This window comes from Sceloporus occidentalis, unplaced genomic scaffold, assembly GCF_023333645.1.
Source record: "Sceloporus occidentalis isolate IW3139 unplaced genomic scaffold, rSceOcc1.0.p SCAF_4, whole genome shotgun sequence".
Taxonomy (NCBI): Eukaryota; Metazoa; Chordata; class Lepidosauria; order Squamata; family Phrynosomatidae; genus Sceloporus; species Sceloporus occidentalis.
Window position 1 is genome coordinate 147,280,876 of NW_028316984.1, and position 144,179 is coordinate 147,425,054.

Genomic DNA, 144,179 nt, shown 5'->3' on the forward strand with positions numbered 1-144,179 from the left:
TTCCACCTTTCTGGCAGTAAAAATACTATCAACATAAATTAAATAATATATTTCTATTCTTCCACAACACACCAAAAATCTGCTGTCTGAGACAGCCATCTCATCCTGCCTAACAGTATGGCCTGTCTGCCTTAGATGTCAAATCCTGTAGAGTATTCCAAATAATTGGACTTGCAGAATAGCATAATAGCATAGGAAACTCTCTCAAACATTTCTCTCATACTACTTCATATTTTCATCTGATAATTAGGTGGAGGGAGCAGAGAGACTAAGATTATAATGCAATGAATTCCTATAGATAGACAAGTTAGCAATATTTAACCTATCACCAAAAAATCATCCAATGTCATTTTATGCCAAATGCGTGTACAAACATGCACCTGCCCTATGCTGAGTTAGACTATTGATCCATCTACCCTGCAATTATTGAGAACAGTGATGGGGGGAATGCAGTCTGAAGACTGCATGTAATTCTTCAATGCACTTTTTGTATTCCCCAAAGCCCTCCACCACATCCCTATTTATTTTTTAAATTCCATGGTTTTTAGGTGGAAATTATCTTATAATTCCACCCACAGCCTCCCAACTGTGCCCCCAAAATGTGCCAGAAGATTCTCCCTCTCTGGACACCCCCCAAACCTCCCCCCCACACACACACAAATCACAAATTCTGGTCACTACTTTGGCAAGGATCCAGATTAAAAAGAAGGAATTTTGATGTGCCTCGGGGGTTGCAGCCTGTGGGGAACTTGGGGAGAATTGGCCTCACTGTTCCCACACCATTGCCTGTCTGTGACCTAGAAGCCCTGGAGAGCCTTAGATAGTTATCTGCAGTGTGTAATTTTTTATAATGGAGGGAACCACAGAATGGACTTGGAATTTCTTGTATACAAATTGTATGATCTGCTGCGGAGCTATTGCCTCCTCCCTAACACCTGGCCATAACAAGGCTGGTCAGAGAAAGCTTCACTCAGGTCTACATGTTTCTCATTTGCTAGTCTCGGTATGTTTTATCAGATTGTTAATAGTTATCCTGTAGTTGATGGTTAAGGTATCAAGTTTAATGATGTCACCTGGGTAGATCTCTGAGGCATCATGAAGACACATCCCCAGAACTGGCTTTGGCCCTTATTTTCAGGTCCTAGGATAGTCCTGACCGAGCAACCCTATTTTACATATGTATTAATGACAGCTTCTTTATAATAGGCAGTAACACAACACATACAAAAAGCAGACTTCTCCAGATTTGGAGACCCTTGTAAAGTTGTTCCAGATACATCACATCTTGTGGTATACCCTAATGGAGAGCTGAACCAATTTGTTCTTATCATTCTACATTATTCCTAATTATTTAGGACACTGATAAATAAAGAAAATCACCTTAGGGTCACCATAAATTGGAAATGACTTGAAGGCAAACAATAACAACAACAACAACAACAACAGACACATCACATGCATTGAGATCCTATGACACTGCTCTCCTGGTCCAGCCAAGGCTCTCCTCCTCCCCTGCTCAAATCCACCCCTACTGTGTTACTCCGCATGCCTGGAATCTCCTCCTCACACAACTAAGAACTATTACTTCCTTAGCTAATTTTAAAGCCGAATTGAAGACACTCTTGTTTAAGGAGGCATTCCAAATTACATCTGCTGCTTACTTTGTCTTTATTGTATACTAGTTAGCATTATTTTAGAGATAACCCAAGTCTGGCTTTGTAATGTTGTTGTTTTAGACTGTACGCCACTTGGCAGGTTTGTCTTTCTTTCTTTCTTTCTTTCTCATTTTATTTGACCCTTACTATGTAAATTGCTGTGCAAACTTTACAGAACTCTGTAAAATTTTTAACAACAACAACAACATTGACCAGCCCTTAGCTTAAGATGTTCTCATAGTGATGGGAAAGCCCCTCAGTATTATGTCAGGATTATTATTTTTTAAACAATCCTGTCTTTATTGTTGTTGTTGAGAACATTCACTCAAGATGCTTCGAGCTGAGTGGCCCATTGCACTATCACACCATTGTTCATTTGTTGAGAGCTACAAATGGCACTGCAACTGATTTTCCTCACTTGAAATAGATAGTGCTCTGTGCACATATCCATATGTGCTCACTCTATGCTAATGGACATAGCATGGTAATGTGGGCCAAAAAGTCCAATTCATACAAGCAGCTACAGATACAGTCATTTTTTTCAGATAGATAAATAGATAAGAAAAGGGATGACACCAGACGTAGGAAAATATGGAGGAGTCTCTCCCCCCCCCCCCCCAATAATTCCATGAACTAAGCAGTGTGATTACACAATAAAAGCCTCACCTGGAAATAACATTTGTGGTTACTTTTAGGCCTTAAACATGTTAGAAAGTCAGAAACATGTTAGAGTAAATCTGCAAGTTTGAATAAAAATTAGTATTATAATGATGCAGCAGAGGTTCTGTGGTTCCCCCCCCCCCCCCTTTACGGTTTACAGGTATATCACAGTTAACAAAGTAGATCCTTTTCTGGGCATTACTTCTTTAACATAAAATTTGGTATCTGAGGTAGAAATTACATGGAAAGACTAGGGATAAGTTCCTGCACCACAAAAAAGAATTTCTTTCAGCAAACTTTTTATTCAAAAAGTAACAATACGCTTATGGGAATGAAACAGGTAGCCTTGCATAATGAAACAAAAACATTAAAACCTTCTAGAAACCAATAGAAAGTTTCTTTAGAAATGAACCCAGAGACTATTTTTTAAAAAATTTATTTCACTAGCCACTACTTTCTTTATGATTTCCACTTTCGTGACCAGAGTTATAGATCTATGCTTCTTTAACATGCTGGGGGTTGCTGGTGTGGCTTATCTGGGGCCCGAATAGACAGGCCAAAATAAAGCTGCTTTGGTTAACCAGGTATGCTGGTTAAAGGATGCATGTGTCCTAAGAGGCCAGACGCCATGCCAAAGCCACACTCCAGTCCTAAGGACTGGAGCACATTTTTGGTGCAGCTTCTGGACTCTTAGGACACATGCATCCTTTAAACAGCATACCTCCAAAGTGACTGAAAGCAGCTTAATTTTGACCTGTCTGTTCAGGCCCCTGCTTTCCTTTATTCTCTCTGTTTCGTTATTCACCCCTCGACTTATACATGAGGTTGACTTATACACGAATATATACGGTATGCTCAGTAAGGGACTCTGGAGGCAGCTGCTGTTTATTTTGGCTGTTGTAAGCAACTACATACCATAGTAGAACCGTCTAACTAAAAAGATTGTATGTACAGCGCTGTGTAAATTTACAGCGCTTCATAAATAAAGGTTAATAATAATAATAATAATAATAATAATAGGCTGTGTTAACCTCGGTATGCATGTATTGTAGTACCTTTCTATTTAAGCACTACTTTGCATATGATTTAATATAGTAAAACTATTTTAATATAGCATTAAAAAGGATAAAGTACTAATCAGTCTGACTGACCACTTGCCTATCTATCTTTTGTCCTATTTAAGTGGGAGTCCAATGACAATAATGTCAGAGGCCCAATATGTCAAGAGAACCAAGTGGATGAAGTAGGCCATTTCCACACTAAACACTGCATCTATATGCACCTTTTCTCCCTTGCTCTTTTGAAGCATTGAGTACCATATTTTTGCAATCACAGTCATGACAAGGTATAATAATCCCTGATTTTCATAGAGAGGAACCATTACAAAATATTGTTTGAGCATATAGAAATAATTTGCATAGCAAATTTTATTTATTCAAAAGAGGCCAAATTGATTTAGTTTGGCCCCCTTTTACAAATCATAGAGCTGGAGGGTATCTCAAAGGTCACTGAGCATAACCCTCTCCTAATGCTGGAAATCCACCATCACAGAATTCCTAACAGGTGGCAATCCAGCTACTGCTTAGAAACCTCAAAGAAAGAAAAAGTAAAGTAATCTGCCACTGCTTAGCCACTTAGACCACAGGCATAACCATTCCCTTGTGACACAGAAAGCATGGCCCTGATATAAGGTTGCCATATTCCACTTCCTCATCCAGGCATTTAATTTGTATATTAATTGTGCACATTTGGCCTATTAATTGTTTCATTTTTCTTCAACTGTATTTCAACTTTCATACCATTTTTAGTTACACAGTTATGAATTCACCAGCATCCCTTTAAAATGCTGTAGAGATGGTGTGAATAGAGCAATAAGGAAAGCTTCAGTGGGAGAGGCTTCAGGTTTTTTTTTTTTAATTTAATTAATTTTTAAAAATTCATTTTAAATGTTCTTAAAAACATCATATCTTACCAAAATTTCACTTTAACTACATGACACTATGTAAATGTAAATGTATTTAGGCTGTTCATATGAAATTGTAATTTAAAGGTATAATTTTAATATTGGTGCTTTACAGAGCGCCCAAAAAGACAAACTGCGTGGCTCCCCCGCACAGCAAAAAGACCCCGCAAAAAGTGGGTTCTTCTTGTGGCGCAGTTGTAACACCACAAGGTGCCAATGGCACACTTGCAGCGTCACAACCGCGCTGTGATGTGCGGATGCGAAGCGTCCGTCAAGTCAAAATGGCAGCACCCATGTGTATAGGGCGCCACCATTTTTACATTCCCAGTACGTACTAGGGGTGAGGCCTGATTGGACGCTGCGTCCTCGGCCAACCCCTATTACGTACTGGGGGCGGTGCAAAGGCCCATCTGTAACGGGCCATTGTTAGTTTATGTCACAGCTACAATCAGCCCTCCAAATACGTGGATTTTTTAAAATATACATTCCAGCATCCACAGCTTGAAAATATTTTTAAAATATATAAATTCCCAAAAGCAAATCTTAATTTTGCCATTTTATATAAGGGACACCATTTCCCAATGCATTGATTTTGGTATCAATACAGGGTCCTGGAACCAAACCCCAGTGGATACCAACGACCCACTATATTACTATTACATTAATTGATATATGGGAATTATGATTTATGAGTAATATTAGTACAAGAAACATTACTAAGTATTCTGTATGGTATGGTATGAGGTTATGTATATATGCGTGTATTTTAACCTGTTGTACGCTGCTTTGATTGCCTGGCAAAAAGCGGGATAGAAATAAAATTTTATTATTATTATTTATTATTAATGGCGGGAGTGACAACATAATACTCCTTTTTGAGACTACAAAAAGCCGGCTTTTCTGCTGCCGCAGCTACAACTTTATGGCATATAAATGCTGTGCCCCCAGAGATCCACAAAGCTGCTCACCTTGTGGTTGGGTGGGTGGCATGAAGCTGGTGCTGTGCTCTGACACTGCCCCTGAGCTGGTGCAAAGGGGAAGTCTATTTCGCCCCTTATTTTAAAAAATGAATAGAAGTTGGGCCAGATGATAGCCGAAACAGGAACCTGGTGACATACCTAAAATGCAGCCTGAAGATGTGGCAACTACCCTGATATTTGAAGCTCTACCATGATGCCTCAGAAGGCAATCCACCTTCGCAGTTTTGGAAGCCTAGAGAAATGGCAACTACTCTGATATTGAAGCTATACCATGAGGCCTGAGAAGGCTGTCCACTTTGCATGGCAGATTTGGAAGTACAGCACCATTCAAGGCATCATAGCTATTGTTTAGTTTTACATTAGTTTTACATTATAGCTTTTATCACTGTGAATGGCACCAATAGGTTTTCCTGCCACTGCCCTTAAACATCTTGGGATATCCTTGTGTCTTTTCTCAGACAGCAGCAGGAGATATCTTTGTATTTTGCTTATAAGATATTTTAGCTAGAATGGCAGGGTGAAGCATGCTTGTGCAGCTGCAGCTAAGGACTTTAGCACATGGGAGAAAATAGTGGGGAAAGCAGGGGTTTAAATGGACATTATCCCATGAAAATTGCATGATCCTGTTGAAGATTTTCACACACATAATGATTAAAGAGGATTTATCCAGGCAATAACCAGGTAATAACCAGAAACAGATCATTCGCAGGTGCAGGTGCAGCTAAGGCTATTGCTTTCTAATAGCAAGAATGTGAAGAATGGACACCCAGTCCTAGCTTTTGGACACCCAGTGGAGACAATTTGACATATACAATTTAATCAATTAACAAAGAACACAGGCTCACATTAGAAGCTATACTCCTTCAAGCTAGCATTTTACATGTAAATGTATTTGCATCTCTGTATTTATTCCTTGTGTTTTTTAAAATTACTTTCTCCTTAATCTGAATGTCAGGATTGTATGTCACAGAGAAGATTCCACTGAACATGTTCTAGAAGAGTATCTTCCTGATGTTTCACCATCAGAGAAAGATGCCAGCCACAGATGCTGGAAAAACATCAGGAAGAAACTCTTCTAGAACATGGCCCCATAGCCTGAAAAAACCACAAAAAAACTATGGATGCCGGCCATGAAAGCCTTCGACTTCACATTCCACTGAACCATTTGAATGAAGAGTTGGCCTTTGAGTAGGCATTTCTTTAATAATGTCTCATTTGGTGATAAATCCCAGTTTTTCAGAGACAAATAATTTCACTTTGATAGAGACAAAATACTGCATTTGGAAAACTATAATATCTCAAAGAAGTATCTTCTTGAGAAAAAGATGTTTAGATGTTTAGATTCCCTTGGTGCAATGAGTAATGTATACATTTGTTCTTCAAAGCAATAAAATAATCTCTGGCCGCATCAAGTTTTCTTCATATACTTCCAAAAACCCAACGGAATCATGTTTAAATAAATGTACAGTCTGGTTCATGTAGGACTTTCATTTAACTCATGGACTGTTTAGTTACTGTTCCTAGTGTCACTTGTGAAAAATGAATTGTTTTATCTCGAATATTTTTCAGCACTATATATATTTTTCAGCACTATATAGCACTTTTCCCATTAGCAGACATGTCCTTGGTGGGGGTATTAGTTTCTCTCTGCCTATCTGAGCGATGTCTATATAATACCTCTCACTTAAATTGTGAGACAGGAAATGATACAAAAACGGCAACTTCTGAAAACAGAATTTTGTAACTCCTTTTGCCATTTTGAAACACTTTATGAATCAGCTGCTTGGAGAAGCAGAAGCATATATGAGGAAGTTCATAACAGGAAGCCTTCATTTGTGGGTTCCTGCAGTGTTAAGGAGAAGGCTATCACTCAGCTCTTCGTCCTCTCACCCCACAATCGCTCTGGACTACAGAGACAGAGCTCACCTGTTTGTTTTGGAAAGCTGATCATTTGCCATGCAGATCAAGGGCCATGCCTCTATCTTTTAGAACCATCCCAGCCTTTCCCCTGTTCTATAAAGCACCTTTTCTTCCTGAAGTTGCAGGGAACAATATGTAAGAGGAAGAGTCTAAACGGCAACAAGGAGGCAGTCAATAGCAAGAGATCCCTGCAAGAGGAGAGGCTTGAATGCTAAAATGTCAGTGCTTTCCCCTATCCTGACTGCTCCAGAAGTGAAGGAGTACATGACTAAGGGTGAACGGTTCATCAAATGGGATGACGTGAGTACCACAGCTTTCTTTTTGCCTTGGCATCTGCTCTTGACTGGGAAGCAGCAGCAGCAGTAATAATCTGATTTGGGGGCTGTTCTTGGGAACTGGTAATGCAAAACATTGGTCATTCCTTGGAAATGTGTACATGAAAATGTCTATTGGTGTCTGAGGGCAACATCTGAAAGTTTGTGTACAGAACACAAGGGGGGAAACCAAGGGTGGTACATAAGAAAGAGGAAGCACTATTCACTGGTTATATAGTTGTGATTTCCAAAAGGGATAGTGGTGTTAATGTGTTGCAACTAAAGCAATTGAAAATCCTATAGTATCTTTATAACTGACATATTTATCTATCTGTGTTGGATAAAATGCTGAAGAACTTTTCATGCAATTTGGTGAATGTGCACTGTTTTCAGCCTTTGGAAGGCACATCAAGTAATATCTGTTTCTCTGCCTCTCTTTATCAATAAACGTTAGCTCTGGCTTTCAGGCTAAAAGAATACAAAATTACAGCATAGAAAGTGATCTATCAAAACATTTTTCAGAGCAAGTACTTCTCATATATAACAGCATCAAATAAATAGCAGTAAGTCACATTCATCAGCCATTAGAAGTAAATTAATCAAAGAAAGACTGAATCTCCACTGGAAAGGCATGTACAAGTTAATAATAATAATAATAATAATAATTATTATTATTATTATTATTATTATTATTATTATTATTCTGGGGAACAACATATTAAAATACAAGATCAGTTGGATAAATAGCACCAGTTAATATCACACAACATCCATTAAAATACAATCAGCCCTCCATATCCATAAGTTATTTGTCCACAGATTCAACCATCCACAGCTTTGAAATATGCACCAAAGATGTAAATTGCCAAAAGTAAACCTTGATTTTGTCATTTTATATAAGAGATTCCATTTTACTATACCACTGTATACCATGGGACTTGAGCATCAATTGATTTTGGTATCCATGGGGGGGGGGGGGGGTCCTGGAACAAAATCCCAGCAGATAACAAGGGGCCACTGTACATAATCAGTTGAAATAGCATAACTTCTCTTAAAAGAGCATACATATTTAAAATAAAAACAATCATTTCATAATTTCAACCCATAATTTAAGAATTATCTGAATAGGTCTGTTGGAAGAGTTTGTTATTTAATGCTGTTTTAAACTCAGACCATATATCCTACTGTCAAATCTCTTCTAGCAGGTCATTCCACAGTTGAGGTATAGTTGAAGAAAAGTCCTCTGGGTAAGACTAGCCAGCCTAGTTGACTGAAGTAAATAGCTGAAAACATGGCCTATTGTTATAGTGATACAAAAAGAAAGGTGCAAAAGTAAATCTGTTCTTATTCAGTTTTGCACCATTCTTTTTTTAATCACCCTATATTTATTTGTTGCTGTTATATATGAGAAGTATTTCCAATCAAGCATCTCCATCTCATGGCACTCATAAATTCAACTGAAATGCATGAATCATGTAATCTCATATAACCAGCTGCAACCACAATGATACTACAGTACACCAAACTCTGTGACCAGAGTATTTGCTGTGACTTTTTTGATTTTCTTTTTTTAAAAAAAGAAATTAATTAAAAGGTTTTTTAAAACCCCACTCCTTAGTCAAAAAAGCTCCTGGTGTGGCTTAAGGCTTGTCTACATAATTGAAATACTTCACATTCCAATTAAATAAACTGCAATCTGGCCACACGTGATTTGGAGAAATTCATGCTTTTTGCAACTCCCTTCCCCTATAAAACTCCATAAACTCTGCTGAAAAAGGATTGTTTTTTACCAGAGTATTCACGAGTATCTGTAAATTATTGGACATGTCACCATCTGTCCACAGCACATTTCTGGCAGAAGGAGAGCAAATAGATATGAATTCACACAAGACCATGAAGACAATTAAGTGTTGATGTGAATGTGTGAAAATCTGCAGCAATTTGCACAATACAGTGGGACCTTGGTATCTGCAGGACCCTCACTGCGGATACCAAAAAATGTGGGACCTCAAGTCCCATTTTCCCTAATGGCGGCATGATGTGCGCATGCATGTGCCACCTTTGGGGACAACGGGGCTTGCCATCCGTGGATAGTTAAATTCGTGGATGGCAAGTCCATGAAAAAGGAGGCCCCTCTGTACACATATGTGTAGACAAATTCTTAAATACTGTAAATAAAAGTCAGTCCCTCTCTGCCGGCTTGTTGTGTGCCTTCAAGTTAATTCTTACTTATGATGATCCTAAGGCATAAGTTGGCTGATTTTTAACCACTAGTCACATTTCTCCAAATTTTGCTTCTCCAAACAAAATTTATTTATTAGGGCAAAATGCACAAAATGGGTATATTTGTTAAAATAACACTAAAAAACACAGACAAACACCAGGTCCTGTCTGGATGGGCCAAAATGTTCTTGGGACAGCCTGGAATATCCAAGGGCTGGAGTTGAAGCCCTCCTTTCCAGCACTAGGCAGCTGTTTGCATGCATGCCCTGCTCTACTGCATGGCACAGCCACCATGGTGGCTCATCACTCATTCTGAGGCCAGAGCAAGGCATCCAGCATCAGTCAGATGGCTGAAAACCTCATTCTGACCTTTGATGTGCAACCATGGTGGCTGAACCAGGCAGTAGAACAGGACATATTTTAAACAGCCACCTGTCATAGGAACAGGTTTTTAAAAACTCTGTTATAACCCACATTTGGTGCTGAATGGGCTGCAAATCATCCAGTCTGTTAACACCAAACTTGAAGAATGGCCCCGTGTTTTCTGGACTCCCCATAAAAAGGAGAGGGGATGCCTGCACAGACAGGGCCCAAGTTAACAAAGCCTCTGACAGTAATGCTTCTTTTTACAAAGTCTTTTTAAAGTGGCCCAGCCCCAATTTTCTTCCTTGACCTCTATCTAGCAGAAAGTTTCACATTATTGGCATTGTGTGCATTCTCTAGAAATAAAATAACACTTTAAGATGTTTCTGCACACTTTTTAAAATTCATAATTAACAATATGAATGTGTGTAAGAAACCAACTAGGTCAAGTAAACCTTTTTTCAGAAGTTTTTTCAGAAATTACTTTTTTCTTTCACCGGGATTTACTTTGCTTCTAGAAACAGACTTTTGGTGTCAGTTTGCAGCAGTCCATCTGTGGTAAACAATGCAATAAAACTTGAACTGGGGAAGAATGAGATTCTATTGTAACCAATCTTGCTGTAGCTCTGTGTGCTTACACCAGATAAGGTAAACAATACCTGCCTCCAGAATCCCTTCCTGAACATGCATGAACAGTAAAACAGTAAAACAAAGAAAAAGTTGAGAGCAGATAGGTCTGCCTCACCAGCTATTCCCAGCATCTCAGAAAGAAAAAGCATAAATCTAGATGTCTGGACACCAAAATGAAAATTATAAACAAAGTAAATCCTGGTGAAGGGAAAAAAGTAATCTTGAAATTTTGGAAGAAAATTTTTGGAAGAAGCCTTCAAGTGGCTTCTAGAAGGTTCAAAGTACTTTTGTTTGCTTATGCAGAGTTTACCTGACCTAGTTGTTTTATTATACTTACTGTAAAAAATTATTATTCATATTTATTATTCACATTGTTGATTATAAATTTTAAAAAGTTTGCAGAAACATCCTAAAGTATTCTTTTTGTGATGCAGACCCTATCCCTATTATTTCTGTGTTGCTTCTGCCTCTAGTACTAAATATAAATTATATGAGAATAATTGCTTAAAATATTAATATATTATGTAAGATAGTGTCCAAAGATTGTATAGTGGACCCTTGCCTTACTCAGGGGATCTGTTCCAGCCCCCCCCCCTGCATAAGGTGATTAACACATATGCTCAAGTCCCACTGAATATAAATAAGGCTGTGCAAAATGAGGCTGTGCAAAGCTTAGTAGAATACTGGGTTCTGTTCTTTCTTATACTCCAAATCAAAGGGTGTACTGGTGTCTGGTTTTTTTTTTTAAGTCTGGATATTATATATTCTGAGAATGATATCCTCAGTCCTATCTTCTTTCTCACAAAGTGGCCAGCTAGCTGGTGGTAACATGCCAAACTTATCTTTACATCTCTACATAGAGTTCTGATAATAAAGTTATTTCTTCCTTTTACTCTGAAAGCAGCATTCTTTGTAACTTTAAGATTTCTAGCACCACCCTTCCATGCATAGCTAATCTTTGAACTGTGGGGACTATTCCAGTCATTGTTGATTTGGTGCTATTGTTGTTTTTAGTATAATCTTGAGACCTTCCAGTTGCAGCTGGCTCAGAATTCAGGGATGGGACAAATTCCATACCCTCCAACATTTCACAGATGAAAACCAGTAATTTAGACCACAAGGGCCATCCAGTCCAACCCCCCTGCCATGAAATATACAATCAAAGCACTACTGACAGATGACCATCCAGCCTCTGTTTAAAAACCTCCAAAGAAGAAAACACCACTCTCCATGGTAGTGTGTTCCACTGTGAAACAATTCTTGTGGTCAATAAATTCTTCCTAATCATAGAATCATAGACTTAGAAGAGACCACAAGGACCATTCAGTCCAACCCCCCTGCCATGCAGGAAATCATAATCAAAGCATACCTCCCAGCTTCTGTCTAAAAATCTCCAAAGAAGGAGACTCCACCACTCTCAGAGGAAGTGTGTTCCACAATTGAATGGCTCTTACTGTCAGGAAGTTCCTCTTTACCTGTAGCTTGCATCCATTGTTCCAGGTCCTAAACTCTGGAGCAGCAGAAAACAAGCTTGCTCCATCCTCAGTGTGACACCCCTTCAAATACTTACACAGGGCTATCATATCACCCTTTAATTATCTCTTCTCCAGATTAAATATACCCAGCTCCCTAAGTCTTTCCCCATAAGGCATGGTTTCCAGAACCTTCACCATTTTAGTCACCCTCTGGACATGCTCCAGTTTGTCAACATCCTTTTTGAATTGTGGTGCCCAGAACTAGACACAGTATTCCAGGGGAGGCCTGACCAAAGCAGAATGCAATGGCACTATTACTTTCCCTTGGTCTAAACACTATACTTCTATTGATACCACCTAGAATCGCATTGGCCTTTTTAGCAGTCACATCACACTGTTGAGGCATATTCAACTTGTGGTCTACTAGGATTCCTAGATCCCTTTCACACTCTGATGCTTATCGCACTGCGTTCCTTCCACGCGTTCTGAGAACGGAACGGAAGGAGTAGGGATGAGTGCAGAATGAGTGGGGGACGGATTTTACCGCACGCATCCGTCCCTCATTCGTTCCGTTCCCCCTCTCTTCCGTTCTTAATCCGTTCCAGAGGGGGAAATTTTTGAGAACTGTTCTGAACAGTTCTCAAAAAGCGTCCCCTCTGGAACGGAAGGGGCAGGGAAGAGAGGGGGAACGGAACGAGTGAGGGACGGGTGTGTGTGGTAAAATCCGTCCCCCACTCATTTCCGTTTCCTGCTGGGCCGGGCCGAGAACCCGGTGCGATAAACTTCATAGTCTTGTTAAGCCAGGTGTCCCCCATCCTATATCTAAGCATTTCATTTTTCCATATTAAGTGCAGTACCTTACATTTCTCCATGTTGAAATTAATTTTGTTAGCTTTGGCTCAGTTTTCTAATCTCTATGAGATTAGCTATACCTCCTAATTTGGTGCCATCTGCAAATCTGATAAGCATGCCCTCTATTCTTTCATCCAAGTTATTGATAAAGATGTTGAACAGCACTGGGCCCAGGACAGAACTCCTCACTGGTCACTTCTCTCCAGGTTGAAGAGGAGCCATTGCTGAGCACTCTTTGGGTTCGGCCAGTCAACCAATTACAAATCCATTTAACAGTTGCATTGTTTAGCCCACATTTTACTAGCTTGTTTCAAGAATGTCATGGGGAACCTTGTCACAGGCCTTACTGAAATCAAGATATGCTATATCTACAGCATTCCCTTCATCTACCAAGCTGATAATATATATATATATATGAAAAAGAGATCAGATTAGTCTGACATGACTTGTTTCTCTGAAATCCATGTTGACTTCTTGTGATTATGGCTTCAAATGCTTAGGTGGAATCTCTTTTCCACAGTGAGTATTACACTCAAGCCTTTCACATATGAAAACCAAGACACGTGTGGTCAAAGAATGTCAGAGCATGGTCAAGATAGCAAAAGTTATTAATGAGAAAAACACCCAAGCTAGGAGAGGCGGCAGCCATATGCTTTTCCTGAGCCTACTGGAAATGCTAAGATGGGGCCCTTCTCTCTTCTCCCTCCTTGCTGAATTAATTGAGTGCAAACTACTTTTGTACTTTGAACTCAGTTTGCAACAACTGAAGTAAACTGAGGATAGAGTGGAAAATGTGAGGTGGCAGACATAGAAACTGGAATATTTTTGTATGTGGCTGAAAAAGAGGGACCATAGAGGACTGGTTAATCAGTACTATCCCTGCCAAATTTGGACAGTTAGAGGACATGGTGAGATTTTGAGGGATAAAAAGTTGTTCACCCCTGGTGTAAAGAAAGAAAGGGCTTTCTGATAATGAATGAATAAGGACAAGATAATAGCGAGAATAAAGATAGCACAAGACTCCCTTCACCAAACAATTGCTGGGGGGGGGGGGGGGGGAGAGACTGCCTGATCTTAAAGTACATCATAAAGACATGGGGAATATATCGAGGAAAATTAATGAAGAATGGGTATTGGTGTTTGACTATATGAGGAAGCAATGGAGAGAAGATTTGTTTGAGAAATAAGATAAGTAAAATACTTAACTTGATAAAGTCATTGAGCTGATTGGTTACTTAATGTAAAGGAACTTAAGATAGGATATTGATACGCTGAATAAGCGTTGCACTTGCAATGAAGAAATTGATATAAGTACAATAGAAAATGATGGATATATATAGTTATAAGATAGGTATAAGAGATGCACAAAGGATAATAGTAAGCAAAGAGGAAGGAAGTCATAGGGCTGAATGTAATAAGTGAGGTAATGAAAGTAGCGATTGGGATGTGTGGAAGTTAGTTGATATGCTACTTTATATTTATGTTCTATTTTTTATTATTATTATTACTATTTTTATTATTGTTTTTGTTTTTTGTGTCTGTTTATTGTTGTCTTACTTGTTTATGATGCTTGATTGGTGTATATTTTAGATGAAAATTAATAAAGATTATTAAAAAAATAAAGACATTTATAGACTAATAAATTGGAACAAAACCTTTCATAGAGATCATCCAGTCCATCTTACACACGGATATAATGTTTCCTTTGTTTCTCAGTAAGAGGCACATCAATGAAAGTCTGATCTATTTAACTTTTTGTTGTTCTCAGGATTCCACAAATGCTTCCCCTGTCATTCTACGGGTAGATCCAAAGGGATTTTATCTATACTGGACCTTTCAAAGTAAGGTAAGTCCTTTCCCCTGCTGTTTTACTGATGGTGTTGATAATAAAGATACATGAATTTTAGCAGATGACGCAAGTCACACCAGTTGGCTGAACTTACCCATGAAGCTGCCTTATCCCACATGAGATTCTTGTTCTGTAAAATCTAGTAGCATCATCTCTAGTCAGCACTCAGTGTCAAGGTCTTAGGGGCAAACTTCATATTACTTACAAATGCAAAGAAGGGCAAGCAGGAGCCCTCCAAGAGTTAGACCCTAGTTCTTGAACAGCACACTAAGTTGGCACACAAATCACCTGCAGAGCTGACCCACTTAGAGGCTTGAAATCCAAAAAACATCTAGGGGTAGCCATGTTGGCCATATAGCAAATCCAATAACATCCAAACAATGATATTGAGACAACCAAAATGCAAAATTACATGTTGCAAGCTTTCAAAGTCACGATAAACAAGGGCTTTTATGATCCACCAACACTGAACAACATTCGGGCCAGAGAGCAATCTAGTGTATTTTAAAATTATAAATATTCCATGTAAATTTGGATCTATTCATATAAATCAGCACATGCAAAATTTGTACCTACTCATGTCCCTTTTTTATTTTCTGGTGTGTGTATATATATGAATATATGATGAATGTGTAGTAAAACCAAATTTTTCTACTATATGAAATGTGAGCCTCAGACAGAGGTCATTTTCCTATCCCTGTTATCTGAGATCATTGGAGCTGGAGGTGTCAGCCAGAATTGGAACCTGGGGTCTTCTATGCATGCAGTATGTAAAATGCTTTCCCTGATCTCTGTCCCTGTGTTACTGGCCTAAGCTGCAACAACATCAATGACCTTCTGTGCAGGAGTAGCACCTACTTCTGAGGGTTTCTGGAGGAAACCACAAATCAAGAGTGAATAGGGTCTACTACAGTGTGCTGTATATCTGTGTGAGCAGTTGCATTTCCCACATGGTATCACTCTGAAATATGTCCAGCATAGGGGATCAACAACAAAAAGTCTAGTGCCTGGACCTGACCTGTTTTCTGTACAGCTCAAATCTCTGCAGGTTCCTTTCTTATAAACCTCTGGTGATCAGTTTTTGAAAAATGATTTATTTGGGGACCTAGAAGGATGCAACCTTCTCCCTCAGTATTGTTAAAATTGACATTCACATCACCTGGTGCTTTCTTGGTGATGCAGGTGTCCATTTTTGGCTGCAAAGTATTTTGATGATGGAGGAATTTTAGGGAGGTTGAACTGGGATGTTCAGTACACCACAAATAGGCCACAGATCACATAAAACTTCCTCCCCAGTTTAGCAGCTTTTTTTTTTAAAGGCAGTTTCAGAAGGATGACTGTTGAATGTAAACATAGGTTCTGGTCACTGGTTTCTATGACGAGCCATCCAAAACCGATCCTTTCCTCTGATTTCTTAGCTCTGCTGAGTATCTGGCCCTTCTAGGAATGTAGCAAACAGCCACCCACCAGGCCAGATTCTTTGTCCACCACAGTCAATAGTGTCAACTAAGTGAATTGTTTACTTCACCCAAGGTTCCCATGGCTTGGATTATATTTGGGATTCATAGATACCTGGATGTTACCTCTGAGATGAAGATATGACCTGAAGATATGAAACAGGGAGCCATGTTTGTTCTGAAGATGCGACAAAACAGAGAAAAGATGTTTGGTGCTGTATGTGGAGAAGAATAAGTGTATCAGTGCTGGACAATCAAGAATGTACAGGAAAAGGAAAGAAGAATTTCTTTCCCCCTCAGTATCAAAGGGGGGGGGGGCGGAGCATAGAAAAGAGCTGTTTGCTTATTTGGTTCTGCTTTCTAGTTAAGTCACAGATTGTGGTTCATGGTTGCTTCCTCCTCTTAGTCTAAACAGTAATGGAGGCTTAAGCCATGCCAGGCAGGGAGGAAGGGGCGCCCAGGCCTCTTCCCCCTTGCTCGGTGTGGCTTTACTCATGAGTAAAGCTGCACCGGGCAGGGAGGAAACCTGTGGCAGGGATGTGGGTGAGGGGCTCAGCTGGGGGTTGTCCCTCTTCGGGAATGTCACCCAGTGTGGTCCGCAGCCCCTGTGCCCCCCTAGTGATGACACTGCTGGGTGACCTTGGGCAAGTCACATGCAAATCTCCTCTGAAGAAATGTAGCCAAGAAAACCCCAAGATAGGTTTGCCTTAGGCTTAGGGTCACCATAACTTGGAAATGACTTGAAGACACACAACTCAACAACGGCAATAGGACAGAGTATTTTCCCCATATTAATGCCCAGTGCAGGCTGCAGCAGGTACTCAGGGTGCAAAATTGGACCCCAGCCTGGCTAAGCCTGCTCATCTTTGATGCAGAAAGAAATCACACATTGTTGCACTAGGAAAATGTGTCAGTTTTCCTATCTCATGCTGACCCATCAACATGAAAAGCAGAAACACCAAGTGTGCATACAGTACATCTAAAAGTGGGTGAGGTAGCTCTTGTTAATATAACCTGAGGACAAGGTGGGTTTTCTTAGACAAGTAATATCTATCTTGAACTCAGGCCTCTTATGCTCTCTTGCCTGTAGCTGCCTGACACAAATGGAATGCTTACATTGCCAAAGGGAGTGATTTTTCTGAAGGCACTAAGAAATCAGGTGTCTCATTTGCCTGGAAAATGTAATAGGTTCTCATTGGCATATTAAACAAAATAAACAAATCTGAGACTAGGGTCTTTGTTTTCTTAATGCTATGCTGGGAGAGGCCAAGAGCAGGCTGGCTTTGTGATTACAGAAATAATTTGTGAATAAAGGGGAATTTAAATGCTTTCAGCAAATGTATGAAATATCCAGTAGTAAGGTCAATTTTCCATTGATAGCATAGTTTTTAAGTGATGCCCTGTATGTATCATTGTGTACAAAGGTTTCATTAGAATTGAATACTGTGTCACTCTTCAGGGGAGAATCACCACTGCAGGATTTTAGTCCAATCTATTCAAGCTTTCATTGCTGGAACTGAATCTTTATCCACACACATTATGGCTGGAATCCTGTTTCTTACAGCTATGAATGTAATTATTGGGACATTGCAGAAGTAGGTGTTTAGTATCTCATTTTGTAACACTTCTTCCCCTCACACAAGGCAGCTTTTCAGTGCTGGTAGTCACCCTACATGTGATAGTCCTGGTGTGGAATCTGCCCCTAGGATAAGAGACTATTGTTAGAACAGAACACAGAGAAATCGAATGGTTCCCAATTGCCAAAGAGGTCAGGCAAGGCTGCATCTCATCACTCTACCTGTTATAAGGAAAGTAGGCTTGGACACAGAAGAAGGAGGAGTGAAAATAGGAGGAAGGAATATCAACACCATAATACTAGCAGAAAACCTCAGAACAAGTACTAAGTAAGATCAAGGAAGAAAGTGCAAAGAAAACAAAAATAATGATGACAGAGATTCTAGACAAATACAACCTAGACAATGAAGAAATAGAAGTAGTACAGTGCACCTGTACTGAAAGCCATACACCAGAAGAGGCATTGGTGTGTATGCCGATGGCATGTGCACCACGCCATGTGCACAAGCCCCATTGTTTTCAATGGGGCTCAAGCATATGTGGTATTTCCCTTATGTGTGTGTGTGTGTGTGGGGGGTCCGGAATAGATCTCATGCATAAGGGAAGGGCCCACTGTAAAAGAGTGCTTATACCTGGGATGAAACATTGATAAAAATGGAGACTGCAGTCAGGAAATCAGAAAAAGATTAATAATGGCCCAGCGTCATCAGGGGCTAGCCTGAAGATAGAGCTCCCTCCCTCCATAACTGTCATCTTTCGGCCGGTGAGGGAGAGAACAGGCTGGCCCAGCGTCATCGGGGCTAGCCTGAAGATAGAGCGCCCTCCCTCCATAACTGTCATCTTTCAGCCTGTGAGGGAGAGAACAGGCTGGCCCAGCGTCATCAGGGGCTAGCCTGAAGATAGAGCGCCCTCCCTCCATAACTGTCATCTTTCAGCCTGTGAGGGAGAGAACAGGCTGGCCCAGCGTCATCAGGGGCTAGCCTGAAGATAGAGCGCCCTCCCTCCATAACTGTCATCTTTCAGCCTGTGAGGGAGAGAACAGGCTGGCCCAGCGTCATCAGGGGCTAGCCTGAAGATAGAGCGCCCTCCCTCCATAACTGTCATCTTTCAGCCTGTGAGGGAGAGAACAGGCTGGCCCAGCGTCATCAGGGGCTAGCCTGAAGATAGAGCGCCCTCCCTCCATAACTGTCATCTTTCAGCCTGTGAGGGAGAGAACAGGCTGGCCCAGCGTCATCAGGGGCTAGCCTGAAGATAGAGCGCCCTCCCTCCATAACTGTCATCTTTCGGCCTGTGAGGGAGAGAACAGGCTGGCCCAGCGTCATCAGGGGCTAGCCTGAAGATAGAGCGCCCTCCCTCCATAACTGTCATCTTTCGGCCGGTGAGGGAGAGAACAGGCTGGCCCAGCGTCATCGGGGCTAGCCTGAAGATAGAGCGCCCTCCCTCCATAACTGTCATTATTTGGCCTGTGAGGGAGAGAACAGGCTGGCCCAGCGTCATCAGAGGCTAACTTGAAGATAGAGAGCCCCCCCCCTCCATAACTGTCATCTTTCGGTCTGTGATGGAGAGAATAGGCTGGCCCAGTTCCACCAGGGCTAGCCTGAAGAAGAAGAGCCCTCCCTCCGGTCCATCTGCCTTGGTCCAGGCCTCAGAGGGAGAGAAGAATGCTGGACCTGATCCCCTCCCCCCCACCACCATTCCCTTCTCCTTTTGTGTCGTGTCTTTTAGATTGTAAGCCTGAGGGCAGGGAACTGTCTATTATCCCCTCTGTTGTAACCTGCTTGGATTCCCAGTGATTGGGCGGTATATAAATAAAACCTATTATTATTATTATTATTATTATTATTATTATTATTGAGGAGCGCGGCTATGAAAGAACTAGAAGAGATTCTAACATGTAAAGTTACACAACTGAACACAAAAGTCAGAATCATATAACCCATTGGTATCCCTATTACCATCTAAGTTTGTGAGAACTGGACAGTTAAGAAAGAAGATAGGAAGAAAATTAATTCATTTGAGGTTTAAGTGCTGGAGAAGAGCATTGAGGATTCCATGGACAGCCAAAAAGATAAACAAATGAGTCCTAGAGTAGATGAAGCCAAAATAACAAAACTGAGGCTGATGTACTTTGGACACATCATGACAAGGCACAACTTATTATTATTATTATTATTATTAACTTTTATTTATAAAGCGCTGTAAATTTACACAGCGCTGTACAGAAAATCTTTTAATTAAAATGGTTCCCTGCTCTCAGGCTTACAATCTAAGAAGACATGACACAAAAGGAGAGGGGAGTGGTGGTGGGGAATGGGATCAGGTCCAGCAGTTCTTCTCCACCTCCGAGGCCTGGACAAAGGCCATTTTTTCATTAGAAAAAAACAATAATGCTAGGAAAGGTGAAGGGAAGAAGAACAAGAGGAAGACTGCATTCTAGATGGATAGACTCTATTAGAGAGGTTATGGTATGAGTTTGCAGCAACTAAGGAAATCAGGGGAGGACAGGGACTCTTGGAGATGTCTCATTAACAGGGTTGCCATGGGCTGAGATTGACTCGAGGGCAGTTAACAACAACAAAGTCACCCCATGCCCAGCTGCAGTTCTAGTTTCAGTGCTTCTGGGTTTTATCTGCTCTCTTCTCCTAGTGAAATTTATTTTCTCCCAGTACCCTTGTGTCCGCACTCCCAGTCACTAAATTTCTTAGGGGATTATGTGCTGGCACTAAGAAACTGTTTTGCACTGTGAATGAGAGAGAATAATCTCTGGGCATTATGTAAACTCATGGTCGAAGTTTCCATGTCAAAATCAGATACTGGAGTGTTACATTGCTGAAAAGCAGTTTTGGGAGGAGGATATTTTGAGCGGAGAAGTGATGGTGGTGAGGTGATGATGAATCTACTTCTGTCCCCAGCCATTTTCCTTTCTCAGATTAAAATTATGCCCCTCTTGCTGTTTCCTTCCCTTCCCCCAAACAATTTCAAGCACATATGTGCAAGTGAAAGTCATGAAATGAGTAGCATTTTGGAGTGAAAAACTTGCCAGCAGGGAGAGGGTTAAGGGTACATACACAGCTTCTCCACTCCAACTGATGTAGCCAGTATTCTATATCACCTACTTTGTTAGCTTAGGTGTGGTACGTACCTTCCATGTTGTCCGGAGCGGTGGCGGCAATTTTTCCTCCACAGGGAAGCCGCAGCCACCAAACCATGCGGCTTCCCTGCAGAGGAAAATGAACCCGCAAAAAGCCATGTGGACATCGCATGGCGCTTACGTAACAATGGCAGCGCCCATGTATACAGGGTGTCGCCATTGTTATGGTGCCACGCCGTACTAGGGTTAGGGGCCATGTGGTTGCTGTGTGGTCCCTTAACCCTAGTACGGCACCAGCATGGTGCTTTAGCATCATGTGTACCGCGCCTTAGATATACCTCATCTTTACTGGTCAACGGCCAAAAATTTTTACTACTACTACCTCATCTTTATGATGAAGTATAGTTAAATATACTTAATAATCTAGTCAGACACCACTTTAACTGCTATGGCTCAATGCTATGGGATTCTGGGAATTATAGTGTGTTGTGGCACTAGAGCTCTCTGACAGAGGAGGCTAAATATGTCACAAAACATCAACTCCCAGAATTTCATACCATTGAGCCATGGTAGATAAAGTGATGTCAAACTGGATTATTTCTGCAGTGCTGATGCAGTCTATTTTTTGTCAGCCACCCCTAGACTGTAAAATGACTTGCCAGAAGAGATTTGACAACTGATTATGCTGTCCAAATTTAAAACAGCATTGAAGACCAGTCTCTTCTGGCAGGCATATCCAGATGATTTCTAAATTATGAATTTAGATGATGACTTTTAAATTTGGATTGTTTTAAAATGTGTGCATCTTATTTTTCCTTTTAAACTGTTGCATGTTTTAATTGATGTATTTTAAATGATGTTGTTCATCTGTTGTTTGTTCCCCGCCTCAATCCATGGGGAGAGGTGGGTAAGAAATAAACAGTAGGAATAGTAACCTTTCCTGACCTCTCCTCTAAACCTTAAGGAAATATTCATCCATGTTCTGATTGCTGACAGAATGGATCTTCTTCTTCCTACACAGCTGATGGCCAGTAAAGTAGGTTGGGCAGGGAGTTACAACTGAGTCAGTAGAGTCATAGTCATGACTTAGTAGGATTGTAAATACAAAACCATTACCGACTAGGTACACTATATTTACGTATACTTAAATATGTAGCTGACGCAGAGTACTGGCCATAGCGTTCAACTTAAAGAAAAATAATCTCTTGGACTTCTTTATACACATTTTCTTGTCATCTATTCTTTCCTTCTGAAATAGCTAGAGTCAGCAAATTGTAGATCTGTGATATATTTATAAGTATACTTGTCAGCATTTCATAATACTGAGGAGATTTAGGCTCTCTTTTGAGGCTGTGATGGTTCATGAAAGTCAAACTCAAGAAAACAAGGATCATATTTTAATAACTACACTGATGCTGCTTAGGCTGACAATGGGACACCTGGCAGGTGCGCTTTCCCCCACCAATTTTCAATTTAGTTTTCCTAACAAGGTCTTTTTTTATTATTTGGATTCTTTTAAACCATTTTCTTATGCTTTTCTTTGCAATATTTTCAGCAATAGAATTAGGTTTTCTGTGCGAAACTTGCTAGGGCAATTTGTACTATCCAATAAAATCCCAAAGAGAGTCATTTGGACTACAGCAGCAATATTGTGGAACTCTTTATGTGTACCCTAATACTTTTGCATAATATTCATGTGGCAACAGCTGTAGTGATATATTCAGAGCTTGAGAGGGGAAAAATAACTGCAATTTCCATAAAGGTGACTGGAGGATACTGGTAGTTTAACACCCCCCCCCCCCCGCAAGCTCTGGTCCATTACATTACAGTATGGTACTCAGGCCTGTTTCTAAAAGATTTTATTAAATTTAGTCACCTGGAGAAGCTGATAACATTTATATAAATCTACTTTCATCAAGCATGTCTTTCTCTAAGTATTAGGAATGTTCAAATGTAATGAGGCTGTTGCAAGTACTATGTTTGTGAGTTCAGTAGCTCTGCTTCCTTTCCTGTTACTCCCATCTAGAATGGTAATTTTTATTATTTTGCAGGAAATGGAATTTTTGGATATAACAAGCATTCGAGACACTAGAGTAGGGAAATTTGCCAAGATTCCTAAGGTGAGTTTGTAGTATAATGTATTGCATATCTTTTTGATGAAATCAAGACAACTTTTTGATGCAGAAGTCCAACACAATACTAATATTAGCAAAGTATTAATACTATACTTTAGTAACAGTTGTGCAAGAAGCCATCACAGTTCATTCTGCTTCCCTCTACTACAATAAACACGCACTTAGAAAAATAGCTTTTTTAGATTCCTATGATTTGTTGCACTGCTGAAGATTCAAATAATGTCAGGAAGCTGGAGCTGCTGACACTTGGAGGACCTTCCAACAATAAAGTTCTTTGATTCTATTCATTGTGCTGTCTGGAGGATACTGGGAGCTGTAGTCCAAAAAGTAATGTTTCCAAGCTATACAATAAATTCCATGTATGATACAAATGGGTCATACACAGGTTGCAAGAACAGAGATGCATGTCGGCAGACTTATGTTTATTGTAGAATCTAATCTAGCAATTGTAGAATCTAATTCAGTACTCTTTCAGAGGTGGCACAGCTGCATGATTTTCACCTCTGTTGTAATTCCTGAATGTTTCTGGAAAACTACAGTAATATGTGTTGGTTTAAAGAAACCCAAGGGAAGGAAGGTGGGAGGGAGGGAAGGAAGGAAGGAAGGAAGGAAGGAAGGAAGGAAGGAAGGAATAGAATATTAGTATAGTAATAATATTTTGCATGTGATGGTAATTATATTTTTAAAAAATGTAATTTAAAGTTTTCTGTTCTTGAAGAAACAAAACACCATGCTGAATTTCAAGCAAAAAGATGCAATAGTGCTTGCTTTTTAGGCAGGTAACTTGCCCTCACTTCTGAATTCATGCTTAGGATGCCAATGTTTGCTTTCCCTTTGCAGAGCCAGAAGCTCAGAGAGGTTTTCAACTTGGATTTTCCAGACAATAACTTTTTCCTCAAGACGTTGACAGTCGTTTCTGGCCCTGATGTGGTAGACCTTACATTTCACAATTTTGTTTCCTATAAAGAAAATGTTGGCAAGGTATTGGATGGGAATGAATGTTGCATTCTGAAGATTCCTGGGTTCGCTCAAGGAAGGGAAGGGAAGATGTGCATTGTGTATTGCTGCTTTGTTTGTCTAAGTATGAGCAGATGTTATTCATCATTTGTTTGTTTTGTTCTTTCCCTCAACAATTTTACATTATACCACAAATAAATAGGTAAATAGATAAATAGGATTTGTGTAGAATTACTGTCACAGAGAGGAGGGGTTAGAATATTAGAATGGGTCCAAGGTGACTTGGCCATAAAGAGGACTCATGAAACCAAACCTACATCACAGATCCCTTGCATAAATAAAATGAACAGGGAAGGAGGACAACCATTTGCACTATCCTGAGCTTCTTGGGGGGGGGGGTGTTTGTATTAAATAAATAAGTTTGGGTTAAAGAACCTGATTTTAAATACATTTACTGAGAAATAAATATTATTCATTTCAGCATGACATAGTAATTTGAATGTTGGACTGTGACTCTGGAGACCAAGGCTCAAATACCCATTTGGTCATGAAAACTACTGGTTGATCTTGGGCATGTCACATACTTTTAGCCCTCAGAAAACCCCATGATAGGTTCACCTCAAGGACTCCATAGGTCAGAAATGACTGAAGGCACACAGCAACAAAAACAACAATAGATAGGATTGTAGTTTTAAGAAAGGAATAAGCATTGATCCCATGTTGAACTAGCACAGTTTTCAATGGGGTTGAAATAATACTGGTTGGAAAAGCAACTTTTTGAACTTCAATTTCCAGAATCCCTCACCAGCATGACTGATGCATAGGGGATTCTAGAAGATGGAGTCCAAAATCACTAAGCCAACCTCTATGAAAAAGTGAATATTGCACAGTACAGTTATATATTCTTTGAACTTGTACACATTTTTCCTTTAGGACTGGGCTGATGATATCATGGCCATTGTTAGAAACCCGTTTACATACAATGCTTCCCGCTATACGTTCCTGGAGAAAATGTAAGTTAGTCATTGGTTAAGTTTATACTTCCTAGGTCTTCCTATCACTTAATCTGGTATCAAGTTCTAATTATGAGAAATGACAGAAATGGAGCAAATACAGGTATACTAGAAAAAAGAAAGATGTATCAACATGAGTAGGGGAATCATATTAGCAAACTTTCCAGCAAGCTTTTCATTAATAAGTAAGCATAGAAGAATGAGGGCTGATGTGGCATAGCAGTTTGAGCGTTGGAATATGACTCTGAAGATCAGGGTTTGAATGCTGGCTCAGAAATGTAAACCCTCTGGGTCACCACAAGTCAGAAATGACTTGAAGGCATGTAGCAACACCAACAAAAACAATCTCCCCACACTTGTGTTTTACCAAATCAGAGTCTGGCAGAGGCAGGGTGACCAGATGTCCTATCTGCAAAGGAGGAGAAGGTACTGTAAAATGTGTGATTGGGTTCTCATAAGCCAGAAATGACTTGAAGGCACACAACAACAACAAAAGGCAAAAGAACAGCTCATTAAAGATAGGGCACATTCTGGAATTATCAGGAACTATGAACTGCTGTCAGATGGAACAAGAAAATTATAGGAGGGGACACAAAATGCCCTCCTTCTTCCCTTATAATTTATAGCTTGTGAGACCCTCCAGATGTTGCTGCACTACAAATACCATCAGTCCTGCCTAACCAGTATAGTCAACAGTGAGGGAGGCTGTGAGTTGCAGCCCAACAATTGGAGGGATGCTCCTGAGCCTGAGAAAATTACTGTTTTGAATGACTGGTCCAGAATCCCCCAGGCAGCATGCTTGCTAGGTATATTCTGGAAGTTGTGGTCCAAAAAATGAACTTTTCCAAATTATGAAAAACACACTGCCCTTGGCATATGGCAACATATAGTAGTTGTAAGGCCTGAATCCTGAAGAAGAGCACTCCTATTAGAGGTCTTACTACACTGCATCATTTTGTTGCAAAAGGTATTTATTTTTCTTTGCCTCCATTTTATATTAACAACTCAAGAATGATAATAAAAGGCCAAATCTTTGGAAATCAAAGACTTCTGCAGAGCAACCAAAAATGTCAAAATGTCAATTCCAAATGTCCAGTCCTTTCAGGACAAGGGAGGCAAAGTACATATGCAAATGTTCTCATCCTTAATTCTTTTTAAATAATAGGGTTTCAACAGATCAGGACATTCTGTTGAGAAAATGATTAACTGATGTAAGATTTGGAGTTTTTTTTGGGGGGGGGGGTTGTGCAGAGAATTCATGTATGCAAAAAAACCATGGGAAAAGCAACATAATTTTGCAGAAATGATTTTTTTTCTCACAAAAGTCTTGAAATGTGAAGCTATACAAAATGTGCAAACACTTGTCATAATCCCGCTCAACAGTGAGAAAACCTTTGAAAATATTCATTCTTGCTTGAAATAATGAAATAAGAATGAACGTTAGGTTTAAATCCCTAACTTTGGAGTAAAAGTGAGCAGAGATGAGCAGCTGTCGGTAAACAATTGAATTCCCAAACCCATGTATGATAAGCGTATGTGCTTGTTTTTAGAGCACTAACAAACAAATCTCTTCTCCTTGCCTCATGCCCTGCTGGCTTTTTGTACTTACCACAAAGAGGAGTACTCAGCAGAATTCAAAGACAAGCATGTTAGTCTGGAATATCAGTATACAAAGGGACCTTGTAGCACCTTTACAACTTCTTTCATAAAGCAGTTTCATTTTCCATTCATACACCAATAGTTCAATTTCCATTCATGATTTCTAGTGATTGCAAATGCTATGACTCTATGGAATGTAATGAATTTCTGAAACAGTTTTGGAATTTAAACTCAGCCCTGTGCCTAACAACAGTAATAATCCATCTCTAGCCTTTCAAAAGTATCTGCGAACAGTGATGCAGATATTTCAATGGCAATTTCATCGTTCCCACTTTGTGATGGCTGCCATGCTCCCCTTGTTCCCTTTTCCCTCTTATCTTTGTGAGGAGCAAGACCAATTGTCTCTGATCTTTTCTATAGACTAGTGAAGCTGAAGATGCAGCTGAATACTGAGGGGAAAATTCCTGTCAGAAAGTAAGTCTCACATTTATCCATATTGATGATCTATTAGAAAGTTTTCATCAACAGTTTTGCCTCCAACCTGCCTTCTTCTTCCTTTCCCAGTATTTTTCAAATGTTTCCTGCAGACCGAAAAAGAGTAGAGGAAGCATTAACTGCCTGCCATCTTCCAAAGGGGAAGGTGAGTAATTTCTTAGTTATATAGTCCAGACCTCATATTCCTTGAACAAAATTGTTGTTACCACTTTATAACATTTTCCAAAGCAGAATTCTTTGGAAAATGTCATGAACTGCAGGTTGATAAAGCTGATCAGCATTACAGAGTATGGTGAAGTTTCTTTTTTTTCAACTACACCTCACAGAACTTGCCAGCCAGTATGGCCACTGAGGAAGCTGCAGTCCAAAAAAGTTACTTTTCTGAATGTTTTCTTTTAGTGATCTTTATTCTAACTCATGTCACAGAGGTACACAGTTGTCTGTTTACATGGCAAGCAACACCTGCTGAAATTCCCTCTTCCACACAACTACTAAAGGTACAGAGGCCATCTCATGATGTTTGCATCCTGACAAATATCCAGTTCTCTGTTTGAAATGCTTCTCTATTGAAAGAGGACCTCTGTTTGAAGGACTTCACCAGGCCACCAGTTTTTTAAAAGCATAAGAAGAGATATTTTTGTCATCATCATTATTATCACTTAATTATATATTATCATCTGTGTACATGATGTTTTATATGACCAGGAGGTAAAGCATTTTTAATTTGAGTTCCCTTTTCTTGGACTTACAGTCTAAAGATATGAAGTGCAAAGGGGGGGGGGGGGGGAAGGAAAAGGCAATAGCAATTGGCGAGAGGATTAAGTTCAGAAGATGCTTTTATGATTGGGGGGAGGGTTGGGGTTTGGGGGCTTTTCAATTGTATTTTTTAATTGTTTGGTGTTTTATTTATACTGTTGGAATCTGCTTTGATTCCTTTGTAAAAAAGCGGAATACAAATAAATATTATTATTATTATTATTATTATTATTATTATTATGCTGGCTGCTCTTCTCTCCCTCAAAAGCCTAAGCAGTGGCAGCTGGAAAGAAGGAAGGCCTGTCATCAGCTGCTGTGACCAAGGCACGATGGAACTGTGCTTGATTGCTGCACTCTCTCTAAGAGTTCATAACAGATAGGAGGACTCTTTAATTCTCCATCAGCAACATAGGACATGGAAATCAGATTGATAGGCACACAGCTCACCTAGTCACATTCTTCATTTGATAAGATAGGTTATAATTCAACTTAAATTGCAGTAATTATTTGTGTGTGTAAAAGAGAGAGAGAGAGAGAGCATAGTGTAGTGGTTTGAGTGTTGGACTAAAACTGTGAAGACCAAGGTTCGATTCCCACTCAGCCATGTAACCCACTGGGTGACCTTGGGCAAGTCGCATTCTCTCAGCCTCAGAGGATGGCAATGACAAACTTCTGCTAAACAAATCTTGCAAAGAAAACCCCATGATAGGTTTGCCTTAGGTTCACCATAAGTTGGAAATGACTTGAAGGCACATTACACACACACTCACACATAAATTAGTTCACATATTTTTATGCACATCTGTACATCTTCATGCTTAATGAGATATATGTGGCCTCCCTAATTCCAATGTCCAATTCAGCAGATCCATCCAAGTCTCAGGACTTTATCACATGAGTGCTGAAAAGTGGAATTAGAGCAGGATAACAATGTCTGTGGCTGTGATTATCACAGGTCGCTTTTTCTGTCCAGTAGCTAGTCTGTAGTCCATCCATTGCTGGAGTAATCTTTCTCATGCCTTCTAATCACACCACTTTTGCACTGTTAATTCAAGTATCATATGTTTCTCTTGAAGCAATTCTGATATGCAAACAGTAATGTAATATGAGTGTGTGTGATTATATTCCTCTTCCCTTCTCCCCCCTCCCTCCCACTATTCCTGAACGGGCTGTTTTTCTTTTCATTCTTTATTATTTTAGTTAATGAATTGCTATGATCACACAATTGCACTAAGAATAAAAATAAATACAAACTGAAAGGTATGCTGGGAAGAGGTTAGGGGAGGGAGACAGGGCTATGGAGGCAGATGCACAGAAAGCAGAGCCCAGGGTAGAAGCAGCAACGTGGTGATTTGAAAGCACTATGAATAATAAGTATCCCCACCTGGTGTATTTGCATTTCCTATGCAAATGTTCTTGGGGTGTTTTATAATCCTGTTGTGATAAAGTTTGGCCTCAGAAGGATTGTTTGTTTAGTGTGAGGTCACAGTCTCAGATTACATGGAAATAACAAATGCAAAAATGTACCACAATGTATGGTGAAGCTTTCTTCTATAAGTTATGAGTACAGAGTGTTTTTTCTTTACTGATGAACAAGTTGCAACCACCATATGCACCATATAAATCTAGGGGGAACACATCCAGATCAGTGGTTGCAATTTTGGGAGTAGACCTAAGAGTATTTTGTAAGCCGCCCTGATCATACTCATGGAAGGGCGGGGTATAAATAAATTTATTATTATTATTATTATTATTATTATTATTATTTATTTATTTATTTATTTATTTATTTCAGTTACTAGATGGAGTCTGCCCCCATCATGAGTTGCTCTTTTTGTTTCTAGAATGATGGCATCAATCCAGAAGACTTCCCTGAGGCAGTATACAAAACATTCTTGATGAATCTGTGTCCTCGGCCAGAAATCAATGAGATATTTACCTCACAGTAAGTCTCCTTAATGCTTGGTAAGATAGAAGGCAGTAGGAAAAGAGGAAGACTACATTCCAGATGGATAGTCTCAGTCAAGGAAGCTATGGCCCTGAATCTGCAGGATCTGAGTTGAGGATAGGGTGACTTGGAGGTCTCTCATTCATAGGGTTGCCATACGTTGAAGTTGATCTGCTGGCAATTACCAACAAAGCTTCCTTTCTTCTTCAGGAGTGCCTGTATATAGGCAAATAGAGACTGTGAAATAAATTAATAGTCTTGCAAAACTCTTACACCTTATTTTAACCTGTTTCATAGCAGCCTCTTTGCTTTTAAGGTTGTATAGTCTCAGACGGTAGAAATCCAGTGTAAGTCTGGTTACCCAGCAAGAGATATGAAGTGGTGATGGGTAGTGATGCTATCCCCACTCCTAGCCACCATTTCATTAGCTTTGACCACAATCCAACACAGAGCCTCCAAAGACAGGTGGTTTGAATGTTGGATTATGACTCTGGAGATCAGGGTTCAAATCCCCCCTCAGCCATGGTAACCCACAGCCTCAAACAATTCTTGCCAAGAAAACCTTATTATATGTTTGCCTTAGGGCTGCCATAAGTTGGAAACAGCTTGAAGGCACAAAACAACCACACAGTCTAGCAAACACAATCTGTTAAGTGTGCTTAGGTTTAACTAGAATCTTGCTTTTATAATAATGTGACAGCTTGTTTGTTAAAATGACAGCTACACTCCAGAATTCTCCTTTCACTATGGAGCCGTTCAGACTACCTTTTGTAATGAATTGTAACCCGGATTAAAAGTGGAAAGTTCCCACTGGCGCCAGTTTAAACACAAATCCCTTAGAGCGGATTTTCTGAAAGTGGATTATTTCCTGTTTCTTTTTGGAAAACCTGTTTTTCCCCTGCTGCCGGCAAATGTGAACTTGGCCCCGGTCATGATCGGGTCAAGTTCAGGGGAGGGATTTAGGTCAGAGGGAGGGCAATGGGCAGAACATGCCTCCCCTATTGCAAGCAGCTTTCTCTCTCTCTCTGTTTTGGTAATTTTTATTTTTGACAGATTATGCGGATGCTTGTGCTACAGGTTGATACATATTGATAGAATAAGTGTGCTTGTGCTACATTTCCCTTTCGTTTGCTTGCTGCTGGCACACGGCACTCTGCAAGTGGCATTTTTAAAAAATTATTTTGTGTGTGTGTGTGACAGAATATGCAAATGCTTGTGCTACATATGTTTCCCTTTCAATTTGACCAGTTGGTACAATGTGTGAATGCTTGTGCTACATATGTGTGGGAAATGAAGGGAAAGCAAGAGGATGCAAAGGAGGAGAGAAGGAGAGATTGCATTCTGGGATGGCAAATGAAGGGAAAACAGAGGATGCAAAGGAGGAGAGAAGGAGAGATTGCATTCTGGGATGGCAAATGAAGGGAAAACAGAGGATGGCAAGGGGAGGGAATCTGAAATGACCCAAAGGCACACAACACATGCACATACACACACAAGTTGACAGAATAGGTGAATGTTGCCACCAGTTTGTTTTTTTAAAAAGGAGGGGGGAAAGCACCCATTCTGTTGGCCAATGATTGTAGGATACGTCACCTTTGACGAAAATGGAAGTGAATTTGATTGACAACAAAGGAGGCTCCATTTTAAAGCACTACTGCAAACGTGAACTTCAGAGGGGCAGATTGCATTGATCAAGGTAAAGGGTAGTGAGAACTTCTTTCCGGGGAGATTCGGTACCGGCTCGGCGAGTCCGGACCGGATGTACCCAGGGCAAATGAGCTAGTGAGAATGGGGCCTATGTCTAACTATTGATTGTAACATTATATTGTACATTTCCTAAAGGGAGCCTCACATTATATGTTTCTCACTTAACACTGATAGTTGACATGTTGTTGCAGGTGAACATTTATTGAGGCTTCTAGCTTAAACCTAAAGCTCATAGGAATTTCTTGCATTTTTATTCTGTCCTTCTTTCAAGGAACTCGGGAAATGTATAATCTTTTCCCCACTTTCAAACCCCATTAATCCTCACAACAATTTTGTGAGGTAGGTTAGGCTTATAGCTTACAGTGTCACTACAATCAACTGCATTGGTAAGTAGAGATTTAATATCTTAAGTTGCACACGCTGCTTAATATTTTGTTATGGGTGGTGATTTTTTAGATTTTAATGTTTTGAAGTTCAGCTCCTTCTCTTCGGTGCTGATCTAAACATATTACAGAAATAGGAGCATACAGTCCAAGCCCTCCATCATCAAAACTCACTCACTAATTTTTCAGGGATGCCTAAAGACAGTATTTCTTTCTTCCTTCTTCTGTCTCCCCTCAGCCATTCAAAAGCCAAACCTTACATGACCAAAGATCATTTGACACAGTTTATCAACAAAAAGCAGCGTGATTCCCACCTCAATGACATGCTTTTCCCCCCTGCAAAGCCAGAACAAGTGCAATGTCTCATTGAGAAATATGAGCCCAGTGGGATGAATGTTCAGAGAGGTGAGTCCTTTTCCCTTGCAATGAGTCTTTCTCATCATTCCAAATCTACAATTTTCACTTCAGCATTGAAGAGGAGTTTCAGGCAGATCAGTTCTTGTCATGGCCTTAGATAATGGAGAGGATACAGGTGAATGGTAAGGCACATGCCCTGCATGCAGAAACTAACATTTTTTATTTCTGTCTCTCAGGTTTTTAAATTTAGCAAAATTTGATGTGCATGACAGGTACCCATTCTTGTTATTATAGTTTGTTCAAAACTTGGAAAAAATTACTTTTTTGGTACTATAATTCTGGGAGTTTTAGCTCAGAAAGTAATATATACATTTTGCCTGTGATCTATTATTTTTTAAATTTTGTTCATTGACTAAATTTTTCTTTTGAGTCAGTATTGTGTAGTGGTTTCAGACTCTGCATTGGACTAGGACCCTACGAGACATGGGTTCAAATACCTGCCTGCCCATGGAAACCCACTGGGTGACCTTTAGCAAAACAAATTCTCTTGTCCTCAGAGGATAGCTCTGAGGCCCTTTTACTTAAGATTTCTCTCTTAATTTCCATACAGGAAAATAAGTTCTCTCTCTCTCTCTCTGTATATGTGTGTGTGTGTGTGTGTGTGTGTGTGTAGAATCATAGAATCATAGACCGCAAGGGCCATCCAGTCCAACCCCCTGCCATGCAGGAAATCTAAATCAAAGCATCCCTGACAGATGGCCGTCCAGCCCATTTAAAAACCTCTAAGGAAGGAGATTCCCCTACACTCCAAGGGAGTTGTGTGTGTGTGTGTGTGTGTGTGTGTGAGAGAGAGAGAGAGAGAGAGAGAGAGAGAGAGAGAGAGAGAGAGAGAGAATGACAAGCTGTGAGCAAGTGTTTTATAATGTATAATACTTAATGACATCACCATGATCTATGCCTAGTTCTCAGGTTCTGGCATGGAAATTTCAGGGCTTGGGATGATCTTGACCTGGCAGCCCTACTTCTGAGAATTGCACCAACTCCTTCATGCAGGTCCTGATTAACAAGTGCACTTGAATGATTTTTAAACATATACGGACATATACAGAGGAAGGCACAAAAATAAATGGAGGGGATAGAGGAAGAGAATAGTAACTCTTTGACAAAATCTTAAGGTTGTGGTGGCAGAGGCTTCAGTGACAATCATCTGTGACTTTCATATTCAGAACTCAATAACATCCAGGAACATCCAAGGCCAGTTTCTTCAGTTCCTTGTACAATAATAATATTGTTTTATTTTCAGGGCAATTATCTCCAGAGGGAATGGTTTGGTTCCTGTGTGGTCCTGAAAATAGCATAGTATCTCAGGACAAACTATTGCTGTACCAGGATATGAATCAACCACTCTCTCACTACTTCATCAACTCATCCCACAACACCTATCTAACAGGTATTTCAACCTACAAAGACAGGTCCATTTTTAACAGGTATTTCACTATGAGAGGCTAGCCACTGGGCCAACATTCATTGCCCAGCAATACTAAATGAGAAGAAAGATCAATGGGGCTTCTTGTACTATTACTGAACACTGTACAGAGATAAGCAAGGGCTGCTTTTTGTGTTGTTGATCTTATACGTTTAGTTGACATTTATATTTTATGATTTTAGGTATTTAAATTTATGGATTTAGGCATGGATTTTTATGTAGGCCGAGGGTGGGCACATTTTGGTTTTTTGGATTCTGCAGAACATTACTTAGCATTGGCTCTGCCAGCTAGGAAACTGAAGTCCAACAATATTTCAAGGGCTTCACTGTGCTCCTATAAGGACTGAAATGTTGCCTAGGCTCTAATGGGGAAAAGTTAGATATAAATCCAACAAATAGTAATAAATAGCAATAAAACTCTTAATTCTACTGGCTATCCATCCTGTGTTCTTCTAGTTATAACCCTACTGGTATCAAGCTGAGGTAAGAGAATGATCGACAGTAATCATGATAAGACCAAAACATGCCAGTGTGCAATGAAAGAAAGGGGCTATATTAATCACTTCTGTACTTTAGTGGCTTTGCCTCTAGTATTATTTACTCATTACACTTTGATCCCACCATTTACCAAATAAGCTCAGGGTGGCCCTCTTCTCCCCCACCTTATCCAAACAACATTCCTATGAGGTAGGTCAGACTGAGAGAGGGTGACCTGCCCATGGCCAATTAGTGAGTTTTGTAGCTTGGTGGAGACTGGAACCCCGATATGCCAAGTCTCAGTTTAATCACTACACTAATCTGGTTGTCCTCTAAATAGTGGTGGGTTTTACATAACTTGGAGAGAACTGTGTTGATGTCTCTATGACATCAGCCCTTCTCTCCATGAAAGCAATGTCTCCTATTACATAGGGTGGTACATGCCTAAATACCCCCAAAGAGGTGGTTCTCGAACAGTGGGGTGAGACCTGCAGAGAGGGCATGAGAATTGCTCAAGGAGGGCACAAGACTTGGTGGCCCTGATTCCTCTTCCTCCTTTTCTCAAACTTCTTTATATGTAAAATTTACACATGTGGAGTTATATCTTGACTTTAATTAAATAAAACTGTCTGATGTTATTTTCTTATAAAATTTTAAAATATGAATATACATGAACGTGCGAATGAAAATACACACACTAAATAAACAAAATATTTTTATTAATATACTATGTCAGGTGGGGAGGGGGTGCAATGTCCACATGTAGATATAAAAGGGGAGGACCCAAGGGTAAAAAGTTTGAGTACCACTGCCCTAAAGGCAGCGGATCCTGTCTGATCCTGGGTCAACCCTGGTTAGTCCTTGGATGGAAGACAGCCAATGAATACCAGGTGCTGTAGGCTAAATTTCAGAGGAAGGAACAGCCAAAACTACCTCTAAATATTCCTTGCCTAAGAAAACCCTACAAAATTAATGAGCTTGCCATACTTGACAGGTGACTTGAAGGCACATACACACATGAATGAAAATGCAGAGGGCAATAGCTTAGTGGTAGAGTGTGTGCTTTGCACGCAGACAGTCTCCTGTCCTGTCTTCACCATGCCCAGTTTAAAGGATCAAGTAGCAGATCATGGTAAATACACCTGAGAGCATGGAGAGCTATTTTCAAGTAGACACTATAAGATTAGATGTACTAATAGTTTGACCTGCCTTAAGGCAGGTCTATTTAATACATTTGTGTACACAGATGTCAATTTCCATTCTCATATTCAAGATGCCTACAGAAAATATGGATGCAGATACAACTGACTTCCTTTTCCTTCTGTCCTTTTTTTTTTTTTAAGCTGGCCAATTTTCAGGAATTTCATCTCCTGAAATGTATCGCCAAACTCTCTTGGCTGGTTGCCGCTGTGTGGAACTGGACTGCTGGAAGGGTCGTCCTCCAGATGAGGAGCCCATCATCACCCATGGATTCACCATGACAACTGAAATACTCTTCAAGGTACAGGCCTCTCTCAGGAGATTATTTTCCCTAATTGATTTTTTGTTTGTTTGTATCTGTTTTATTTTGTGTTGTGTTGTTTTACTTTCTAATAACATTCCAAGGGTGATGTATCCATATCCAATTTAAAACTATATAAATAGTCATGAACAATAAAATATGACTCCGAAAACTACCTTCACAGTCTGGTAGCACCATGACTGAAGCTGGAGGTCAAAGCACTGGGAAATGTTTGCAGTATGCTCTCAGTCACAGTGTGCCTTGGGACAAACATTTGTGTAGAATCCTGAGGAGTCTCTCCACCTACCTATTGCTAAGTCACTCTGCAACTGGGAGAATGCTGTGGACATAATTTCCTAGTGCCCCAGTCTCTAGTACCTTCAAAATGCTTTGGTCAGGGAACTGTCAAACGGCAAAGGTTGGAGGGGGAGCATTATCAGTTATTAACTATGATGAGAGATTCCATCACTGAAGTTAGAATGATGATACAGGATCTCAGTCATATATTTGCAGACTTGTAGAGTAATAATTCAAAGGTAGCATTTCACTGATGCACGGCAGCTCGGTAAGTCATCTGTATATATACACAGACACACACAATATGAGCGCGCCATACCAGACCATATGTGGCTTTAAGCATGCACTAAAGCTGCACAGCAAACAAACAAATGGTGCGGTGCACTGCAAGCATGTGCCCCATTGTTTGCAAGGGGGTGCGAGCATACGCAGGATTTCCCTTACACCGGGGTGGGGAGGTTGGAACGGATCCTCCGCATAAGGGAAGGGCCTACTGTATGTGTGTGTGTATATATATTAAGGTGGAGAAGGGTACATATGTCTCAGAATTAAAAAGAAACACACTTAAAGGTGGGAGTAGAATGTTGCAGTTGATGCTGAGAATTGCCAGCAAATAGTGTGAAACAACATAAATATTGTTTGGATATTTAAAAAAAGAAAGAAAGAAACCCCTAAGAATTACAGCAACAAATACTGTGAACTCCCAATGCACTTGCCATGTCTATTGAAGCCCTGAACTTTTCTCCTTTATAATGAGATATACTGTAGTTCCATTTAATTTATAGCATTTTCCCCCTAAATACACAGCTATACCAGGGATGGAGATACTGTATCCCCCGACTAATGTTTTTGTGGTCTCATGAAACTACAAACTCCAGGATTCTCTAGGATGGAACCATAGCCATCATAGTGGTTTCAAAATGCTAAAGCCCGAAAAACCCACAAAAAACTAAAAATGCTATAATTTGTATACTGTGAACAAGGCCTAGGATGTAGGGCTTTCCTGCACTGTTTAATACATTTTTTAAAATGTCTAGTTTCCAAAACCAGAAATGGATCTCTGACCCATTCCATTCTTTATTTCCATTAAGAGTTTTTTTTTCTCCAGAGAGGACCAGAAGACTGATCCCTAGACTAACCACAGTTCCCCAGCTTGATCTACACGTTTTAATATCATGTGCAAATTGGTGCCCCCCCCCCCCCCGGCTGCTTTTTGGTTGATGCATTTCTTCATTTTCAGTAAGGCCACCTGCCTTCCGCCATAGTTTCAGCAGTAGGGTATGCATAGGGACAAACTCCTTCCCACCTCCAGTCTTCCACCCTTCAGTTACTTTAATATTTGGTAATAATGCCTGTCACACAGGAATGTTAATCATGTCATCTTCCGGATCATATGACATCACAGTTAACCTTACACTGCACCATACAATTTGCAGAACAAATAAAGGCTAGTGTGCTTTACTGTAGTTGTAATTGCAGGGCAAGATTGCTGTGCACCACAACAGTGAACTTCACAAAGGAATTATTGGCCATTAGCACAATATGTACTTTTCATTGGAGCTTATATAATGTATGGGTCTTCCCCTTTCTCCAAAATACCAGTGGGTGGAGGAGGAGGTGATTCTTTCCACTTTGAACATATAGCCAATTCCTTTGAAATACAGATCAAGTACAGAGGCACAGTAGGAGCCTCCCACCATGTTCATTTAGAAAAAAGATGTAGGAAGGAAGTAATGTGAAGGCCTGAGCCATGTTAATTCCTGGTGAAGTTCCATTGACTTCACTGATACTGCATATCAAGGCTCAGTTGATGATGGAAGAGTTATGTATTGTTATAAATCACCAGGCTAAAGAGTTGCACTATTGCGCAGAATCAATGGAACAAGAGAAAAAGAAGGCAGCTAATTGTAGAGAGGGGCAATGCTGTTACTGTAGCTTGTCAATCACCAGAGCTGGGGGAAAGGAGAATAAAGAAAAGTTAAGCACAGATGAATAGTGGATTTGCAAAAATATTATTTCTAAATAAATAAATAATGCCACAAGCAGATATGCTGGATTTCCTTTTTTAATATTAGAGACCTATATTTCCTGTATGTCCATTGTTGTTCTGTACCTTCAGCTTCAAGTCATTTCCGAGTTATGGCAACAATAAGATAAACCTATCACTGGGATTTCTTGGCAAGATTTGTTCAGAGGGCATTTGCCTTGGCTTTTTCTGAGGCTGAGAGAGTACAATGTATCCAAAGTCACCCAGTGGATTTCCATGGCTGAGTGAGGATTTGAACTCTGGTCTCCAGGGTTGTAGTCCAACATTAAAACCACTACACCACACAGACTCTTGCATACCCCCCAACATTTCACAGTTGAAAACAAGGACACAAACAGCCAAATAACATCAGAGTATGGCCAAGATGGCAAAAGGTATTAATAAGTGAGAATATACAAGCTAGGAGAAGCTGTAGTAGTCTGCTTTTGCCTAAGCCTATTGAGAAAAGCTTACCCCTTCCTCTTCCCCCTGCTGAGTTAATTGAGTGCAAATATTTTTTTGTACTTTGAACTCAGTTTGTGGTAATTGAAATAAGCAGATGACAAAGAGGGGAAGTGGGAGGAGGAAAGACTGGGACATTTGAAAAGCTCCCGAATAGTGGAAGAACAAAGGATTAATTTGAACTGCCCCTGCCAAATCAGGACAATTGGAGACTATTCACCTCTCAAACTGTTGCTCTCAGGTGTATATATGTGGGTTATGGTTCACATCTATAGTGTTTTAAATGTGCATATATAAAACATAAAGTGTGAATTAACAAATGCATTTGTGCATGGCATATGCTTGGGCTGTAACTGGTCACATTTTTGTGCAGAGTGTATATTCAGTGCAGAACTAGGTGTTCTGAGGTGTTAACAAAATGTAAATATGGAAAAGCAAAGGCCACTCATACTACCCATGCTCTGACTTCTCTGGACTGTGGACAAAGAAGGTCTGAAGAGGAAATATTATATGTGAATGTCAGCTGGAAATGTTGCAGTGTGCCATATGATCGGGAACTGTGCATCATCGTGGATTTCCCACAGAAATGGGAAATGTAGATTTTGAAATAGGATTAACAACCAACAATAAGGTGTTCCTTGGCACTTAATTTACAAAAGTACTCTCTCCCATTCCCCATTTGCAGGATGCAATTGAGGCTATTGCAGAAAGTGCTTTCAAAACATCTCCCTATCCAGTGATCCTGTCCTTTGAGAACCATGTGGACTCGTGAGCATTAAGTATTATCTGACTGGGAAAAGGTTGAGTATGGGGGATAGGTGGGGAGCAGACTGAGAAATTCATTCAGTCAAGAAATGGTGATGCTGTATTGGGTTCATTATCAGCCTTCTTGAGGCAAGCATTTAAGATTTACAATGGAGATGGTAAATCCAAATTTGAGTGACTACTGCATGGATTCTAGCCATACACTTAATGCTGGCTAATCTAGGTCATGGAAAGGAAAGATTGGGACAGTAGATCTACTCTAGATTTCAGCCATACTATTTAGAAGCTTCAAAGGTTATGGAATCCCCACCCTCAAAATAGGTTCAGGCCCTTAGATAGCTCATTTAAAGTTCAGACTGAAGTCCAGTGCAGATTCATCTCTTTACTGACATGGAGCCCACCAGCCACTCCTGCGTTTCCCCTTTTTCAGTGCATACCTATAGCTGAAATGAAGACATATTTCCATAAGCTTGGTGAGAATTGTTGCTGTTGTGTGCTTTCAAGTCATTTCCACCTTATGGTGACCCTAATGTGAACCTATCACAGGGTTTTCTGGACAAGATTTGTTCAAGAGAGTGGGGTTGCCTTTGCCTTTCTCTGAGGTTGAAAGTGTGTGACTTGCTCAAGGTCATCCAATGGGTTTTCATAGCTGATATTTGTTGTTGTTAACTGCCCTTGAGTCAGCCCCACGTCATGGCAACCCAGTGAATCAGACATCTCCAAGACCCATGTCCTTCATTGTTCTGCTTAGATCCTGTAGACTGAGGCCCATGGCCTCCCTGATTGAATCTCTCCATTTGGCATGTGGTCTTGCTGTCTTTCTACAACCTTTCATCTTTTTTTAGTGAGTCATGTCTTCCCATTATGTGACCAAAGTGCAACAGCCATCATCTTAGCTTCCAGGGAGAATTCAGGGACAATCTGTTCAAGGACCCATTTGTTTGTCATTTTGGCTGTCCATGGTATCTTCAGCACTCTTCTCTAGCACCACATCTCAGATGAGCTGATTTTCTTTTTGTCAGCTTTCTTCACTGTCCAGCTCTCACATCTGTACATGGTGATAGGGAATATAATGGCTTGGCAATTCTAACTTTAGTGCTCAGTTATATATCTTTACACTTTAGGATCTTGTCTAGTTCTTTCAGGGCTGATATTTAGTTGTAATGTACTGAAAAGAACTGTAGAAAACAGTATCCTAGTGTTTTTGTGGGTTTTTCGGGCTATCCTAGTGTGTTGATGCTAATTTAATGTATATTGTTAGGCTTTTTAGCATATATATGGGGAGGGACACAGGGTCATGACATAATTTTAATTTGGATCTGTCAGACAGAGACAGAAACAGCCATAGATGTTTCCAGTCTTTCTGTTGATAACTGGGCTCTCCTTTTCTATCTCTACTTCATTTATTTTCTTAAAGGCCCAAGCAGCAGGCTAAGATGGCTGAATACTGCAGAACCATATTTGGGGACATGCTACTGACAGAACCATTAGAAAAATTTCCAGTAAGTGAATACGTACATTCAATTACTGCATGGGATAAAGTCACCATACAAACAAACAGAAGGCTGAGGGTGCAGTCTCGGCTCTGTCTGGTGTGAGGAGTAAACTTTCCACCAACCTCAATTTCTTTTCTTTTCTTTTTTTGGGGAACAGCTAAAACCAGGAGTTCCTCTGCCAAGCCCCCAGGATCTCATGGGGAAAATCCTGATTAAGAACAAGAAGAACCAATTTATAACTGGTGAGAATCAGGACACTTTGAAGAAAGGGAAGGATCCAGAGGATGAAGTGACAGACCAGACTGCACCAACAGAGAGCGAGAGCACAGGTACCATATTGTAAGACAGTGGGAAGGGAAGCCCGTGACCTTCTATCCATTGTTCCCATCATGTTTTATCTTTGGCCAGGCTTGCTAGGGGTGATGGGAGTTGTAATTATCTAGCCCTCTGGTAAGAGATGGCCTCTGTCTTTGAGGAAAAATCCAATTAGCATGCAGTCGATTACTGACAACTTTCTCTGGCAAAAGCACAAATGAATTACTGTAGAAACTGGAGGATGCTGTCATACTCAAACAGAATTGCTCTTACAAGGATATTTTACCAGTGATTTCAAAGTTATCTAGAAAGAAATCTATTGCCTATTCATCTGCTTCCCCTGGGATAATATTACTGTAAGCATTCATTTATTTTTCACTTATCCTGGTTTAATGGGATTCTAGTATGTTTACATTGTCTACACTGAGAGTGATGCCTATTTTATGTTGCCTCCTTTATCTGAAAGTAAAAAAGAAAGCAAGAGAGGGCTTTGGGGACTGGGAATCATTGCCACTTCCAGCAGTCCTTACCACTATCTATGCTGGCTAGAGTTACATTACTTCCACCTTTGGTATAGAAAAATATCTGAGAGGCAGCATAGATCAAACTGGTGCTGTGTTTTAAGAACTTTGTCATGGAAGGCTTAAGCGATATACCAAGAACTATATTTTGCCTCTAGTGAAAGCATCATCTGGACCTCCAATGTTGAACTAGCTCTCCCATCCTTCCTTACCATTGGTGGCACTGGTTATAGCTGATGGGACTTGCAGTCCAAAATCATCTAGAGGGAGAATTCAAAGATACAGGTGTGAGAGTCTGTAGAATCAGCATGTAGAGAGATTTTGAAGCGCCTTTGAGACTAACTGAGAGAAAGAAGTTGGCAGCATGAACTTAAGTCTACTGCCTCAGATGCATTTGCTGGACTGAGAATTGCCTGCCCTGTCTTAAACAATGACAGAATAGCAACAGGATGCTGCTAGCAATGAATTCAGTGTCACCTCGGGACTGAACTCTGTAAAGACACTATCAGCACACAACTTAAGGTGACAGAAAGAGTAGCTTCCATTTCTGCGACTGATGTCAAGGGAGCCAACACTGTTTTTATAGCCTGAAAAAAAGAGAGAGACTGAAATAAGTTTATGTATAGGTGTATTCACACATGCAAATAATCACTTGATTTATGTTCTTCAAGTGAGTTTGTTTGTTTATATTCCACCCTTTCCCCAGCCCTAGGACTCAAAGCATCCTACAAACCTTAAAACAGACCCAGCTAAAGGTACACATCATATAAAGGGTAAAATGTAATTAAACTATCAATAGAAGTAGACACAATTAAAAGCATACTCATTAAAAAGAAAAACAAGAAATATAAACAGTGTAGCACATTATAAAATGCCTTTAATCTCTGACCATTCAGTCCTCAGAGGCCTGGCAAAAGAAAAAAGTCTTCACTTGCTTAAGGAAAGATAACAAGGAAAGTGCATGTGGAGCCTCTCTAGGAATGCACCATATATACTTATGTATAAGTAAAAAAAATTAAGTCAAAATTTGAACCCCAAAACCTGTTTTGACTTATACATGGATCAATACAGTAGGAGGAAGGGCAGACTTTCATCCCCTAGGGACTCTTCAGACCAGCACTTTGGGCCAGCTGGGGGACGGAGTTGGGGTGTAGTGTTTCCACGCCGCATGCCCCAGCTCCGCCCCCAGGGCACCATGACGCTGCATGCTGCTCCACATGGTGTGTGGCATCATGGCGCTCGTCCGGTGCTGTGTCCAGATGATGCAGTGCTGAAGGAGCATAGTATAGCTGTGGCACCATAGTGGCTTCTTTTTGCACCCTGGAAAGGTCAGATTGGGACTGCAGCATGCGGTTGCTGTGACCCCAATCTGGCTGAAAAAGGGGAAGCTGAAGGCCGTCTGCATAGCCCCCTAGTCTCTTCTCAGCTGGGCTGCTTCTGCTGGGGGGGACAGCCCAGTTGGGAAGATGGAGGGAAGGTGATTGCTTGTCTCCACAGCCTCTCCCCAACTGGGTTGCCTCTGGAGGGAACAGCCCAGCTGTTAAGATACAGGAAAGGTGATTGATTGCCCCCACAGCCTCTTCTCAGCCAGGATGCCTCCTTAAGTCAGACCCTCGACTTATCCATGGGTCATATAAAAATCTGCAATTTTGGCCCCAAAAGTTGATCTTGACTTATACATGAGGTTGATTTATAGCTGAGTATATATGGTAGTTCCAGAGCATGGAAGCAGCCACTGAGGAGGCCCTCTCCACTGTTCCACTGTAGATGGGGAAAGATGGAACATTCCAATCTAGAGATAATTCTGATCTTAAGAAAGGTTTGCCAGATCTTCATTAAACCTTGCACAGTAATACTGATTTGTGTTTTGACCAGCCAGTTCAGGTGAGGTGGCAGAAGAGATTCCTGAAGTGGAGGGAGACCTGGAAAACCTGGATGAAGAAGAGATTAAAAAGCTGCAGTCTGATGAGGTATGATCACTGGTCTTGTGGAATCACTTACCCACTTGGAAATAATGGGACCAGAAAATGGATGTGGATTTTACTAGGGTCAAATTCATTAAACTATTTATGTGAGATTTGCAAGAGGTACTGCCCAATGAGAGCTCCAGCTGGGGCAGGGGACCCTCCTGACTTCCTCAGATGGCCACAACCTTAGTCATAAAGCATATCAAATAATTAAAAGACATAGCCATGTAAGTGTGAAAACCAGTATGCAAATGGATCTTTTAGCACGTTTGTGTCTCATAGATGCTACAATATCCCTTTGCATACCAGTCAATGTGTAACTGGACAATTGTTAAATAATTAAGAGAAATTGGATCATCTCCCCAGGTTCCTTAACTCAAAAGACTCATGTGCACCAGGCTTCCCATGAAGGTATTCTCCTATCCCTGGACTCTACAACTTGAGAAAAAAAGTCTGAAGACATCCTTTTCACCCAATAGACATATTTAAGGTTGCTCAACATCAATTCCAGTTTTTCTCTGTTCCACACAATCTGTCATGTGGACAACTATTTGAAATGGCATTACCCAAACCAAACCCACAAATCCCTCTGAGTCTGAGTGCAAAGTAGGTAAGATTATCCCATTTCCCTTAAAACAGGGTCGGGCGTACTGAAGCCCAGAGGCTGCATATGGCCCTAGATTCCACTCTTGTGGCTTCAGAAGCCCCCCTCCAGTCTCCTAACCTCACCAATTTTTAAAAAACGAGTGTAATTTTAGGGTGGTTTTTGTTCCCAACCCACCCAGAAAGCATGAAAACATGTGAAAATGCCCTCCTATCACCACAAGCACCTAAACCCCTATACTGAAGCCCCTCTCAAAATGGTGATGGAAAGTGACACAGAGCCACCTCCTGCCACTATTTTGAGAGAGACTGCAGAAGAAAGCAGGTATTTGGTCACCGGGGAGGAAGCAGACCATGGACCTTACCACACAGGGAGTTTTTGAGCGCAGAAGTAGGATCAGTTCGCATTGGCCAATGCGTATTCGCGTTATAATGCATTGGTGTTCCACACCTGTAAGCTCAGAATACGTATTGACCAATGCAATATAATGTGAATACGCTTTGGCCAATGCGTATTCACGGCTGGGTTCCGAACTGAAGGCAGCCGGCTCCTCTGTTTTGCGAGTGCGCAAAATTAGTGGATTGGCGGGATCCGTATTGATGGCCAGTGCGAAACCTCTGCTGCTTTGGCTAGTGTGTACATCCAATCCGCTGGTTCTCCTGAAGACCAACGGTTACAAATTTCCCATGATGCTGCGCTGGAATTTCCCCCATCTCCTTCCGGTGGCCCTTTCCCCTTTCAGGACAACCGCCGGGGCTGGGGGGCGATTTTTCCACTGACCGACGAGACAAAGCAGAAACCTTTTGTGTCCGGGGGGGAATGTATATGTATATGTATGTGTGTGTGTATATATATATACATACACACAGACACACACAAAGATGTGTGTGTAAGCATATACATGCAGCATTACACTTTCGGCTGCTCCACAGTTTGTGTGTGTGTATATGTATATGTGTGTGTGTGTGTGTGTGTGTGTATACACACACACACACACACAAAGAGAGAGAGAGAGAGAGAGCTGTGTGTGTACACATATAAATACAGCTTCACACTTTTGGTAGTACCACAATGTGTATATGTGTGTATATCTATGTGTGTGTGTGTGTGTGTATACACACACACACACACACACACACACATATATAAACACTCAAGCAGACAGATGTGTGTGTACACATAAAAAAGGCATCACACTTTTGGCTGTACCACTATGTGTATATATATAAGTATGTATGTGTATATATATATATATATATATATATATATATATATATATATATGTATGTATTTATGTGTGTGCATACACACACACACACACACACACACATATACAGATGGTGCATACCCCTTTCGTAAGTGGCTAAAGGCAGCAATTCTCGCGATATTACACACTAAACAGTGACCTCATTCTTTACCCCCGGAAGTTAAAAATGTTGCCCCCGTTCAGAGCCCCACAGAGCATGCGCAAAGCTGCCAATGTGCATTGGCCAATACACATTGTATTGTGCTGGTGTGGTTATCCAATCTGCACTTGCCTCACTTTGCCTGAATACGCATTGGCCGATGCGCAAAACCTTGATCCGGAAGGCCACCCAGGTGTGAACGAATGACATGATATGACGCGAATACGAATCGGCAAAGCGTATTCAGAGAGCGCGAGTGTGAATGACCGATGCGATATGATACGAATACGCATTGGCCAATGCGAACTGACCCTACTTCTGTGCCCTGTGTGGTAAGGTCCCATGAAGATGTCTCAGAGAGAGGATTGGCTCTTGGCCTCCATACAATTTCTCAACCTCTCCCTTAAAGCTTGAGAAAAAAATCCACAATTTCAGCCTGGCCCCAGGAGGCAACTAGCTGCACGGATTTTGTGGAAGAGTGAGTCAAAGCTAAAAAAGCAAAAGAAGGGATACAGGCCTCTAATACTTTCAGACCCAATGCTCAGCTGTGTGGTACACCGTGCAAAACATCCAAGAAGAGTCACCTCAGGTTAAGCAAGAACAGCAAAACTCGTTCCTTTCACAGCCTCAGTAAACAAAGTAGCCACAGAATGTGAGTCTAGGAGTCAAAAATAAAATGATTACTAAAACAGCTACATAGTATACTCAACTAAGAAACATCTTATGGCCCAACCTCCCCTAAGTCGGCTGAAGGAAAACAAAGATATCCTCCTATATGCCTCATATATCCAGGAGAATGATTTTCCTGTGGTCAGCTCCTGAAGCATAACCAGACAGACACTGCTTGGCTGGACCCCAGAGTCCCTTGCCACTGAATGGCCAAAGGGGGAGTGGTAAGGGAAGGGAGGAGGATGCATAGTTATGCCTGGTGGAGATAGTGCAATATATGATCTCTGTCACTGGGTGTGTATAGAGTCTGTATACAGTCACCCCTCTGTTTTCAGGGACTTAAAATCCACATCCCTCACCCGTTTGCGGGTGGCAAGTGCAGGGGGACAAAATGGGGGGTGCCCAGGAGTGTGTGCCACCATTCAAGCCAATGGGGCTTGAATACCAGCAATTTTCCATTTTTGCACAAGGGGGCAGAACAGATCCCCTGTGAAAATGGAGGGGATATATATTATTATATATTAACAATTTTCTGTGTGTCTTTCTCTGAGATCCCTTTTCATCTGTCTTGATTTTGCTTAGGGTACTGCAGGTCTGGAAGTGACAGCTTATGAAGAAATGTCCAGCTTGGTTAATTATATCCAGCCCATCAAGTTTGACTCTTTTGAAGTCTCTTCAAGTAAGAAGATTGAATTGTTTTGAAATAGTTAAAGTAAACCCCAGAAATGCTACACTCACATTTTAAAACACTAGATGCTATCTTCTTGCTCTCTCCTAAGAGCTTAATTCAGCTCATATGCTTTTGAAACTGTATATAGTGGGAAATTTAGCTTGTAATCACAAAATGGAGCCAAGAAACATCAATAGAGATATCTATTGCTGTATCTGTGATCTAGGACCAGCCCTATCATGTGGCAGAATGAGGATAAGATTATTTTCTTCAGTACACTTGTGTAATGCCAGTGAGATCTCCCTAGTGGTGGGAGATATCCTGGGATGATCTCTTGCTGAGAGGAAATGAATTGTATTGTGGTCTGTGTTTTCACTGGACATGCCAACATTTGTCAAAAGATTCATGAAACTGTATCAAATAATAAGTGACTTTGGGAGAATTTATGGAATTGATGGAAACCCCTCAAAAATGTAGATCTTGTCCTTACAGGCTTTGGCTTTAAATTAATCCACTGCAGACAGAATGATAAGAGGCTTTAGGAAGGCAATGACAAACCACCTCTGAAGAAATCTTGCCAAGAAAACCCCATGGATAGCCTCATTACTCCACACAAAACTACAGTTCCCAGAATCCTAATGCATGAAGGTGTGAGCCTTCCAACTTCCTCCTGGAAGGGCCACATGCTGCCCTTCCTTGTCACAGCTCAGTTTTCCATGGGAGAACCAGGCTGTGGCAAGGAGCCAGCCCGGCTGCGAGCACCTTCCCACCCCTCCTTTCCGTGGCCTGGTTCTCCTAAGGTAAACCAAGGCATGACAAGAAGCCGGGCCACACGCACCCTTACTTGCTGTGGCTGCTACATACCCTCCCTCAGAGACAGCTTCGCATGCCAGAAAGGGCAGCATGCCACAGGTTTGCTACCTTGTGTCTAGGGGAAGCCATTGAGAAAGCCCTATCTCACATTCCCACCAACTGTGCCTGTGGCAGTGCTGGGATTGAGGAGAGAACTTCTCCTGAGCATGCTCAGGCTCATATGGGGAGTCTGCCAGATAGTCTAGATCTGAGCCATATAAGGCTTTATAGATCATAAGCAGCACTTTGAATTGAACTGAGAGCATTCAGCATACTCTGTCTTGACTTTGCTTGTTTTTCCAGAGAAGAACCGAAGTTATGTCGTTTCCTCCTTCACTGAGATGAAGGCTTATGAACTGTTAAGCAAGTTCCCCATCCAGTTTGTGGAGTATCCTTTTTTTAAAAAACAGCACTTGCTTATTAATAAATACAGTCGGCCCTTCTTATACACGGATTTTTTATACACGGATTTAAGCATACACGGTTTGAAAATGTTCCAAAAAAGTATAAATTTACCTTGATGTTCCATTTTTTATTAGGGACACCATTTTGCTATGTCATTATACTTAATGGGACTTGAGCATACACGGATTTTGTTATACACGGGGGATCTTGAAACCAAACCCCAGCGTATAACAAGGATCCACTGTACCCACTAATATATGCAGAGCTTCACATTCCTGTTTAACCAGGTATAGATAATCAAAATTTGTACTACTCAGGAAAAGAAATAGTGTGATCTTAATTGTGCCTTGTCTGCCTTAAGATCAATATGAAAACTGGACTTTTCATATGAATGTCTCATATGTTGCTACATCATTCATTTGTTTATCACAGAGTGAATTAAATGGTGGCAGCATGGAAAGGTTGAATGTTTCACCTAATGTATATAACTGTTGGTCTCATCAAATGAAATGTCAGCAGGAATTGCTTTCATCTAAAATTGATCAGCTGCTCTGAGGGCATATGCACTATGATTATCTTTGGTCTCCTATTTTAAAAATAATCCAGCTATAACAAAAGGCAGATGAGTAGAATTTATCCCAAGGGTACCCGGATGGACTCTTCTAACTACATGCCTCAGATGTTCTGGAATGTTGGCTGCCAAATGGTGGCCTTGAACTTCCAGACAGCAGGTGAGTTCAGAACTGCCCACAATCTCTTCCCATCTGGGTTTGTTCTCACATACGATCAATAATTTTCTGGTGCCTGCATCTTTTGCATAAACTTCCCAGTGCTGCTTTGCTGTCTGTCTCTGCTTGGTTTTCTCCCGCTGTTTCTTCTTTTGCAGTTCAGTTAAAACCCTTCATTCTTCTATTTTGTAACCATTTTTCTATATTGGATATTCCTCTGTGAAAAGTTGCCCATTGAATGTATTTGGAGATTAGTGCACCAGCGTTTATCCCCTCGCTAGGCACTGGATATAAACACACAGGGATAGATTCTATAGCACAGCTCCATCCCCGGGCAGTACTCATCCCGTACCCGACCTGGGCTTTTTCTTGGACCTTTTAAAGAACAGGAAAATCCCATTCTTTACAAGGCCAGGGAGAAGCCCAGTTCGGGCACGGAATAAGTATTGCCCAGGGACGGAGCTGTGCGATTGAATCTGTCCCTGTTCATTTACATCCCATGCCTAACACAGGAATAAAAGCCAGTGCACTAATCTCCTCTGACACCCCATGTAGCTTACTGTATATACTTATGTATAAGTCTAGAAATTTAGGTCAAAGAATTGATCCAAAAAACCTGAGTCGACTTATCCATGGGTCAATTTAAGTGCTGTATCTGAACTCTTATTTAAAAGAAGGAACCATCCCCTGGTGAAAGGGTTATAATCTGTCCTGGAAGCACTGCCATCCCTGCCACACTCTCATCCATTTAGCCTTAAGAGTGAGCACAAAGAATTATATCTGCTGATATTTTGTAACTTCTTTGACATTGTTTTGCTTTGCTTCATCCTTTAGATGCTTTGTTATATGCCCCTAAATTTTGCCCTCGACCTATCCACGGGTCACATCACAATCCATAATTTTGACCCCAAAACTTGCCCTCGACTTATACATGAGGTCGACTTATAGTCGAGTATATACAGTAGTTTTTAACACTTCTTCCTCTCTACAACAAAATTATTTTCAGTAATGATTATGAAATGAAATGAATAATAACAGTGGCCAAAAAAGACATACAAACAGTGAAAATTCTTTTATTGAAGTTTGTATATACAATCATGCCAAGATAGACAGACAGACAGACAGACAGACAGACAGACAAACTGTAGCCTGCCTGTGCACTTTCTTCCTAATCTTTCTTCAATAGTCATTCCAGGTCTCTGCTTTTTTTTTTTTTTTGCTAATGGTGATGTCATCTCCATATCTTGATGTTCCTTCCCCCAATTTTCACATCTCCTTCTTTGAAGTCTAATCCAGCTTTCTGTATGCTATGTTTAACATATAAATTAGATAGGATGATAAAATGCAGCCTTGCCTGACTTCCTTGCCAATGGCAAAGTGTTCTGTTTCTCTGTATTCTGACTCGACGATGGCCTCAGTATAAGCTATACACAAGACAATTTTAAAAAGGTTCTGGTACACACATTTCTTTGAGATTGATAAATAGTTTTTCATGAGTTACACAATCACTTTTGCTATAATCTATAAATAATAGACTAATTTTCTTCTGAAACTCTTTGATACATTACATTAACCAATCTATATTTGCAATATGATTCCTAGTGCCTATTCCCTTTTTGAACCTAGCTTGAACATCCAGCACAGCTGGAGGCAGCTGCAGCCCACCTCTTAGGGGCAGTCTGCACAGCCTCTTCCTTCACAGTGTCCCTGACTTCAGTCCAAAGTTCTTCTGTTCCCAGTCAGTTAGGGTTAATAATGGAAATTTATTTATTTATTTATTTTAGATTATCTTTAAATTCTGCAGGAATTGTCTTCTGGTTGTATTTTGGCATGATGATTAATTTAGTGTTCTTCTTTAACTTTACTCTAATTTTTTATATTTGCAGTTAATGGTTGGGGGGATAACTGCTCCTGGTCTTGTTTTTGCAGAGAGAGTGGAGTCTCTACATTTTTTCTTTCCAATTATGTAGTCTAATTGATTTTAACAATATGAGCCTTGAATAGTGCTTCTCCAAAGAAAAAATGCTGAATAAAGAGAATGATAACTCCCATTTCAGGATGGTAAAAGGGAGAGGGGAAGGGAGAGGAGGGGAATCTGTAGTTCCTTTAATGCTATGCATGAGCTTTTGTGGATTTTAGTCATTGCATCTGTTGAGATTGTAGAACTAAGGGCAACCTAGAGGCTGGTCTGTAAAATTATAAAAGTTTATTGTAACCCTTCCTGATCCTCTGGGGAGAGGCGGGCTATAAATATTATTATTATTATTATTATTATTATTATTATTATTATTATTATTATTATTAGAGTTAGTTAGGGCAAGTTAGAAATAGATTGACGTCTTGTGGGGGGGTAGAGAAGATCTGAACTGGAGCTGAGAAGGCGTTTAGGGAGTAGTTTTACTTTGTTGGAAGCTGAGGCTTTACTGTGTACTGTGTATGGAACAAGTGAAAGTTGTGTGTTGTACCTGTTGTGTAATACATTTTTACTGGTTTTCTGTGTCAGGTTGTTTTAATTTTAAAATTGATAAGAACTGGTTATACTTTGCCACACTGAACTCACTGAGCAACATAGTCACTTGTTTGGAATGGTACTCAATTTGAGATCTGAGTACTAGATCCAGGGACGGATCTTGAGAGTAAAAGAGCCAGAAGGCCAAGGGCTGGAACTGGAGGACTAACCAGAATAAGGATTCTATGGGATGGGATAATCTTTTGCCTCTACATAGCCCTTTCTCTGCCATTACGAGCAACACGGAAATAGTACTTGACTGTGGTGTAGGAGGATATGGAGGTGTGAGTCCAGGGCTTTGAAATGATAAATTACAAATAATGCAGTCATTTGTAACTGATTGCTTTTTGTAACAAGATGCAATACATTTGCATTTCAAAACAACATAACATAACAAGCAATGTAATATGAATGTTAATTTCAAAAAAGCACTTGGGGGTTCCCTTGGGGAAATGTTTTGACAAGAATTACATGTTCCATACTATTCTTTTAACAGATTGTAATTGTATTGTTTAGGTGATAAAATGAGCAGACACTTTTCTGGAAAGCACACTGATGACTTTGATTCATATATTTTTCACAGCTTTTGTGTACTTGCTGACTGACAGTCCTCCCTTTGTTGGGCTGTTCTCCCCACAGATGTCCCCATGCAGCAGAACATGTCTCTCTTTGAATTCAATGGACAGAGTGGCTATCTCCTTAAACATGACTTCATGCGTCGCCCAGATAAACAATTTGATCCTTTCTCGGTGGATCGCATTGATGTGGTGGTGGCAAGCACTCTCTCGATAACGGTGCGTAACAACCACTAGGATGCTTCAAGACTTCAAGGTCTTTCACCAAGGTTGTAGTACAGACACCACCTCCCATCCATTTACTGGCATTGGTTATATACCCAGGCTCTTCACAGTGAAACAAAACTGCAGTATCCTTCCCAGAGGGAGATGGAATGGTGGGAAATGTTAGTTCTTTCAATTAAATGCTGTGAGTAAATCATGTGAGAAATACAAAAATCAGAAAGTGCCTTGCTGAATCAGTCTGGCAGCAATAGAAAAAGAGAAGATGACATAAGTATAACCCAGGCAAGAATATCACCTGGAAATAGTGACATTGCAACATAGTTGGCTCTGGCTATGTGATGATGTTGTTGAGGATAAGCTAGCCCTATTCAGAGTGTGGTTCTTGCACTGCATAATGCTCAGTTCAGTTATTCTCACAATAAACATGCAAGTCCTTTTAAGTCATTTTTTCCTCTGCAAAATCAGATGTGCATATGTATGATTTTTCAGGGGGGGAAGTATTCATGAAAATCTCCTTTGTCCTGGTTTAGCACTAGCTAAATTTCCTCATACACATCTAACATATTAAAGAAAGCTAAGCTAGAACACTTCTTTCTGACATTACTGCTTTCCCCATAGCAGGGAGTGTTCAGTATATGGGACCATTCATCCATGTGATTCCATCAACTGCATCTTGAAGCAATATAGTCCCAAGGAAGATGTACCATGTGCTTTTTCTGAACATCATTCCATAAAGCAGGTCTGGGAAATGTGTATTGAGTGAAAGCAATTCTCATCATCCCTAGCCAGCATAGTTTGAGATGAAGAATTGTGAAAGTTGCCACCCAGTAACATCTGGACAGGTCCCTGTTCTCCAGACCTGCCATAAAGTGATGAAAAGTGGGAATGAAGCAAGTGCATGAACTGCTGAAAAATGCTTCTTAAGGACTAAAACACATTGTTCTAAAGAGAAGCATTTCAGAGGCTAAATAGATATTATTGAAACAGGGTTTAAGTACTGTGCTCTTCTTGTGTCTGTGTATTCGTAGATCATTTCTGGCCAGTTTCTCTCAGAACGTACTGTGAGGTCATATGTGGAAGTGGAGTTATTTGGACTACCAGGTGATCCCAAACGAAGATACAGGACCAAGCTGACCCCAAATGCCAACTCAATCAATCCTGTATGGAAGGAGGAGGCTTTTGTATTTGAAAAGGTAGCAGTAGCTAAAGTAAAATCTGTCTCTTCCCAGTATCAGCTTTCAGCAGCTGAGACTGGCTTCTTCTTCTAATAATTAACTATACATTCCTGGACAGCACAGAACCAAGACAGTAGTGGTGATGAAGGAGGGAAATATTTGGGAGTTATGATAATTTAAATAAGATCCAACTTTTTACTTCATCAAAAGGATCAGAGACAGTTTTCATATTTTGCTATTTCCATACAGTGGGCCTTTGGTATCCTCTGGGATTTGCTTCCAAGACCCCCGTGGATACCAAAATCCATGGATGCGCAAATCCCATTATATACAGCAACATAATAAAAAGGTGTATCTTGTATAAAATGGCAAAATCAAGGTTTGCTTTCTGGAATTTAGATATTTTTAAAAATATTTTCAAGCCATGGATGTTTGAATCAGTGGATAAAGAACCCTTGGATAAGGTGGGCCGATTGTTTTAACAATTCTGGGATTTGGGAATCCAAAAAGTAACTTTTCAAGCTGTGCATTTTGTGCAGAGAATAATACATAATCCCTGTTTCCTTCTTCCTAGTAACCCTGTAAGGGAGGTCATTAACATTGCAGTTTTAAAGAAAGGGAATTAAAGGTCAGAATGTAATTTTTATCTTAAAAATCACACACTGAGTTTTTCCCTGAACATGTTTTTTTAACTTGAAATCTCTCTAGCTCCAGCCCACTGTTCATATTTTATGAATACCAAGTCTGTATGCTTTTAAACTATTACTTAATAATTGAATTAATTATAGAAATGTAGACTTATTTCATTGTAATATATACATAAATTTTGAAGTATTAACAATGTCTAGTGTCATTAACAATAACAGTCAGTGTAGTGTAGCGGTTTGAGTGTTGACTATGACTCTGGAGATCAAGGTTCAGTTACCCACTTGGCCATGGAAACCTATGGAGTGATCTTGGGTGAGTAACACACTCTCAACTCCAGAAAACCCCATTAATGACAGACACACAACAACAACAACAAAAACAGTGGTTATATAGTAGCATCCATATACTAGCTTATTTCCAAAATAGAGTGCACAGAAAGCAGTCTTACATCAGAGTAGGCATTTGCTTAATCTTTCCAGCTGAAATTATCCAACCGGAAAGAAGAAACCTTTAAAGTGAACAAAATTTGGCTACCAGTCCTGAGGAATAGCAAAATAAGGACTCAGCAAATGCAAATGGGAAACCACTCAAAGTCAGGGGCTTTCCTAGCCGATAATGATCGCCAATTAGCAGACACTAATCCTCTTTTGCATTAGCCTCCAGCCTGAGGCCTGCCACCAGCACAGAACAATACACATGCAAATCACTCCTGCATTCCCAGGCTCACACAGTGTGTATGATTATATGTATGTATGTATGTATGTATGTATGTATATGTATATATGTATATGTATGTGTGTGTATATATATATATATATATATATATATATATATATATATATATATAGCCACAGATGCTGGCGAAACATCAGGAAGAAAATATTCTAGAATATGGCCACATTGCCTGAAAAACCCACAAAAAACCATGGATGTCGGCCATGAAAGCCCTTGACTTCCCTCAGGACTGTATTTCTGAAGTTTTTAAAGATATAAAATCAGATCAAACAGACTAAAGATATATCCTGCTACCATTTTCCATTGCATTTTCCCTAGGCCAGGACAACTTCCAATATGAAAAGCATAACCCATTTCCTGACCCCAATAATTAGTGGCAGGCATTTTCATTTATTTATTTATTTATTGCACTTATATCCTGCCTGTCTCCCAAAATGAGAGCCAGGATAGCTTTCTATTTGTTCTGAGTCTACAGTGTCACTCTCACATTTCTTACTTTGGTTATTTAAAAATGATGACAATCTTAGAAAGCAACATCTGCAATCCTATGTGAGATTCCCTATGGTGAACTTTACAATTAACGTTGGTTGCTGGCCTTTGTGTATACAACATTACAATGCCGAAGGCTTGTGGTCTGCTTGCACACCACACTGGCACCAGTGACTCACTGTAAACATGACACCCATTGGCACAGCCATGCTTTCATAAGTAAAGTTCTGAATGACTGGAATCATCATTTGTCAGCTGTGCTTCTTTCTGCTTGCAAGCCAACTTTCTAGGAAACATCTTTTTCATATTGTAAGGGAAGATTTAATTCTAATGTTGGGATTTTAGAGGCTAAACAGATTGGCGTTATACACCGGCGTAGGGGTAGCGTGGTGGGGACGCTTTTTGCAGCTTTGTTTTGTGCTGCAAAAAAGCCAGATCGGGGTCATGGTGTGCAGTTGCGGTGGCCCTGATCTGGTGCTTCCAGGGGCGGCACAGAGCTGCCTTTTAGGGGCCACCTGTTAAGCCTCTTAAAGAATCAAGAAAGGTATGGGAGACTTCTCAAAGCCAAGGTTGTTTTGTACAGTATGCTTTGATATGTATTTAGAATTAACCAGGCCTCTACTACTCTGCATATAAATCAGCATTTAAGACCTAGTTTAGCCAACTATAATCCATAATTTTAGGAGAAATATATATTTTAATCATAAGAACTATACAGCTGGCAAAAATATCTGAAATGGAAATATAAATTGTACATTAATCTGAAAGTGAGCCAAAGTTCAATGCCTGAAGAATTTGGAGGTTCAAAAAGTTCCAATTTGTAAAACGTGGTGCTTCAGGTTAGCTGCTGAGCATGACAGAAACTTGTGGCATTAAATTTATATATATTTTAGTCAGTTTGAGGCAGGCTCCCTGAACTTTGTATTACTTGATTGTTTCTTGCCAGATTTTGATGCCAGAGTTGGCTTCTCTCAGAATTGTGGTTTTGGAGGAAGGAGGAAAATTCATTGGTCAACGCATCATTCCTGTTACTGCTGTACGCACTGGTGAGAAGTGACTTTTTATGTGGCCACTGAAAATTAATTGGTGAAATCATCTGGCTAACTAGTATTTCTTTCACATGAATCCTTATGCCTTTCATGTGATCATAATAGCTGTATGAAAAGGCCAAATCAATGATATATAGAGTTTAGGATTTTATTTTAAGCTACAATGATTTAGGAAACATACAAATTATGAAAAAATATATACTGGAGCTTCCTCCTCAATTTCCATTTTTGTGGAAGGATCTCTTTATGCTTGATTTTGCCCATTCCTTTGATATCAAAATGATTCTCTTTTAATAAAATCTGTAAGAATGAGATACTGACAAACTTGGACTTGAGCTGTCTTTGTGTACATGCATATGGTATCTCTTATGGTAATATTATGCAGTAATAACTCTCTGTATGTACAGTCAGCCCTTCTTATAGGCGGATTTGCCTTCCGCGGATTTGAGCATCCGCGGAGGGCAAACCCGGAAGTTGTCCCCAATGCACGCGCTCTACCATTGGGGACAAAAGTCCCTGGCCTCCCCTTTCCTTTCTCTCCCTGCCTCCCTCCTTCCCTCCCTCCCTCCCTTTCCCTACTTACCTTCTTTGTCGCCGGTGCCTCAGCCTCCCAGTCACCGCCACATCGGGAAGGCCGAGTGGTGGCGGTGGAGGCCAAGAGGCCTCCAGGCAGCCACCCAGCCCTTCTGCGATGGTGGCGACGGTGAGGAGGCCGGAGCATGGCCTCCAGCACAGCCTTCCGCCTCCTCACAGCTGCAGCCTCCGCAGAAGGGCCGGATGGCCACCAACACCACCCAGCCCTTTTGCGGAGGCAGCGGTAGCAGCCACAAGGAGGCCGAAGCCTGGCCTCCAGCTCGGCCTCCTCACAGCCGCAGCCTCTGCAGAAGGGCTGGGTGGTGTTGGTGGCCATCTGGCCCTTCTGTGGAGGCAGCAGCGAGGAAGTAGAGCCGTTGCCCGGCCTCCTCGGCCTCACTGCTGCCTCCGCGAAAAGGCCGGGTGGCGCTGGAGGCCAAAGGGCTTCCAGGCAGCCACCCGGCCCTTTTGCGGAGACGGTGGCAGCGAGGAGGCCGGAAGGCCATGCTGGAGGCCAGGCTTTGGCCTCCTCACCGCCACCGCCACCGCCGCCATTGCGGAAGGACTGGATGGCTGCCTGGAGGCCTCTTAGCCTCCACCGCCACCACTCAGCCTTCCCGCTGTGGTGGTGACTGGGAGGCCAAGGCAGTGGTGGCAGCGACGAAGAAGGTAAGTAGGGAAAAGGAGGAAGGGAAAGAGGGAGGGAGGCAGGGAAGGAGGGAGGTAGGGACGGAAAGGAGAGGGGAGGCCAGGGAATTTGTCCCCAATGGGACTTGAGCATACGCGGATTTTGGTATACGCGGGGGGGTCCCCTGCGTATACCAAGGGCCCACTGTACTATAGACTGGCAGAGGGGCAGGGGATAATATTTATTTATTTATCTAATTAATTTATATTCCACATTTCCCTCAGTATGGACACAAAGTGTCTTAGAATATAATTTAAAACAAAAGCGAACTAAAAATGTAATAATAATAATAATAGCAAATTTTATTTATATACCAATTTTCCAACAGATCAAAGCAGTTTACAAAGATGCATAAACACTGACAATTACATTAGCAAATATACAACTAAAATTCAACCCCTTACCTTAACTACAGTTAAATTAATCAAAATACAATTAAATTAAGAATATTAAAGTCTATTAATATATACTCTCAACTTAATATCAAATATACAAATACAATAACAGCAGCAAAAACTCATTACAATACAATAAAATAAAATATAAAATAGATAACAATAAGGCAATACTATTAAATATTATCAAATACTATCAGACAATACTATCAGATTCTAACAACCACCTTATACTACTATATCCTCCAGTTGTTATAATATTAGTTCATGTTGACTTGGAGGCTTCACCGGTGAGCCGGCTGTGAAGGGTGCCGCTCCCACCAGTCCCTGCCTCCTCACAGCTGTGCATGATGTTTCTGGCGCTAGAGTGCTGTTGTGTCCTGGCTTTCCCAAAGATATGACTCAGGCAGCTCATATGGGGAGATACTTGCTTTCAGATAATCTCAATTAAGCCATACAATAGCATGGATTAAGAATATTGTAAGTGTATGGTTTTCAGGATTCCATGCTCTGTAAAAACATGCTTTGCACCCAGATTTTTATACATAGACATAAGAAGACATAAGAATAGCTTGACTAACAGCCTTGGACATAATGTTATCAATGACAGCATTCAGGCCTAACTTACAATTTAGGTCATTGCCATTAGTAATGACTTGCTACAGCTTGAATCATACTAATTATACTAGAGCCATTTCTGATTGACTTAACCATTTTCCAAAACAGTTTCTTAACAGCATTGTTTTCTACCTGTTTGTAATATATGTTCCTTTTTGGATATATGTACTTTCTATTTTAGGCTATCACCATGTTTGCCTTCGTAGTGAAAGCAACATGCCACTTACGATGCCCTCTCTCCTTGTCTATGTGAACATGAAAGACTATGTTCCTGATTCATGGGCAGGTACTGTAATCCAAAGTCTTGAAAGAGTAATATTTGTACATATTTGCAGGATATTCTAAAAAAAAAAAAAGGAGGGGGGCATATTTCTGTGTTACTGCTGAATGTGTCTTCTGTTAGAGTTAATGTATACAGGTGGCACAATTTATTTTACACAGATTGTACCATTTTGTAAGCACTGTTTCCTTGCTTTGATTAATTAGTAATAATCCAAAACATTTTAGATGAAGGATGGATGAGCCTAGAAGATAATAGGAGTTTGCGGCCCAAATCCTGTTGGAAATTTCAACTAGAGTAGACCAACTGAATCAGTTGTTGAATGATGAGTTTAAAAACCCACTGATTCAATGAGTTTATTCTAGTTGGAACTGACAATAGGATGCAGAAATGTATCTCCCAGAAGTCTGGGAAACTTTGAGTTAAGATTGAATGAAGCTTCCACAGGAACATATGACAATGTTGGAACAGTTATAATTAGAGATGCTAGCATTGGTTTTGTACTAGTTATTCACAAAGCTGGTGAGTGTATATCAGTGACAGCCTAATCAATGATCCCCAGCCTACATTACACATACATGCTACCAGCAGCCATGCTTTGGCATACATTTTCCTATCTGATAATAAGCAATCATACCAAACAAAAGGTCACCAAAGACTATCTTGAATGCAACTTCTGTCTTCCCTACCATTCGTTACACAGGCAAGGGCTAATGTTTCAAAACCAGCACACAACAGTAACAGCTAGGTCAGGGGACTGACTGTATTCAATGGCATTCCTAGTGTTGGTGTCAACCAATTTTGGTGCTGGGGGGGGGTGGCCTACCCTACCCTCCAACCACCTGCAGAGACAACCACAAGCCAACCAGGGCACCAGGGAAGCTGGGGAACAGGTGCATATGTGCTTGCTGCTGCTTCCCCATTGCCTTGGCTAGCTTAGGTGAGCTAGGCAAGGCACAAAGGAAGCTGGGGTGAGGGCAGGGGCATGCCCCTCCTTCTCCGATACTGTAGCTAGCTCAGGTGAGCTAGCCAAGGCACCAGGGAGGGTGGGAGGGGGCAGGTATGTGCTCACTCGCCCTTCCTTTCCTGGTGTGTTGTCTCCGTCGGCAGAGAGCCAAGGCAGCAGAGAAAGGGTGGGTGTCAGCAGCAGCAGCCCACAGTGGGATGAGGGTTCAACTGGGTGTCACCCCTCCTCTCAGATGTCACCTGGTGTAATCTGCACCCCTTAGTGATGCCACTGTCTTTCCAAAAAAGGCCACTCAAATGAATTCCTGCCTTTCTGCATGAATGTGAACAAGTAAGAAAATTCAAGATCAAGCATATAAGTTCTACTATGTCACTATATATTTACTATATCACTATATAATTGAGGCAGCAAGGAATAAGTAGGGGGAGGTGATAACAGTTTATATGTATATATTTCTTGGATTATTTTTCTAGACCTCACGATGGCACTCTCCAACCCAATAAAATTTTTCAATGCACATGACAAAAAGTCAGCAAAGAGCCAAGAGGTGAGTTCTGCAAATGGATCTATTTGTTAATTAGCCCACCCTTCCTTGTACAGGGGAGAGATGGCAACATAAATAATAGAACACACACATACAGAAGAACAGTTAAATGAATGTTTTTGCATATCTAGGTCACCATGGTTTCAAGGAAGGGAGCTGGCATGGAGTGTGCTTTCTTTGCTTCCTTAGAGAGATTCAAAGGCAGCAGAGAAAGTTCAAGGAGTAGAAAGGAAGATCAGTTGTTTTAAAGAGGCTTTTTCTAGGAAGAGCTGAAAATTATCTGTAGCCCCATAATCATATGGATAGTTCTTTCCAGCTCATAAGACTAAAGTTAAATTAGGATCCCATAACTTCCACCTGTCGTGATTTGACGGGAACAGTCCCAATTAATGTTTTGCAATAAAGTTTACTGGTGGGTAATAATGGACAGAGGAGCAAAAGAACTATTGTCCTCAGGCATCTTTCCCCGCCAAAGATGAGGGAATTGAAAAGGCCACTATACTGGTGGGTAAGGTTGAGTCTACTAGTGAGGAATTCATGAAGGTGTGGAGGGGGGGAGGGACTCCCTACTAAAGTATAAGTTTATAATGTCCTGGACCTGCCTAATAACCACAATTCATGGTCCTTTATTCTTTCTTGTTGCTTCTGTGTGGTAACTTAAGGTGCCAAAATATAGTCTGAATCAAAACTAGAAAAAGAGCCAAATGTTTCCAGAAATGCATTTCTGCTGTGACACTGATGCACTATCATTCTTTGTTTTATAGAAGCCAGATTTGCAAAAAAGCCTTTCAACCACTCAACTCACTACAAATGAATTATCTAATGCCACAGGAACCTATAGTATTCCTCCTTCAAATGGACCTGCAGGTAAGGTTGCTGACATGATTAGGCATATAATCTGGGGCACAGAAGGCAAGGAATGCACACTGCAGATTTTTCTAGATGGCATTACTTTAGGACACAAAAAGGAAGGACAACAGCTCTCATTTCATTGGGATAAACTTAACATTCCATTCTGGTCAATGAGTCCAATGTGCAGAGTAGATATAACAATATATGTTTTTCTTCTCCAGGAATGTTTCCTACAGGGAAAGAAGAAGTCTTGAAAGAAGCCACAAAAGTAACTACAGGTAATTCTCATTTAAATGCCAGATGTGAATGGATTAATTTCCATCCTGAAACTGTCATTTAGTGCTGGAACTGAACCCCACATTACAAAAAGTGGAGTGAGTCAACATTTTCCCCACATGCTCCTTATAACTCACACAGAATTATAGTAACCTCTGATTTGGCTTAATCAGGCTTCTTAGCAGATACTGAAACACAACACGCTCTAGCACAGGGATGGGGAAATTGCAGCTCCATTCCCACATGAAGGTCCGGGACTCTTTTTGTCACCCCCAGAACCCTCCAGCAGCTTAATTTATTGCCCCCAAATACTCCCTAGGGGGTATGTGGGGCAATTTTTCCATATGATTGCTTCCCCAAGCTCAGGAGAGGCCTCTTTTCCAAAAGGAACATTGTCACACATTGCCTTCAAAGTCACTTCCTGTGGGGGGGGGAGGCAAAATGAGCCAAACAGGGCCAAAACATGGAGAAATTACCTTCATGCTCTCTAGTAGGCATGGTGGGGATTGGGGATGTGTTTTCCCCACAAACCTTTGTGTGGCCCTCCAAGGTTCCCTGTGTATCCAGTGCACCTAGTGCTCTAGAGCCCTGGTGAGCAACATCAGAGTATGGAGGCTTCTCTTCTTTCACCCTTTCTCATTCTGATACACCTCCACACAGAGTTTAAAACATTCCCAGAATGGTATGGAGAGAGATCTGTGTTGCTTGTTAAGAACCATGTCCAGGATCCAAAGTGTGAGCAAAGAACTACTTGCTCATGTTCAGAAAGGCCATCATGAACCTTCCCCTAAGCTGTATCTCCCATATTGCATGTGTCTCTGGAAGATCCCCTAGGCCTCAGGAGTGGCTTTTCAGACAACATGACAGGCCCTGATGTGGTGACATATTGCTGCCCATAGCCCTCTGCATGCCAGCCAGTGTCACAAATAAGATTCAACCGTAACCTATCATGTTTACATTATGACATTCTACATAATCCTCTATTGCATTTTCCCAGATATCAAGTACTGTGACTTCAGTGGGGAAAAATGTAGTAATTGTGAAATAGCCAGAATCATGCTAAGCTTGGCAGAAGATGTTTGAATAAGTAAGCCAGTTGTACAGAGGATTTCCCCAAGTGGATAAAGAAAGGTTTGAGGCAATATAATATCATATTTATACAGACAGTTTTCTTTTTCATGCTGTGTTTTAGAGCCACAGACAGCAAGCATTGAGGAGCTACAGCAGATCAAGGCTTTTGGGAAACTACTGAAGAAGCAAGAGAAGGAGCTGAAAGAGCTGGAGCGGAAGATGATCAAGCGCAGAGAAGAGCTGTTGCAGAAGTATGCTGTCCTTTTCACAGAGCTGGTTGCCCAGCCTGGCAAAAAGAAGACTCCAGGCACTCCAAAAGCCCCCCAAAAGAAAAGGTATTAAAAGATAATCCAAAATCTATATTAGGCTAATAACTTTATTTATGCTCAACATGAAAATTAATAAACAAAGCAGATGACAGAGTGGGGATGTTTAAGTCATTTAAGTACTGCTGATAAAATGCAGGTAGCAATAGCAATAGCAAGTACATTTCTATACCGCTTATCAGTGCACTTAAGCACTCCCTAAGTGGTTTACAATTTGTAAGCTAATTGCCCCCAACAATCTGGTACAAGATGATTTCGGGATGGCTTGAAAAATCACCTTTTTAAATCATAGCTGGCCTCATGTTCAGTAATTATGATGTCATAAGCCTGCCTTATGCCATCACAATTCACTTTTATTGTTGTTGCACAAGCAATGACCAAACACATACACACACCCTAAAAAAAAACACTACCTTTTCAGCAGTGCAGCTCTTCCCCTGAACATAGCTATTTCTGTGTTGCTGGAAAACAGGGGGATAACAGAGATGCAACCAGCTCTCTTCCTGCAGCTGGATGCGCTTAGAAAGGCATCTGCAGGGATCCCTGGAAGTAGGTTTTTTTGGGGGAGTAATATCAGGAGATGTAGCTATGTCTCCATAGCTACATCTCTATAGCTATAACTGCTAGTGCAGGTTCTCAACCAACATTTTAATGGTCCAAAATTGGTTATTACTGAAACCTGATTTTTTTTTATTTTTATTTTTTTTGGTTTGGTTTCCTCGTCATTCTTTTCTCAAACATGATTTTATTAGGCCAAGTGAAGGTATTGCACTAATATGGATTTTATAACTTTTAAAAACCCATTTATTTAATCTTAGTGCTTTAAAAAGTAGCAGTATGAGAAGCCATTGTTGACAGGTGAGTGGAAATTCCAGATTTATTCCCAGCAGTATACCAAGTTGCTACTTAGGTATGCAATTAAATGGATGAAGAGCACCACAAGGACAAAGAAGAAAACAACAAAAAGCACTATTCAGCCCACTGAAGCAAATCAACAAATTATTTTGCATAGTGATTCAGTCACAAATACTTTGATGTATCAGTGTGTTTAGAGGATGTTTACTCAACAACAGTACAGCTTAATGCAGGGGTGGACAAGGTGCAGACCCTAGGGCCATTTTTGTGCCCCCTCCCCAAGACCCACCAGCTTTAAAAAAAAGGTCTCTCCTGGAGCTAAAATCGCCCATGAGGGCCAAAAACATGGCAAAAATGCACCCCATAGCTTCTAGAGAGCATTCAGAAGCATTTGGGGACAAAGAAATGAATGTTTTTTCTCCTTTTAACCTCCCCCAGTTACCCACCCGTGGCTTAAACTGAGAGCTGTAACACCTGCATAGGAATAAAGCAATAGATCAAGTAATGATAGAAGATTAATGATGACTCCATTAGTGACTGATCTGCCTACAGATTATATAGCAAAGGCAGGCATGCTGGTGCCCTTCAGATGGTTTGGACTGGAAGTCCTACAATTACAGATCAAGGGTCTTTCTGGCTGAGGTTAAAGGCATTACAGTCCAAAAAATATGTAGGGCACTCGGTTGCCCACTCAGACATATAGAAGATGACATATCATCTAATGGTAATACTATAGTTACTGTACTTCAAGCAGTATGGGTCCTTGCTGTACAATTAGATTTGTTCCTCTGTCTCTGAAGTTGCAGGAGGTTACCTTTGGATGAGAGCAGGAATGCTGGGGAGATAACAGAGAATCCTGACAACAGAGTGTTGGAGCTGAAAGAGAAGCTGGAGGGAGAACTAATTCAGCTAGGAGAAGAGCAATATGATTGCATTCGGAAGAAGAAAGAGCAGCATGTCACCGAGGTATAGCCTATGCATTACTAAAGTAGACCCACTGAATTATTGGAATTTACATAAGTGTTGACTCAGTTGGGACATAGAATTGGAGTTCATTTATATGTGTATTGACATTTATTTATTTTCTTACTTGCTTACATTTATAACAAAGTTCTCAGGACAGCTCATAAAATGAAAGAAAACAATTAGAAGCTGAATAATGACAAGAAAAGTACAATACAGAACAAAACAAAAGCAACAAGAAAAGCATAATACAGCATAAAAACGCTGACATTCTGTGTTGCAGTTAAAAATTCGTAACCTAGAGTTACGAATCCGTAACTGCTCTTTTTTCAGTAAGAATACATATTTTACTATAAAACTACAGAAATATCACTCTAGCCCACCTTAACAGTTAGCAGTCAGAGCAAGTGAAGGAGATCTGTTTAGCTTCCCGCTTGGGCACAAGAAGGATGAAGTTTCCATCTCCCTCCCACCAAGGAGTTAGACTGTAACAGTCTGAAGCTCCCTGTCATAAATCCAGGATATGTTAAATTACACAAACATAACTTAAGTAGCCAATGTAGATTATCAACAACAGTTTAAAGCTGGAGCTGGTTCAAAGGCTTTGGAAAATACCAAGTATTTGCCTCACATTATTATTATTTTTATTCTATTTATTTATATCCCACCTTCTTCCCGGTACAGGGACTCAAGATGGCTATGGCACCGAAGCAGGAGATCCTCTTTTGCATGGGCTTTTCACAGCTACGTAGCCACCACTAAAAATGCTTTGTCTCTTGTAGCCACCCACTACCCCACTCTTGGCAAGAATGCTCAGCTAAGAGCTGCCAGAGATCTTAATTGATAGGTACAGAGAGCTCCCAAAAGCTATTGCATGAACCCAACTCACATTGTCACATTATAACTGAGTACAATGTCAAAGAAGACTAAGTGCCCATATTGTAAGGTAATGCAATTGTTGTGCAATAAAGAATTACTGGCTGACAGATTATGCACATGGTACAAGTAAAAGCTGGCAAAAAGTGGATTTGCAAGTTCCCCCTCTTACATTTCTGGTGTAATGTACCAAGGACAAATGCACATTTCCTCCACGTGGAGATGAAGTTTCTAAAACTGTGTGAGATTCATGTATCTCACTATGGAGGAATGTATGAACTAGTTCCCTCTTCTTTTTGCATATTTTAGCACAAGTACAGGAGGCAGATGCAGGTACAAATGGAACATCTGCTTTTTGGTACTTTGACAGCTACCCTGACATAGAAGTATTGGGGGGGGGGGGGGGGGAGAGAAAATGTTTCTATAGACTTTGAACTGAGGTGTATCCTCCTGTTCTAGGGACGCACAACTTACTATTGTCCATGAACTTCATATCTGTACACAAGCACAATCAGTAGATCAGATATGGGGAACCAGGGGCTGGATCTGACAAGCAGCAGTTTTCCATTTGATATGCAAGCTGCCACAGGCCATGCTCATTCCTTCTTCTTTGCTGTGCAGAAAGCTCCTGCTTTTATCTCTCATCACTGATTGGAGATAAGACCCAAAGATTCCTTTCTTGAAACTAAAAGAGGGCAGCTCTTTTTCAGTTTGATACAGGGAAAATCTGCTTTTATCTCTAATCAGTAATAGGAAATAAAAGAGGGTTTAAAACTGGAGTGGGAATTGTGCAACCATCCAGGTGTTAGTGGATTGCAACTCCTGGCAGCCCTAGTCAGCACAGCCAATAATGAGAAATACTAAGGATTACAATTCTGAACTATTGTCAATTCTCACTCCTGATTTAAAGGCTTTTAAACTACAACACTTTCTAAAATGAAAATGTACCCGAAGAGTAAAATGTTTGAACTGGAGGCATAGTCCACTTCTCGGTAGACATAGAACCATACTGTGATGTTGTGCATCTCGGAAAGTTGTTGAGCAGTTCTACACATATCTATCATATTGACAGTTCTATACATATCTATCATGATAAGATCTTTTTCCTAGTAGAGGCCTGGTATAATTCACTAGGACAGCATTACATATTGTACACATTATATACACTCAGATTGCTTCTACATTGCAGAATTAATGCAGCTTGTCACTTCTTTAACTGTCATGACTCAATGCTGTAGAATTCTGGGATTTGTAATTTTGTGAGATATTTAGCCTTTTCTGCCCAAGTGCTAGTGCCTCACAAAACTACAAATCTCAGTATTCTGTAGGATGGAGCCATGGCAGTTAAAGTGGTGTTAAACTGCATTATTTCTAGAGTGTAGATGTACCCCTAGACTTTACAGATGGTTTCAAACCTCTGAACTTTATGTCAACATTCCTGACTTTCAATTTTGTCAGAAGCCATAGATGGAGCTGAGCTCATATTAGCATTTATTTGTTTTTGGTAATATGTGAATTTGGCTCCCCCTTGTGATAAAGTTTATATTTCAACACATTTTTGGGTATGAAAGTATGAAGGTAGTCAAAATAGAATACAGTGCTGCAAAGTGTAGATAGCTCTGACAACATTGTGACACTTTTGCATGAAAGTCACCCTGTGAGAATGGCAAGCAGAAGATCTCAGATGCTGTCCTTTCACTGATTATATAGATTTGTTTGGAAGAACAGTGTCTACTGCTTCTCACCCATTTTTTGTTTTGTTTTGTTTTGTTTTGTGTTTTTTCTGGCAAGTTTACATATTGTTTTGCCAAAGGCAGGAGGTTCAAAATACAATAATCCACACCTGTGGGAAAGATTTACAGCTTTATTGCCAAATTGCACAGAAAAATATATATAGAAAGGATACAGAAAAAGCAGCTGGACAGACTCACATTCTCCGTTCAGCTTCTGGGAGTCCTGGTACAACAGCAGAGAAATCTCTCATTGGCCCATAGTCTAAGGTCTGTGTTGAAGCTCTCTGAGCATAGCCCAAGAAGTCTTGTTTATATGTGCAAAGTTTCTTGCTCTATATGTAATTTTACACTTCTGTACTAGTTAGTGCACCTGTGTGTCTATACCATAGGACAGGTCATCCAATCACACTTTTTTGAAAGTCATGTTCCCAACTCAGTTATCAACTGACCTTGGACATCTCTCCAGGTGCGGAAGCTTATACTAAATGAAGCCTAAGAAGACAAAGATTTCTCCCTTATTTCTCAGGCTTGTACCATTCCTATAACGAACAATCCTTGCCAAACTTGTGTGAGTTTAACTCTGTAGCTTCTTGGGTATGAATAGAGATGAATCACCCCACCTAACCCCTTGTTACAGTAGTCATCCAGGTCCTTTCACATAAATAGGTCACACATATGCTTGATGTAAAATGTATCCCAAGTCACTAGACTAATTCACTCTAGGTGGTAGCAAAAGCTTACAAGACCCATTTTGTGGCAAGTTCAAGATATGGGGGTTCAAAATATTGGGGGAGGGTGTTCTCTTGTTTCTTCCTTCCCACTGCAGCTCTCTCTTTTCACTAAAAAATTTGCAGAGGGCTTGGAGGTGGGGAAAGACCATAGCATATGTGGAGCTTAACTTGCAAGCAGGCAGCTTCAATTCCCAGAAGTTCTTGGTTAAGGTTGGGAAATACCCTTGTCTGAAACCATGGTAAGTGAAAAAGTGGAAAGGGGACAACCAATATTCCAGCAGAAGCCTCTGGAGGATCTTGGTCTAATAATTCTGAAAATAGAAGGGCCATTCAGGATCCAACACTTAATCTGCAAAAGGATAATAAATGAAGAATGAAAACCTGACATTGTATCCTGTGTTTTAATTTTATTTTAAAACAGCAATTTGCTAAAATAATAGAACTTGCAAGAGAAAAGCAAGCATCTGAGCTGAAGGCACTAAAAGAGTCCTGTGAAAGGTATTTTTATTGTTGTTCTTCTTGTTGTTCTTATTATTTTCTTATACCTCACCTTTCTTCCAATATCAGGACTCAAGGCAGTGAACAGCAGATTTAAAACAATACAATTTAAAAACAATACAGCATTAAAATGTATAAATATAAAATTTAAAAAACAATTAAGCCATTTTAAAAGTTAAAACAGTTATGAGTTAAAATAGAATATGCTAAAAATATAAACCTTAAAATTTCATTGGGACAACATTCCCAGTCCTTATCAGTTTGCAAAGGCCTGCTGGCACAAAAATGTCTTTGTGTGCCACCAGAAGGACAGCAGGGATGGAGCCATCCTGGCCTCCCTAGGGAGGGAGTTCTAAAGTTTGGGAGCAGCCACTGAGAAGGCCCTCTCTCTTGTTTCTACCAAACACACCTGAGACAGGTGGGACAGAGAGAAGGGTCTCTCCAGGTGATCTCAATCCTCTGGGGGACTCATACAGGGAGATATGGTGCCTCAAATAGCCTGGACCCAAGCCATATAGGTCTTTATAGGTAAAAACCAGCACTTTGAATTGTGCCTGGAAATGAACTGGCAGCCAGTGGAGTTGTTGCAACAAGGTTGTGTAATTCCTAACAGCTAACAGCCTGGCTGCAACTCTTTGGGCCAGTTTAAGTTTCTGAGCACTTTTCAAAGGCAGCCCAACGTAGAGTGCATTACAGTAATCCAGGCAGGATATAACCAAGGCATGTACCATTGTGGCCAGATCTGACTTTTCCAGGAAAGATACATAATGAAATAATATATACTGTTTTTTACAGCATTTAACTCATTAACTTTGAATGGCTTAATTTTTCATTGATTCCCACACTATAAGTTTCCAATGCATTCCCCCATTTTCTTGCTTGATACTTTTGTACTGCACAATTAGACATACATTCCATCATTTTCTTTATTTGTCCTTTGTCTCCATATTTAAAACCGCTCACTGTTACAAGATAGGTTTGGACCTCAGCTGCTCAACATAATATACAGCCTCCTGGGAATGGGGATAGGAAAAATCCCTTGATATGTGCAATCTGCTACATGCAGAAAATCATACAAATAATGTATTAATACGCACAGTGGATCAATGTCTCTGACAACTTAAAAGATCTATCTCAGATGCAAGAATCTGTTGATTTCACTTTAGCAATTAAATGTCCCAAGCCGTCTCTCTGGATAAGCCAACCAAACTATGCATTGAATCAATTTAAATCTGTGGAGACACCATTAGGGGAATAGATTTTGCCTGTCTTGCTTTAATTCTGTCTTAGTTGTCTTAGAAATACATGTTTTAAAAGGTTCAGAAGGATACAAAATATTTGAATACATGTACAGTTAAAAATGTCTATACCTTGATTTAACTAGGGGCACATGGAAACTGCCTGCATGTACAGTCTTCTGAACATCTGGGGACTGCACCATTAAAAAGCAAAGCAAAACACTGGCCTACTCTTCAGGCTGAATTGTACCTGGCAGAGAGTCTAGAGTTATTCTGAAGGGACACCATGCATGCAGTCCTGGTCACTCTATGAGTGGTCCTTTGAATCAGGACATTAATTTTAGGGTTAGACTAGACATTACATTAAATGTGCAGAATCCAGTTCTAGGAGCTGTTCTTCTTTTACTCGTATGCAAGCAAGAGAGATTTGTCTCCACATCAGGCCCAGTGTGTGCAAATAAGGGAAGGACCTATCTTCCCTAAACTGGTATGATTTTTTTTTAACGGTATGTGGGCAACGCAGGGGGCAAACCTGGCTTGGATAGTGCAGATTTAGGTCTCTTTTCAGCAGGTGCTCATCTGATCTGGAGCAGATGCTATGTGCTTAGTTATAAGTAAAGAAACAAAAATGGGAAAGGTCTTATTGCTGGACAATGCACAATAAGTTTAATCCAGGGGTGTCATTAGGAGTATGTTAGCCACACCAGGTGACATCCCGAGAGGGGATGACACCACTGCTACCTAAACATCTGCCTTTAGGCAGAAATGGCTTGAGATGTTCACCAGTGTCCTTTTAAAACACTGAAGAGATGGTGTGAGTGGGGTGAGGCTCAATAGGAGAAGAACGAGAGGGCCCCAGTTTTTTTAAAAAATAATAATTTTAATTTAAAAATGTAATTAAAAATAGAAGTTAATTCTATAGTCTTTTAATTTTTTTCTGTAAAGACATCACATTTTACAAACTTCATTTTAACCGCATGAAACTATGTACATCTAAATATGTTTAGACTGTGAATATGAGTATTTAAAAATATAATTTTAAATTTGCTATTTGTTTATGTCACAACTATTGCCATGACATTCAGTGATATATGGGAATTATGTTTTATGAGTAACATTAGTACCAAAAACATTACTAAGGGTATGGTGTGGTATGGAAGGAGGTCCATGGGGGTGGGTGACACCATGAGTTACCGCACTGGGTGACGCCAACCCTAGTGACGCCACTGAACCCTGACTCTGTCATCTGACTAGCTGAACAGAGCAATAGCAGTCTGATCAATCAGTGCTAAAAGGAAGCCAAAAATATAAAATGATAGACAACTACCAGAAGGGATTTGCATGATGTAACCTGCAAATACCGTATGTGCATTTCCTCTTGTCCCAGTGGGCTCATTTGCCTCAGGCAAGGAACATTTCCAGTCCCGTAAACAAAGAGCTTCAAGTCATGCCTTTTTTTTTTTTTTGGTCAGTCTGTGCCTCCTGACTGAAACACTTCAATACATTATGTCTTGATTTTTTAAAACAAAAGCACTGTTATTGCTGAAATTAATAAATTTTAACAGATATTATTCTTTGCAGTGACACTAAGGAAATGAAGAAGAAACTAGAGGCAAAGAGGTTGGACAAAATCCAGACTATGACTAAGAATACCACAGACAAGGGTGCTCAGGAAAGGTAATTTGGGAGAAATCCTGAACACTTTGGAATTTTCCTACACTAAATGACTGTTTCACAGGGCTAGGTGTGCTAGGTGTCAACTGGATGCCATTCTCCTCACTTAAGGGCATCTTCTAGCTTGAAAACCACAGGTGGGACCGGACATGCTAAATCATAATTTTGCATGGTGAGAACAATCAGCAGCAAGCCCCATGTTGGCATGTTTCCTCCTTCCCTCTTCTGTTCTGGTGTGGCCTGGCCATAAGGAAGAATTTGGAAGGTTTGCTTTCTGTTTTCATTTAACCATAGTTCATCATCAGACCAATAAACTGTAGTAAATGTTGCAATGGGTTTTGAAGCTGGCTTGTATAAATCAGGGATAGGACACTGTGGCCCTTTAGATATTTTTGGCCTACTTCTTTCATGAAACCTAGGCAGCATAGCCAGTGTTGTGTTGTAGTAGTTGTTGTAGTCCAAGAACATCTGGAAGGCCAGAGTTTCTTGCCACTGGTTTAAACAAAACAGTAAACATTACATACAGTTTAGGATTTACCTGACATGTTAAAACTATGGCTCATGGAAAAGCTTCTGAACTCTTCCTTGCAAATGTCTCAGAGGTGGAAAGGTTGCTTTTTGTGGGCTTTTCGGACTATGTGGCCATGTTCTAGAACAGTTTATTCCTGGCGTTTCACTGGGATCTGTGGCTGGCATCTTCAGAGATTGCTGACATGGAAGTGAGTGGGGTCTATATACACTGTGTGACCCCACTCACTTCCATGCCAGCAATCTGTAAGATGCCAACCACAGATGCTGGTGAAATGTCAGGAATAAACTTTTCTAGAACATGGCCACATAGCCTAAAAAATCCACAAAAAACTATGGATGATGGCTATAAAAGCCTTCAGGTTCACGTGGGAAGGTAGGGTTGGTTCAAACACAACAGGTTCACTGTACTTTGTTCTTGTTAAGTGAAATATGATTTAAAGCAGCCTTCCCCAACCTGATGTTTTCCAGATCTTTTGGACTCCAATTTCTATCTTTGCTTCCTCCAGACAGCATTGAATAGACTGTCTCTAGGTTGTAACAACAGAAAAAGAAAACTATTAGAAGATAGCATAAAAGGCATTGCCAGGTACCATTACAAAACAAAAGTTAAGCACTGTAAAATTCCAGAAAGTCTAGTTACAAGTTAACTGCATTTGCTTTGACAGAGTTCTTGTCTTTGCTGCAGTGACAGCAAATAAAGTATTTGTTCAGTTTATGTTATTTGGTTTCCCACTGAGATGTTCACATTTATGAAAGACTGACTGTAATAGTGTTCTAAATAAAACTGAGAGGGCTTTATCCTTAATATCTGTGCTCTGATATCTGGTGACTTGTCAGTGGGAAATTTTTAAAAGAGCTACCCATAATACTGAATCTTGTTCTCAAAATATAGTGGCCACAATGGTGGGGTCCAGAAGCCACATGCATCCCATGATCCACACTGTGCCCATCCCTACTCTAATGCAATAGCAAACCTCCTTTGAATAAATCTTATCAAGAAACCTGTGATAGGGATGTCAAAATCAGAGTCATCGTGATGTTTAGAACAATGGCAATAAATGGCAAGAGTAGGAATCATGTAACTTTCCATATGTTGTTGAACCACAACTCTCAGCATTCCTCATCCTTGGCTGTGCTTGGCAAAACCTTCTGAATATGGTGGTTCAAGCAAAATCTGGAGGGCTACATGATTCTCACCTTTGTTTTATGACATTGAACTACAGTCTAATGCCTTTTGTAAACATGAGGTATACCTTTAATGTTCTATATGTAAATTCTGTCAATTTAATTTTTAAGTAGGTAGCAGTGAGAATACCATTACCTATCTTGAAGCCTTTCTTCTCTAGATGAGAAATCTATAAAATTTAATTCCTGATATGGTGTTGTTTTTTGTCTAAAGACTGAAGAAAGAAATCAATAATGCCCACATCCAGGAAGTAGTACAGACGGTCAAACAGGTGAGTGTTTTTCAGGAACCTCTCTTTCACCTTTGAGTGATAGATTTCACCAGCCAGATCCACCAACTAAAATGAAGCCTTCTTTCACAGATTTATAATGATTCCATGTGGCGTAGACAGCCAAGGATGACATTTTCACATGGCAAATATTCCCTTTTTTCCTTTAGATATTCCCTTCTTTCCTTTGCAACACTAGTAGTGGTAACTTTCTGCCTATCAATTCTCCATAGGCAGAATGATACCCTTCAAAGCAGTGTCCCGACTCCCAGCATGCAGGGCTCCTGACACACACACACATGGATGTCCCTTGTAATATATCCTCACTCCCCACCAACACTGGGCATGGGGATGATTGTTTAGCTATAAAGATATTCTCATCAGGTACTTCTGCAACACTAGTAACACATATAGGCTGGCATCCTGTTAGGGACGTATACACCTGTGTCAGAAGTTGGTGTTTTCTTCCTTCTTCCACAATGCCCAAATTGGCCCCTGACTACTTAACAGCCTTTGAAGCCCCCCTCCTCAAACATCCCTTGCTTTATATGGAGTGGGCAGTATCATAGAAGCTTCTCCCCGTAGCCGGAACATGAATGATGACATCAGCACCAAGATTCACCTGGGTTCTCTAAAGGTCTCAGCACTGCTGTAATCATTTTGTGTGTGCCTACAGAGATGGGGCCCAATGCCTCTGTGATCCTATCTGCTCCCTACAAAGCAAGGAATGGCAGTTTGAGGAAGTGAAACTTCAGAGGCTGTTCAGTAAGTCAGAGGGTGGTATATGGCTCATCTAGCATAGGTCTGATGCTTACAGGATTCAGCCGTGCCCTGCCACATTCCTGCATGTAGCAAACCCTGGATAATGACATGGAACAGCTTGCTCCTATGTTCCATCCTCCAGATCTGACTTGCATATCTCATATCTCATCATTCCCAGCAAGGAGAACAAGAGTTATAGTTCATCTAGAGGACATCTAGTTAGGGCAATCTTCATATAAAAGCATTACTGTTTATTTATCATGACATCTAACTCAACTTGGCAAAATCAGGAGTTGACATTGGTGTTAGTTACCAAAAGACCAATAGGCTTGGTGGTAACAGGTGTGCTACTGCTCTGTGTGTCTCATAACAGTTCTTAATTATACCTCTTTTAGCAGAGAAGGTAGGGTTGGTAGATGGGTTAGTTATAATTTTTTATTTATACAGTTATATTGAAGATGATTATTTTTAACATATATATCGTGGTTGTTCTTTCTCCAAGATGAATGAAAAGCAGACTAGGTATCAGCAAATACTGGAAACAAAGCAAACAGCCTGTGTAGAAAAGATCAAGGAAAAAGAAAACCAGGTATTTCACAACAAATGAACACCAAATGCATTGTATAGTCATTTAGTGAGCCAGTAATACAAGATGGCTATCAAAGGTTTCAAGTACATCCCAAGATCATTAGGCCTGGAATGGGCAATTCTGCCCAAACCTTTCTCCAGTATTTTTGGACTGCACCTCCAACTGAAGTTAGCCAGACTTGCTAGAATTAAAGATGGAAAGAATATTTGGGGGGGGGGGGGGATGAAAAAAATGATTAAAATGTATGCTTCAGGTGTGAAGTCGAAGGCTTTCATGGCCAGAATCCATAGTTTTTTGGTGAGTTTTTCAGGCTATGAGGCTGGGTTCTAGATGAGTTTATTCCTGATGTTTTGCCAGCAGCTGTGTCTGGCATCTTCAGAGAATGCTGGAATGGAAGAGAGTGAGGTACATATATTGTTGATTGGAAAGAGGTGAAAACCACCCAGGGTGAGGGGGATTCCCAGGAGACAATGGATTAGTAGGTAAATGGACACCCTGTAGGCCTTGCCATTCAACAACAGGACAATACACACATTAACATGCAAATCACTTCCTCTCAACCAACAGTATACATAACCTACTTTCTTCCATTCCAGCATTCCCTGAAGATGCCAGCCACAGCTGCTGGTGAAACATCAGGAATAAGCTCTTCTAGAACATGACCTCATAGCCCATAAAACCCACAAAAAACTATGCTCCAGGTGTTAGGAAATCCTGATGAGGAGAATCCTAGACTGATGGGTTCTGGCAGCATTTTCTGCCAGAAAATAATATGTATGCACAAAAGTATAATTTTTAATGCACAAAAAAGCATGCAAATTGTGCACAGAATCAGTCCTAAGCTGTAAATAGTCTTCAAAATCTATGCAGATTTTGCAGACTTTCTCACAGTGGGAAGATAATTGCTAAAGTAATCATTGCTTCCTCAAAAATTAAATTAACAAAGAATTATATCCCTAGTTAAAACTGATAGGAATTGTTAGTCAAAACCAGCTGGAAGGTCAAACATTCCCAACCCATTTTATTCAGCCTATTTGCTGTGAATGAGAACTCTGCACATACAGTATTAGGCAACATTCACATCGCCTTAACATCCCTGAAGATGCAGTTGTGTTATCAAGTAGAAAGAGCTAGAGTCTTGTTCATATATTTCTGAAGGGTATTCGGGAGTAAGTGTGTAATTTGGATTGATCCCACCTCCCCTCTCTACAAATGGAAAGGAGAAGTTTAATCCTATGATGATCTTAAGAAAATTCCACAACCCCCATGACTGACTGTCATTTTATAATACTTTTTCTCCTGTATGATTCTTAACAACAGCCCTCAGTTAACTGACCGGAAGCCAGAAATTGGGAAAGTTGTTTCTTGGGAATGTAACCTCCCCAAATCCCCCAGCCAGCATGGGGGACTGGGGCAGCTGGAATCCCAGAAAAGGAACTCTGTTGGAAGCCACACAGTTAGGCTCTAAGCATTGTCAGCAAGCAGCAACCCAGCAATATGGTTTTTCTCAGTTATTGACTTGCCACATCTCTCTGTTCAGCTGCAGCAGGAGGCCTTTGCAGAGTATGAAGGAAAAGTGAAATCGCTCAATGCAGAAGTTCAAGACTTAGTGAAGAACTGTGTGAAGGTCTGTTTCCCTCTGGAAGCTGATATGACAAAGGAAGAAGCTCTCAATGCTGCCAGTGAGGGAAACCAGGAGTCAGAGGAGCCACTTCAAGGAAACAATCTGATGCCTGAAACCCTAAAGCATGAAGTGCAGATGGCTGAGAATGCTAGAGAAGAGGAGGAATCAACCGCTGTTCAGGAGAGCAGATTGTGAGATTCCACTTGACTCTTATTTTCAGGATTCTTGATTTTTAAATTTTGTTTCAGTCATGGAGCTTAATGGGATGCCTTTTATAAGAACTTCATGGTCTCTGTGAATATCTGGAAATTTTGATTAACAAGGGAAGCTTCTATTCACATTGACTAACAGGATCTGTAGTCCAGATACTCAAATGAAGTATGACACTTGATGAAGGCAGAACACATAAAAGCGCACTGCTGGGTCAGAAGAACAATGGTCCAGCTAGACCAGCATCCTATTTTCCACTGTGTATACAGTCGCCCCTGTTTTCATGAACTTGAAGTCCGTGTCCCTCATCCATTCACGGGCGGCAAATGGAGAGGGACAAAATGGGGCATGCACTGCAATTCAAGCCAGTGGGGCTTGAATATAGGTGAATTTCCATTTTTGTGGGGTGATCTGAAATGGATTCCCTGTAAAACGGAAGGGCAACTGTATTTATTTGGTGATGGTGCCACCAAACACTTGCTTCTGGCAGGATATGAAAGCAACAGAAGAGGAAGCATTTTCCTCATCCAAAAGAACCCCATACATGAAAATGAATCCTAGGCTTTAGCACTATTTTAATGACAGCATTTCTGGATCTGGGTCTATGTATTCCCAGCCCTCTAAGGATACAGAGTTTGCAGTCACCTCTGGAAATATGATCAGTTTTAGTAGTCGTCCCGAAAAAGTGAGAGGACACTTTTCTCACAATGCTTGAAGAGTGGGTGGTTGTGGATTTATTATGATATTCAGGAACAACAGCTTTGATGGGTCAAAACGTCCTCCACTTGCAGCATTTAATTCACAAATTCAGGTCTGTCACTAAAAGAACTGGCTCTTACAAAGACATGATGTTATTTATTTTCCCAAAGATTAAAACATCATATTTTATTTTTAAAAAATAAGAATTTGTGTTTTGAGTTGTGTCAGTGTCGGTTTTGAGTTGTGTCAGTGAGCTCTTCCTTTCCCTCCTCCTCACATGCAAGCTGTCCTTGCATGTGACGCTTTACTCAGTGATGGCGAACCTATGGCACATGATGCCATTTCGCCAGGCACAGGGTGAGGAAGAAGGCAGAAGAGGCATGCGTGTGCCCATACCACCTCGTCCCTGCCATTTCCGAGACAGCAGGAAGCCAGAAAAATGGCGCTCAGGAGGAGTCAAAGTTGGGTGTGTCTGACTCCTCCTCGCAGCCCTCTCACAGCCTCTCCCAGACAGTTGGAGGCCGGGAAAAGGGTGAGGACAGGAGGAGCGACTGGCGCATTCCAGTGGCTCCTCCCCAGAGAGATAGATGGGGGCAGGGACAGGTCTGTGGGAAGAGGGATGGGCCACATGCCCAGTCCTTTCCCCCCAGCTTGCCTTTCCTCTGCCCGAAAGAGCCCTGTGGAGCCCATTCAGGCGGAGGAAAGGCAAGCCAAGGAGGAGGGGTCTGGGTCGCATGCCCATTCCTCCCCCCCAGCTTTGCTTTCCTCCGCCCGAAAGAGCCCTGCAAAGCCCATTCGGGCAGAGGAAAGGCAAGCCGGGGAGGAAAGGTCTGAGTCACGTGCCCAGTCCTTTCTGCCCCCCCTCCCACGGCTTCCCTTTCCTCCGCCCGAAAGAGCCCCAGAGAGCCCGTTCAGGCAGAGGAAAGGCAAGCCGGGGAGGAGAGGGTGGACGGATACCTCCTCTTCCTCCCTGCAGGGCCTTGATAGTCCTATCAGGGACACCTCAGGACTAGCAAAGCCCCGAGGAGAGGAGTAGGGGCCACCGGCTCATTGCTCCCCCCCTCCATGGGCCCTTGTCCCCAGCTGTCTCTGAGAGACAGCTGGAGGCCAAGGGAAAGGCAGGAGGAGCAGGCGCGGGCCTGTCACCCCCCCTCCCAATTTTCCTTGGCTTCTAGCTGTCTCTCAGAGGAGGGGGAAAGTCCCGTCCCAGAAGTCCCACCCCCAGCACACCTTACCAAAAAGGTTCGCCATCACTGCTTGAAGCTAATGAAGGCAACAAAATAAAGCAGAGGTCTGTTTTGAATACAGGAACAAAGGCATGGTGGGATGGAAGATCAGGAAAGTGGCCTGTGCACTGGTGATTTTCGTAGTCATGTTTACACACAGAGAGAGACCACTGCCTTTGGTCCAGCAGGCATTCAAAACAATAGCTGGGCTCACTGTTGTCCTTGCCACTGCCTCTAGGTGCATCAATACTGTTGAAATAATGCAGTCTGAACCACTTTAAGTGCTGTAGTTCCATCCTATGGAATTCTGGCATTTGTAGTTTTACAAGGTCTTTAGAGTTCTCTACCAAAGATGCCCCTTGCCAGTCAAGATGGTAATTGCCACTATTGTCTCAGTTACATTTGGATCCCTGCACTCCTTCTCCCCTCCACCACCAAACACATACACACTTTAGAGTAGTAATAAAGAAGATGCCCAGAAACTCTCCGGATGTGATACAGGCACATTTGAAGATAACCATTGTTATTTAGCTTCATTAACCCTCCACTAGTGTATTGTCTTCTTGCCAGATTTCCTCTAAAGGCAGGCTTGGACAGAAAGGTGTAGGTTGCATTTTTACACACTCTTAGCAAGTTACACTGGTGCACTTGACATGACCAGACATGTCATTTCTGGTTTCATTCTGAACTAATTTTTTTCTATTTAAAAAGATTTTTGGGTATGTTGGTAGTGAGAGACAAAACCAAAGCATGTCTGCAGCATTGTTGATCCATTTGGAGTGTCTTTTAAAGCAAAAATAAATGTCCTTTAAAAAAAAAAGGCACAGTCATATCATTTTCCAATCTGGCCCATTCCTTGGCTGTATTGGCACCATTTCCCTCCTGAGTAATGGTTGAAACATTTTGTTGAGAGGCTGTTGCAGCTACCAACAAAAAGTGCACTGTTTCACCTGGCAAATAATCAGTACCTCCTGAGGGCATTACAGTACATGCTTTGAAAGGAGATAGGATGCTAATTGATCCTTGTTGTCTCTCTCTGAGGATGGCTGAACCACATGGAAAGTCAGCAAAGGGAAACCAGCTTCACCCAAAGGGGACCTGCAATAACAACCACAACTGCAAGAACAATAATCTCACCCTGAGGAAGACAGGACTCTGAGATTTGCTTCCCTGCTGGGCTAACAAATTGCATCCTATAATGTGCAACTGCAACCTTTTTGTGGTGGTAGGATTTGAAAACCAAACATACTGTAAATACCCAGAAAGCCACAAAACCTGATGGAGAAGTCCTTTCTGTTCTCAGACTCTATGCTGGAGATGGACAAAGGGCAGCTCTGGGACATGTGGCCTTGCTGCTGTTGTGTGCCTTCAAGTAATTTCCCATTTAGGGTGACCCTAAGGCAAACCTATCATGGGGGTTTCTTGGCATGTTTCTTCAGAGGGGGTTTGCCATTGCCATCCTCTGAGGCTGAGAGAGTGTGACTTGCCCAAGGTCATCCAATAGGTTTCATGGCAGAGACAGGAATCGAATCCGGGTCTCCAGAGCCATAGTCCAATGCTCAAACCACTAGGCAATGCTCCCAATGCTGTTTTTGTGGCCTTTGATATCTCCACAGTTCTTGAGGTTACCTTTTTTGATGCCACCCCCAAAGAGGTTGAATTGTTTCTCTGGGATCATCCAAGAATACCAATTCACCTTTGAAATTTACCATTTCATCTTCTAGCCATGACGACATCAAAAATTCAGCATCAAAAATACCTGTTTTTGCAAGATCAAAAATATGTATTTTTCAAAACAAGACATTCTGGCCTTTGAGAAGAGTTGTTTATTGGCAGTCTTTGTGGCCCCTAGAAGCTCCCAAGAACAGAAAAGTACCCCCCCACACGCGCATGCACACACACACACACACACACACACACACACACAGGTCATGCCACAGTTACCCACTTTGGGAGTCACAGAATCATAGAGTTGAAAGAGATCTCAAGGGTTATTCTAAGAGAACCATAAAGCTTAGAACAGTTTCTGAAATGCTGTCTCTCTCTAGTGCATTGGCCTGAGTTCCATGTCATCTGGTCTGCAAGTGGCACTACTGCTGGGTGACTGTTCAGTAATCCACGCTGAGTAGGGGCTTCACTCATGCACAGAGTGTATTTTCCATTTCTAGGTACAGTTGCAAAAGCTGGACAGTGAAGAGAGTGGACTGGAAGAGAATCAGCTATTTGAAATGTGTGTTGCTGGAGGTCAGTCAATTCAACAGATACCATGGCCTGCCAAAGAGGGAAATGAAGGGTCCTAGAGCAAATTAAGGCTGGACTCTTCCTAGAAGCCAAGATGATCAAACTGAGGCAATTGTACTTCTGCCATCCAATGAGACAAGATGCCTCATTAGAAAAGTCAATAATGCTTAGGAAAGTGAGAGGCAGCAGGAAAAGACGAAGGCTGTATTGCAAGTGGATAGACTTATGCTGCTGCCACACTACAGACTTAATGCAGGTTGACACTGCTTTAACTGCCATGGTGCCATGCTATAGGATCCTGGGATCTGTAGTTCCCTGTGGCACTGGAGCTCTCTGACAGAGGGGGCTAACTCAAACACAGAACTATAAACCCCAGAATTCCATAGCACTGAGCCATACACATAAAGTGATGTCAAACTACATTAATGTTGCAGTGCAGATGCAGCCTTAATCAAGGGAAGTGCAGTGCTGAGTTTGCAGGAGCTGAGCAGGCCTTGCTTGGAGGAGGGCTAGCCTTCCTAGGATCAAGGTTAAGTGGAAGCTGATTTCACTGCCATTGACAGCAAGATGGACTGAGAAGGAGAGTCTGGTGACTGAGGCTGGTGCCCACTGGCAGCCCACTGAACCTGACGGCAAGGAAAGGCCGAAAGCTGATAAATACAGGGAAAAACCACAGACCAAGGTTGGAATCATAAAGCCATTCAGTCAAGCATTGCATGCTCAAAGGAGTTGTGGGCTTTGTGATGCCAGTCTTGGTCGGTCGTTCTCCTCTGTATCCCTCAGCTTCCAGTGCCGCTGGGCGCCCCCCGCCCCTCCTTCTCGGGGCGCATTCTCAGGGGCTGTGGAATGCCCTTCCCTTGATCTGGATGGGGACAGGCTCCCCTTGGGCTCGCCCTCCCTCAGTCTGAAGCAGGAGCCCGTGTGGCCGAGCGCTTGGAAAGCCAGGCGGGGCTCGACTTTAGTGAACTGCCCACTGGGCGACCTTGGGCGGGGGACACTCTCTCAGCCTCAGAGGGGAAAGCAGGGGCAAAAGCCCTCCGAACAGACTTCCCCAAGAAAAGACCCACAGGGAAGGAAGGAAGGAAGGAAGGAAGGAAGGAAGGAAGGAAGGAAGGAAGGAAGGCCCCAGGAGACGGCCTTGGAGGGCGCCTCCTCCGCAGCTGCGCCCTTTTCTAGCCGACGCCCTCAGCCAGCAGACACCCTCTCTGTCTCTCTGTCTCTCTGTCTCCTGGGCCGAGGGCTCCGAGGAAGGGATGCTTTCTCCGGGGGACCTGGGTCCCGGGGCCTCGACGCGGAGGCTGCTGGAGGCTCTGCGTTCGGGGCGCCTGCGTCTGGCGCGCTTGGTGCTGGAGGCCCTGGAGGGCGCCCCCTTGGACTGCCGGGCGGGGGAGCAGGGCCGCACCCCGCTGATGGCCGCCGTGCTGCTGCCGGAGCCGGGCCTGCGCCTGGCCGCCCTGCGGCTGCTGCTGGACCGCGGCGCCTGCCCCGACCTCCGCGACGACGCCGGGCGCAGCGCCCTCTCCCTGGCCTGCGAGGAGGGCTTCCTGGAGGCCGCCCAGCTCCTGGTCCAGCGAGGGGCGGACCCCCAGGCCCCCGACGCCCGAGGATGGAGCCCCCTGATGCACGCCGCCGCCCGCGGGCACCAGGCCCTCCTGGAGTGGCTGCTCCGCGCCTTCCGACGCCTCGGGCACCTGGCCCTCGACCGCCCCGACCGCGCCGGACGCACCGCCCTCCAGCTGGCCGCCCTGGGAGGACACAAGGGCTGCGTCCGCGCCCTCAGGGCCGCCGCCGCCGGCCCCCTCCGCCTCCCCCGGGAGCAGCAGCAGCAGCAGGAGGAGGAAGAAGAAGAAGGCCCCCCTCGGGCCCCGCCAGGACCAGGCTCCCCCGCCGAAGGCCCTCCGGCCCCCCGACGCCCCACGCTGCTCCGCAGAGCCACCGCCCCCGACGCCCAGAGCCTCCTCGGCTGCTACTAGAGACCCCGAGGCCTCCGCCGCCGCCGCCGCCAGAGTGGAAGGAGGAGGCTGAAATGGCCCCGGGCGAAATGCACAGCTCTAGGATGGAGGACACCTGGCCCAAGGAGACTGACAGCTGGGGAAGGAGTCCGGGTAGACCACAAGGTGGACAGTGTGATGCCGAAGCTAACAAGGCCAATGCGATTCTAGGCTGCATCAATAGAAGTATAGTGTCTAGATCAAGGGAAGTCATAGTCCCACTCTATTCTGCTCTGGTCAGGCCCCACCTGGAATATTGTGTCCAGTTCTGGGCGCCACAATTCAAAAAGGATATGGAGAAACTGGAGAAATGGAAGACCCCTCCAGGCTCCGGGCCAAAGAGGGCTGCCTGGTGTGGTCACCCTGAGATTGAAGGGAGGGCTACGAAGATTGGGGGTGGGGTGGGGGTGACATCCACACGGCCAAACTAAGATCCGGTTGACCCCGCTTTCACTGCTTTCACAGGCTCCACAGTCCAGAATCCCAGGAGAGAGAATGGAACAGAATCACACCCAAGTCTTACTTTTCCAGAGACACTCACTAGTCACTACTGTGGGACCTGTGACTGGCCTGAGCACCAAGCTCCACTTTTCAGTGACTGTGATTCATTCTGTTCTTTCACCCGCTCAAAGGGTGAATTGCGCAGTGGTCAGTCGTGGAACCACCAGTGATCACTGAAACAACCGAATGTAACCACAGCAGAGTCAGAACAAGTGCTAGGATCACGGGAATCACGGGAATCACTGAAATCACAGAAAGAACAAAGGCACGCAAGCAGGCTGCAGTTAGGGAGTGGCTCTCTGTTTCTGCCTAAGACCACCCTATCCAGAGATTTTCTTGGCACAGTGTATTCCACCATCTTTAAACAGGGGCTGGATGGCCATCTGTCAGGTATGCTTTGATTGAGAGTTCCCGCATGGCAGAGTGGAGTTGGACTGGATGGCCCTTGCGGTCTCTTCCAACTCTATGATTCTATGATTCTATTCCAAGGGAGTTTTTACCATTGCCACCCACGGAGGCTGAGAGAGTGAGGCTTGCCCAAGGTCACCCAGTGGGTTTTTCATGACCGGCCCTGTATCCAGAGTCATAGTCCAACACTCAAACCATTGCACCACTCTGGCTCTCTGTTTCCAACTTATGGCTTCGCTCTGATGCCACAATCAACAGCCATTCCCAGAATTCCAGAGCATGGAACTATGGTAGTGAAAGCAGGGTCAACCCAGATTAGTTTGGCCATGTGGATAGCACACCAATCCTCACACACCCCCACACACAAACACACACACCTGTCCAATTTTCCTAGCTCTCCTTTCCCAGGGTGACCATCTTTACCATGACATGTCTTCCATTTCAGCCTTCTCCTCCCAAAGGTCCCTCATTTTGAGCACGATTGGATTTATATTGGTATATATCGGTATATACTAATATATATTGGTATGTAGAACAGATCAAACCAGAAATCTCTCTGGAAGCCAAGATGACCAAACTGAGGCTGACATATTTTGGACACATCATGAGAAGGAAAGACTCATTGGAAAAAGCAATAATACTGGGAAAGGTGAAGGGAAGCAGAAAGAGAGGAAGATCACATGCTAAATGGATGGAATCTATTAAGGAGGTCATGAGTATGAATTTGCAGGACCTGAGCAGAGCAGTGGAGCATAGGGAGTCTTGCTGAAATGGAAATGTCTCATCTACAGGGTCAAGATCGACTAGAGGATGGATAACAACAACATTTGGTATATAAAGGGCTTTTGGCATTCCTTTCACCATCGTCCAGAGACTAGAACCTGGAGCAATGGATGGAAGCTACTGGAAAAGAGATTCCAGCTCAACATTAGGAGGAACTTCCTGACTGAAAGAGCTGTTTGACAGTGGAACACATTCCTCCCTCAGAGTCTCCTTCTTTGGAGGTTTTTTAAAACAGAGGCTGGATGGCCATCTGTCTGGGGTGCCTTTGATGGTGAGTTCCTGCATGGCCAGGGGTTGGAGATCCTCCTTTTCCAGGACATGTTCTGCATTTCAGCCTTCTTGTCCAGGAAGAATTCCAAAATGCCCTCCTTTCTGGGTGGGAAGAATTTAGACAGAGACGGGTGTTTTGAGCTTTTATTTTGTCATGCCCTACTTTTTTTTTAATGTCCTACATTTTACAGTGAGCCGGTGTGGCATAATGTGGTTTGAGTGTTGGACTATGACTCCTGAGATCAGGGTTCGATTTTCGGCTCAGGCATGGAAACCCACTGGATGACCTTGGTCAAGTCACACTTTCTCAACCTCAGAGGATGGCCATGGCAAACTTCCTCTGAAGAAACTTGCCAAGAAAACCCCAGGATAGAGTCACCTTAGGGTCTCCATATGTCAGAAATGAATTGAAGGGAAACAACATACACACATACACATTTTACAGTGCCTTGTCCTTTGTGGTTATGGCATCTGGTCACCTTGTCTCCGGCAGACTCAGATTCGGTGAACCACAAGTACAGAAAAGTTGTGAAGTCGAAGGCTTTCATGACCAGAATCCATGCTGGCAAAATGTCAGGAATAAACTCCCAGAACATGGCCACATAGCCCAAAAATTCCACAAAAAACTACAGAGATGTTGTTTCTGTTGTTGCCGTTGTTGTGTGCCTTCAAGTCATTTCCAGCCTTTGGCAATCCTAATGTGAAACTCATGGAGTTTCCTTGGCAAATTTCTTGAAAGGGGGTTTGTCATTGCCATCCTGAGGTTGAGAGAGAGTGACCTGCCCACGGTCACGCCAGCAGGTTTATATGCCCAAGCAGGGATTCGAACCCTGAATCCAGAGTCGTAGTCCAACACTCAAGCCACTATTACCATGCTGGCTCACAGTGGCTGTTTTTAGGGCAGTTTTTTCAATTCCTCATCAGGCAACGAAAAATGTTCACCTCAAGCACAGTGCATCAAAAGCGAAATCAGTTCAAATGTGTTTTTGAACCATAGGCATAAAATGCTTGTGGATCATGTACGCATTCATAGAGTCTGGGAATGTAACACCAGTTTTGCCTGAGAATAAGCTGTTGCAAGAGGCAAAGCATAGTTCTTTTCCTTTGAAATCAGAAGACCTGCCAGTTCAGTTTTACTTGAATTGGTCTCACTGCAGTTTCCACCCATCGGCTCAAGAAGTGTTGAGGGAGCTGCCCATGTCCACCTCAAGAATAGTTCTCTCTGTATTTGTATGGCAAAAGTTGCAGACTGTGGAGGTGAAAAGATCCTCTTAGAAATCTATGCAATAGAAGATTAATTTTTTTTGTTGCTATTGTATGTCCATTGGTTTTCTTGGCAAGATTTATTCAGAGGTTTGCCATTGCCTTTTGGACTGAAACAGCCATTTGCCATTGCCTTTTTGAGCTTGCTTTAACTGCCCTGGCTCAATGCTAGGGAATCCTGAGAATTGAAATTTATTGTGGCACCAGAGCTTAGAAGGCTAAATGTCTCACAAAACTACAGTTCCCAGAATTCCCTAGCATTGAGCCAGGGCCATTAAAGCAGTCTGAAACTGGATTATTTCTGCAGTGTGTTTTAGACCCAGGTTTCAAATCTTGCCTTGAAATTTGGCTCACTGAATGTAATAGGGCTTACTTCTGAGCAGACATATATTTTCCCATAATCCTCATTTGTTCTGATAAAGAGCAAAACAGCTCATACTGTTTATTTATTTAATGTATACCCAGCTTTTCTCTAGGTATGGGTCCCAGTGGCTAGATGGCTAAATTTATATAATGGTAGTGACAGATTTATCCTGTTGCTGTTTGAACGTATTTATTTATTTATCATATTTCATATATATGTATTTATATATAAGTTAGGGCAGGATGCAATAAAAATAGAGAACCCTCACATAAGATTCCCCAAAGGAAAACAGAACCCAAAGAGTAAAATATGACACCAGCATTAAAAGTGAATGACTTAATTCTAAGAAGATACTCCAGTTTTCATTTTTACCTGTGTAAGTTTACTGACCACGGTGGAATTGCATAGTATGTAAGTGTAAAAACTGATAAAGGAATCCAGTAGCACGTTTCAGACTAATGGCAAGAAGAAAATTCTGGTGTAAGATTTCTGGACATGGTCCACATCATCAGATGTAAGATATATAAACAGTCTTTGAATAACGACAATCAGCCTTACCATAATTAATATATCATAATATGTAATATTTAAAATATTATTCCCTTGATTGATTAAACTGAAATTATATCAGTAAGCTGTTGGGTGTTTTTCCTTGGGAGTACTGCAGCTGAAGACCATTTATGGATTGAAAAGTTTATATGTATGACTGCCATGCTGGAGAAAATGATTCACTTGGTGCACTGCATACACCTTATGATGCACTGAGATGTTTGTTATGGTATTTCCCCTCTGTATTTCACTTTTTGTTCTTTTCTTTCTGGATTTGCATCACGCATGAACTCAAACATTGCCATACAATGTGTGAAGCGATATGTGCACAATCAAATCGTTCAAAATCTTTATCTTTGGTTAAAATCATTTGTGTGTGTGGAGGGAACGGGCATTTGGACTTGGACTGGAGCCACAGGAGAACTGGAGTTTTTCCCCTTCCCTTTTCACTGTTTACTCAGCTTAAATCAGCCCCTTGAACCTGATATTTAGCAATGGCAAAACATAGGTGGTTAGAAAGACAGGGACCTATATAATATCCATCCCCTGCAATCCATGGCAAATGATTTAAGTCACTGAAGTGGCAAAGGGGAAGTTTACTGATCCCCCCCCCCCCCCCGTCTAAATTTGTCTCTCATCAAACTGCTTTTAACCAAAGAAAAAGAAATTGCCTCTGTGTGGAGGTGTATGGGGTGTCTAATTACATATCTCCCCTGATAGACGTCATTTTGTCCCAAATTATACAGACCTGGTGGGAAGACTGGAAACAGCCTTATGAAACCATCTTCAGAAAGTTGTTGTTCTGAGGGAACTATAACTGCCTACATCTAAGCTGTCTGGGGGATTATGATAATGACAATAATAATAATGTTTATAGCCCTAGGAGTCAAGATGGCTTACAAAAACATTTTTTTTTTTGCAAGCTCTCTTCAGAGTTCTTGTCCATTTGGCTTTTTATTGCCCAATCTGACTGGCATCTGCTCAGGAGCTTTCTGTATTACTAGACTTGACCATTAAATGGATTGCCCATTCTCTCTCACAGACTTTTGTCCTCCCCAAAATAGCTAAGGGATGGGCAACACCCAGCCTGCTCCCTCCCTTTTCTTCCTTGAAAGGGTGCTGATGGTTTTTGTGCATCCCAGGCTACTCTGAGTTCTAGTAATCTGATTTTTAATGTTAATGTCCCTTTCTTTCTGAAACCCTTGTAATATCAGAAATAAATCTGAAAGCATGAGGGCACTAGATGAAAAAGAACAACTTTACGATTTTATGTAGCACAAAAATGGAGCAAGGCCAAGGTTTAGTGGTTCTATTTCATCTTTGAGTACATCTTTGCAAATTAGATTACTAGTCTCTTTTTACAAAAAGCTGTATTGGTGAGAACCTGATGAGTCTGCAGCTAATCCGAACTGGGCTTCCTACCATCTCCTAGATCCAGAATTCCATTGAGTTAGCTTTGGACTGGGTGGCAATTGGCTGGAGGGGAAGAGGGCTGGGGCCTTGAATTAAATTTAGTAGTACTGTATTCTCTTCCAGATCATAAAGGGGAACACAGCAAAAATGCATCATGCAGCCATGATGGAATACTAAATCCTTGTCCACTGTACACCATAATGGTTTCCATTACTACAGATGCCTCCTCACTTCTTTGTATGTGTCTTTGTTAGTTCATCTATGGACTTGGACTTGCTTACAAAGTAAAGTGTTTCAACCCTGTGGTTCTGATTTTTCTTGAAAGCACATTTTCCTAAGAGGGCACACACTGCTTTTCTAAATGTTTATTCTCTGTTGCTGTGAGTTAACTGGCTTAGTTAACTGCATTCCCCTCAACAAATAAAATATGTTTTAATAACATGCCTTTCTTGGTAACTGTATGACTCTTCTTTTTAATGAATCAACTGTTAAATAGGAAGCTTCCTTATCATTTTCTCTCTCCCTTCCCAGAAAAGACACTACCATCACCCCAGATGCCATGTCAGGAGTTCATGGGCACAGAAGGATTTCCATATTTTGCAATGTCTTTATGTATTTATCATTCACTCATGAACCAGTCTTTGTACCTTGAGGAAATTGTGTACAGCTAAGAGGGCAATAGCACTGCATTTAGCTTCAGCTTCCCCATGGCCAACACAGATGCATAGCTAATATTGGGCAAATCATTAAATACAAAGGTGAAATGTTATAGTACCTCAGTCTAGGACTCTAGACACATTTTAATGCCCATAAAGGTGTATATTCAGTCGTTCCCTTTACTGAAATGAATGACACGGTATTCCTGCATCTATGCCTCATTGCTCACACTTCCATAAAGGCCATGTGAATTTCATCCCCAATATTATCTTTTTGGTCATTCTCAGTTGAAGAATTTTTTCTGAACCCACCAGACCTCTGTTTCTGTATCATGGTCTGAAATTGTCTGCTCTTCTGTAAGCTCTTAGAAGCTTCTTTCTGTATTATCTCAAAATAACTACAAATGAATATATAAAAATCTGAGCATTGCAGTGGAATTATGAATATTCAAAAATTCATTTTAATTTAAAACAGCAAACAATTCACAAAAAGAAACATTGGTTTCAAGATAGACTTTTTAAAAAACTTTTTTTTTTTGCACAGAACCCTGGAACATACAGAAATATTTTACAACAAACATTTCCCCAACATCTTTCACTTGTTGGTTTTTATTCGTTTACTGTTATCACTTGCCTGCCACTGGGTAGATGAATAACTTAACGTATGAGAGCAAAAAATTGTACCAAATGTTTAAAAATTACTGTTTTTGGTAACTCCCAGAATCCCACAGGCAATATGCTAGCTAGAGGATCCTGGGTGTTGTGGTCCAAAATATAAACTTTATCAAGCTGTGGTTATGAGGCAGTAGAACTGAAACTGATCCCATCCAACCCTCCCTCCCCACTTTCTATAACCTTTGTAGTCCACAAATGCAAAACGTTTGTTTCACAAGACTGAACTCCAGATATGCCACAATTACGTCCCATACAGTAATGCACATAATACAACCTAAACTAAGCTTCAAATGACTTTGACCTGATAACCTTGACACTGATAAGACTTGCCGTACAAAATTTCTGCATCAGCTTTAGAAAAGAATGTTAAAAGTAGTCCACCTACATCCAGGATTTTAGAGAACCATGAAAACATACTTGGACTCTATTCCATGCACTCCCTCCCCTCTTAAAAAACATGGGAGGTAGAGATTAAATATTCTTACCAGCAAAACAAACTTATTTCAGTGGAATAAACAAAAGAGCTCCAATGTTTTATTGACCTTGCTACAAAATTTAATGCTGGTATAAACACCATCCAATTTAACTGCCTTAGAGCAGTGTCCATTGGCAAGTCCAGTGTTATTTTGTGGGACCCTGGTATTGGCAAATTTGATGCTTTTGACTTAGACAATCCCTCTGATGCCTTCTCTTAAATCGCTGCTAGGGAAGGCACCATGTTTACAGGTTGTGAAGCCCCAAGCATAAGGTTCCACTGTCTCTCAGGAACTGCCTGGTGTGAAGCATTTCTCTCCAGCTGATGTTCGGTTGTGAAATGACAGACCACTCTTCACCTTTGAAAAGCCTACAGTTCACTATTGCAGAAAGAAATCAAAATACTGGAGAAATAATTTGGAAGGAAATAACATACCAAATCCTTTTGCAGTGGGAGTTAAATTCCCCTTAAGAAAGATGTGATACAATTTAAGATTAGAGAGTGAGGCCTATGTTACAGTCAACATTACAGAAGATGATTTTGCTGCAGGAATCTCTCTCCAGTTCTTGCTACTGTCCCTGGAGATGGGCAGACAGACATTCTAAATTGAAAGAATCGTCTTACCAATGCCTTGCGAAGTATGAATAATCCAGGAGCTTCATAATATCTATATTACAGTTAGGATTTGTGGGAATCCAGCTTTTGATTGTCTTCAGCAGGAAAAAGAGAGTAAACTTTTAAAAGAAGTCAAAGATGGTGAAAACTCCCTCTCGCATTCACATCTTGGGGGGGGAAACACTGGCAAATTTGAAACAAAGGAACACTGGTACGTTCCAAATGCAAGGCTAGGGTACCTGACAGATTCTGTCCATCCATACGAGCCTGTCCATAATTTGAGAATCTCATCGGAAGCCCTGATCTCAACAAGGCAAACTTTGTTGGCAGGTACATAATATGGGCCTTATTCTGTAGCAGCATTTCGATTGCAGAACTCTTCCAAGGAAAGTCAACCAGAAATAAAAACTTCTTTTAACAGGCCTTTGGCTTTTGGATGTGCTTTGGCCCATTTTTTAAAGAACGTTTGTTTTTAAATAACAGGTTATGACTCTTACTGGACATTGTTTTGAGGGCCCTGGTGAGTAGAAAAGCATATATAAATATTTTAAATTATAATAATGGTGATGATGATAGTGATCCAGTTAGTGCTTCCAGGAGAAAGTTTGCATTGTAATACTATGATACTAGGTATCCCTGAGTTCAGGGTCAACAGGTGGAGGTGCGTTTCCTGTAGCGCTGGATAAGAGGCACCAGGCACTCTGGAAGTCCAGTCTGAAGCAAAAAGGGATGGTCCAAGAGTTCTTGTGCTGTTGCTCGCTCCAAGGGGTCTCGTGTTAACATCCGTTCCAAGAAGTCTCTTAAAACTGGAGACGTCTATAGAGAAGGAATCAGTCGAGTTAACATATTTTTAGGGTAGGATAATTAAATACTAGGAAGTTTTTTTTTCTTGATGTACAGATTCTGAAAATGATAGCTGCTAGATATTATGCTACATTCTCTTTCATCCAATTTGAGTTAAGATTTTCCATCTAGACAAAACAACAAATTTTACAATATTGCAATCAAGTTGTACTTTAGAATCTAAAGTTCAGGTGCATCATGAAATCAGGGGCTCTTGTTTATGTGTAAATACCTCCTGGAACTCTCATTGGAACCCTTACTCCTAAAGTAGTCAGTTGCCTTCACATGGTGGAGGAACCTCTCCCACCATCAATGGTGAAGTAAGACTTAGCTGCCAGTTCAGTCTATTTCTGTACATGAAATGGTGTGGTGGTACCATCTTGTCCTTGCCTCACACAGCAAAATGACTTGAGTTGGATAGTCAAAGAGTGAATGAAATAGTCTGTTTCTGAAGAGAACATAGAACACTTGGCTCCATGGCTGTTTTGCCTAAAATTTGCATGAAAAATTAAGGAACTAGAAATTATGTTTGTAAATTTCTCTGCTAGAAAAGTGCTTCCTTGACCTTGCCACTAGATGCCAGCAACAGCCTGCATAACTACATAAAGCCACCAAGAGTGTCATCTCTGGCTCCTGAACAGAGATCCTAGATAATCTATTAATAAGGGGAATACATAGCCACAAAGGAGGCAGCGAGGGTAGCACATCCAGCTGTACTTAGTTTGATAGCCCAATTTCATGTGCAGAAGTTGCCCTTAATTGGTTTCCAGATCTTCTCAAATATTACAAAAAACAAAACAAAACAAAAAACATGGAAATCACTTGTGTTCAATTCTATTTTACAAAATATGAACCTTGTGAGTGCCTATGTATGCCTTCAAGTCGCCTGTTGACTTAATGGTGCCTCCAGAGTTTCATTTTCTTTTCTCTGAAATAAAGCCTACAGCACCTGACCTTGCATGTATTATCATTGTATGTGGCAAATGCAGGAGTGTTCTTTCTTCACTGTGTGGCTGAGTAGTGTGCAATTAATGGGATGGACTCTGTGGTCAGGCAGCATTTCTCAGTCATATACATAAAACTATGATTGATAAATGTGAATGCATTAGAGGTGGCTGCCTATGGATACCTTTTATGCTTTCTGGGTACAGCATTTGTAACATCTTTCACTGATAACAAAGTACTTGTTTGTGGGATGTCTTATACATGTACTGACCTTATGAGAATTCTTTATTTTGGGTGGAGGGCTGTCACGGAGCCGCTTCATTGCTTGGACTGGAGAGTCACTGAAATAAGGGGGTTCTCCATCTACCATCTCTATCACCATGATTCCCAAAGACCAGATATCTACCTATAAAAGTAAAATATTGCATCAAAGCACATGCTTATCTAAAGCTAATTAAAATTTGTATCTAAGAAATACGAAAGGAAAAAGCCACTGTTTTGGTGTTGATGTGCCTCCAAGCCATTTCCAACTCATGGTGACCCCAAGGTGAATTTATCACAGGGTTTTCTTTGCCAAGTTTGTTCAGAAGGGGGTATGCCATTGTCTTCCTTTTAGGGTGAGAGTGTGATTTGCCCAGGTTCATCCAGTGGGTGGCCAAATGGGGATTTCAACCCTGATCCCCTGAATCCTAGTCCAGCACTCAAGACACTACTCCACACTGGCTCTAAGAGGTACTGAGCAGGCCTGAAGTGGGGTAGTTTTAGCAAATAATCTGAGAGGTTAAGTCTGCCGTCCTACACATCAAGATAGAGAATCCTTACTCTTTGGGGATTTTCTCCTTGTTATTACTAATCAGAGATCAGAAGAGAAAATATATTTTATAACTATTCAAGCTTTCAAACCATGATCCTGTTGGATCCAGTGGTGCAGTCATGTAACTAGTGGTGGGAAGAAGAAAAAGATAGTGATAGACAAGTTCTGTTCCTTGAATGCCTGGGGTATTGGGGGTGGATTTCACAGAGCAAGGCAGCATAGAGGAGTGACTTGGACAATTCCTTGTGCCTCTTGATAGACAACTGTATAAACTGACCCTCCATATGACCTTGGTTGGTGGAAGGCTGGAAGCCAAGCTTTCAAGAAATAGGCAGCACTGCTGTGCTGCCATCTCTTCCTTCTCCCTGGGGTTGTTCAGACAGTGAAAATAATCCAGGTAGAATCTGGGTTGAATATTTGTTGTTCCCCTGTATTTCAAATGCATCCAATTAAGTTTTGGGGGTGCTGCCAAAAACCCACTTAAACCAGGATAATTGATCTCAGGTGTTTTTCCAAGTTTTTCTAAAAGATTCACATTGTCAGCTATGTGAATAACTGATGCAAATAGACCCAGGATGAACTGGGATAAAACGCTGTATGCCATGAACGTGCTCTGAATACATCTGCATCATCGATTCCAGTTTTATTCAAGTGCTGGAATGTGTGGGCAACCAAACTTGCAGAGGTGTGCATAGATGCGGTTCCATAGTGTGAACAAAATCAGATGTATGTGATTATGCATATTACCGTGCTAAAAAAAGTCATCTGAATAATCCCCCTGTGCATGCATCAATGTGGATCTATTACCTATCCATTACATGAGCAATGCCCTAACAGTGCCCTGACAAACTCACCCAAAATTATCAAAATTGGGGGGGGGGGGGGGGACCACAACTATTTTTTTCTTCCAGTATATTGAGAAATTAACACAAAATGTGGCTGTGGCTGTGTTTTATTGTCAACCTCTGGGCTTCACATTACTCAGCTTGCAAGGCTGTAATTTATAGTTTCTATGGATGTTAACTCTTGATTGGAGCAGAGTTATAAGACTGCTGAAATATACAATTGGCCCTCCATATCCGCAAATTCTGTATCCATGGGTTCAACCAATCGTGACTTGAAAATACTCCCTCTCCCAAACAAAAATTCCAAAACGCAATTCTAGATTTTGTCATTTCATACAAGGGACACTATTTTACTATCCTATTGTATTAAATGGGACTTGAGCATCCAGATTTTGGTATCCACAGGCGGTCATGGAACCAAACCCCAGCAGTTATCAAAACCCCGGTGTATATAAAAGGAACATAATCTAGTTTCATTTATCCTGTAGCCTCAGGGCTGGCAACTTGTAGCCTTCCAGCTGTTATTGAAATATAATTCCCATCAGTTCTGTCCAGGATATCCTATGATGGATAATGGTTGGGAGTTCCTTGGATAATGCAAAGCATCTCTAACAGGATCTGAACAGACATTGTTAATGTGCTACTGCTTCTGCAATCCATTAAGTACAATTACCTCAGTGGTATATGGGGACCTTGAAATAACCTCTGGAGCCATCCAATAAGGTGTTCCTACTAAAGACTTCCTTTTAGGCACATCCTTACTGATTTGAGCACAAAAGCCAAAATCTGAGAGTTTCACCTATGCAAAAGAAGAAAACGACAATCACTGTACATCCAAAACAAAGAAAGGAGACTGGGACAAAGGGGAGCAGAGTAAGGGACAGAAAGGCCCCTCTCTCCACATCACAGCTCCATCCTGGATTGTTGCCACTACCCTGTACTAGCAATTTAAAAAAAGCTATTCAAAAACTACTAATTACATGAATTCCAGGCAGAATTCAAAGTGCTGGCCATGACCTTTAAAGCTTTACATGGCTCAAGTCCAGACTGAAACATCGTATCTCCCTATATGAGCCTCAACAAGTTTTAAGATCTTTGTGGGAGGGCTTTCTCTCAGTCACACAACCATCCAGGCACGTTTGGTGAAGAGAGAATCTTCTCAGTGGCTGATCCCAAATTGAAGAACTCCTTTCCATCTTTGGTTCCCTTCCTGCTGTCTTTCTGGTACAGATGCTACCAGCAGCACTGTTGCCATCAGCATGGCCTCTTGCCTCACAGGACACATAATCCCACCACCATGGAAAGGTAGTGTCATTGACCAGTTTGTATTAGTACTTTTAAAAAATATATATTTTCCTTAATGATTATGAGCTGCCTTGAATCCCACACAGGGAGGCAGGAAAGGTACAAAGTAACCTATTAATTTATTAATTGGCATTTTACCTAATTTGAGTTTTATACAGCAAAAACTGAACCTGGGAGGTTTGCAGTGCTCTGCCACTGAGATATGGCACAAAAGTTGAGAGGTAATTAGGAGAAGCGAGAGAGAAAGGAGCAGTGAAACAACCTACCCTTCCATCAAGGGTCAGAAGAATAGAATCACTCTTAATATCTCTGTGAATCACACCTTGAGAATGCAGGTAGGCGAGTGCCTGCAGGACTGACTCACACACTGTAGCAATTTGCTCTTCGTTCAGCCTGAAACACAGTAGCCAAAACAGTGAGCTTCAGTAGTTTTGTTTCATAAACAGAAACAATTAAAATGCATTAAACATTATAGCATGACATTTAAGGCAAGTTCCAGTTCCAGTTCCATTTTGAGCAATAAGAGTGGCAGCAGTTATTACTGTAGATAGTTTTCCAAAGAGATATGACAAATTCATGGAAGACAGAGGATACAGGGATCACTCAATGGCCAGTATAGCTAAATGAAACCTACTTATATAGTAACACCATACAGGGACATAACCATCTCACCCTCATGCTCTATTTAAGCAAGAAGCTGCCAAATTACAATGAATTAGCAAATTTGGCATTGTCCAAATTGGTCTTAACAAATCCTAGAAGTGGATAGCTCATTCCAGAAAGTGATTGCACTTCTTTATGCTGTATTCACATAATTGACTAGGGCTGAATCCACACCTGCAAAATAATTCAGCTCTAGTACGCAGCACCCTGCCCTGGTTTTGCCTTGTTAATGCCGCACTCCTCCCTTTTAATCTGAATTCAAACTGTTATTAGAGCCATATGTTTTCCCCAACCAAAGTCACATTGGTATAAAAGAGTATTTCTTCTATTGTCCACATGTTAAATGAACTGGATTATTTTAGCCCACACAGCTGCAGTGGTTCCAGTTTTTTTCCTTCTCAGCATGCATGCGGATATATGTACATCCACAGAAACCAACAGCCTTTCTTGTGTGAAGTCGAAGGCTTTTGTGGCCGGCATCCATAGTTTTTGGTGGGTTTTTCGGGCTATGTGGCCATGTTCTAGCAGAGCCTTTCTTGTATCACGCACCTGCACTCTCATTGGATGGCTCCCTCACCAAGTTCCCCCTCACCTGGGAAAATTAAATGCCTCCTCAACTCATTTACAGAAATGTACAGCTTTTAAGAAAGAAGAAAGGACAGAGAAGGGAGGAGTATGGCGAGAAGGGCTAAAAAGAGTTTATTTCACTTCCAGTTGCCATTTCCCTGCAGTTAATCACACAAATGTGGCCCCCATCCAAAGCTCCATCTCAACCCAGTCCACCCCACTTTACAGGGGTCTGATTTGCCTTTGTATTCAAGCAAACTACCTTGACCTCCCATATTGCTTTCATTCTCTGCAATTCTTACCTGTGGAATAAATAGCATTTGTTTAGTTAATTTGACACCACATACTCCCCCACCCCCATGATGGCCACTACTCGTGCTTCCATTTTTCATTCCTAAAGGATGGGTCTGTATGTGTTCATATGTGTCTGTGTGTGTGCATGTGTGCATACAAGGGCTGTCCCATGGTTGCTTACCTTGCCATTTCCTTTCCTCTTTGCATCCTCCCTTCAATCCTCCTACCAGAGCAAGGGGAGGAGGATGAGCTCAGCGAGGTGGAAAAGGCTTATTGAATGTGAAAGTAAACCAGACCCCTCACAGCATCAGCTGTTCCTTCGTAAAGTGGAATGGGGTGACTTAAGACAGCAGCTTTGGGTGCATTTCTTTAAACGGTGAACAGACCTTTTCACCTGTCCACCAGCCTAGGTCAGATGTTGGTTAGGTGTCTGGGAGCACCAGTACAATTACTGTTATTGTCCTCAAGTAAAAAGTTGAGCCTACTTCCTTCATAACCTTAACAATATATCAACAGCAAAAAAAAAAAAAAATGGCAATAACACGCTTGCTGGGCATGGATGCCAAGGTCACCTCCACACAACTACCCTAAACACACACACACTCCTGATTCTACTCCAAGCCAGAGCACACGGTACAATTTTTTAAAATGTTTTTTACGGGGGTAGGAAACTGCATAATCAAAGGTTTTGGTTTTTTTAAATGCCTGAGGCCTCAAAAAAAGTGGTTTCACTTCAAAACTGGTGGAACATTGTTTTCAAAAAGAGTAAGCACGAATTATTTTACAGGTGTAGATTCCTCCCTTGTTATGCCTACTGAACACCAGTAGCTGCTTGCTGGGAGTAGACAATATTCACACTAATGGGATCTTGTATTCATCTGTTTGGATTCTAGATTTATTTATGCTTTGCACAGCACAGCACATTTACTGCTTTTTCTTCCACTGTCTGTTTGTCTGTTTGCTTTTAATTTTTTCTCTCCCTTTATACCCAGCATCAGGGCCAAGCCTAATATCTGGCAGGTTAAAGCAGTTATTTCAGGCAGCATATGCTGAGGAGTAGCAGTAAGGAATTAGAACAGACAAATATGTGTTACACTCTGCCTCTGCACTACCCCACTCCAGCCCCAGCTTGTGGCCTTAGGTGTGGTGAAAACACTGTCTTCACCTGTGTTAAAGAAATATTCAGCTGCCAGTCCAGTTGGATTGTTATACATGGAATGGAAGGAGGCGGAACCATCTTACTTTTTGCTTCAGGCATTTTAAAATTTTACCATGTTGGTTCTGCTCATGGAATTTATATACACCCACAGTGATCACTTCACATACCTGATAAGTGAATTTTTGAAAGCTCATGCCACAATCAATTATTAAATGTTTATAAAGGACTGACAACTGACTCAGAAAGGTGGAATATACCTTTCTTGTAAGCACCAAGATGCTTTTGCCTGGCACCTATTGAAAACAAGAACTGGAACACTGTGGTCAACTAGAAGCCTATGGTACTCCCACAAGCAAGACTTAGGGGGTGTACAGACTGACCATTAAGGCCAGCCTGGGAATGGAATCAGGGTGTATGACAGCGGCATCTGCACGCAGCCTCACGGTGCTCCTCTGGCACTGTGTCTACATGACGCAGCGCCAAAGAATCACCGAAAAGCCACAGTGCCAGCAGCTATGGTACTCTTTCCGGGGTGCAAAAAGGGAAGATTGGGGCTGCACTAAAAGGGGTGGTCTGTACAGCCCATGGGGACAATAACCTCTCTTGCTGTACTTCCTAAACATGCAGCAATCAGATGGATGTTGCCTTTCATCTTGAAAGTAGTCAAGCTCAAATATAACTAACCCCTGTCAGCCTTATCTATCATGAAGGTGTCTAGTTCAACATGCCTTTGAAACCAAGCAAGCTGGTGGCCATCACCACATCTTTCAGCAGCCAATTCTATTGTATAACAATGCACTATGAGAAAAAGTATTTTCACATCTTCCACCATACAGTTCCACTGGGTACTTCTTATTGTTCAAGAACTATCCTGAAAATAAACTCCCTCACTGCTAACACATGGCATAGTATAGGCAGTTGTTGCCATAGATCATATGAAAGTGATCAATATCATCATGCTGTTGTGCTCTTTTCTCTACCTGATTTGGGAAAGAATATCAGTGAGAGCTCCCCCCTGAAGAAATTCCATCAGCACCCACAGTTCATCTCCCACAAGGTAGCTTTTATACATCTCAACCACGTTGTCATGTTGGTAGTCTCGCATTATCACAACCTGAGAAGGAAATAGAAAGAAAAATGGCTGACAGTCCACACAACCATCTTTTACTGATTTGACACATCAGCAATTCACAGTTCACTATATCCTTGCACCATCAATACTGATTTGGAGACTTGCTGAGTGAAAGAAACATGTGACATTGAAACATAAGCCCCAAATGTTGATATGACTCTGCTCTAAAATCTGGAAATCAGTGGCCTACCCAGGAAGCTCTGTTCATTTCCTTATATATGAGAAAGTACACTGATCTGCACCACCCCTTTTGTAAAATGCCCACAGCTTCCATTTTCTTCTGCAGCTGTCTTTATACCCCCTATAGAAATACAGTCAGCCCTTCTTATACCCAGATTTCTTATACCCAGATTCAAGCATCCACGGTTTGAAAATTTTCAAAAAAAGTATAAATGTCCATTTTTTATAAGGGACATTATTTGCTATGTCATTATATTTAATAGGACTTGAGCATCCACGGATTTTGTTATCTACGGGGGATTTTGGAACCAAACCCCAGTGTATAATAAGGGTCCAGTGTACAGAGTTTGATTAAGATTAGTGAGTCATATTTTATTCACACTGAAATGAGTGGGGCATGTCAAATTGCAATTTCAGTGGAACTAAGGGCCATTTCACACTACACAATTATAGTACTATGCTTACACTTTAACCATCAGGGTAACATCCTATGAAGTAGTTTGATGAGACACTAGAGCTGTGTGGCTGAGAATTCTCATTAGCCCTCTCTGAACTGCAAGTCCCAGGATGCCACAGGATGGAACATGGTAGTAAAAGTAGAATCATAGTGCTATAATAGTGTAATCTGAAAGGACCCTAAAGACTCGTTCAAATGCTTAATCCGGCCCAACATGACCCAATTAAATAGCTCATACAATGCTGTTATAACCCACTTCTGCCTCCTAGCCTCCCCCCCCCCCCAATGTAATATGAATTTCACCTCATTAAAAAGGAGTTCCCGTCGCTGCTGCTTTCGTAGGTCCATCATCTTCACTGCTACCTGCCGCCCAGAATGCTTTTCACGAGCAATGCAAACAATACCCGTCGATCCCTCACCAATCTTAACATAGTTCTCCAGCATTGTCCTAGGATCTCCTTGGTCCACCACCATCCTGAGTGCAGCTTTGAACTGCTCATGGGTTACAACAGCTGGATCCTCACTGGCTGATTGCAGTTTAGAATCCAAGGGAAGATGAAGGTTGCTGGAACTGGTCTGAGTATGGCGGTTCCGGGGTGAACCTGCTGGTGATGGTCTGCCTTGAGGCAAAGCTGATACATGTTCATTGGTTGGCGATTTCTGAGGGGTACCAGCTTCTGAAATCCTAGCATAATCAAGTGCTGGCTGGTCTGAAGGAAGTGACTGGGATTTGGCTGCAGGACTGTGTGGCGAGCCCCAGTGTGGAGGTGGCCTAAAGAAAGGATTGGGCTTGAAAAGAATATAATAAGGTTAATAAGGCTATCAACTCAAGGGAAGAAATCATTGAAAAGAGTTACAACAAAATAACCTACCAATAACAGCAATGATTAAATGTTGCAACTGTCAGTATTACATTCTCATACAAGGCAGGCAATTTTTTTTGTTTGTTTTCAACACTCTAAATATCATTATAGTCCAACTGATATTGGATTAGGATTTAGGCATTTATTAAGATCAAGGTATTTATGGACTTCGGTGGTGTCCATGGTGAAACAAGAATTCCAAAATCACTAAAACGGGAACTGCCTCCACCCTATATATAGGACTACCTCAAGATGAACTGAATACAGTTTGTAAAACACAAAGAAGCTGACACAGGCTTTTTGGTTCCTGCATGTTTAATGAGAACATAAAAACCATATTGGCTACAAATGTACACTTGATTTAAGAGTAACTCTCTTCCTGTTTCTGTCATGCGTTAACAAGATTCACGTGCACTAAAAAGGCCCAAGGGAACATTATAGCTTAAAACCCAATCTTTTCAGATAGAGCAGCAAGACAGCACAAACCCCCCTCCCTGCAGCAACTACTTGTGCTAACCCTAATCCTGCAACAGTAATTTAATGACAGTAGAAATGGTGGATTGCCACAGCAGGGACAGCCTTGCTTTGCAGATGGAGATAGAGACTTGCCCCTCTTCTTTACATTAAAATATATAAATAAATAAAAATAATTATTTAAATGACAGACCATTGCTGTGGGGAAAATATTTATAGTTACTTACTTTATTTATTAGTTAATGTTTACATGCAATATTTCTTCCAATGAGCTGGTCTCTGAGCCACTGACTGCTCCCTGGCAAGTTTTCGGGAGAGAAAGAAACAGTTGTACCAAGCAGGCACAGATTTTGTGCTATTCCATGGAGCATGGAAAAAAAACACCTGCCTGTTCCCACATCAGATAGCCTGAGAAGCACTGGTTTCTTCACTTTTGGCCTTCTCACACAATACAATTATAGTAGTATAACACTATGATTCTACTTTAACTGCCATGGCAACATACCAAAGAATCCTGGGATCTCCAGTTTAGAGGCATATATTTAGAATTCTCAGTTAGAGAGCAATAATTCCTTACTTAACTATAAATCCTAGGATTTAAGATGTTGCCATGGTAGTTAAAGTTGAATCAAAGTGCTATAATTGTGCAGTGTGAAAGGGTCCCTTATCTTCAAAATAATAATGTGAAATAGGTCAGACTGAAAGAAAGTGACTGGACCAAGGTCTCCCAGTGACTTTCGAGTTTCAGGATCCCTTGAACCTGGCTCTCCTAAGTCCCAATCCAAGCACTTGAACCACAACATAACAAGTGTAAATATAATAACCACAACACAACAAATGTAAATTATAATATTTTATTTTGTATGCAAATCTGTGTATTTGCATGTGTATGACAATGCAATTATGGATGGGGAAGAGGAGGAGAAAGAAATAGTGTCACCATTTATGACACATACCTTGATTTACAGTGGCAGTCACACAAAATGTGCACACCGGTACAAGCAAAGTGGTTAACGTGCTTTAGGTTGCACATTTTAGGATGTAGGTTCTGAGTATTACAAAAACTGGGAAACTGGTCCAGTGGTGGTGGTGGTTTAATAGAGAAAAATGTTTATTGCACACAAGCAGTGAAGTATAGGAGAATTTCCTTTGTCTGAAAACAGTTGTCTGTACAAGCCATTATTGAGAAGATTGCTAAGACACTTTTCTTTCTTTGCTATTACAGTATATTTTGTCTTACAATGCAAGACATTTACTTTACATCTAGGCATGGATTTATTTCTTTAATTTCAATTTTAATGTTTCAATGTCAAGTTTCTAATTGTAACTGTATGAAAGCATGCAAGTTTGGTTGTTTTGTTTGCAATGGTCTTTGGACTGAGCAATAAACTATCTTATCACTGTACAAACCATTTGTATTTATTGCAACATCCTTAGTGTACAAGTGTAGTAATTCAGTTTTATTTGTTACAGCCAGTTGCTACCAAAACGGGCCCACCATAAACTTATTCAATTTGATTCCACACCATAAAACGTTTCACAAATCTAGCATCTCCATGACAACAGTCCATCAGTCATACACTCTTTAATAAGTTAATTCTGTTCTTGGAGGTAACACCCACAAAAAGAGCAACTCAAAAGTTAGACACTGTGAGACTATAAAACATAACACAATAAAAAAATAATCTCCTTACACATTTCTTGGAAAGGATGCTCTAATAAAAGTAAGTAGCAAAATCTTCAGTACTGAATAGTTTCTTTAGTTGTGAAACTTAGTAGAGAATGTAAGAATATAGGATAACAGCAGTAAAAGGAAATTGGACATGCCACAACAAATTCTTGTAGTATGTTACAATTCTTTCCAGAATTCAATATGCTCCATTCTACTGCCTCCCCGGGTCTTCCATTCCATGGTATAAAAAAGTGGTACATGCAACAAAATGTTGCAGTATAGAGTAATTTTATTTAAGGTCCTGGTCATGCTCTGTCATCACCTCTCTCCTATGGCTTCCTACAGAGCTTGAAGAAGTTATAGTTTTGAACTATAACTACCAGAATTCCAAACCAGTGTGGATCCAGTCTTATTCATCAATAAAGCCACATTCACTTACACCAAAGTAGTTGAACTGCATGAACAGTGTAATAGTGGTGTCTTGAGATCACAGTTCCTGTTCTATAAATTGCAGGGGAGGGCAGGCTTCAAAACAGCTTTATCCCAGAAATGGTGTGTGTATAAGGGTCAAAAATATACAAGACACGGGACAGGCATAATCAAATGGCCTCTCCTCTTTTCTTTTTTAGCAGCTGAGTTGATGGAGATAATCCCACTTCAATATCAATCAGAGCAATGGCAATTGGGGTTGAGGGAAATGTCTGTTTTGTTCTGTGCTATTCCCGCCCCTGCCCCTCCCCAAAAGTTATCTCTAAAGTTATTAGCCTAGATGGTGAAAGAGAGAGACAAAGGCAGAGAAAGTGGGAGATACAGAGAGATATTATTTTCCAGCTCAAAGGAGAAAGGGTAAATTTGCTGCTCCTACCAAGATGTAGTTCCAGTTTTTGCCAGCAGGAGCTGGTCTTAATCCCTGGAAACACTCCTAGTTGGTTCATGCTGAGAATTCAGTGTATATGATTAATATGTAGTCTTTTTGTGCTATCAAATGGAGGCATGCAATCAACAGATCAGATAGTTTAATGTTACCCCTATGATTACTGGAGCTGTACAGTACTTGGTGGTTGAGTTCAGAAAGAGAGGGAGAGCTGAAGAGGAACTACAGTTGCCAGGGCTAAGGAATAGGCCCTTTTCACTTTGAATAAGGGCTTTAATGTTGCACCAAATGTTGCAGAATACTGAGCAGTATAGGCAGAAGAGTCCTGCATTCACGGCTCATTGGGTACTTGGAACTTTTGGGACAATGCATTTGTGTCGGATGTAATATATAATTTGCACGACTGTTAAATATATATGCAGAAACAGAGAGAGAGAGAGATTTAAAGTGAAATGTTGTTTGTAATATTCAATTATAGTTGGCCCCATAAAAACCAGAAAGAGGTTGCATTAACTCCATGGAAGAGCACATGCTTGGCCTGCAAAGATCCAAGGTTCAATATTGACAAGCTGGACCATGTCCAGAGAAGTGTGAAAATGGTGAAAGGTCTGGAAACCATGCTCTATGAGAAGCAATTTACGGAGGTGGGTGTGTTTAGCCTGGGGAAGGGAAAGTTAAGAGGCGATATAAGAGCCATATTTAAATATTTAACGGGATGTCATATTGCGGATGGCGAAAGCTTGTTTTCTGCTGCTCCAGAGACTAGGGCATAGAGCAATGGATTCAAGCTACAGGGGAAAAGATTCCATTTAAACATTAGGAAAAACTTCCTGACAGTAAAAGCTTGTCAGTGGAATACGCTGCCTTTGAGTATAGCGGAGTCTCCTTCTTTGGAGGTTTTTAAACAGAGGTTGGATAGCCATCTGTCAGGAGTGCTTTGACTATGTATTACTGAATGACAGAGGGTTGTACTGTACAGTCCTTGTGGTCTCTTCCAACTGATTCTAATCCCTGGTAACCCCAGATCAGCCAGCAGGTGAAATTAAAGGCCTCTAGACTTTGTAGAGCAGGTACCAATAAAGACAGATAACCCTTCCCCAATTCAGCATCCCTCAGTTATTTTGGGGAACAACCCTCAGCATTTTCAAGCAGCACAACTAGAAGCTATGTTATATGGGGATGATGGAAACTGTAATCCATTATATCTAGAAGATACGTGTTGGAGAATGCTAGAGTAGGCAGTACTGAACAAATACTCTCACTTGATATAAAGTAGCGTCTATGCTACTTACAAAAAAACCCCTTCAGACTATCATTTTTGCCTTCTCCCTGTCCATCTCTAAAATAAGGAATATATATATATATATATATATATATATACATACATACATATATATATATATATATATATATATATATATATATATATGCTAAGAATCCAACTGAGACTTAAGATTTAATTGGGAGAAAACATAATTATGGCCCTAACAGCAATGCTATCTTGGGGAAAATGCCCAGCAAGTTTCAATACATATAAGTGATCCTTGTGTCACAGGTGCAGCAGTTTCCAGTTGCCCAGAACCAGTGCTGGCATTTCAAAAGTAACCAGAATTCTTTCCTAAATCACTTAAGAATATCCCAGTACACATGGCAAATTTGAACAGATCTCACCCAGCTTTAAAACAGAATATAATACAGGCCTGACAAAACAACTGACATACCTGCAGGAAAAATACAGTCTCTTAGTAAAGGAATTCATAGATCTCTGAATGATTGTCAGTTTATTACACCATGGCTTAAAATACTTCAAGATTACTGCCTAAATCTACTTGTTATTACCAACTAGACAGACATAATGAATCAATGGAATGTACATAAATGTTTACTTAGCAAGTTCCCATTGATTTAGCAGGTCTACTGTAGGTGGGAAACGCAGTGTGGAGTAGTGATTTGAGTAGGACTCTGGGAGAACACTGTTTAACCTCCCCTTAGTCCATGGAAACTCACTGGGTAACCTTGGGAAGTCATACTCTCTCAGCCTTGGAGGAAGTCAATGACAAACTCTTCTGAATAAATCTTGTCAGGAAAACCCTGTGATCACCTTAGGTTAATCATAACTTGGAGGCACACAACAACAATTCTAGATGAGACTAACAACTGCATTTACTGGGAGATTCTTAAGTGCTTTTAAGTTGCTGCAGTCAACTGAACTGTGAGTTATGGTGACCCTATGAAACTACAAGAAAAGAGATTCTACCTGAACATTAGGAAGAACATCCTGACAGTAAGAACTGTTTGACAATGGAATACACTGCCTCAGAATATTGTAGAGTCTCCTTCTTTGGAGGTTTTAAAACAGAGGCTGGATTGTCATCTGTCAGGAGTGCTTTGATTATGTATTCCTGCATGGCAGGGGGTTGGACTGGATGGCTTTGTGGTCTCTTCCAACTCTACGATTCTATGAATGAGGGCCTTCATGAGATTCTATTAATAGCCCTGCTCAGGTCTTTAAAACACAGATATGTGACAACTTTTATTGAGTCAGTCCTCCTGCAAATGCAGTCTTTCCCAAACCTTATTGTCTTTTCTAATGAATCATGTTCACTCATGATATAAGTAAAGTTCATAGTTTTATTATTCTTATCTTTATCTTACAACTAACTTGTTGTGGTGTACATCAGATATAACTAGGGACTACATCTACACCTAACTCTATTACAACTACCCTGTGAGGTAGGTCAGGGGAAGCCTGACCCACAATTAAAAATGAATTTCATGGCTGGAGGTGGATAGTTGTGGAGGAATTCAAATCAAGGTCTCCCCAGTCAAAGTTAATGTTTCCATTGCTGCATCACACTTTCTTCATGGCATATTCACAAGTATCACTTATGCCCTGCCATAGTTATGGCAAACAAATAAACATACCAGTAAGCAACATTTGGGCCTTCAAAGCTGGAATAGATTATGCCAGTGGTTAGTGGTTTAGGAGAAAAGACAGCCCCTGACTTGAACCTTTTTTAGATTAAGAAAAATGCTGTGCTCCTGTAATCTAGAAATTTGTGGTATACAGTATTTGTAAAGAGGAGTGGCTTTGAAATCTGATAAAATAAAAGGAAGGGGAAGTTTTCTGTTCTCACAGCACCTGGACTCCACCTAGACTATACACAATAAATTATCTTGAATAAACTTTTATTTTTACTCTATTGACCCCAGTGTAAACATATAAGGTATTGCAAATTTATTTTGCATAATGCATTGCAAGTAGGACACACACAGAAAAGAGAGAGAGAGAGAGAGAGAGAGAGACACACAGAGAGTGTGAGTTACAAGTAAATACATGCTGGAATTTATTTCCCCATCATTTACTTGCACCACCCTTCCATTCCAGCTCAGACATGTTTCTGGCGGAAAACTGTTTTCAAGCCTCCAGCTTTATTTTAAAGATATTTTAAGTAACCATCCAAAGAAGCCTGTCTTTGGTTGAATCTACACTGTAGATCACAGTTTGATACCACTTACATTGCCATGGCTCAGTGCTAACAAAATTCTGGGATTTGACTTCTCTGTCAGAGCAGTCTGGTTCAACAACAAAATGTAATTCCTAGAATTCCACAGAATGGCACCACGACAGTAAAGCAGTGTCAAACTGCATTAATCTTGCAGTGTGGCCACAACATAGATATAGGTGACATACATCTAACAAATCCCCCATCTACTAAGTTTTCAAAACAAAACAAAAATTAAAAGTAGCACACAGATGTCCAGACGGACATAGATTTTAGCCAGAACTATTCATTTCCAAGTCAGTTTATCTGTAAATGTGCATTTCCCCCATTTGAAACTGCAGTACTTTCCTTTTCCTTCTTCTTCAATAACATGCTTTGCTGACAAAAGAGGGCCCGAATCATCATCCAATTTAAATAGCCATAATTTTCTTGAAGGAAGTTGATTTATGATTCCTGTTCTTCCACTCTTCCTTCTTAAGTGAAAAGGCACACAGAATGAACTACCAGTGCAGCCTGTGGATGCTCTGCAGATGGCTGAGGTGCACAGGTTAGGTCAACAGCAGCAAGCCATCCATTTTGGCCTATCTTGCTTACCACTTACAATCCATTCTTGCTGGGCTCCAACAAAATGTCATTTACAAAGACATTTGGAGGCAGTTTGACATGATGGGCATCCAACTGGATTTTCTTCTCTCACTTGTTCCAGAACAAACTTTGTCAGTCATTAAGCAACCAGTTAACTCCGTAAGGCCCCATTCCCACTGGGCATATAAAGCGTCATATTTCGCTGCGATTCTGACTCGGATCTTTTTTCTGAGTCGTATTCAAATCTGGTCCCTCGTTCCCGTTACGAAAGGGTGCAAATGGACTCAGGTTTTTTGACCCATGTTCTTGTTCCCATTGAAATTTTCTCCATTGTAATTTGAAGTGGACTTTTTTACTCCCTGTTCCCATTTCCCTTCCGGAACCTCTTTTTTTTAAAGCAGCTGTCAATCAAGTGCCTAGGTGCTTGATGTCACAGTGACGTCAGTTGCTTCGATGCATTTTGACACAGGCTATTTTTGTTCTCGATTCCCATTTGTGTCTTTCAAACCTGTTTTTCTGTTTTGTTTTGTTTTTAAGCAGTCAATCAATCGCTTAGGCGCTTTTCTCCTCTGGGAAAGGGAGAAGGAGCCTCCATCCCCCCAAGTCCCTTTGCCTCCCAAGCTGTCATGTGTCTTCCCAGAGCCCCTCTGGGAAAGGGGGAAGGAGCCTCCATCCCCCCAAGTCCCTTTGCCTCCCCCATTGCTCCCTGGGCTGTCTGGGGGGGCGATCGAGCAGACACATATAAAAAGAAAAAGGAAAATGATAGTTAAAAAATGGTTTTCAATGGCTCTCCTCACACGTTGAATTATGAATGTGGAGCAGGGGGGAGGTTGCAGGGGGGCATAATCTGTTTACCATGTTTGGAGGTCAATGTAGCAATTTGCTGTTTGGACACCCAACAGAGTGCCTAGGCGATCAAAAGCTTAATTTTAAAAAAAATAAATTTGTCTACACATGCGATCACTTTACCCTACTTCCCACTCCACCGGGGGAAAAACTACTGTATGCGAATGGGGGGAAGGCGCCGATAATGCAGGAGAGAGAACAAAGCGGATGACACCCCCAGGCAAGCCCCTTGAGCACCGCTCCTCCCATCCCCAAGTTCCCAAATCGGACACCCATGTCATTCCCATTCATTTGCCCCAGATTGGACACAGGGGGTGCAAGAAAACCCTCCGGAAAAGTGTAGTCAAATTAACTTGTGCTCGACCCCCCCCCCCCCCCCCGATTCGGGTTTTCCCTGGAAAAATTGATTACATGGAGATCAGATCCAAATTCCAATGAGAATGAAATCGGCGTAAAGAGGATCGAATGGGATCAAATGGGAATGATTCTTCCATAATCCTAGTCTTGATCCGCTTTATAAACCAGTAGGAATGGGGCCTAAGAGTAAGACTCCTTCACAGGAATCTCTAATATTAAAGACTGCTTTGTGTTTCATTGACAGCCCTCCAAACCTCAAACAGAGAACCAGACTGAGGTATGGATGGCCAGGGAAATGAAGACATTCTGAAATGGGTTTAGAAATTGTGCCTTTCTTTTCCCCTACCTTCATGCTTTACAAAAAGATATAGGCTTAAAAAGCAAATGATGGCCACACAGATTTCTTGGCTGTTAATCCCAACTATAGCCTCTCTCTCTCTCTCTCTCTCTCTCTCTTCTTTGCGAACAAAGATTCAGGAAGGGCTCATTCCACGCTTTCTACAAGCGCGTTGATGACTAAAGAGGCCAATTCGAGATAAACAAGTCCGGTTGCAGAAAGCACAGCAGAAAGTCTCCTTAGGTGATGTTTCCGAGTTGTGGTTCTTTCTGCGCTGTAGTTTCTCTTCAAGACTTGTTCAGCGTGAGCTTTCAAAAAAGGCTTCAGCATCATGGATAGTGCGTCTCCATGCCTCCCGATGCAAGGCCAGGGCCAACCATTGCTGGTGATCAATTTGGCCGAGCCTGAGGTGTTGTTTCAGGAAGTGCTTGTATCTCTTCTTTGGAGCGCCCCTCTTACGCTGACTCGTGGCAAGTTCACCGTAGAATACTATTTTGGGGAGGCGATAGTCCTTCATCCTAGAAATGTGTCCTGCCCAGCGCAGCTGCGTCCTCAATAGCATGGCCTCAATGCTAGTGATCCCTGCTTGCTCAAGGACAGCAACATTTGTCACATAGTCAGTCCAGTGTATATTTAGAATTATGTGTAAACAGCGCTGATGAAAGCGTTAGAGGAGTCGTAGGTGTTGGCGATAGGTGACCTATGTTTCAGACCCATAAAGGAGAATAGACAGTACAATGGCTCTATACACACTGATTTTTGTGCTTCACCTTTGGTGTTTGTTACTCCAGACTCTTTTGTGAAGCCTTCCGAATGTACTATATGCCTTTGCTAGTCTGTGATCAATCTCTTTATCAATCTTGGCGTCTGAGGAGATGATGCTTCCCAGGTAGGTGAACTGCTGAATGGACTTAAGCACAGATTTGCCTACAGTGATGTGGGGATGGTAGTGTTCTTCCTGAGGTGCCGGCTGGTAGAGAACTTCCGTTTTCTTCAGACTGACTTCCAGCCCAAAGAGCTCTGCAGCTGTAGCAAAGCAAGATGTTAGGCGCTGCAGAGCTGCTTCCGTGTGGGCAACGAGGGCAGCATCGTGAGCAAAAAGCAGCTCATGGACTAGATAGTTTAGAGTCTTAGTGCGAGCCCTCAGGCGGCTTAAGTTGAACAGGCTACCATCAGTACAGTAGCATATATAAATGCCGTCTTCTTCTTCGAGATCTGCCCTAGCCCTTTGGAGCATCACGCTGAAGAAGATTGTGAGTAGAGTTGGAGCGAGAACACAACCTTGTTTCACACCACTAGTTATTAGAAAGGGCTCAGAGAGAGCGTCACCATATCTGACTTGACCTTGATGGCCTTCATGTAGCAGGGTAATCATTTTGAGGAATTTGGTGGGGGGGGGCATCCTAGTCGTTCCAGGATCTGCCACAGACCTTTTCTACTCACAGTGTCGAAGGCTTTGGTGAGGTCAACAAATGTTACATAGAGTCCTTTGTTCTGCTCTCTACATTTCTCTTGCAGTTGTCTAAGGGCAAATACCATATCTGTAGTGCTCCTATTAGCTTTAAAGCCACAATAGCTTTCAGGAAGAAGTTCTTCTGCACCAGCAGGAACTAATCTGATCAGGAGTACCCTTGCAAGGATTTTTCCAGCGATGGAGAGCAGCATTATACCTCGATAGTTTGAGCAATCGGATTTTGCTACTTTTTTCTTATACAGGGTGATGATGACTACATCTTGGAGATCTGATGGCAGTACATCTTTTTCCCAGCAACTCACAAGGACCTCGTGGAATTTAGCATGGAGTACATGACCTCCATGTTTCCAAGCTTCAGGTGGAATTCCATCAATCCCGGCAGCCTTGCCGTTTTTCATCTCTTGTATGGCCTTAAGGGTTTCTTCCAAAGTGGGAGCTATGTCCAATTCATTTTTCATCGGTTGATGTGTCATATGTTGAATAGCTGAGACTTGGACTACTCGGTTGGCACTAAAAAGGCTTTGGAAATGTTCAGCCCATCGGTTCAGAATGGAAGCTTTATCTGTAATTAGTGTTTGACCATCTGTACTGTATAGGGAGCTTCGGACCTGATATGTAGGTCCAAACACTGCTTTAAGAGCTTCGTAAAATCCTCTGGAATCACCCAGATCTGCACAAGGTTGTGTCTTTTCTGCTAAATCGATCCACCACTTGTTCTGAATGTCACGGAATTTTTGTTGGAGTTGACTACATGCGAGGCGAAAGGCTGCTTTTTTTACATGGCAAGATGGCTGGGCGAGGTGTGCCTGGTGAGCAGTTCTCTTCTTTGCCAACAGTTCCTGGATCTCTTGGTTGTTTTCCTCAAACCAGTCTTGATTTTTCTTGAGGGAGAATCGTAAGGATTCTTCCGCAGATTGCAGGATGCTGTTTTTGATGTGTTGCCAAAGCACTGTAGGAGAAGAGTCTACAGGATGGTCTTCAAGTTATGTTTGCAAATTTGCCTGGAAGTTGTCTCTCATGGCAGCATGTTGAAGATTGTTGACTTGGAGTCTCTTCTTTGGGATGCTACCTCTCTGAGGTTTAAACTTAAAATGAAGATTTAGTTTACATCTTACGAGGGAATAATTTGACATTCTGCACTGGGCATCACTCGGGTAATTAATTTGTTTTATTTTATTTATATACCGCTATTCCAAAGATCATAGTGGTGAACAGCAAGTAAGCTAATTAGCAAGTAAGCTAATTAATTAATTAATTAATTAGTATGACAGACATCGCAAATATTTCTCTGGTGCATTAGGATATAGTCAATGAGGTGCCAGTGTTTGGATTGGAGATGCATCCAGGTTGTCTTTAAGCTATCTTTCTGCAGAAAGATGGTGTTTGTAATAGTCAACTGCTGTTCTGCACAAAATTCTAGCAGGAGGCGTCCATTATCATTACAGTTTCCAACACCATGCTTGCCTAAAACACCTTTCCAGGCTTCGAAGTTCTTTCCTACTCTGGCATTGAAGTCACCAAGGATAATGATTTTGTCTTCTGCAGGGACTTTTTGTATAAGGTGGCGTAGGTCTGAGTAGAATTTGTCTCTACAGGGTCAGCTTGCATAGTTGGGGCATATATACTGAAGAGAACAACGTGTGGCAGGCGTAAGGAGATAATGCGACTAGAGTGTCCTGTTGGCAACGTTTCAAGTTTGGAGGCAATGGAGTTTTTAATCATAAAGCCTACACCTGAAAGGTGTTTTTAAGTTTTGGGTTTGCCAGACCAATAGAGTGTGCAGCCAGCACCGTGTTCTTTAAGGCTGCCTTCCTCGTGGAGACGAACTTCACTAAGAGCAGCGATGTCAATGTTAAGTTGTGACAGTTCATGGGCTATTAGAGCAGAACGACACTCAGGACAATTAAAATGTCCATATATAAAATCACATAAAATATACTCAAGTTGAAAACAGACTAAAAACCCACCTGCTCCACAAAAACACCCTGCTATGCATTATGTACAGAAAGCCTGCAGACATAAAAATATTTGTACTTGGTGGTGAAAGGCCAGTAGGGAGGGGGCCAGCATAGCCTCCTAAGGGCATTCTAGAAGGTGGGACCAGCCACCAAGAAGGCTCTCTCTCATGTCCTCACCAGGCGAGTCTGTGATCTTGATGGGACCGAGAGAAAGCCTCCTCCTGCAGATCTTAGGGCTTTTGCAGATTCATATGTGGAGATACAGTCTCTCAAATAGCCTGGACCCAAGCCGTGTAGGTCTTTGTAGGTCATGACCACCACTTTGAATTGTGCCCGGAAATGAACCGGTAGCCAGTGGAACTGCTTTAACAAGGGAGTTATATGCTCCCTGTAACTGGACCCAGGGAAATGGACAGAGGGGGGTATGTTCCTGTTGGTTTACAGGACCTCTCAGTGGCTTTTAATACCTTTTACCATGGTATCCTTCTGGGAAGAGACCCAGTGTGATGTAGGGATCTGGTTGTTGGGCTAGAACTATGAAGACCAGGATTCAAATCTCCACTTACCAATGAAAACCCACTGGGTGACCTTGGCCAGATCACACTCTCTCAGCCTTGGAGGAGGTCAATACCAAACCCCTTCTGACAAATCGTGGCAGGAAAACCCCATGATAGTTTGACTTTAAGGTCACCATAAATTGGAAATGACGAAAGCACACAACAACAAAATAATCCTTCTGGTCTGCTTCTCTGGGATGTGGCACCATTTTACAGTGGTTCTAGTTCTTCTTGGAGGATCAAATTCAATCCAACTCTCTTTCTCCTTTCAATCTAACTCCAGGGAAGTTGTTTCAGTGCTAAACCAGTGCTGTCAGTAATGTACTAGACAAGGGCAAGCAAATAAAATGGTATCAGAAACCATGAGAGACTAGCAGGACCAACACACTCTTCCTGTCCAGTTCCCTGCATAGGTCATCCACCAAAATGACCAAAGCTGTCTCCATGCCATAGCCAAGTCTGAAGCCAGACTGAAATGGATCTAGGTAAACCATCTCATCCAGAAAACCCTGGAGCTGGTAGGCCACCACTCACTCCTGAAACGTATTCTAGGCATTTTTACAGTAAAAACCTTCCCACAGTGATGTTTTTTTTCTGCATAAGGAAAAATACAGGTACTCTGAACTCTTCCCTCTAAAGCTTGCTAACATGGAGCCTTTTGTTCACAAAGAACATTGGAGGGGGTTGCATTTCTAAATAATCGCATTAGAAACATACATTTTCAAACAAAGGTTGAGAGGCTAAAACAATAGACTCTGTTTACATGAATACTAATACAGATCACTGTGACTGTACATATACATGGATTTTTTTAGTTTGTTTCCTTTGTTCCCTTGATGCCTACCTTATGAGAGACAATATAGGTGTGGCAACAGGATATATCCACATATACCATGCATGAGTTAAGATGTGTTTGTGATTTAACACCAGTGCCTGTTTAGACCAGCAGCTATTTCATTTTTGTAATGCAAGCATATTATCCTGATATTACTGTTAACCTTAATCTGTTAGAAGCTCCAGTCATATTCACCTCCAGAATGGCACTGAATCAGGAAGCAAAACTCTAAAGCTTGAAAGATAACAATCTAGTTAACTTTCATGCACCAAGTAAACATACCTTTATCTGCTGGTTGTTTCCAGGTTTGTTTGTGGTGCTGGAAGAAGGGAACATACTTCGCATTAGTCTTCGCTTCAAGCTGTTTTCCCTTGATTTGGAACCAGGACTGCCTTCCCCAGGTGGCCTTGAATTAGCGTGGGTCCCTTGGTAAGCCGGAGGATAGCGCTCCTCTGAGTTTCTTCTCCCTCCAGTGTTTTCTTGGTTTACTGTAGGAACTGGGATGTATTGCTGGTGCTGAAAACTTGAAGGGAGTGGGACAAAGCGGCTATTTGTGCCATGGAATTCTGATGGGCCAAGGGACTGAGCTTTCATTACAAGGCCATTGGAATGAGCCTGGCCATCCAACATGGGTTTATAATCTGGCCACAAGGTCTGCCTTCTAGATGACTTGGATCCACCATTGCAGTTGAGGTAGTTTCCATATTTGTCTTCCCAGTCTGGTTCAGCACACTGTAAGTACATGTCAGTAGGTCCATCTTCACCCAGAAGTCCCAGTGACTGGGCTCTTCTTCTGCTCGTTGGGCTCTTCCCCCTCAGAGTGTTAGAACTGATTAGAGAGAGCTTTTGGATATCATTCAGTATCCCGGAGATATATCCTTCCACTTCAAATGTACTAGCTCTCACAATCTTCTACCACAAAAGAGGAGGAGAAAGAAGATAAACAAAAGGGAAAGAAGAAAAGTTAGTATATTAGGAACTCCAAGTATTTATTAATGTGGGGATTCTCAGTACCAACCTGGTGCATGGGCCAAGAAACATTTCTACAACTCAGGCCTAAATACAATTGCTAGTTCCAATCAAGAGCAGACCCAGTGAACCACTGAAACTTGCATAAGAGATGACCTACCAAGTTCTAAGTAATTCAGTAGTACTACTAGTAGATGCAACTTTAAAAAAACCAGACCCAAAAGTGATGCGAAGCCTACTTTTCAGATTTCATATTGTAGGTTTGGGAGGGCTTGGAGGATCTGTAACTATACTGTTCAACTACTATGATTTGGCATGGACAGGCCTGATTAATCATTTGCCAACTCACTTTTTCATCTGCTTTTAAAATGACCTATTTTAAAAGCAGATGAAAAAGTGTTATGGCAGATGATTAATCGGGCCTGTCCATGCCAAATCATAGTAGTTGAACAGTATAGTTACAGATCCTCCAAGCCCTCCCAAACCTACAATATCAAATCAGGAAAGTAGGCTTCTCATCACTTTTGGGTCTGATTTTTTTTCTCCTCTTCCCACCTCCTCCTTTAGCCCTCATCTTACTTCAACTGCTGCAAACTGAGTTCAAACCAGATATGTAGTTTGCACTCAATTAACTCAGCAGGGAGGGGAGAGAAAAGGAAGGGGTGGAATTTTGCCCTTCCCAGTAGGCTCAGACAAAAGCAAACTCTCCTACCTTGTGCGCTCTTCCTCATTAATTACTAATGCCATCTTGACCATGTTCTGATGATGCTTGGCCACATGTGTTCCAGTTTTCTGTGAAATATTGTAGAATATGTCTATAACATGTTTCCACACAAAACTGGCACTCCTAAAAGCTTCCAGATGTGAAAAAATAATCAGGAGCGGAATGTTCTTGGGGCCACATGTAGTCCACCGGTTGTATTTCCCCCACCGTGGCCCATTCTCATTTTCACAACACTGAAGTGCTAAATATTTGCTTCTATATCTCACTTGAAATAGAGATTTAATAGAAAAATCACATTTTGCTTTACACCTAATGTCCTTAAACTCAGCTGCCAGATATGTTGGACTATAACTCCCTCCTCAGACAGGATGGCCTTTTGGGTGGTAGTCTAATACAACTGGGGGCATGAGGTTGGAAAAGGCTTTCTTACTTGATTTGGAAAAGGCTCAGCTCTACCTGAAAACAGTACAGTTGACCCTCTGCATTTGCAGCTTTGATTTTTGAAGACTTGATTATTCATGGATTTGATTAATAAATTCTCTCTAGGTCTTCCAGTGTGACTCTATGGTCAATATCCACCAGACGTTGTATGGGATGATCTAGAGATTATTAGGGAAGTGTTCTCTCAGGTTAAAAAAAACTAGTGGTTTTTTAATTTGTGGTTTTTCCACTTTCGTGGGAATCCTGTGCCCCTAACTCTATCAAATGTGGAGGGCCCACTGTATTGTACACAGGTGCTATGAAATCATTTTCATACTAAACATCAAAACAAAGCAAACATACACCAAATGCATGGACTTGTGACCCTTGCCATTACTTTTAACTAGCTATTTGATTCAGCCTACAGTCTTTTTTTGTCTGTCTGCTGCCTCTTGTTGAGGGATACATTGAAATGCTGAGGTGAAAATAATCTGTAACACTAAGTCTGTGATAATGATAGCGTTATGTTCTAACATGTTAGCTCAACAGACAAACTCAGACACAGTAGGAAACTGGCCCCATTCTGAGGCAAATCATATTTGGGGCCATGTGAAGATTATGCTGATTCTCATAGGCAATATCCACAACTTGGCTATCCAAGACTCCTACCTCTCCTGCATTTATCAACCATGCAGCTAAGTCAGCTCATTTACTTAGGAAGTGAAAAACGAAGAATCTATTAACTAACATCATCTATTTCTCCACAGGGAGGCTCAATACAATGCCTATGCCTTCCCTTGGCACTGTTCCCAGCCAGTATGGGGGAAATAATTTTTTCCCCAGAGAGAAATAGAATTTCTTCTGTTTGCTAACAAATGAACACTTTCATAAAAGACATGCTGAATTAAATGCAGCAGTGAAAAGAGACATGAGTCCTGACTAATGTCACTTAAGGATGCAAATCATTAAAAGGCAGCATAGATAAAGTTGAATACTACCTGAGTCATTCACACATGCATGTATGGTAATTGATAAAATAGCAGAAAGTGCTGGCACATCCCATTTGATAAGCAGCATGTTAGATGCTGCTCAGAATTCAGCAGCATGAAGCATAGTTTGCCGTGTGGTAAACCGAGATGTAAAGCAGGGTTTTACTCAATTGTAGATGTTCCATTCATGTCAGTGCAGTCTGAAAGGCTACCTGGTGCATAGCTGAAATGGCTACAAGCACACTAGGGTCTATTTTATACAAATGTTTTACCATGTGGAGCTGAGCTCATTGGGCAAGGTTTAAAGTGGTCACCACATTGCTGACTGCAGATGTAAAAGGTCCTTTGCAACAAAAGCAAAATGGTAAACCCTAGTCACTCAAAGAATCCTTATGAATGCCAAAAACTCTCTTCAATAGTAAAATGAGCACTGTACACATTGATCTTAATCTTAGTCACATGGGCAAGATATATCCTTGAATATGGTCCCTGCTGCTACAAATGTTAAATTTGTGCAGCAGCCACATAAAGTGAATTTCTGAGTTAAAACACAGTGTGCATGAAGCATGGCACACTAACACAAACCCTCCCTTGAATAATAGAACCTTGAAGTTGGAAAAGGCTGCAACTTCCTGCCACGCAGGAATACACAACTAAAGGATTCCTGAGAGGTAGTCATCCAACTTCTGTTTAAAGACCTCCAGAGCAGGGTAGTCTGCTACCATCCAAGGCAGTCTATTCCACTGATGAACAGCTCTTACAGTAATAAAAAGTTCTTCCTAAAGAATCTCATTTCTTTTCCATGATTTGTGTCCTAGTCTCTGGAGCAGCAGAAAACAAGCTTGCTCTATATTCTGTGTGACATCCATTCAGATGCTTAAAGATGGCTACCATGCCACCTTCCAGTCTTCTCTTTTCCAAGCTATATGTACCCAATACACTATGTCATTCCTTATAAGGTTTGGTTTCCAGACTACTGAATATTTTAGTTGTCCTTTTCTGTATATGTTCAATACAAATATCCTTGTCAATATCCTACTTGAACTGTGGCACCTAGAACTGGAAATACTATTCTATGTGAGATCTGACCAAAGCAGAATAAAATGGTACCACTAATTCTTCTGAATTGTGATTCTCCTTTAAAACAAAGCATGCATGCCTTGTTTCATTCCAGGCATGGTTTGCCACAGCTAGATGACCTGATTTCACTGGCACTAATTTTCTCAGGTCCATCTTAGGGGCCAAATATGGCCCAAAATGGATGGATTGGGGCCATCCCAGACCTGCTCGCCCCACAACCGTGGCAAGCACATGCCACAGCCCCAACCTGCCCTGCCACTGGCCTAAACTCTTTGGGGTGGTAAAGGACTGCCTTAGGCAGCCCTGGTGCAACCCCAGGGTGGCTTCAAGCCGCTCAGGGGCATGTAGCATCAAAACACCATACGCCTGGATAGGCTTTATGCAGCCCCTGTTTGATTGGCTGGGTGGCATCCAGGCAACTTGGGAGCATGCAGTGTCAAAACGCTACACCCTCAAGCTGCCTGAAAGCCAGCTTTTACAACCAATATGTTTCAGCTGTTAGATATGAAATAGTTTGAGCAGGCCCCTGTCTCTATTACTTTGAAGATTGCTCCTTGCTTGCTTCACCTTCCAAAGGAATTATGTGCACTCTGTAGGCACCTGGCTGTGCTTTAAACCAAATGCTAAACTTATTTAGGAACTGTATCCAAGTAAAGTTAGACATTACTATTTATTTTCTTTTTGTGCAGCATCTTACTTTTTCAACTGATTTATCTTGAATCATTTAATTAAATCTTGCATTAGAAGCTTGGGGGCAGGGGTGACTGAATAGGCTTTTCTTTGCTGACAAGATCTGTTTCACCCATATGCCTAAAGCTACTTTGTTATTTAGGAAGTGAAATGAATCTATTAACTAAATGCAAGATGGAAGTACAGTATGGACCTTTCTAAAAAATATTACAAACTGGAATTTCAACATGTTAAGACTGAGATTTTAGAAATGACATGGGTGGTGTCAGCTTTTGATTACTGAAAAAATAAGTGTCTCTCAGTCTGTTTTACCTTGCAAGAAAGTTGGGGATGTGTGCATTTCATTCCTCGAGATGTCATCTCTCAGTGACACTTAGCTAAGCATGTGCTCTGCCTTGTCTAAAGGTGTGGGATTTGAGGAGGCTTTCTGATCATATGAATGCTTCCTGTCGCACATCTCCTCTGTGACTGCTCTTTCATACATCCATATCATTAATTGATGTTGCAGCTATCAAGTGACACACATTTTTTTGTGAAGCACAACAAAAGGAGGGAATACAAGACCTGATTCACGAAACTTATAAATACAAAAATTGACATGGCAGTCACGGCAGGATAAAACTGAGCTTCAGTGTTGGGCTCTGAACAAGAAACACTAGAGTCACTTCTACTCTTATTACACCAGGAATTCCACAGCAATGTGTTTTGCAATTATTTTATTGATTGTATGTATTTTAGTGTTATTATGCAGCTGTTTCTTAATTAATCGTTCAGGCTCTGACTGGTTTTAAGAATTTAGAAGGAGAGGGGGAAGACTGGGTTTCAGTGTTTGCTACTAATGCAAACAGTAGTGTTGAAATGGCATCTGACCTTTGTTATATTATTGGTTTGTTTACACCAATGGTAATTAAATCTCCTTCAGTGAAAAAACTAATAATGCCCAACTTACACATCTGTTCACATCTATTCACATCTGTTGTACATTTAGTGCTACAAAATTGCATGGACTATATATTTATTATATATGGATAAATCTTTGTTTCCATTTACTGGAAATAGGCATTGTTGTTGTTGTTGTTAATCTTATATCCCGCCTTTCTCCCAATACAGGGACTGCATTAATTTATATTACATACATATATAATTTTACTTATTTACTTCCTGACTCCACCAGTGTGTTATTTACAAAATCTTTTATGGACTCACCTAATGTCAGGCCTCTGAAACATGTGTACTCCTTCAAACTGAACACAGCCTACCTGCCAAGTACAATAGGGCTTAACAAGCTTCCCTTCCATGCTGCATGTCTGGGACCTTAAAAGGGAGACCTTCCAAACATTTGGCATACTACAAGACTAGTGAACATGGTGGCCTAAACCCACATGAAGGAACCTCTTCAACACATATCCCATTTACTGGCTCACCCCTTGTCAAGGCAGATCCTATGTTGTGATCAGGAAATGATTATTTTAGATCCTCAACAATGATCCTTAGATAAGACTCATTTTACATATACAGTATGTATGAAATCTCAAAGCTGCTTAATCTATTACCCATCTAATAAATATGTCTAAAACCGAACTTGAAAGGCTGCACATTATTTTGTGACTTACGGTTGGCTGGATAAAGATATGGCATTGATATAAATTTTTGTGTGTCCTGCCCATCTACCAAACTGGGGATTTTATCAAAAAAGGAGATAAAATTAGTCTGGCATGACATGTTTTTGAGAAACCCATGTTGGCTTTTTGCAATTATGGCATTTCTTTCTAAATGCTTATACAGTCTCTGTTTAATTATCTGCTCTAGAATCTTTCCTGGTATTGATGTCAGGCTAACAGGACAGTAATTATCTGGGTACTCTTTTTTCTCCTTTTGAAGATGGAGATTTCCTCCAGTCCACTGGGACTTCTTTTTACCAAGAATTCTCAAAGATTATTTTGTGAGAAGACTGAGGCAAAGAAGATATTAAGTAGTTCTGCCTTTTCTCTGTCCCTGTTAGCATTTTGTTGTCTTCTCCACACAATGGCCCTATCATTTCCTTCCTTCTTCCTTTTCCAACAACATACTCCCCCAAAGCCCTTTTTATTGTTCTTAACCTCTCTAGCAAGCCTGAGCTCGTTCTGCTCTTTAGCTTTTCTGGCTTTCCCTACACATGCTAACTACTTGTTTGAATTCCTCTCTGGTGAATTCCCAATTTTTCGATTTCTTATACATGTCCCTTTTTAAAACTTATGTCAGTTTAAAGTTCTTTAGTAAACTATCCTGTTTTCTTGAGACACCGCCCATCTTTCTCCCTCACTGGAACTGTTTAAAACTGTGCTTCAGTATCTCCCTTTTGAGAAACTTCCCATCTGTTCCTGAACTCCCTTCTCTTTTAGTATTCCTGACCATGGGATTGTGATGAACTGACTTACAAACCAGCCAATCAGAAGCCAGAGATCCACTAGCCAATCAGGTGCTGGCTGAGGAGTTTGAACATTCCGCTTGGCAGTTGGTTTGAGTCAGTTAGGGTTTAGAATCCTGAGAGATGAAGCTGGAGTTCAGTGGGGAAGATAGTTAGGATTAGAGACTGAGGGAACAGTATTTTGATAATAGACCAAGGAAGACATTTTTTGTAGACTAGGATTGAGATCATCTCAGATTTGGGAAGTTCTTTTACTTCCAAGTTGATACAAAAACTATGGGAGGTCTGTGGGGTTAAACATTTGACCACATCAGCTTATCACCCACAAGGGAATGGATTAGTAGAGAAAATTTAATGGGACACTGGTCAACATGATTAAAGCATATACCACAGAAAACCCACAAGACTGGGACCTCAAGTTACAACATTTACTATTTGCCTATCGTGAAGTCACACAAGAAAGCTTAGCATTCAGTCCATTCGATCTTTAGACCTTCTTAGACACGAGTGGGAAAATACAGTCGAAAGAGAGCCAGAAGATGTGGTATCCTATATCCAAAACTTGATGATGTCCCTAAATCAAGCATTACAAAGTGCCGGGGAAAACTTAAAGACGGCTCAAGGTCGACAGAAGTCGTGGTATGATAAAAAGGCTTGAATCAGAGAGTTCCTGCCGGGAGATGAAGTTTTACTTCTGCGAACAACAAGAAGAAACAAACTACAATATGCCTGGTCCAGTCCATTTCAAGTGACAGAGAAAATCAATGACATAAACTATATAGTGGACTTGGGGGAGGAGATGGAGTGTAAGTTTGTACACATGAATATGTTAAAGCCCTATCACAGAAGAGAAAATCTAGTATTATACGCGGTTAAAGAGACTGAGAATGATGGGATTGCCATTCCCAGTTGGAGACAGGAGAATGGGGGAAACGAAAAGATAGAAGCGATTACTCTTGACCCTTCTCTCACTCCACAACAACGAAAAGAAGTAATGCAGGTGTTAACGAAGTTTAAGAGCATCTTTTCAGATATGCCAGGGAGAATAAATGGGATAGTCCATCATATCCACACAGGAGAAGCAACACCTATTGCTACTTCCCCGTACCGTGTTACTGGACCTTTAGCAGATAACATAAGTGATGAAATAGATACAATGTTAACGATGGGGATTATTGTACCATCACAGAGTCCTTGGGCATCTCTGGTAGTTTTGGTGGAGAAACCCGACCATACTATTAGGTTTTGTGTAGATTATAGACAGTTAAACAAAGGCCTGTTACAGACTGCCAAAATAAAGCTGCTTCGGGTCTCTTTGGAGGTATGCTATTTAAATGATGCATGGGTCCTAAGAGTCCGGAGGTCGCGCCAAAGCCACACTCTATTTCTAAGCACTGGAGTGCAGCTTTGGTGCAACTTCCGGATTCTTTGGGTGCATGCATCATTTAAACAGCATACCTCCAAAAAGACCCGAAGCAGCTTTATTTTGGCAGTCTGTAACAGGCCAAAGTCACCCAAACTGACACCTATCCTATGTCCAGATCCGAGCATCTAATCGAAAAGATGGGACGGGCTCAGTATATCACCACCCTGGATTTGACTAAGGGATATTGGCAAGTGCCTATGTGCCCTAAAGACCAGTTAAAAACTGCCTTTATTACACATAGGGGATTATATGAATTTACAGTGTTGCCATTTGGATTAAAGAATGCACCCTACACTTTCCAAAGATTGGTGGACAACATTTTAGCGGAGTTTAAACATTGTGTGGTAGCCTACATTGATGATATCGGTATCTTCAGTAACTCTTGGGGGGAACATATACAACATCTCGCTAAGGTACTGAAAAAACTGAAAGAGAGTGGAATGACTGTCAAAAGTTCAAAGTGTCACGTAGGGAAAAGAGAGCCGATATTTAGGCTATAGTGTGGGTAGCAGGACCATCAAGGCAGAAACTTCTAAAGTAGAAGCCATAGTTAACTGGTCCGTCCCTACTTCAAAAAAGGTGTGTGGTCATTCCTGGGATTGGGAGGATACTATAGGAAGTTCATTCCAAATTTTAGCAATACTGCCAGCCCATTATCCGATTTAACCAAAAAGGATAAGCCTGCTAAAGTTCTCTGGTCAGCAGAATGTGATAGTGTGTTCACGGAATTGAAACTTCTGATGACCACGGCTCTGGTTCTGATGGCTCCGGATTATACCAAGGCTTTCATAGTTACTATGGATGCCTCTAATGTTGGTCTGGGTGCCGTGTTAAGCCAAGAAGGGGAAGAGGGTCAGATCCATCTGATCTTATATATAAGTAAGAAACCCTTACCTGGAGAAAGACACTTAGCCACAATAGAAAAAGAATGTTTGGCTATAGTGTGGGCTGTAAATAAACTTAAGCCATACTTGTTCGATCACTCTCCCTTGTGTTGGTTGAATCAGACGCGGGGAAATAACAGCAAGTTATTACGATGGAGTCTTACGTTACAGGACTTTGACTTGGCCATTCAATATGTCAAGGGTAAGGAAAATGTAGTGGCTGATGGTCTCTCTAGACAATTTGAAGAGGGGTAAAAGAAGAGAGACAAGGTTTGTAAACAGGTTGATATGACAATGTATATAAGTGACATATATATGTATATAGTGACGATGTTTACCTGTTGTTTATATAATGTTATATATAATGGGTAAGTATAATAATAACTAAGAGTTCCTTGGCCCATATAACTGTTTGGTTATGTGTGTCAATGAACCTATTAAAGGGGGGAGGTGTGTGATGAACTGACTTACAAACCAGCCAATCAGAAGCCAGAGACCCTAAGCCAATCAGGTGCTGGCTGAGGAGTTTGAACATTCCACTTGGCAGTTGGTTTGAGTCAGTTAGGGTTTGGAATCCTGAAGGATGAAGCTGGAGTTCAGTGGGGAAGATAGTTAGGATTAGAGACTGAGGGAACAGTATTTTGATAATAGACCAAGGACGGGTCTGTTAGGTCCAGAGAGGGACAGTATTAGTTCTGGAGAGTCTAGAGGAGAGACTCAGTGTAACCAGACTCAGAAAGAGGGGTTTGGGTTACATAATTTACATAACTCGCCGGCTCCCCTGCAGAGGATGCCACCCGCCCACCTACCACCTGGGCATGAGCGGCCCAGAGGACTCTGCCTTGCCGCCGGAGCAGTGTTTTTCGAAGGGGAGGGGCCGGTGGGAGCGGCTTTTTTTAAATCCGGCTCGCCGGTTTCCCTGCAGAGGACGCCACTCACGTCCCTATACCATCAGGGAGGAGTGCCAAGGACAGTTGTCTGGTGCCGCCGTTTCAGATTCTCAGGAGGGAGGGAGACTGAGGAAAGGGTGTGTAGCTAGTATTGTCAGGAGATTGTTGTCCTGATTGTTTTTTCTCCTGTGTATTGTGTATCGTATTTTTAGACTGTTTTATCGATTTTGATTGGATTTAATGACGGATTTTAATGATGTATAGTAGTGTATGGTTTTATATGAGGGATTTTTTTGCTGTTAATTCTTATTTATAATCTGTAACTTGTCCTGTAATGTATTTCTACTATTGTTTTGTAAACCGCCGTGATCGCAGGAATGGCGGTATATAAATAAAATTTCAATCTATCAATAATTTCTTGAGTGATAGTATAGCCTGTGCGGCTGAGTTCTTATTGGAAAGTTAAAACCAGACTTGTATATACGCAACAAAAGAAGACATAGTAATAACTTCATGTCAAAGTTACCTTTGCCTATTCTGTGTTAAAATAAACGTTTATTCTTCTTTAACTATCTACTTGGCCTGTGATTTAACATCCATCCACGCTACTGACCTATAAAAACCCACAGGGGTGTTGGGTCACAAAGAAGGAAAGAATTGTGAGGTGGTGGGGAAATGTTACAGGGATCACCCCAGTATTTCCCTAAGTTTACTGAAATCAGCTTTCCTAAATTCTAGAATGTGAGCCTGACTATGCCTAGCTTCTCCTTTCCACTGTATAACAAACTCCAGAACATGATCACTTCTACCTAATGATCCCACCACTTCCACCCCATTAACCAGGTCATCCCTGTTGGTAAGGATCAGATGTAAAACAGCTGATTCTCTTGTTGCCTCTTCCACCTTTTGGACAATGAAATTGTCTGCCAGCCAAGAAAGGAATTCTTGGCTGAGTTTTACTTCCAGCAAATATCAGCATGGTTGAAGTCACCCATCACTACTACATCTCTCCTTTCTGTGTGTGGTCATCTGTTCTAGAAAGGCATCATCCAGTTCCTCAGTCTGTCTTAGAGATCTGTAGGAGACTCCCACAATGATATCCCTGTTGTTTCTTTCCCATTTAATTTTTATCCAGATGTTTGCTACCTGGTTTCCACGATTAAAGTCCTGGATCTCTTCACAGATGTAAACATTCCTGACATATAATGCTCTCCTCCTTTCCTGTTTGTCCTATTTCTCTATAAAAGGTTATACCCCTCTATTACTACATTCCATCCCACCAGATTTCAGTGATGCTTATTATATCATATTTGGTTTCCTGTGCTAGGAGTTCAAGTTCATGTTGTTTATTTCTCTTGCTCTGTGCATTCATGTAGAGACATCTAAGATTATGGGACATGCCCCACAATGCCTATGAGCCTTATCACACTAGATGAATCCTGCTCAGAAATGGGATTTTAAAAGTAAAAAAAAAAAAGCCTGCAAATTCAAGTGGTTTTTAAAACGCGTTTGCACCAAACAGCAATAACGCAAAAATAAAGTGAACAGAAAGTGGACAAAAATGACACCTTTTTACTTTCAGGAAGTTCCCGGAAGTAAAAAGATGTCATTTTTGTCCACTTTTCATTTGCTTTATTTTTGTATTATTGCTGTTTGGAAGAAATGTTTGGTCCTTGAGCTATTTGCCTTGTTCTCTCTATAACCATTTTACTATTTTATGTCCAGCCCTTGATGAACCCTTGTGCTCCAGAATATTGTCTCCCTTCTCCTCATAATTCAGTTATGATCAATATTTTTGAGATTGTTGGCAAAATGTTTCTGCCAACTGGCATGAGGTGCAACCCATCCCTTGCCAGAAGCCCCCCTCCTGAAACCAAAGGCCATGACATCTGCTATTTTTGTTTACAATAGGTTTATATTTCTTTTAAATTTTATTATCATAGAATCATAGAATAATAGAATAACAGAGTTGGAAGAGACCACAAGGGCCATCCAGTCCAACCCCCTGCCATGCAGGAACTCTCAATCAAAGCATCCCAGACAGATGGCCATCCAGCCTCTGCTTAAAGACCTCCAAGGAAGGAGACTCCACCACTCTATGAGGAAGTGTGGCCTGTTACAGACAGCCAAAATAAAGCTGCTTCAAGTCACAGTGGAGGTATGATGTTTCAATGATGCATGCATCCTAAGAGTCTAGAAATCGCACCAAAGGCACATTCCAGCCCTAAGGACTGGGGCGTGGCTTTGGTGTGGCTTCTGGACTCTTAGGACGCATGCATCATTGAAACACCATACCTCCACTGTGACTCGAAGCAGCTTTATTTTGGCTGTCTGTAACAGGCCTGTGTTCCACTGTTGAACAGCCATTACTGTCAGGAAGTGCCTCCTAATATTGAGATGGAATCTCTTTTCCTGCAGTTTGCATCCATTGCTCCGTGTCCTGTTCTCTGGAGCAGCAGAAAACAAGCTTGCTCCCTCCTCAATATGACATCCCTTTAAATATTTAAACAGGGCTATCATATCACCTCTTAACCTTCTTTTCTCCAGGCTAAAAATCCCCAGCTCCCTAAGTCGATCCTCATAGGGCATGGTTTCCAGATTGTTCACCATTTTAGTCACCCTCTTTTGGACACGCTCCAGTTTCTCAATGTCCTGTGTGTAAAAGAGTTCTAGAGGGCTAGAAAGCTTGTACACTGTTGTATTATCTTGAGTTGGCCTAACAAGGTCCTGCTTCAATATAAATTTTGAAAATGTTTCTTGCAAACAACACCTGTGCTTCCTCTCCTGACTTTTTGGTTCCATATAAAGAGGAGGCCAGCTCCCACCTGCAGAAAGAATGGGAAGATAGCCTTGTCCCAGTTTGCCCCAGGTTCTCCCTAAATTTCCAAAGAGGAGGAGAAGCCAGATTACTCCAGGCAGTTCTCTTAACATCAGCTCCTAACCTACTCCAGTAACAGCTGCTTTGAGACGTAAGAGATTCCTGCTTCTAACAATGTCCTGGTATGTATGGCAGTTCCAGAGACTCCTTTCTAGGGGAACAAACACACTTCTCCCAAGAGCTTCTCCAGCTCTCTCAGCCTACTCCAGATGGAGGAGACTCTATTAGGGGCAATTCTAAAATGGGAAGAGGAAAACTAGGGTAGATTATTCCTCTTTTGCCCTGGTCGTATATCAGTTGACTTCTGTAGACACACATTTGTGCTGCACTTATTTGCTTTTTGCTAACACACTTCTTGCTATATTTCTGCAGAAAAGCAAAAAAGATGGAGAGTATTACACACCTTCCAATATTTCACAGAAGAAAACCGAGACACATGTGGAGAAGCAATATCAGAATGTGGTCAAGTTTGCAAAACTTATTATAAGAAAGAACACACAAGCTAAAAGAAGCTGCGGCAGTTTGCTTTTCCCTGAATCTACTGGGAAGGGCAAGATTCCACCCCTCCTTTCCTTTCTTTTACCTCTCCTGAGTTAAATGAATGCAAACTACACTGATCAATTGACTGACTGACTGAATTTATACACCATCTTTGTCCCGAGATGAAATCCAAGAAGGAACTTTTGCACTTTGAAATCAGTTTGCACCAATGGAAGAAAACTGAGGACATAGGAGGGAAATGGAAGGAAGAAAGAAAAACTGGGACATTTTAAAAGCAAGTGAAAAAGTGGGATGGCAGATTATTAATTAGGACTGTTCTTGCCAAATCAGGGTACAGAACTAGCTGTAACAAACTCTCAGCTCAGCAAGGTGGCTATAAGGAATATTAGTGCCAAGTTTTCAAGCTTGGCTGCACCTCCTCCATTACCCACTTCGCCTCCCCCGTCCCTGGTTTCCTGTTCAGTGCTCATGTCATTGCTGGAAGTGCCATCTGGAAGCACCCTAATTATTACTTGATTCAACTGCAGCAAAATAATGCTAGTACTGCCTGTCCTTTTTCCAACTATAACACTGAAATAGGTTATTGCTGAACACAGAATGACATCCTTTCTGGAAGACTGTTTTGTGACCTCCTCTTTTGTCATAGTATGTGCTACTATAGAACATACACCATGCAAGGGAAAGTGATGGGAGTGGATTACATATTTTGTGTCAGATGAAATGGACTCTAGTCATAAACACTTATGCCATAGCTCTTATGTTATAAGACATATTCTTTACTCCTGTAACAAACTAACATGACTATCCTCACTAGAAAGCCTTTTTCTCAAAATGCTCACAACATGGTTAATGATGAAGACTGACACACATTTTGATAGCTCTCTTCAGCAATGTTTTCCCATTTGTTCACATGTTCCTCATTAACAGAATAATGTACCAGTTGATTAGGGAAGTTTTTGAGGAGTATGAATATTTCATTCTCACCTTCATAGGCTGGAGCTGTACCCGGGTGATCCTCGAAGGGTCCACAACAGGTTTCGGTCGTTTCAGAGTGTCCAGAATATTCTGCCATTGAGGAGGCAGACCAATAAATTTTCCCTCCTTTGGATCAAATGAGGTGTGCACACGATGCTCAAAGTTCTGAGGGGCAGAGATCTGAGGGCGTTTCTTCTTCTTCTTGCGAAACATTGTGCCTAAATGAGAGAGATAAAATGCCCTGGATTTGTATGGTCTGGTAACCAGATTGGTACAAAGTTAATTAGTTACATTCAGTATGTATTGGCCCTAGTGAGGATTCACATCCTCATACTCACCACCACACAGATGTCCTCATGCAGAGAGTGATATTCAAAAGTGCATCTATCTTCTCACTGTCTATGAACAAAGAAAGTTACACATGTGCCTCATCTTTGCTGGATCAGGCCAATGGCTTTTTAACTGATGGTTTTAATGCAGGGGTAGGAGAACCATGCTGGATCCAATCTAATCCAATGTGATTCATTTTATATTCTTATATTTACAGAGTTCCTGAAACATGGGCAGCCATGTCTACAATTCATGCCAATGCAATTGTGCCTTAAACCAAAGGAATCACATTTTTACAGTACGAATGTATCACAGTTTCATATAATCATAGAGCTGGAACAACCCCCTGCCATGCAGGAACTCACAATCAAAGCATCCCCAAGAGATGGCCATCCAGCCTCTGTTTAAAGACCTCCAAAGAAGGAGACTCCACCACACTCCATACTAAACATACCCAGCTCTCTAAGTCTCTCTGCGTATGGCATGGCCTCCAGACCCTTCACCATTTTGGTCTCTCTCCTCTGGACACGCTCCAATTTGTCAACAGTTTCAATGCAAAGAAAATACAATATTACCGAAACAGAACTGTTATTTGAGAGAAGATATCTAGATATTTATATACTGTATAATGCAGCCTTAGGTAAACATGGTGCTTCACCAACATTTGCAGATTTGCTCCATACATGGCTAGCTTCAGCTTTGCACAGAACTTTCCCTCATTCAGCAGATTTCAGCCACCTGCAAGCTTTTCTAGCTTCACATCGAGCTCTCTTGAGCCTGTTCACTTACCACAGTTTTCATATTTTTGTTCTAAATTTGGGTCAGAGGCAGAGTGTGAATTTAGTAGGAATAATTGGTACTGCAGCAATCACAGACTTTTCTGGCAATATTTGCACTACACTTCACACTTCAGTATTATGCTTCCTAATGCAATAATATTCTACATTGTTCAAAGGTTCACAAATGACTAATAGTATAGCTTCAAGCAAAGCATTATTTGACATGCTGTCCTTTATTTGCTGAGGTCAGCACAGCCCACAATAATTGGATTCTTAAAAGAGCCCATAAAAGATCAGTCAGTTTTTTTTCACTTTCACTAAAAGTGGAAAAAACCCACATATGGCACATGGCCAGTGTAAATTTCTCTGAAGAGATCTTAAGTCACAAATCAGTGGCTAAAAATGGCCTCCTTGATATCCAAGTGACAAAGACCATGGGGCCAATTTCAAAGGTGGTCTGCTGGCAAAGAAATAGTCTAATCTTATCAGATTCCCTTAGCAAGGAAGAGCTAAACAAGGAAATTGTGTGTGAAGTATAGGTTGGCATTTCGAATCTCAGCAAAGAGGAAACTCAGCTGGATTATTTTAGTCAGACTTCAACATGGTTCTCTCTAGATGTTTCAAATGACAAGTCCCAGTATCACTGACCACTGTCCATGCTGACTGGGATAATGACAGATATAGTCCAAAACAACTGGAGGGCACAACAATGGAGAAGGTTATATTAATTATTGTCAGTACCTGTCTAATGTACTTCATTACATTATTAAATATATGCCCACATGTACAACTTCCTTGGTCTGCATCCACGTACACTTCAGATAATGTGAAGGAACAATGTTTGCTACGGATTGATAAATCTGCCAATTTGATTTTGAATTTAAATTGATTTTTCCCCTACCCAAATTTGATTGTAATTTTTTTTCAAAGCCCACATGAAAATTTGTAATTTTTTTGATATGCAATTTTGTCCAATAAGTAATTTTTTGCAAGCAAAATGTCCCTAATGTAATTCATGTTTGCATATTATTTTTACTAGCAAACACATTTTTAAGTTGGAAAACTGCATTGTAAAATTTGGTAAAATAGAAATATCAAAGTGTGAATTAGGCTAGTTCACATTAAAATATGAATTGAATACATTTCACCCCCATCCCCAGTTGACTTTAGTGGAACACAGAGCAAATCTACATCAGAATGTTCTTTTTTAAACCAGCAAATTCTGTTAAGGTGTGTTACTCCTGAGACACCTCAAAAACAATCACAGATGATGATGCAATAAGTCATAGCAGGTCACATTCAGTTGTGGCAATTATCAGATTCTGGCATAGGTTTTAGCATAGATATGCTATGCCTTCATAGATTTTTCATAAATTTTTTATAACTTATTTTGGATGACTTTTCACACACATCCTTAATGAAACACAGTTAAGGATATGAACCTACTTCATGACTCAACAGCCTACAGCAGCCTGTTGATGTCACTGATATGAATGAACTACTACCTTAAAGTTATCCAGAATCCATAGGAACAGATCAGGAAACCATGCCATGATATTAAGTAAGTGTGTCAGCTGCTGAGAGACTATATAAATCCCATCATAACCTTGACAAATGGTGTGATCCAGAATGTATTTAAAAACATTGTCTAATATAGTCCCTTCTCCCTCTGGTATCAGTTTGTCATGGTCCCCGAACATATTTTGAATATAGCCATATTTATTTGGAGACTTCAGGCATGAAAAGTAGAACAGCAGGCTGTAGAACAGTGATGTTCAACTGCAGCATGAGAAAAAAATAGCCATTTTAATAAGAGACTCAGTAATTTTGCTTATTCAAGCATTGTATTTGTGCCCTTGTGGGTCTGAACCACTCCCATAATGACAAGCTTCTTTACACATAATGAAGTTTCCACCAACCAAGAAAATGACTTGAGATGTTCCTATGTTTAGTCACAGGAATGTGTATGTATTGGTTTTACCATCTATGATTTCCCACAGGTTGGCATTGCATCTTGACCAATACATTCAGCATTCAAAGGCACAACACAGTTCCAGGCAGAGAACGTGTGTGTGTGTGTGTGTGTGTGTGTACACATGTATCATAGAATTATAGAGTTGGAAAATACCACAAGAGCCATCTAGTCCAACCCCCTGCCATGCAGGAGCTCTCAAAGCATCCCTGATAGATGGCCATCCAGGCTCTGCTTAAAGACCTCCAAAGAAGGAGATTCCACCACACTCCAAGGGATTGTGTTCCACTGTCGAACAGCCCTTACTGTCAGGAGTTTCCTCCTAATGTTGAGGTGGAATCTCTTTTCCTGCAGCTTGCATCCATTGCTCCAGGTACTGTTCTCTAGAGCAGCAGAAAACAAGCTTGCTCCCTCCTCAATATAACATCCCTTCAAATATTTAAACAGGGTTATCATATCACTTCTTAACCTTCTTTTCTCCAGGCTAAACATCCCCAGCTCCCTCAGTCATTTCTCATAGGACATGGTTTCCAGACCCTTCACCATTTTTGTTGCCCTCCTTTGGACATGCTCCACTTTCCCATTGACTCTCGATTTATGGTGACCCTGTGAATTTAGGCAAGGAATATTCAGAAGTGATTTTCTATTGTTTTCCTCTGAAATAAAGCCTACAGCACCTGGTATTCCTTGTGGCCCTCTATGTAAGTACTAAGCAAGCCTGACCCTGCTTTAGCTAGATCAGTGGTCCCCAAATTGTGCCCTTTAAGAGATTTTGGACATCAGCTCCCAGAAGCCTCAGCCATGTTGGCCTGGGATTCTGGGAGGTGAAGTCCAAAATCCCTTAAAGAGCACAGTTTGGAAATCACTGAGCTAGATCATAAAATCTATTAATGTTGCAGTCTTATATTGTTGTTGTTGTTGTTGTTGTTGTGTGTCTTCAAATTGTATCCAACTTATGGTAGCCCATGAGGTTTTCTTGGCAAGTGTCTTCAGAGGGGATTTATCATTGCCATTCTGGAAAGATAAAGAGGTCACCCAATGGGTTTACATGGCCAAGATGTGATTTGAACCCTGGTCTCCAGAGTTGTAGTCCAACACTCAAACCACTACACCACACTGGATCTCTTTGCATTCTTCTACCAGTAGCAATTAGTGGCTTCCACATCAGTGGGGAAGTGAATGTGCTCTAGGTTTCAGCCTGAACTTTAAGGCAGCTGTGCTGAGCCTATTTTAGAGATGAGGTTAACACACCTTGATAGCTTATCTGAAGTCTGAACTAAAACTAAAAAGTGGATTCACCAATCCACTAGCATGGAAACCCACAACCACCACTGCTGATATACACTTCCTTAGGAACAGCTACATGGACTCTGGACACTCCAGAGGAGGGTGACCACAATGTTGAAAGGTCTGGAAACCATGTCCTATGAGGAGTGGCTTAGGGAGCTGGATATGTTTAGCCTGAGAAAGAGAAGGTTAAGGTGAAATATGATAGTCATGTTTAAATATTTTAAGGGATGTTATATTAAGGATGGAGCAAGCTTGTTTTTTGCTACTCAAGAGGCTAGGACATGGAGCAATTGATTCAAGCTACAGGAAAAGAGATTCCACCTAAACATTAGGAAGAACTTCCTACTGGTAGTAAGAGCTGTTCAACAATGGAATACACTACATGGAATTTCCTTCTTTGGAGGTTTTTAAACATTAGCTGGATGGCCATCTATCTGTAGCACTTTGTGTATTCTTGTTGGAAATAGCACTCTTTGCATACTGAACTCTTTGGTAGCTGAAGAGCATGTTCTTTCTAGAAATTTAGGGGGGAAATATGTTTATGGCAAACTTCCTGTCTGTTTACACACACACACCCTCTTCCTGAGTCACATCTTTTTGTTCCCTTGGCCCATCTGCATACTGTTCTCTCTCACTCCCTGATGGTCCACCATGAAGCATGGGATTAGGAGACTCTCCTGAAGAAGAGAGCTCCATGTCTTCTTGCTAATATGTAGACTTTATCTTTCTCACCTGTTAAATAGCTGGACCTGTGTACTGAATTATGCACATGCAAGTTAGTGAGTAAAACTACTTTCTTATACCTTCTAGAGAAGATTAATTCCTTTTACTTGGCTACATAAATGTGTGGTAGGGAGGTGGCTGGTCTTCTGTTCTATATGTCTGCCTTAGCACAATTTTAAACTCTCCTGAAGAGATTCAACAAATCTTGATTTTTAACTAAACTAACAATTCCTGTATGGAAAAGGGTTGGGACTGGATGGCCTTTGTTATTTCTTCCAACTCTATGAATCTATGACTAAGTCCCTTTGAAATTAACATGCATTAAGACTGCACTCATAGCTTTATTCACAACATTGGGTTTTTAAAAATAAAATAAAATAAAATCTCACTGCCATGCCATATCCCCAAAGTGTTGTTGAAACCTCCTTCAGTTTCAAAAAAAGTTTAGCATTTGTTGTGGTGGTAGGACTTCTGATCTGATTTCTCCAATTTTAAAGCTTCCCTATGCCCATGTAGACAGTTTCACGGCTCTTTGCATCCTGTCTCATTTCTTTCTCTGCCCATCCCCCTTTTCCCAAGGCAAAGAATGGCTGCTTAACTTGGGATACTATGAAAATGAATTAATGAAACAACCACTATTATTATTAGGCATAGTTAATTAAGAGTATTCTTCCCTATAACTTAAAGTCTTTGGTAAGAACTACTAACCTGGTTTCAAGCAACTATCCACCAAGAATTGTCTTTCAGTTTTTTCTGCTAAGACTTTGGTTCACGCGCTGGTCATTTTTCGCCTGGATTACTGCAATTCTTTGCTAACTGGGCTTTCTCTTTCCCATCTTGCCCCCTTGGTTTCTGTGCAGCACTCTGCCACTAGGATAATTTTTCCACCAACCGTTATGATCATGTCACTCATCCCTTCACTGGCTCCCGATCCCATTTAGAATCTGTTATAAGCTCTTATTACTAACTTTCTGGTTTGGCCCCCACTTGTCAGCACTTGTTCCCCCCTATCTTCCTCTGCACTCCAGTGATTCGGGGCTATTGATTCAGCCAAGGATTTTCTCTACCCCTATTCTGCTGCCCCCTATTTTTGGAATCTCCTTCCCATGAAGTTGCGGACACCACCTCTTTAGACTAATTTAAGTCCAAATTAAAGACTATTCTATTCAAGGAAGCTTTCAACTTTTGTCTTGATTTTATGATTGTATATTTCATGTCATATTATTTGTATTCATTTACACTTTTACAGTAGTGTTTTAACTTTTTATAGTGATATTTTATTAATTTTATAATCTTGTTTGTGGTTTTAGATTGTGCGCCGTAGGCAGGCTTTTGTTTCTAGTTTGGATTGTTGTTTCCTCTCCTTTGTGAAGTGCTGTATAAAGCCTATGGCACTATAGTGCCATAGGCTTTACATAGTGGTAATACATAGTGGTAATAATGGAGTCAAACACTGAGATCTCATATTAATTTGCATATACACCCCGCCCCCTGATTCTCTCCCAAGTCATATATGATCGATATTTGTTCACATCAAGTGAAGCTGTTATACTTGCATCCAACTGTGTATTGACGATGCCTCAACATTTTCTAGTGGCACTTATTGGAGATTTCCACAGGCTGTCATAGACTACCAGGTAGGTGGGAGCAATTTAAAGAGACAGAACAGCCAGCTTTAAAAAAAAATCATGCAGAAAATACAGATTTTAAAAATCCTGTTTCAGTTTTAATAATCAGCTTGGTTTTTGCATTCTACTGAAGCTTGGGCAACAGCATTAAGTCAACCAATTATACATTGCCATTCTCATGCATTAAGTATCAGATTCCAACACTGCTGGGGAATATTTGCATTTCCACTCCCACCCTTCATCCTACCCTGCTTACAAAAAGCCTATATCAAGCATGAGTTGATCTAGTAGAAAAAGAAATACATGAGAACAATTTTATTCCAGAATTGGATTTGGATGTGATAAGTAAATGTAAAATGCATACCTGAGGCTCAAGCAATTAGAGGAGGTCTCTTTTTTGACATATAGTCCGTACTCCAAGACACTGAAATTTCAGTAACCTACTAGGTATCTTTAGTCTTTTCAGTTCAGTGCTCACATCTGCACTGAGAGAAATGCCACAAGCATAAATAATCAGTCACTGCCATAATGGAAAAGCCGCTAGAGACTGAAATTCTCTCCACTCTCAAGTCCCTGCTGCCCAGAGAGCCACGTCAGATTTTTCAACTCCGGATATAGCTTTTTCATAGATAATACAATTCCAAAGCCTGTCACATCTCCCAGTGAGTATGAAAAAACCCACAGCCGGCAGATTCAGAGCAAGGGGAGGGATCAACTGGGAAGGAGGGACAAGATAAGAAAAAAAGCGTCAGGAGGGAAAATGAGATCTGATTGTTCACTTGGTCAAGAGAAGAGGATATAAGCAAAGAAGTCAGGTGCAATTGGGGTAGGGTGCTAGTGGTCACAATGTGACCTGAATATAGCACAAGCACCTCAGAGAGTGGACCTTCTGGATTAAAAAAAATGGCATGGAGATGATAACAAAGAAGTGTTGTTGTTGTTGTTGTACTTTTAAAGACATTTATACTATGTTTCCAGTATTAAGTCTGAGAGGTTTGCAACTGTCAAGAAATTCCTAAGATCAAAAGTGTGGATAGATCACTGTAAGCCCAAACTGACAGGAAAACACACCATGAGGGAAGAACAATGACACACAACAGTGATGCCTAACTGTGGGTCTCAAGTTGATGGAACTTCTCATTTTTGTGTCTCTTCAAGTTATTTCTGATTTAAGGCGACCTTAAGGTGATCTTATTGCTGGATTTTCCTGCCAAGATTTGTTCAGAGGGGGTTTGCCTTTGCCTTCCTCTGAGAGAGGATGAGTTGTCCAAGGTCACACAATATGTTACAATGGCTGAGCTGAGATAAACACCCTTGTTTCCAGACTTGTAATCCAACACACCAACTTCTACACCACACTGGCTACTATTGGGACTACCGTTCCCCAAACCCTTCATTGACAGCCACGTTCACTGCCACGTCTGGGAACTGGCCCACAAGTCAGGACCTATTGGTTTTTTGTGGGGTTTTGGGGCTATGTGGCCATGTTCTAGAAGAGTTTCATCCTGACGTTTCTCCAGCATCTGTGACTGGCATCTTCTGGCGAAATGTCAGGAAGAAATTCTTCTAGAACATGGCCACATAGCCAGAAAAACCCACAAAACACTATGGATGCCGGCCATGAAAGCCTTCGACTTCACTCAGGACCTATTGGTTTAAAGAGAAGAAAGAAAGAATGAAGACAATACTCACAGACACTGACTGTTAATACCAATAAAATTAATGGTGACCAACTTCAGCAATAAGTGATTGTATTTTCATTTGTGAAATAAACACCAGGGTTAACCCTCCCTTATTTTCAAGGCTTCATATCATCTGATCACATTCCACATTCCAACACTTCATGCTTCCCTGTTGAATGTTAATAAGTGATATGTCATTGTATCATGATATACCAAACAACAAACATAAATGTGTGGAGTAATCTATTAGGAGCATGGGCATTACCCTTAATTGACCTTGTATTCTGCTTTGGTCAGGCCTCACCTGGCATATTGGGTCCAGTCCTAAACACCACAATTCAAAAAGGATGCTGAGAAGCTGGAGTTTATCCAAAGGAGGGAGACTAGACACTATAGTTATATTGATGGAGCCTAAAATTGCATTGGCCTTGTTAGCTGCCGCATCACACTGTTAACTCATGTTCAGTACTTGGCAGGTATGCTCAGAGATGGAGTGCGCCCTCATTTTCCTTCCCCTCAAAGCCCAGATCAGCTCTGTCTTCATAATCTGAATTGCCTGCCCATCTCTCCACTCCTCACCAGTAAGCAGCAGCTCCACTGGTGCTTGACAGCTGACAGGGGGCATGTTTTGGATATAAAATAGTTCCCTGTATCCTGTCCAAGAAAACACACACACACACACATCATACTTCGATGCACCTATGTGACTACAGAATGTCAGTCTATATATACTGACAGGAAGGAGGAGGATGAGATTTAGTTATCATTATTTTGACAGTGAATGAGCTTCTTAATTCTAATTTTCTTTATTAAAGACCGAAGAAAGGAAATAATAGAATCATAGAGTTGGAAGAGACCACAAGGGCCATCCAGTCCAACTCCCTGCCATGCAGGAACTCTCAATCAAAGCATCCCAGACAGATGGCCATCCAGCCTCTGTTTGAAGACCTCTAACAAAGGAGACTCCACTACACTCCGAGGGAGTTTGTTCCACTGTCGGACAGCCCTTCCTGTCAGGAAGTTCCTCCTAATGTTGAGGTGAAATCTCTTTTCCTGTAGCTTGCATCCATTGTTCTGGGTCCTGTTCTCTGGAGCAGCAGAAAACAAGCTTGCTCCCTCCTCAATATGAAATCCCTTCAAATATTTAAACAGCGCTATATCACCTCTTAACGTTCTTTTCTCCAGGGTAAACATCCCCAGCTCCCTCAGTTGTTCCTCAAAGGGCATGGTTTCCAGAACCTTCACCATTTAGTCGCCCTCCTTTGGATACGCTACAGTTTCTTCACATCATTTTTAAATTGTGATGCCCAGAACTGGACACAATATTCCAGGTGGGACCTGACCAGAGAAGAATAGAGTGGCACTATTACTTCCTTTGATCTAGACGCTATACTTCTATTGATGCAGCCTAAAATTGCACTGGCCTTGTTAGCTGCCACATCACACTGTTGACTCATGTTCAACTTGTGGTCTACTTGGACTCCCAGATCCCTTTCACATGTAGTCTCGTTCAGCCAGGTGTCACCCATTCCATATCTGTGCATTTCATTTTTCCACCCTACGTGTTGTACCTTACATTTTTCATGTTGAAATTCATTTTGTTAGCTTTGGCCCAGCTTTCTGATCTATTCAGGTCATTTTGAATTTTGAACCTGTCCTCTGGGGTATTAGCTATTCCTCCTAATTTGGTGTCATCTGCAAATTTGATAAGTATGCCCCCAATTCTAATAAGATCTTAAGGATATGAAAAATTAGGGCTAAATTACATCTGATCGAATTAGATACCACAGTCAATGGTAAAGAGAGTTGTCAAGAGGTCAAGGAGATTCAACAGAGAGGCTGTTCCACTATCTTTGCCCAACAGCTGGAGATGTCATGCCATAGGGTAACCAAGCCTCTTTCACTGCTATAACCTAGGGCCCTTTCACACTACACACTTATGGTGCTGTGATTCTACTTTAACGGTTGAGACAATATCCTATGGAATCCCATGTTTTGCACTTTAGGGAGAGGTTTCTGCCTAGAATTCTCAGCCAGAGAGCTCTAGTGCTTTCTAAAACTACAAACACCATGACTCTGTGGGATGCAGCTTTGCCATTCAAAGTGGAATGCTGTAATAGAATCCTGCAAAAGGGCCCCAGATCTGAACCTCAACTGAAGTAAGACTCACCCAAAACCAGTCTCACAAAAGAGCACAGATGTGCCGTAAGATTGAGCACAATTTAGCCCAGCCTGTAGTTACCGAGCTTCAGTTCTTCAGGAGTGCTCACACAACTCATCTTTCAAGGAAGCTGGAACCACGACTATGTCTTAATAAACTGACTTCATTCTGAACTCAGCCACCTGTCTCCTCCTTGCCAGATATGTAAGAACCATTGGGGGGCGGGGGGACAAATACTATCAGATGAATTTTAGCAAGTATCTCTTCCATCTTCTTGGATTATACAAGCTTAAATTCACCTCAGAAGAGAGAACATCTGCACAAACTGACCTGTACTAACAGTGGAGTCCAAGACATGACTGATACAGTGTTGCATCATTCCATCTAGGATTCCACTGCATCACCATCGAGGTCAGATTTTAAGTGACCCTGAACCATCTGGGAAAGCTTCACTGCATGATTTTGGGTGGACACAGTAACTTGGAAGGGGAGGGAATTGCTTCTTTGCTACTGTGTAAAAACCCAATACAGCTACAGAATTGACTCAGTAATGAGCTCTTACTGTGTTTTACTCTACACTCAGAATTTCTCCCTCACTCCATTTCTAGAAATCTGCCAACTGCTTTCATTGTCCTCAACTCAGGTGCATACAAAGCTGAAATGGATGTGCTAGACCACCAGGAAGTAAACCTATGGCGTACGTGCCAGAGATGGCATGTGAAGCCATTTTTCAGGGCACATGAGGGTTGGGGAAGAGGAGGAACAGGTGTATGCCTGTTCTTCCCCTTCCCTGCTGTCCTGGAGCTTCAGCTGTCTCTGGAGAGGTAGCTGAAAGCCCGGGAGGGTGTGGGGGGATGAGGAGGAACAGGTGTGTGTCTGTTCCTCCTCTTCCTGGTTGTTCCAGGCCTTCATCTGCCACCAGAGACAGATGAAGGCCGGGGGGAGGGGGGACAGGAAGAACAGACATGTGCAGGAAAGCAGCTGAAGGCCCAGGAGGGCAGGGGGAAGAAGTCCTGCCCCAGAAGTCCCGCTACTGGAAGGTAGAAGTCCCACTCCCAGAAGGCAGAGGTCCCGCCCCCAGCAGTGGGTAACACCCAGTGCTGGAATGCCTTTTAGTTTGGGCACCCAGTCCCTAAAAGTTTCACCATCACTGACCTAGTAGTTTCTGCATTCCACAGACCAAACAGAGCTTCAGTAGGAGGATGAGCCACAATTTCCAGAAAAAGAGTCAAAGTCCTCTGGAATCCATTGGCCTCTGAGAGCAAAACATCCTAATAAATCTTCCATCTTTGCAGGGGGTAAACAGCCACTTAGTCTAAATTTCAACAGGAAGTGACTTGTTCATGGAAAGGAACATGTTAAAACCCTTCCCCACCAACAGACTACTATCCTCCCATCCAGTATAAAATGAACCAATAAATCTGTGGCATGTCCTGCTCCATGTGTTGGGCCAATGGCATGCTGGGACTTTCTCAACGAATGCTGGTGAATCCATTCTGGGTCTTAGTCTTTAAAAGAGTTATCTGAAGTACTGAACCTATTTGGGGTCTAGGGCCTAGTGCCCTGTATCCTTTGAAGTTCAGATTATAACCCAGAGTAAATTTTTAACCCTGCTGACATTAGGAGTACTGTCTCCCACAGAGAGCCATGGTTGCCACAGCAGCCCACAAAGCCCCAAGATGGCTCCAGTTCTGCATCCTCATCATGAAAACCTTGCCCTATGAGGAACGACTCAGGGAGCTGGGGATGTTTAGCCTGGAGAAGAGAAGGTTAAGAGGTGATATGATAGCCCTATTTAAATACTTGAAGGGATGTCATATTGAGGAGGGAGCAAGCTTGTTTTCTGCTGCTCCAAAGACTAGGACCCGGAGCAATGGATGCAAGCTGCAGGAAAAGAGATTTCCACCTCAACATTAGGAGGAATTTCCTGACAGTAAGGACTGTTCGACAGTGGAACAAACTCCCTCGAAGTGTAGTGGAGGCTCCCTCCTTGGAGGTCTTCAAACGGAGGCTGGATGGTCATCTGTCGGCGATGCTTTGATCTGGATTTCCTGCATGGCAGGGGGTTGGACTGGATGGCCCTTGTGGCCTCTTCCAACTCTATGATTCTATGAATCATTCTGTGGAGCCACAACAGACAGTTCAAGTCCACCTCCATCAGCTCAGAGGCTGGTGAGCAGTGGGGTGGGTGGTACACCAGCAGAATCTCCTGCTTGCCCTGTTCTCCATCACAATATATTAACACTTCAGACTGGCAGTCAGCTGAGGGCAGAGGTTGTGGGATTACTATAGTTCTGTATTCTCACTGTTTAAATAGATTTCCAACTAATAAACTCTAATCCAGACAAAAAGGAAGTTTCTCATTACAACTCACCTCGGCATCTATACTTACATACCTAGTAAATAATATTGCACCTGAGGAAGTAGACTCAAGTCTACAAGAGCTTGTGCTATAACCTTCTTTACTTCAGGTAGTCTCAAAGGTGCTACAGGATCCCTTTGTGCACTGATTTTCCAGACTAACATGGCTATGTCTTTGAATAATGCACGATATTGTATGTCAGTATAAGGAATGTGCACCCCTCCAGATGCCTTGTTTTTGCTGAGTTCAGCAACATTTGGAAAGGCACATCACTCCCAATCTCCCTCCCCCCCCCCCTTTTCAGTGGCTGTATGTTGTTTTTTTCTGCATAAAGTGTTCTTTGGCATGTTCACCATTTGAACTGAAAAGACAGAGGTTCATATTACTTTGCATAGAAACAAAAGTGACACTTTCCCAGAAGAGTTTATTAAAATTTACCTGGCACGGACTAGCAGGCAAACAGTAATAAGAGGGACAAAGAGACATGGCTTGATATGAGAAGGCAAGCACACAATGACTGCTGTGGTTATCCTATTCCTTTCAGTGCTATGGCTTTATGATGTAAGGGCTTACACCATAAAAGATCTATAGCATTTTTTGCTTCCTTACTCTCTAGGCCCTAGGAAAAAGCCCTCCTGCCCTATTATACAGTCACTTTTAGTATGTCAAATTCTTGTTTTCTCCCTGATAATAAAGCTTTGCTACTGGCAAGATGAGTGTTTCAACAGCACTAACAGCACTGCTGACTGATGCAATACTCTAAATCCTTTTCTGAACACAGATTATCATTCCATTAAAAACAAGCTTGAGAGTAAGAGACAGAGAGAAAAAGAAATGTTATTTATTATATTACTGGGTGTATCTGGGGACAGATGAGAACGAAGCTGCAAGATCCAAATAATGTAAACAAAGCACCCAGATGGGTGCAGGAGGTGAGGGGAGGAATGAAATTAAACCCTTTTGCATTTCTTTCATTTTTAATTGGGCCATATCTGTCCATAACAAACATACTGAAATTTATTTTCTTAAAAATATGAATGGTACATATCAGACAATAAGAATGGAAAGAATGCTCACTATTATTGATTTACTGACAGAAAAAATAGCTTCCTGAAACTTGGGAAAATTGGGTGGGAAGAATAACACAATGCAGAAAATTTTGCAGTTTTCAGGAAATTATTCTGGATGAAATACATGTGTTGAGTTTGTATGAAAATTATGGCTATTTTGCAAAAACAAACAAACAAACAAACCTAGAACACAGTTGAGCCAGAACTTTCTGAACTATATCAATACCATGGTTTCAGCAAAAGTTGTTTTCATTGGGGAAAGAGAAAGCATAAGTGAGCAACAAAAACAAAAAATGGAGGGAGATATAAAATTTTTCAGAGTTATAGGGCATAAGAGAGTAGGCAACATTTTTAAACCCTAACTGTTCTACACAAGATGACACAGAGCTCCAACTGGTGTCCTGGTAGGCTGCTTCTTCGTAATGTTGCAGATGAGGGAAGTACAATTTCCAGAGGCCAAAACTTGGAAAGCCACACACACACCCTCCCATCCCAACATCTCCCAACATTTAATTAAAACAATTCCTTGTAACCTCTGTGGGGTACAATTTCTCTGTCCTTCTGGCCCCTCTGGGTTGTTATAGGCTAGTGTGTGTGTGTGTCCGAAATCAGAAGGGGCTGACCTACGTTAGGTTTACAGAAGTCCACAGTGTGGGGGTAACCATAAGGTATCTCACCCATGCTCCCAGAAGGTCTTCCTAACGCTCGGCAGCGTTAGGAAGACGACCTGCTCTCTCGATCCCTGTCCTTCACGGCTGACAGTCCAAGGGGGAACGGCGTCAACAGAAATGTTGCGTCGTATTGTCAATTCATCATTCAGGGAGGGCCGTTTTCCATCTAATTTAAAGACGGCCATTGTAAAACCTTTATTAAAGAAGCCCTCCCTTGACCCCCTAATTCGAAATAATTATCGGCCTGTGTCACTGCTGCCATTTTTAGGG

General features: G+C 41.4%; 3 protein-coding genes across 6 annotated transcripts in view; 2 read left to right on the forward strand and 1 right to left on the reverse strand.

Moving 5' to 3' along the window:
- The first annotated feature begins 7,288 nt into the window (after positions 1-7,288).
- On the forward strand, positions 7,289-77,576 carry PLCB2 (phospholipase C beta 2). Of its 2 annotated transcripts, none has more exons than XM_089523536.1 (32): positions 7,289-7,478; positions 14,804-14,881; positions 23,059-23,127; positions 23,983-24,123; positions 25,033-25,112; positions 27,132-27,185; positions 27,276-27,351; positions 29,807-29,907; positions 32,239-32,405; positions 33,661-33,807; positions 35,664-35,821; positions 39,292-39,374; positions 40,789-40,873; positions 41,025-41,196; positions 43,579-43,673; positions 46,932-47,028; positions 48,175-48,259; positions 48,883-49,007; positions 52,153-52,307; positions 53,342-53,506; positions 56,307-56,406; positions 58,865-58,969; positions 60,404-60,481; positions 61,246-61,341; positions 61,548-61,604; positions 62,795-63,008; positions 64,655-64,820; positions 68,579-68,655; positions 71,475-71,570; positions 73,498-73,555; positions 74,817-74,903; positions 76,444-77,576. In XM_089523536.1, the coding sequence occupies exons 1-32, from the start codon at positions 7,395-7,397 to the stop codon at positions 76,720-76,722; spliced, it is 3,630 nt and encodes a 1,209-aa protein (XP_089379662.1). In that variant the 5' UTR covers positions 7,289-7,394; the 3' UTR covers positions 76,723-77,576. The 2 variants fall into 2 exon arrangements, with proteins under 2 accessions (XP_089379662.1, XP_089379661.1); XM_089523535.1 differs by having other exon boundaries at positions 60,404-60,477; positions 61,239-61,341.
- Positions 77,577-82,156: 4,580 nt separating this feature from the next.
- On the forward strand, positions 82,157-82,876 carry ANKRD63 (ankyrin repeat domain 63). Its single transcript, XM_089523156.1, has one exon. The coding sequence runs from the start codon at positions 82,157-82,159 to the stop codon at positions 82,874-82,876; it is 720 nt and encodes a 239-aa protein (XP_089379282.1).
- A 6,735-nt stretch (positions 82,877-89,611) lies between these two features.
- Positions 89,612-144,179, reverse strand: part of PAK6 (p21 (RAC1) activated kinase 6) — a 60,321-nt gene continuing 5,753 nt past the window's right edge. The window contains exons 1-9 of one of the 3 annotated variants that reach the window (XM_089521965.1): positions 136,328-136,404; positions 129,251-129,459; positions 114,691-115,320; positions 100,374-100,859; positions 99,282-99,415; positions 95,885-96,011; positions 94,987-95,112; positions 92,926-93,060; positions 89,612-91,682 (exon numbers count right to left, since the gene is read on the reverse strand). In XM_089521965.1, the coding sequence (XP_089378091.1) occupies positions 91,515-91,682; positions 92,926-93,060; positions 94,987-95,112; positions 95,885-96,011; positions 99,282-99,415; positions 100,374-100,859; positions 114,691-115,320; positions 129,251-129,454 (2,010 nt within the window). In that variant the 5' untranslated portion in view covers positions 129,455-129,459; positions 136,328-136,404 and the 3' untranslated portion in view covers positions 89,612-91,514. Of the gene's footprint in view, positions 91,683-92,925; positions 93,061-94,986; positions 95,113-95,884; positions 96,012-99,281; positions 99,416-100,373; positions 100,860-114,690; positions 115,321-129,250; positions 129,460-136,327; positions 136,405-144,179 lie in introns of those variants that run through there. The other 2 variants (XM_089521966.1, XM_089521964.1) reach the window with 2 other exon arrangements.

Excerpts from the sequence above, each read along its gene's own strand:
- PLCB2 (XM_089523535.1), top strand. The coding sequence starts at position 7,395 with ATGTCAGTGCTTTCCCCTATCCTGACTGCTCCAGAAGTGAAGGAGTAC. Across the intron at positions 32,406-33,660 it reads TGGGATGAATGTTCAGAGAG|GGCAATTATCTCCAGAGGGA; the intron begins GTGAGTCCTTTT and ends TTTTATTTTCAG. Across the intron at positions 60,478-61,238 it reads AGTCAGCAAAGAGCCAAGAG|AAGCCAGATTTGCAAAAAAG; the intron begins GTGAGTTCTGCA and ends TTTGTTTTATAG.
- ANKRD63 (XM_089523156.1), top strand. The coding sequence starts at position 82,157 with ATGCTTTCTCCGGGGGACCTGGGTCCCGGGGCCTCGACGCGGAGGCTG.